The sequence below is a fragment of the Sorex araneus genome, chromosome 3 (assembly GCF_027595985.1).
Source record: "Sorex araneus isolate mSorAra2 chromosome 3, mSorAra2.pri, whole genome shotgun sequence".
Lineage (NCBI taxonomy): Eukaryota > Metazoa > Chordata > Mammalia > Eulipotyphla > Soricidae > Sorex > Sorex araneus.
Window position 1 is genome coordinate 12,756,533 of NC_073304.1, and position 143,500 is coordinate 12,900,032.

Genomic DNA, 143,500 nt, shown 5'->3' on the forward strand with positions numbered 1-143,500 from the left:
TCTCCAAGGGCAGAGAGAGTCCCTATACACATCCCAGCACTAGACACGAAAGCATGAAAGTACACATCTCAAGAGGAGAGATGCGGGCGACACGTGTGCTCGGGGGCCACATGTGCTCGGCCCCATGGGCAGAAGCAGCACATGGGCTCAGGCAGCATATGCACCTCACCCCGCTTTACTTTCCTCATACAAAGTGATCCCACAGTGATCAATTTAAACTCTGCTCTGTTGGGGCCCGAGCTATAGGTGAGTGGGTAGGTCGTTTACCTTGCATACAGTCGACCCCGGTTCTGTCTCTGCACCATGTATAGTTCCCTGAGCCCGCCAGGAGTGATCCCTGAGAGCAGAGTCAGGAGCAAGCCCTGAGCACTGTCGCTGTGATCTCACCCCTGCCCCCATATATACCAATTATGAACCCAATTGATGCACTTTTTCCGTTAGAAACATAATCTAAGTTGCCTTTATTTTTGTAATTTGTTGGGGGGAGGGGCACACCTGAAAGTTTGCAGGGTCACTTCTGGCCAGGCTTGGGGACCATACGTGGTGCCCGGAATCAAACCCAGGCTAGCTGTTTACCTGCTATACTACCCCTCCGGGTTCCCATGTCCAATCGAGGCTCTGTTTCCCCACAGCAGTAAACCTCTGTGATGAGCCTCATCATTTAGTCCTTATTTGTACTAGGGCTGAGCGGTGTGGCCCTATCTGCACTAGAAGTCCTTTGGGTTCAGTAACCAGGATTTATGGGTACTTACAATGTACTCAGTAAGCATATGCTAATTCTTGCAGAAAATAAAATGTAAATGAAAACTTCACATAAAAATTTCCCAGGGACCAGAGTCCCCGCGAAAGGGTGTTTGCAGAGGATAGGGTGTTTGCATTGCATGCCGCTGACCCGGGTTCCATCCGAGGACCACCAGGAATAATTCCTGAGTGCAGAGCCAGGAATAGCTCCTGTAATCCCTGAGCATTGCCAGGTGTGACCCCCAAAAGCAAAAAAAAAAAAAAAAAAAAAAAAGAAAAGTTTCCCAGGGGACAGAGCGATAATACAGGGGGTAGGACATTTGCCTTGCACACCATTGACCCAAATTCAATGTCTGGTACCACATATGGTCCCCTAAGCCCACCAGAGGTGATCTAGAGTGTAAGAGTAAACCTCGAGCCAAGAGTAAACCCTGAGCACAGCCAGGTACGACTGCCAAATCAAACAAACAAACAAACAAACAAAAACGACAAAAGAAAAAAAAAACAACCAGAAACAGCAGTATCTGGGAAAAGAATTAAATGAAAATTTACATCATAAAAGTTCTGCTGCTATCACTTAAAACTAAATGCAAGTAAAGATCAACCGTTCTTTTCCTTCTCTTCCGTGGGAGAGAGAGAAGAGTGGGTATAGCACTTGCTCTGCATACCACCAACCTGAATTCAGTTCATGGAACTGCATAGAGTCCCCCCAGCACCACGCGGGGTGATCTCTGAGCACATTAGCTCTGAACACTCACACCCAAAATAAATAAATCCATTAATAAATCAAATATTTGATTGTAATGGAGTCAGTTAGGGTCAAAGGGCTTGATTCCCAGGCTTAAGTACTGCAATACAGTAATAACAGCAAGGCAGGGTAACAATACCGTGTAATAACAGGCATTGCCAATAGGGACTAACACCTCACAAATATTTCTCACAAGTTACTAGGGAGAGATGATTACTGAGGAGAGGCTATCATTATTGTTTTATAAGAGAGAAAGCTGACAGAGAAGATGAAGCAGTTTCACAAAGTCGCCTGGCTAGTAAATATTGCTGTTGTGATTTGAACCCGGACAGCCTGACCCCAGTGCCCCCACCCTTAAAGCTGCAATTTGTATTTCAATCTGCATATCATTCTGTTAGAGATGAACGTGTGATGCAAGACACACCAAGCTTTGGGGGGTGAGTGTGTGTGCGTGTTTGTATGTGTGTGTGTGTGTGTGTGCAACAGTGGGTGGGGAGGGGTGTGTTTCCCTTTCAGTGCTAGTCCCTGTTCCCCGCTTCCCAGCGAGGAAGTGGCACCCAAGAGGGACCCCTGACTTGGGGCGGGGTATGGTGGGGGTGTACAGTGCTAGGGATTCAACCAGGCACGTGCAAGGCACGTGCATTAACTAGCCCCATCCGTGGCCCCGTTTGCGATGGAGTCAGTCTATTCCCGTGTGGTCTAAGCAGCGCCTTCAAGCTCCTGTCAACTGCCTTGAGGACGTGCTCAGGCGCCCAGGACCAAACTCCCCGCAAGAATGAGCATTTCCCAGAGCCGCGCGCCCAGGACCCGAGCAGAAGCCCCTTTACCTGGAAACACATCGCACCCTCCCCTCTTTTTTTTTTTTTAAATAAACATCCTGGCTGGATTTGGACACTCTTAAAATAAGCGGGTCATATGATTTAAAAAAAAAAAAAAAGCAAGCAAGCAGCAGCGGCGGCGGCGGCGGCGGCGCGCCCCCTCCCCGGCGGCCCGGCGGGCGCAGCTGTCCGCGCCCCGTCCGCGCCTCCCCCGCGCCCCGCCGCCCGCATTCCAACTCTCTGAGGTCACGGGCCGCCGCCGCCTCCCCGGATCCGCCCGGCCGGCCCGGGGGGAGGGACGCGCGGCCGCTCTCCGCTGCTCCGGCCGCTCTCTTTGTGCGGCGCTCGGGGGGGTTATGGTGTGCGGGCCGAGCCCGCCGCGGCAGGAAGTGAGGCGGCCGAGCCCCAGCAGCGCGCCCCGGCGCGGGCCGGCCGGCGGGTGCGGCGCGGCGGGGCCCCGGGAGGCGGGTCGCTGAGCCGGGCGCGCGCGGCCCCGAGGATGCGAGAGCCCGAGCAGGTGAGCGCGCGCGGGGGCCCGGGGGGCGCGCGGGGTGGGGTGTGCGCCCGGACCCCCTGCCCCGCCCCGGCACCGGCCCGGGCACCAGCACCGCGTCCCGGGGAGGTGGTGGTGGTGGGGGGGGGCTGGGTCGTTGCGTCCCAGACCCCGGGGCAGGAGCGTTAACAAAGAGCAAAGTCTTTCCCCTGGGCAGGTTTATCTCCGAGCCGCGCGAGTGAATCCTCCCGAGGGGCTGGAACTTTCCCCGGGAATCCCCGGGCCGCCCCGTTCGGCCGGATAAATCAGGGTTTCAGAACCCCCCCACCCCCCTACTGGGCCGACTTGGGAGAGAAAGTCAGCGCGATGATTGCCCAGATAACTTGGGCCAGGGCTGGAGCGAGCACAGGGAAGGAAGGACGGTGGGGGTGACTGGCTTGTTTTGTTTGTGGATTTAAGTGTTTACTCTGGGGGAAAAAAAAAAACCTGGGGTTTGCAAATTCCGGCTGGTGATTTCTGCAAATCCTGGTTAGATGGGCTGCGCTCGGCATTGCTCCTCTTACTCGTTTTTATTTCCTTGCCCCCTGCTTGCTGGGAAAGCTTCAGAATCTTCTTAGTGTGTGGCTCGCAGAAACTCCAAACACGCCGTGTGCTCGGGTGACAAGCGCTGTGTTCCGAATAGTTGCCCATAGATTTGCTCAAGCTTGGATGTGGCCGCGATTTGACTCCGAAAATCGTTGTCTGTTTGGCTTCTAAGGGCATTTTGGACTCGGCTGTCTATGCACAGATGTTCTGTCCGCCAGAAACATATGTTTGGCTTCATGCTATATCGACCTAGACTTTCCCACTAAAAAATGGCCTTTTAGTGAATTTTTTTAAAGCATCTTTGGCAAAATTACGTGGGAACTTGAGCACCAAGTGAAGGGTGAGCTTCAGAGTTAAGGTGAATTTGAGAAACCTGTGAAAGGGCATTTGAACTGTATGCATTTACAATCAAATGTATTTATAGTGGTGCCACCTATGAACCAGGGCCTCACACATGGAAACCCAGGGCTCTGCTGCCATGTCCCCAGCCAAAAGCATTACAGATCTTCCACAACTCAATGCCTGAAACAGAAATTTTAAAGTGTCTGCTTTCTTATTACATAACAGAAAAGTTTTGTGACATTACGTCCTAGTTTTTCTTTCAAAATTTTGAGTTATGTTCTCTCTAGTAGTTGGCTGAAACATAATTCCAGACCCAACTATCTATTAAATGATTGCATGCTATTTTCCATCTGAAATAGACGGGTCTTTCCCCCCAAAGCATCTAACATTTCAAATCCTGTATTCAAATGTTCATTACTGTATGACATTGTTAGGAAGCGAGTAATGTACATAACTGAAAGTTAAGTTGTGTAACTCATTAAGCAGCATATTGTTTAAATACCAGGTTTAAGCAAAAATAAGCAAAAAGCAAGCTTGAATGGGGTTGGGGGGGTGGGATGAGCCTGATACACACCTGTCAAATTTTTTCTATTACATTATAACCAGCTACCAAATTAAAAAAACAAACAAACATGGACTTTTCCTTTTATCCCTGATGTGTAAAAACATTTCAAATCTCAGGGACAACTAAAAGTTTTACTCTGTTTGCTTAATCAGCACTCAAGTTAATTATTAAGTTATATAGTGTAGTATCTACTGTCTTCAAGACACAGTTCTCTTTCTGCAATGAAGCGACTATCATATTTGAATACCCCCACATGGCTCTCCATAAGTGCAATATTTTGTCTCTGTTATCTATGCTACTTAATTCTGTCCTGATTTCAATTATTGGCTTTGGGTGCCTTTCGCTCCATTTGGGGGGGGAAAAAAAAAGACAAGAAAAAAAAAGTACATCACTTCATGAAATGGTGTGTAGTATGTATATTCACGCATATATATGTATACCAATGTGAATATAAGATTTAATTTTAATCCTTGGAAGCTTTATTTAGAAAAATCGAGAGACAAGTCAGGTTGAGATGTGGGCGACTTACTTCCTAGATGGAAAATGCGCTCCAGTATACTATTTTAAAATTTATTAAAGAAAATAACACTGGGGCTGGAGCAATAGCACAGCGGGTAGGGCGTTTGCCTTGCACGTGGCCGACCCGGGTTCGATTCCCAGCATCCCATATGGTCCCCTGAGCACCGCCAGGAGTAATTCCTGAGTGCATGAGCCAGGAGTAACCCCTGTGCATCGCCAGGTGTGACCCAAAAAAAAGCAAAAAAACAAAAACAAAAAACAATACTGGCTCATCAGGGAATTTTGTATAAAAGCTTATTATTTAAAGTCTTTCAATTCTATATATTTTTCCATTTTTGCCCTCAGCTATTTAGTTTGTACTCTGATACTGCTAACAGCATTGAGAATGCAGGTGGAGACTGTCTTTCATAACACTGATTCTTCAATTTTCCCTTAGCCTGTTTTTACGAATAGAAGGTACTCAGCAAATGTGAATGAACACATTGCAGTAATTCTACAGTTTGACTCCCCCTCCCCCTTTTGCCCCCTCCTGCGATGGACGCCTTATTATCAAAACTTTCATTTTATTTTTCTGGCTCTCTTGAAAAACCCAAGCAAAAACACAAACAGCAAACCAAACCAAACCAAAAAAAAAAAAAAAAGCCGGGGAGAGAAACCCTGCTTGGTTACTTATTAGAGATACAGCTCTGGATGTAATTATAGCATGCTTGTAATCTCTTTTAAGGGCAGCGACAGTTGAAAGATTCATCTTAGATTTCTCACGGTACCTACGACACCCAAGTGCCTGTTTTTGTACAAGGAAATTCACTGGGAAGCTTGGCAAAAGTCGCGTGTGCCGGGCTCAGCCCCGCGTTCCAAGCTCTGCCACCCTCCCCCTCCCCCTCCCCCCCACAGCTGTGCCCATCACCTTTGGGGTGGACACGCTGGATTCTGGAAGGAGCTGGGCTTTGGTCTGCTAGTTTGGGGGGTGGGGGGAGGGGGAGGGGGAGGAGGATCCAACCGCTGTAACACACACACACACATACACACACACACATCTCCAGAAGGGGAGGAGGATCCAACCGCTGTAACACACACATACACACACACACACACACACAATCTCCAGAAGGGGAGGAGGATCCAACCGCTGTAACACACACACACACACACACACACAATCTCCAGAAGGGGAGGAGGATCCAACCTCTGTAACACACACATACACACACATACACACAATCTCTAGAAGGGGAGGAGGATCCAACCGCAGTAACACACACACACACACACACACACACACACACAATCTCCAGATCCGTCTACCCCCTGTTTAACTTCTGCCCCGGAATGCGGTTAAGACCTTTGTCAGTGACGCCTTTGGGGGTCCGAAGGCGCAATGCCCACAGGCAGGCGCGCCCCACCCAACCCGCCCAGCGCCGGGGCCGCGCCGGCTGGGGCCTTTAAAGGTTCCCTCCGGGAGCCCCGGGCGCGGTCCTTCCCCCGCGCGGCCGTCGGGAAACGCGGCCGCTGGCCGACGGTTCCGGCGCCTCGGAGGCTGCGCCGTGGCCGGGCCACGCTGCTCTTCCGGGGATGGGGTGCGGGGCGCCCGGCTCTGCGCGTGCCCGGCCCGGGCTGCCCCTCGTTAGCCCGGCGTGGTGCGAAACGCTTTCGCTTGGTGGTGGGTGGGTAGGGGGGACTGTGCCCCCCGCTTAGGCGTCAGGCCCCCTCTGTGAGCTCTTCCCCAGCCCAGAGAGGAGTCGTGGCACGCTCTCCTGGTGGAAAACAACGTGTGTTTTATTTGCTTTGAACTCCACTTCCATCCCTTGCTAAAGAGCACTGTGCCTCCCTTAGGGTGATTTTACTTCATGGGGTTTGAGACTTGGCCGCAGCATTGAAAAATAAAATTTTGAGGGCTGGAGCAATGGTAGAGTGGGTAAGACGCTCTCCAATGCAATTACCATCCTGGGCATTGCATTGATTTGCCTCTGCGAGAGTAGAGATAAATCATATCATGGCTAGTGGTCATGAAGATATCAGTAGTCAGGGGACCATCTGGTCCCCTGAGCTCCACCCCCCCCACCCCGCAGTGATCCCTGAGCACCTCCCACAAATAAACAAAAAGTAATAAAAGTTTGTGTCACACCCAGGGAGGCTCAGGAGCTACTGCAGACTCCGTCCTGGGGTTGCTCCTGGCGTTGCTCCGGGGATTGTTGCTCTGGGTGCTGATCTGGGCCTCCTGCAAGCAAAGCCTGTGCACAGTGCGCATTTGGAGGCATTGCAGTTATCTTGCTGCGGGGCTGAGGAGTCATGGCATTTAGAGTAGGCGGGAGCCCAAACAATAAAAAAATAAGTTAAAAAAAATGTGAGTCCTTGGGTTCAATCCCTGGCACTGCATAAAACAAACAAAACTATAATAAATGATCTAAAACAGGAAGAGGACCACCGAAGCGGCAACATGTGAATTTGCAGTGGGCGCATCTCTTTTAATCCGGAAGGGAGCCCCCTCGGGGTATGTTTGTAGGTGGATGGATGGAAGGGTGTGGGGTTGGAGTCCCAGAGCCTTGGGATCTTCTTTTCCTGGGGGGAGAGGGAAACCCCCCCTTTTTAAAAAAATACAAGCTTTTAAATTTTTTTTTTTTAAGTTAAATGCCAGCTCCTAGCTGGAGAGATAGCTGTTATGGTGCTTGCCTTGCACCCAAGCCATTTCCCTTTCTGTCCTCGCACCCTGGTCCCCCAGGTGTGATCCCTGAGTGCTGCCAGGTGTGACCACAAACGAACCCACCCACCCCGCGCCCGCCTTGCGTGTGCACGCATGATCGGTGTTGTTGGTCTCTCCCTAGCACTGGCGTGGACGTTGCCTTCTCGGGGCCCCTGGAGACTCAGCTGCGTTTTGATGGCGGCAGCAGCTGCGGGCTGAGCAGCCCTGCATCCGGATTGCATCCGTTCCTGGAGAGGATCGCTGTCTGCCCCCGGCCCCGCCGCCTTGCGGGCGGAACTTGCCCCTCGTGCCTGTGCACGCTTGACGGGGGGAGAAGATGCCACTGCCGTTCGGACTGAAACTCAAACGCACCAGGCGCTACACCGTGTCCAGCAAGAGCTGCCTGGTGGCGCGCATCCAGCTGCTGAATAACGAGTTCGTGGAGTTCACGCTGTCGGTGGAGAGCACTGGCCAGGAGAGCCTGGAGGCGGTGGCGCAGAGACTGGAGCTGCGGGAGGTAAGCAGCTGAGGAAGGCCACAGGCTCCTCCGGCTGGGGGGACCGTCCTTACTTCCCCGTTATCCGAAGCCCCCTTGGACAGGCAAGGCACGTACCTCTGGTCCCTGGGCTCTCACCGTCCCCTGCGAGAGGGTTTTCTTAGGAGCTGCCTCGTAAGGAAGTTGAGAGTAACTGGGTTTTGAAAAACTTTTATATTTTTCTGAATTTTATTTTATTTTATTTTATTTTTTGTTTTTTGGGTCACACCCGGCGATGTTTAGGGGTTACTTCTGGCTCTGCACTCAGGAATTACTCCTGGCGGTCCTCCGGGGACCATATGGGATGCTGGGAATCGAACCTGGGTTGGCCGCATGCAAGGCAAGCGCCGTACCCGCTGTGCTATTACTCCAGCCCCTGAATTTTATTTTTATATGCCAAATACAGTAACAATAAGAGGTCTCATTCTCCTGATCCTGAAAGAGCCTCCAATTGTTGGGAAAGACGAGTAAGGAGAAGCTGCTAAAATCTCAGGGCTGGGATGAATGGAGACATTACTGGTACCTGCTCGAGCAAATCGATGAACAACGGGATGACAGTGATACAGTGACAGTGATTTTATAAGGTTGTTCACAATAATTTATCACATTCGATATTCCAACACCAACCCCTCAACCATTACACCTTACCCACCACCATTATTTCGAATTTTCCCAACCACGACCTAAGCCTGCCCCAATAGTAGGCCCTAACTAATTTATTTTGTATTGCATATTATGAATAATTCTCTAAAAATGATCAAAAAATGGTTTCCTGGGGCTGGAGTGATAGCACAGTGGGTAGGGTGTTTGCCTTGCACGCAGCCAACCAGGGTTCAATCCCCAGCATCCCATATGGTCCCCTGAGCACCACCAGGAGTATTTCCTGAGTGCAAAGCCAGGAGTAACTCCTATGCATCGCCAGGTGTGATCCAAAAAGCAATAAATAAATAAATGCCACTATAGTTTAAAAAAAAAAATGGTTTCCTTAGAAGAAAGTGTGTAAGAATTGTATATCATCTGAAAGGTTTTTTTTTTTTTTTTTGCTTTTTGGGTCACACCCAGCGATGCTCAGGGGGTTACTCCTGGCTTTGCACTCAGGAATTACTCCCGGTGGTGCTTGGGGGACCATATGGGATGCCGGGGATCAAACCCGGGTCGGCCGCGTGCAAGGCAAATGCCCTACCCGCTGTGCTATCGCTCCAGCCCAAGAATTGTATATCATCCTGGAGCCATTGAGCACTTGTATAAGAGATTACTAACATGTTGTTATATGTTGAGCCTTGTGTGCTAATATTATTTTAATTGAGATTGATTGCCTTCTGCCTTACATCCTATACAAGGTGGGATACTCCTGGGACATCAGTGGCAAATGCTCGCCCCAGGAATTCTAAAATTTTAAATAAGGTGATACAGCTGGAGTTAAATTTTTTTTCTTTGAGTTAAATTTTTAACTGGTTGGTGACTTTGGGGTCTGAGACATCTCTGCAGCTTGTTGATCTCTTTTGAAACTTATTTGTGAGTCTCTAAATGAGCCTGTTAAGGAGTTTATATTGTGCCACAGGCAGTTTGTGGGCCAGATTCTCAGAACAGGGGGGGTGGGGGGAGGTCGCCCATCCCTGACTCCGTAAGACCCTTGAGAGTTTGGTGACAATACCTGCATACCTGAGGAAAAACTTTTATTTTTGGCATTTGGGCTGTACCTGGGTGCTCTGAGCTACCTCCTGTGCAGTGCTTGGGGGCACCTCCCAGAAGTACTTGGGGCCTCCTGCAGAAGTATAGGGGATCAAATATGGGGTTCCCACATTCAAAGCATGCAGTCGAATGCTTGGAGCTTTCTCCCAGGCACTTGAAAAGGTTTACATGTTCTTCCCATGTAATATATAGCCCAGCACAACTGTGAGTGCATTTTGGGTTCATCAGGTTTCTGTTTCCTAATCTCAGGTGGGTTGTCTCGGTCCTGTATGGTTTCCCATCATTTGTGCATCTGCATTTGTGGACTTTTGCACAAGCTGCGTTGAGGGCCTAGAGCCAGCTTTCCACTGGGGGCCATGTGATTTCACCTGAGGGGCCTCAGCACATTCCCAGGGCTACAGGTGAAAATCATTTAGTGCAGGGGAGGGGGGGTGATGATGCGGGGGGGGGGGGGATACTATGGTATGAGACTAGGGGTCCGATGCATAAGTCAGGGATGGAGGGAAGTATAAGAAAGGAACAAGGTTTGGAAAAGGCTGAGAAATTGATCTTGAGATATACGGACTGGATTTGAATTCTGGGCTAGTATATGTGACCCCCTCATCTGACCTGGGAGATAATAGTCCAGCTCTCGGAGGGACTTGGTCAATTAATGTGTGTGTAAATGCCACAGCTCTACCTAGTCTTCACAGATAGATAGAGTGATCATAGGGGGTTTGACTTGGGAAGCCTCTAGTTAGTAGGAAGCTGGGTGGAATCCTCAAATCCACGTGATTCTATACTTTTGGGGAGCACACCCAGAAAGTACTCAGGGATCGCTCCTGACAGTTTTGGGGGATCATGTGATCCTGGGGATCTGAACTGGGGTCAACTGCATGCCAGGCAAGAAGCTTACCTACCTACACCGATTCTCTAGTTCCATAATGGCTTAAATTTAAAACAGTATGACACCCCGTGAAGAAAAGAGCCCCAGTTAAACTGAGGGCCCATCTAGCCTTTAGCTGTCTGATTCTGAGTAAAGGAAAGATGGAGAAATGGCTGATTTCTACTTAACTTCCTGTGAGAGAGTTGTAACTGGGAATCCCACTCATGTGACAGTTGATAAAAAAAAAAGTCAGCAGTCAGTAGTCATTGGTTGGAATCAATCACAAGTGTGTGTGGGGTGGAGGGTAGATTAGATAGAGAAGGGAACAGAATGATAATAATCGCTGGAAATTATTACGCTGGACAAGAACTGAATGTTGAAAGTAGATAAAGGGATGTACTTGATAACCTTTAAATATCTGTATTTCAAGCCACAATGCCCAATAGGAGGGGAAAGGGAGAAGGAGAGAAGGAGAGGGAGGGGGGAGGGAGAAGGGGAGGGACTAGGAGAGGGAGGAGAGAGAGAAAGAGAAAGAGAGAGAGAGAGAGAGAGAGAGAGAGAGCCCACCTGCCTGCCATAGTTTTTTTTTTTTTTTTTTTTTTTTTTTTGCTTTTTTGGGTCACGCCTGGCGATGCACAGGGGTTACTCCTGGCTCTGCACTCAGGAATTACCCCTGGCCGTGCTCAGAGGACCATATGGGATGCTGGGATTCGAACCCGGATCGGCCGCGTGCAAGGCAAACGCCCTACCCGCTGTGCTATTGCTCCAGCCCCTCCGCCATAGTTTGATGGGAGGGAACCTGGGGACACTGGTGCTGGGAAATGTACACTGGTGGAGGGATGGGTGTTGGAACACTGTATGACTGAAACCTAATCACGAACAATGAACAGCTTTGTAAGGGTCTCTCTCACAGTGATTCAATTAAAAAGTTAGAAAAAAAATTAAAGCCTCCCAAACCCCGATAAAAATAAAACTCCTTTTGTTATTAAAAAAAAAAAAGAGGCAACTAAGCAGTCGGGCCGGGAGATGACATGCAATGCGGGAGCCAGGCTTTGCGAAGCCCAAGAGCCTGGGGATCTGTCACCACCCCACATGGCCCCCACAAGCACCAGGGGAGCGACTCCTCTGCTTCAAGCTGGGAATAGCTCCCGGTCCTGCTGTGTGTGGCCCCCAAACAAACTAACAGGGCCAGCTAATAAGTGGTGTGTCTGATGACCATCCACCCATTTGTCTACTGAGGATGGAGATGCAGTGGCAAGCCTTCCTGTACTAGGCGGCACTCCAGTGTAGGTACTGCTAAAACAGAGTCACAGTCCTTGCCAAGGGACACTTTGCAGGGCCAGTGATGGTTCGGGGAAGTGACTTGAAGGGAGTCTTTGTAGATGGTGGTCTCTCTTCCCCCCCCCCCCCTGCTTTTTTTGGGTCATACCTGGCGATGCACAGGGGTTACTCCTGGCTCTGCACTCAGGAATTACCCCTGGTGGTGCTCAGGGGACCATATGGGATGCTGGGAATCGAACCCTGGTTGGCCGCGTGCAAGGCAAACGCCCTACCCGCTGTGCTATCGCTCCAGCCCCAATGGTGGTCTCTTGGATTTGGACTACAGACAGAAGTGGGTAGAATCTGGATACCCAGGAGGTCACTACCGCATGTTGTCGAGGGACGAGCCAGGGCTCTATGTTGATGCTCTGGTTGGCAGTAACTGGTGAGTTTGAACAGGCGAAGCAGGAACGGAAGAGCAGGGTATGAAATGGGAGAGGGAGAGGAGTGTGGTGAGTTTTCCTTTGGGAATTCCTGATGTGGAGATGCTACTTGGGGAGGTCGAGCCAGCAAAGGCCCCTTGGGTCTGGGGTTCAGGGAATGATCAGACATGAGGGGGAAACAGACTGTGGGGAATGCTCAGTAGAGTGAAGTTCACAGGAGCTGGGAGAGGGCAGGAGGCTGCCTTGGGGAGAAAAAGAGTGGTCTCTGGTGGTCTCTGGTGGTCTAGGGTGGGTGCCCCGAGTTTGAACAGAGCGGGGAGAGTCTGGAAACAGGCGCAGACCCCTGACAGTAGGTAAGGCCTTGTTTACCCGCTTACTTACCTGCTTGGCAGGGCAGACCCTGCTTCCATTCTCAGCACCTTAGAGGGTTCCCTAAGTACTTCCGGGAGTGAGCCCTGAGCACGGCTGGGTACTTTCCCAACAAAGCAAACAAGGGGAACTGTTGGAACAGCCCTAGAAGGAGAGAGGGAAGTGGGGTGTAGGAGAGCCGACCTTGGCCTCCCTCCCTCCCTCCCTCTCTCTCTCTGTCCCTCCATCCCTCAGTCCCTTCCTTCCTTCCTGGGACTATTTGCTGTTCCTTGCTCCTGATCTCCGGGCATCACAGGTGCTAGAATGGTGCTAAGCCTTCTCCGGGGGAAGCCTGTGCGTCTCCTGGCCCCACCAGAACTGTTTTTTTTTTGGGGGGGGGGTCACACCCAGTGATGCACAGGGGTTACTCCTGACTCTTCACTCAGGAATTACCCCTGGCAGTGCTCGGGGGACCATATGGGATGCTGGGAATTGAACCCAGCGTGCAAGGCAAAATGCCCTACCCGCTGTGCGATTGCTCCAGCCCCCAGGACTGGTTGTTAAGAGCAGGGCGGAATGCTTTGAGGCGGGGCTGGAGTGAGACCGCCCTAGAAAGAGACCCATGAAAGTGTCTTGCCCCTGGATAGACTTTCCTGCCCTTGACAGTTTGGGTTAGAAAGTTTGTCCAGCAAATTTTCCTAGCTTCAGAAGCTGGGTTCTGTTGTTGCCAGTAAACAGAAGGCTCAAGCCCCAGCCCTAATCTTACCCAGTGACCATTCAGACAATCTGAGTCAGGGCAACACTTATTCTTAGCTTGAGTCCATAGATCTCCTCTGAGATACTGGCACCCAGCTGCCCTCTCCTCAATTTGGCTGATAAGCTTTGATGAGGGCCCCCCACTCCCCTGGGGAAAAAAAAAATCCCAAAGCCAAAACAATTTTTTTACTTAAAAAAAAAAAAAAAGAAGTTTTCAGTTTTGAAAAGTTCCAGGTTGTTGAGGTTGCTGGAGGTACTAAGCTCTCATGGGCATTATCACCTTAGTGGAATGGCAGAGTGCTGATGGCCAGGCTTACCAAAGCTAATGTCCCAGGTAATAACACCTGCGTTCACTCAGCTCCTGACAAGGTTTATCAAGGATGGATAAAACCTGGGCACACGCTGCTCTCCGCCCAGCTGTGATCTGGAGTGGCCCCTCCGTTCCTGAACGCCCATGATCCCAGAGGCCCACTCACTACTCTCGGCACCCAGCATCTTCTTGCAGAAATGCCTCTAGACTGTGAACTATGTAAGATGTAAGCTATGGCTCCATGCCGTCCCGGGAGGGGAAAGGTTTTTCTGTCTCTACTTCACATGCTCTTCATTCTCAGCAATGAAAAACAAATTATCAAATGATGTCTTTTTGGCAGGTCTGATTTCTGGGGGAAAATTCCAAATAATAATAGTGAGTTTTCTGTTGAAATATTGGTGTAATCAAAGTAAAGAGAAAGTAAAGTGGAAATCATCAGCCACACAGGCGGGGGGAGGCGGGGATGGGGGTGGGATGGGAGGTTTACTGGGGTTCTTGGTGGTGGAACATGTGCACTGGTGAAGGGATGGGGGTTTGATCATTGTATGACTGAGACTTAAGCCTGAAAGCTTTGTAACTTTCCACATGGTGATTTAACTTAAAAAAAAAAAAAACCTGGGCACAGGGCAGGATGGGAAAAAAAAATAAAGAATGCAGATTTCCTGATAAATGATAAGAGAGGAAGCTGCCAAGGGTCCCAGGTATGTGAGGCAGGCTGCTTGGGACCCCCCCCCCCCCGGGGCAAACAGGAAGCTGTTGGTGAGAACTTGGACCTCAGAAGGGAGATGGAACTGCTCCCAGAACCAGGCAGGCTTCTGGACAGTGCTAGGATGGGCACTGCCTCTGTTTACCTGTGGGGAAGCCTGTTGACTGGGTGGTGAAGACCTTTGTTATGGGCTGGAGAGTGCACCGGGAAGGGACTTGCCTTGCATGTGGCTGACCCAGCTAGGTCCCCAGCACTGCGTGTGGTTCCCTGTGGTCATCTATAGGAATGACCCAGGAACAGCCCCTGAGCACTGTTGAATGTGCCCTCCCCTAAAACAAAACAAAAAAATAGCAACAAAAAGGACATTTGTGGACCGGAGAGATAGTTAGGCAGGTAAGGTGCCTGCCTGAGCATGTGCCACCTGGGTTCCGGGGTTCCGTCACTGGTATTCAGTATAATCCTCCGAGCCTATCACGAGTGATCCCTGAGCACAGAGCACCGCTGGGTGTGGCCCCCAAAACCAAAATAAGACACCCCTGCTCCCCCCTAAGGACTGCCAGTTGTGCATGCCAGCACCCCAAAATACAAAAACCAAAACAGAAAAATAAGGGCCAGGGGTGTAACTCAGCAGTTAGGGCTCTTATTTATTTATTTATTTATTTAGCTTTTTTGTATAACCCCAGCGATACACAGGGGTTACTCCTGGCTCTGCACTCAGGAATTATTCCTGGCGGTGCTCAGGGGACCATATGGGATACTGGGAATTGAACCCGGTTGGCCGAGTGCAAGGCAAATGCCCTACCCGCTGTGCTATTGCTCCAGTCCCCAGTTAGGGCTCTTGTGTTTCATACATGAAACCCTGGTTTTGATCCCTGGCACCGCCAAAAGGAAAAATAAAGGCAATAAGGAAAGTTATAAATCCTTGGAAACCTTTCCAGGACCATATTTTCACTATTACATGTTTATCATTAATTTTTAAATTTTATTTTTATGCAGTTTTCCACAGTAATTTGTTGTATTTAATATTTCAACACCAGTCCCACCAATATTACACATCACCATCTCACCATCATATTTCGAATGTTTCCGCCCCGACCTCCAAACCCTGCCCCCAGAGTAGGCCCTAAATAATTTATTTTGTATTGCTTGTTATGAATAATCCACTAAAAAACGATCCAAAGAAATTTCCCTAGAGGAAAGTGTGTGACGATTATTGTATTTCACTCTGGAGTCATTAAGCCCTTGTATTTGAGATTACTAACATGTTACAGGTTGTGCCCTGTGTGTTTATACATATACATACATGTACATATGTATATTTCACTGTTATTTTGGGGTGCCTGGTGACCCACACTTTCTGGTGCTCAGGCGTCTGTCTTGATGTACTGGGGCAGCCATGCGGTATCTGGGATTGAACCTGGGCCTCCTGCTTGAAAAGCCTGTGTTCTTCTCACCGAGCTGTGTCTGGTCTGATAATAATCTGAGATTTATTATTTGTTTCTTGGGGCCAGACTTGGTGTGCATGCCTTCCACCCTAGAAAACATTTTACATAGCTTTGTGTATTTCAAAAATGCTCTTTTCTCTGTAAACTTCCGTGTTTTGACTTTTGGGTTCTCTCTGAAGTTGTTAGAAATTAAGCTAGTTTTGATTGCTCTGTGAGGTAGGATTCCTTTGTCCAAGTGTCAATTTTTTTTTTTTTTAACTGAACTTTGAACAAATACTTCTTTGTGTTTTCTGGTTTATGCGACTGTATTTTGGTCTAAGGAATTTATTGGGACAGAGAGGAGTCACACTCGTGATGTCCACGATTACTCTCAGGCACGGCTTTGGAGAGCGTTTTATATTAGCGTCCCAGCTATTCCAAGCATCCGCTGACCTTATATTGACTGTTATCTGAGTCGACCTCAAGAATTTCATGTACTGGCTGTTTTCATTTGGATTCTAAAAATAGCTGAAATATGTGTAAGATGAAAGTATAATACCTGCACACTTGCAGTCCTTTCGGCTGAGTCATTGATTACTCATTCAGGTATGTGTATGTCATAAAGCAGGTAATATCTAAGTATAGACAAAGATCAGTAAATAATTTTAGTTAGCTCTATTGAACCAGCTGAATCAAATATAAATCTTGGCTTGGCCTGTTTAAATGGATAAAGCAAGCTTTCCAAAGTACAAAACCAATTATAAATGAGCAATGACTTTTTCTTGATAGTTTTTTTTTTTTTTTCTGTTACTTTTCTCATTGGACTGAGCTAATTAAGAGCTAGCTGTCAATATAGCTGCCTGCAAGGCCAGTGCTTTCCCTTCTGGGCGATATCTCTGGCCCTTTGTTCTTTTTTTTTTTTTTTTGGTCACACCCATCAATGCACAGGGGTTATTGCTGACTCATGCACTCAGGAATTACTCCTGACAGTGCTTGAGGGACCATGTGGGATGCTGGGAATTGAACCTGGGTTGACCACATGCAAAGCAAACCAGCCCCGCTTTGTCCTTTAAAAAAATAAATTCAAAATGATTTTAATTCTCTCCTCTCCCTTTTTTTTTTTTTTTTTTGCGCTACCTTGCCCAGCAGTGCCTCAGTGCTCAGGGATTACTCCCGACTCTGTGCTCAGGGTTCACTTGCAGGGTTCAGGGAACCACATGTGATGCCTGGAATGAAGCCCGGGGTGACTGCATGGTCACGCTTGCTCTCTTGTTCTCATTATGACTGGGGGCTTCACATGTTACTGTGGGGATGCCAGTTGCTAGAGCCACGTCGTGGCCGGTGGGGTGGTGCTGAGGGTGGAACTCTTTTTCGGGCCTTATACATGCAAGTCAGACTGGCCAGAAACAACTCTAAATGTTTCTTGTTTTAGTTTAGTTTAGCTTTTCGGGCCACACCTGTTGATGCTTAAGACCTTCTCCTGGCCTTGCACTTTGGTGGTGCTCAGGAAATACTCCTGGCCCTGCACTCAGGGATCACTTGGGGGCGCGGAGTGCCAGGGACTAACCCTAGGTAGACCCTGTGCAAGGCAGACACGACCATACTGTCCCTCTGGCCTTCACAGCCTTTCTGGCGGTGAGAAGGAAGACAGGAGGAAGAACTAAGAAACTAAGATGCAGGCTCAAAAAATCATTTAGCCTGGGTGAACAGGCATCAGGCCTTCAGTTATACCAGTGACATAAGTGAGGGGTATAGCCATATATTCAGTTTTACCAATAATATAAGTGAGAGGTAACACGGTAGCACTGTCATCCCATTGTTCATCGATTTGCTCAAGTGGGCACCAGTAATGTCTCCATTGTGAGACTTGTTACTATTTTTGGCATATCGAATACACCATGGGTAGCTTGCCAGGCTCTGCCGTGTGTGCGGGCGGGATACTCTCGGTAGCTTGCCGGGCTCTCTCAGAGAGGGACAGAGGAATCGAACTTGGGTCAGCCGTGTGCAAGGCAAACGCCCTACCCGTTGTGCTATTGCTCAGTCCATAAGTGAGAGGTATGGCCATAGAGTCATACAGGTTCAACAGACCCGAAAGCATGAGGTCTGAGTGGCGACCACTGAAACTTGGAGTGGGCTTGCGGTGGGGAGGGAATCTAGAAAAACTGGTGGAGGGATTGGTGTTGAATTATTATATACCTAAAACACATCTATCAGGAACTTTGTAATTCATGGCTCTTTAATAAAAATTAAAAAAAAAATTCAGCCTTTTTATCCCCTCCTGCAGTGAAATACAAAAGCTGGAATATGGACCAAATTAGATTGAAGTTGTTTTTCTTTTTTCTTTCTTTTTTCCATGAAAGGAGAACAGTTATTATGCTAAAACATACAGTTTGAATTAAGCTAATAAAAAGCCTCGAAAAGCCCAACCTTAGGCTTTTTGGATAGAATAGAGAGGACTTGATCTCATTTGTTTGTTGGTATAGAAGAGAGGGTCCTGTGAAATAACACATTGGTTAGTTACGATGATTGAGAATCGGGTGCTCTGGTGTACCCGCAGTTACGTGAGAGCCACTCACGATGGACGTTGGACATGGCAGTGCAGAATGCAGCGCGCCAGGCTCGAAATGGAGACTGCAGTGATGAATAGCCCTGTATCACTGTCATCCCGTTGCTCATCGATTTGCTCGAGCGGGCAACAGTAGCGTCTCCATTGTGAAACTTGTTACTGTTTTTGGCATATCAGATACGCCACGGGTAGCTTGCCAAGCTCTGCCATGCGGGCGGGATACTCTCGGTAGCTTGCTGGGCTCTTCGAGAGGGATGGAGGACTCAAACGCAGGTTGGCTGAGTGCAAGGCAAACGCACTACCAGCTGTGCTATTGATCCTTAGTGATGAGTAGAATGCTATATATGTGGAAACATCCCATCTCATTATGAAGTTGATTTATTTATTTATTTTCTGCTTTTTGGGTTACACCCAGCAATGCACAGGGGTTACTCCTGGCTCTGCACTCAGGAATTTCCCCTGGTGGTGCTCAGGGGAGCATATGGGATGCCATAGATAGAACCTGGGTCGGCTGTGTGCAAGGCAAAGGCCCTACCCGCTGTGCTGTTGCCCCAGCCCCTGGAGTTTACTTTTAAAAAAGTGTTTATATTATTCTGTAGTTGAATGCCTTTCTCTTACACTTACTGGTATCTGGCCTCTCTCTCTATATATATTTTTTGTTTTTATTTATTTATTTTTTGTTTTTGGGCCACACATGGTGGTGCTCAGGGGATCACTCCCAGGGTTCATGGCAGGGACCAGATAGGATGCTGGGGATCGACCTAGGGTTGGCTGCGTGCAAGGCAGTTGCCCTACCACTGTGCTGTCACTCCCCCAGGCCTCCCATCTATTTTGCTTGTCTCTACACTGCTTCAGAAAAGTGAACTCTTTGACACAGAAATAGGGACGTTCATGGAATGAATAGGTGAATTTTCCTAGAACATTAGTCTGTTTTTCTTAGCAAAAACAGTATAATGGGCGGGGGATGTGGCTCAACTTGCAGGAGACCTGAATTTGATCCCTGGCAAGACACACACACACACACACACACACACACACAAACACACACACATTTTTAAAAAATTATTTTATTTTATTTCATTTTATTTTGCTTTTTGGATCACACCCGGTGATGCACAGGGGTTACTCCTGACTCTGCACTCAGGAATTACTCCTGGCGGTGCTCAGGGGACCATATGGGATGCTGGGAATCGAACCCGGGTTGGCCGCGTGCAAGGCAAACGCCCTACCCGCTGTGCTATTGCTCCAGCCCCCACACACACATTTTTAAAAAAGAATGATTATACTGGGTTTTAAGATCATAGTATTCTTTTTTCTTTTTGATTAATTTTTTTTCTTTTTTTCTTTTGAGAGGCCACACCTGGTGATGTTCAGCAGTTACTCCTGGCTCTGCACTCAGCAATTACTCCTTCAGTGCTTGGGGGACCACAGGGGATGCTGGGAATCGAACCCACGTTGGCCATGTGCAAGGCAGCCTATTCCAGCCCTAAGATCATAGTATTAAAATTTTTATTTTTAAATTGAACCACTGTGAAATATACAGTTACAAAATTGTTCGTGATTGACTTTCAGTGATCATAGTATTTTTAATGTTTTCCTGTTGAAATGGAAAGGACGTGAACTGTCATCTGTGGAGGTGGCAACCCCAAGTCATGCCTGGCTGGCACTTCCTTTCAATACTTTCCTAACAATCTGTTTACCATTTTTGTGTCTTTTCTTTTTTTTATTTCTGCTTTTGGGGTCACACCCAGCGATGCTCAGGGGTTACTCCTGGCTCATGCACTCAGGCTCTGTTACTCCTGGCGGTGCTCGGGGGACCATATGGGATGCTGGGAATCGAACCTGGGTCAGCCGGCCACGTGCAAGGCAAACGCCCTACCCGCTGTGCTATCGCTCCAGCCCTGTTGTCTCTTTTCTTAAACAGCAAGAAATCTGACTTGGGGACAACACCTCAAAGGGCTGGGAACTCATCTTTGGCACGGGAGACGAGTTCAATCCCTGGCAACTTCGGAATCACCCCGAGCACTGTGTGGTGACGCTGTCAGCCAGGGGTAGCCCCTGAGCACTGCGGACTGTGGCCCCAAAACAGAAATTACAAATAATATCTGACCTTTTGTGGAGTTCAGTTACCTGGGCTTCAGTTTGATAAACATTTCAGTATAGTTAGAAGACCAAGCTGTACTTGTGATACTGTCTTGAGTCTTCATGTGTGGTGGGATACCACGTGTGGCTACCGTACTGTCTGCAGGAGGGAGACGAAGGGGCTTAATTATTTATGGGCCTCCCAGCGTGGCTGAGCTCCGGGCTTGAAGTAGGTTAATACTTATTAACTACCCTTGTTAGATGAGCTCTGTCTGGGATAGGCTTTATCTCATGCTATCTCCTCGTATCTGTTTCCTAAGGAAAAGTCTTCCGACTTCTGCTGAGTCTAAGAAAAGCGTCAGGATAAAATTATCATTGCAATTTTATATGGGATTAACTTTGATCAAACTCCATGCAACAGTGACTGAAAAAACCCTCAGCTAATTTGTGTGTCCTTCGCCAGCTAATTTGTGTCCTTCTGTGCTGCTTTAAAAATAGTCCAACTAAAAAGACTCTTAAAATAATTAGACAAGAAATGACTTGAGGATTAGGAAGGGGTTTGCTTTCTGTGGGATTTAGATCTGCTTTTAATAGCCTGTGTCTCTTTAGAATGTGGTGTGGTGTGGTAGGCTGCCTTTTACCCAAACTCAGAAAATGTGTGGGCTCTCTTTTCCTCTGAACAAGAAAGCTTAATTATCAAGTTGGCTTGTTCTCAGAGTAAGTGTCAGTTCATTTAAAGTAAGTCATCCATACTGTGTTTGAAAAGAAACCAACTTTTGTTTTTGCTATAATTAAAAACAGCATTTTTCTTTTTCTTTTTCTTTTTGCTTTTTGGGTCACACCCAGCGATGCTCAGGGGTTACTCCTGGCTCTGCACTCAAGAATTACTCCTGGCCGTGCTTGGAGGACCATATGGGATGCCGGGGATAGAACCAGGGTTGGCCGCATGCAAAGCAAACACCCTACCTGCTGTCCTATCGCTCTGGCCCCCCCAAAACAGCATTTTTCAATCTTTTTGTATCTGCGGACCAGCACTATGGACTAGTGGACTAGTGGTTGAATACCACTGATTTAAATTAACTGTAGCACTGTAGCACTGTCGTCCCATTGTTCATTGATTTGCTCGAGTGGGCACCAATAATGTCTCCATTGTGAGACTTGTTACTGCTTTTGGCATATTGCATTCACCACGGGTAGCTTGCCAGGCTCTGCCGTGCGGGCGAGATAATCTCGGTAGCTTGCCGGGCTCTCCGAGACGGATGGAGGAATCGAGCCCGGGTCGACTGTGTCCAAGGTAAACGCCCTACCTGCTGTAGATTTAAATTAACAGGTGAATTTTTTTTTTCTTTTTGGGTCACACCCAGCGATGCTCAGGGGTTCCTCCTGGCTTTGCACTCAGGAATTATTACTGGTGGAGCTTGGGGACCGTATGGGATACTGGGGATTGAACCCAGGTCAGCAGCATGCAAGGCAAATGCCCTACCCGCCGTGCTATTGCTCCGGACGCTACAGGTGAATTTAAAAGCCTTTGTAATTTTAGGAAGGTAGCAAAGAAAAAACTTTTTGTTTTGGGTACCAGTGGTGCTCAGGGCTTCCTTCTGGCACAGTGCTCAGGCATTACTCCCCATGGGGCTCAGAAACCCAGTAGGGTGCTGGGGATCCAACCCTTGTTGACTGTGTGCAAGGCAGGCTCCCTGCCTGCTGTATTATGGCTTTGGCCCCAGGAAAATATTATTTTTTAAAAAAATTTTGGGGGATCATACCCAGCAGTGCTCAGGAGCTGCTTCTGCTTGGTGCTTTGGGGTCACTCCCAGTGGTGTTAGGGGGCCAGGTAGTGCCGGGGAGTAAGCCTGGTTCTCATGCAGGCAAGCGTGTGCTCCAGCCTTTGAGCTGTCTCTCTCTGCCCCTGGTTGGCAATATTGAGTCGACAGAACCCAGATGATTTGTGCTCAAGATAGGACTTGCGATTCTGGGAATATATCCCAGATCAAGTGATGACTGGTTACTCGTTGCAGATTCAGGCTTGCAGGGCTGTGTGTGCAGCAAGGTTCTCACAGTTCTTTTGCAAAACAAATCCTGGTATATCCTAACTTTGAAGGGGAGAAACCAGTGTGTTACTTGGACTGTCCTCTTTTTCTTTTCCTTTTTTTTTCTTTTTGGGTCGTACCTGGTGATGCTCAGGGGTCACTCCTGGCTCTGCACTCAGGAATCACTCCTGGCAGCACTTGGGGGACCATATGGCATGCTGGGAATCGAACCCAGGTAGGCCATGTGCAAGGCAAGCGCCCTACCTGCTGTGCTATCGCTCCAGCCCCTGCCCTGTTTTTCAAGGAAGAAGCATATTGAAGTTTCATTCTCTGATTCTCTTCAGTGAGGAGAGAGTCTGTCTGCTTAGGGTATGTGCTCATAGCAAATATAATTTAAGTTTTGAAAGTACTCTTTTTTTTTTTTTTTTTTTGCTTTTTGGATCACACCCAGCGATGCTCAGGGGTTACTCCTGGCTCTGCACTCAGGAATTACCCCTGGCAGTGCTCAGGGGACCATATGGGATGCTGGGAATTGAACCCGGGTCGGCCTCGTGCAAGGCAAACGCCCTTGCCGCTGTGCTATTGCTCCAGCCCCTGGAAGTACTCTTAAAACTTAGGAAATGCATGTCAACTTTGTGTGTGTGTATGTGGGTTGTGTGTGTGGCATGCATGAAAGTATACTCAGGGTAGCAAGCTCAAGGTCACGTGACACCTGCATTGACTGTATCCTTCATGTCATCATTTAAAGAAGCAGGGGGCGGGGACCCAAAAGATAGTACAGGGGGGTCTGGTGATGATTGCCTTGCATGTGGCTGACCTGGGTTGGATCCCCACCATCCCATCTGGTCCCCTTAAGCCCTGCTAGGAGTGATCCCTGAATGCCAAGCCAAAAGTAAGCCCTGAGCATCACCCAATGTGGCCCCCAAACCAAAAGAAACAAAACAAAGCAAAACATAAACCAAAACCAAAAACCAAAAAAGTAAAAGTAAAGAGGCAGGAGTATGTTTCAGTTTCCCCATAAGAGGGAAAGTGAAAGACCCCTTCAGCTGGGCTGCTGAAGACCGGGGAGGGAGGGAACCAGGACTCTGTCACCAAGTCTGTCCTCTCTCTCCCTCTCCCCATCCTTGGATTATGTGTATCAGCATTTCTAGCAGCAACTTTTTTTGGGGGGAGGTTATATCCCAGCTGTGCTCAGGACTTATTTCTGGCTCTATGCTTAGGGATCAGTGAACCAGGAGAACCATCTGTGTGCTGGGATTGAAACTGAGTCTGCAGCATGCCCGGTAACACCTTTCGTGCCTCATCTTTCCAGCCCCATCAGCAATTTTAAAAACTTATTACTTCCTTAGAAGTATTTACCAAGGCATATAATGGATTTTGGATGATCATAGTTGCTTCTTTTTTTTTTTTCCCTTCCTTTTTAGGTCACATCCAGCAATGCTCAGGGGTTACTCCTGGCTCTACACTCAGGAATTACTCCTGGTGGTGCTTGGGGGACCATATGGGACACCGGAGATTGAACCAGGCTCAGCTGTGTGCAGGGCAAACCGCCCTGCCCACTGTTCTATCGCTCTGGCCCCCATCTTAGTTACTTCTTAAGATAGACATCAAACACAGGAGCAGGCCCCAAAGCAAACATGAGACCGTATGTGGAGCCAGGGATCAAGCTTGGTTGTCCTCATGGAAGGCATGCATCTCTTTTTGTTTTATTTTGTTTCACACCCTTGAGGTACTCGGGGTTTACTCCTGATTCTGTGCTCAGGAATCACTCCTGGTGGTGCTTGGGGGACCATGTGGGATGCTAGGGATTGAACCTAGGTCTCCTGCATGCAAGCCCTCTGTACTATCTCTCTGGCTCAACACAAGTACTTCTTAACTTGTACTATCTCTTTAACCCTATACACTGCTGTCTTTTTTTCAGCCTCAGTTTACATGCTAGGTAGCCTCACCCAAGCCTTTGTGTCTCCTGACAAACTATTTCTGTAGGTTATTCATTCTCTGCCACCCTCACTGTCTTTACTCACAGACACTTTAAGATGGATCAGTATTCAAATATCCAAAATCTTAGTTTCTTGTTGTGTTGAATTCTACATTTTTTTTTTGCCATAAATTCAGGAGAGGACTGGAGCAATAGCACAGCAGATAGGGCGATTGCCTTGTATGTGGCTGACCCAGGTTTGATTCCTCTGTCCCTCTCGGAGAGCCTGGCAAGCTACCGAGATTATCCTTGCAGAGCCTGGCAAGCTCCCCATGGCATATTCGATATGCCAAAAACAGTAACAAGTCTTACAATGGAGACGTTACTGGTGCCCGCTCAAGCAAATCGATGAACAACGGGACACCAGTGCTGCAGTGCTAAATTCAGGAGACTAGGGATCCTTTCTGACCTGAAACTGATCAGCTGGCTTGCTTTCCAAGCCCTTGTTCTCCCTTGAACACGTGTGTCACTTGCTTGTCTCAGTGTTGTCAGCTTATTTCTACTCTGGGGAAGCTTGTGTTCTCTCTCGAACAGTACTTCCCTCTAAATCTTCTATATAAGTTTTTTTTTTCTATATAAGTTTTAATAAAATCTGTCTTGCTTCACCGAAAACAAACAAAAGATTAGTCATATCTGTATTTCACCTTCAACCAAGATGAGAAGGTCTTGGGTGGAGAGACAATATACAGTGGCTAGGGCCTTTGCTTTGCATGCGGATAGGGCCTTTGCTTTGCATGCATCCAACCCAGGTTCTATCCCTGGCTTCCCATATGGTCCCCTGAACACTGCCAGGAGTAATTCCTGAGTGCAGAGGCAGTAGTAACCCTGAGCATCCCCAGGTGTGCCCCCAAACCCTAAAAACACACATACACAAAAATTGAAATGTTTTTTTAATACTGTTTGGATACATTGACTTTCCTTTAAATACTATAGGACTGGGGCTGGAGCGATAGCACAGCAGGTAGGGTGTTTGCCTTGCGTGTGGCCAACCCGGGTTCGATTCCCAGCATCCCATATGGTCCCCCGAGCATTGCCAGGAGTGATTCCTGAGTGCATGAGCCAGGAGTAACCCCTGTGCATCGCTGGGTGTGACCCCCCCCCAAAAAAAAAGAATGCTTTAGGACTAGAATGCCAAACACAAAAATTGAAGTAGAACATAAAATTAGAGGTTGGTTTTTTGTTTGTTTGTTTGTTTGGTTTTTTTTTTTGGTGGGGAGGTAGGTTGGGAGTCTACCTCAGCTTAGGGCTTACTCCTGGCGGGACTTGGAGGACCTGTAGGTTTATTTTATAATTGATGGTTGCGTAATTGTATAATTCAGGGGCTGGAGCGATAGCACAGTGGGTAGGGTGTTTGCTTTGCACGCGGCCGACCTGGGTTCGATTCCCAGCATCCTATATGGTCCCCCGAGCACCGCCAGGAGTGATTCCTGTGTGCAAAGCCAGGAGTAATGCCTGTGTATCACCGGGTATGACCCAAAAAACAAAACTTTTTTTTTCGACTTCATACAGTAATGATGGTGATTTCATTGATGGCTATGACCTTTCCATAGTTCTCAACAGACTCTGCTTCGCAACCTTGACTGTTGCTTGCAGACTGGGTGCCTGTTGGCATTTGCGCTGCTTTCTTTTTGGCTCTTGGGCCACACCTGGTGGTTCTCAGGGCTTCCTCATGGCTCTGTGCTCAGGGTCACTCCTGACAGGCTTGAGGTTACCACATGGGATGCCTGGGATTGAACCCACGTTGGCCACATGCAAGGCAGTCACCCTCCCAACTGTACTATCGCTGCTTTCTGTTGTGATGCTCCCACACTCGTTGCCAGGGCGGGTGAGCACTTGCAGCTGGAGCACAGGAGTTAAGTTGCTTGCCGGAGTCACTGTGGTGCTTATTCATGCACATGCTAGGGATTCACTTCCTGCCCACCGAGCCTGCATATCTCTTTTGATTACCGTGTAGTTCCCCCCGCCTTGTTGTTTGGGTCACAGCTGGCAATGCTCAGGGGTTCCTCCTGGCTCTGCACTCAGGAATTACTCCTGGTGGTGCTCGAGGGACCATATGGGATGCCTGGGATCGAATGTGGGTCGGCCACGTGCAAGATAAACACCCTACTCGCTGTACTATCACTCTAGCCCCTGCTGTGTGGTCTTGCTGGGGACCAGAATCCTTTTCTCATGCTCACATATGCCTGGCCATTGAGCTGGGAATTGCTGGCAGGGCCAGGGATGGCAGGCAGCAGGGCCGGAGGCCTGTGCTCAGAGCAGGTGGACTGGTGACGGGATGCTGCATGCCAGGCTGTCTAAGCCCCGGCCCTCTTCCTCCAGGTCCTCATCTCTTATTTTTCCTTTTTCGTTATGCCACACTTGGGTGTGCTCAGGCCTTACTCCTGGCAGTGTATTCAGGGGATCACTCCTGGCGTGCCGGGGTAGCTAATGTGGTGCTGTGGATGAAACCTGAGTAGGTCCCCTGCAAGGCAGCTGACTAACTGCTGTATCCTCTCTTCGCTGAAGAGCCTCGTTTATTATTATTTTTTTTAAAGTTGAATGAGGAGTTTAGGTTAAAATAATAGCCCAAGGAGCCGGAGCGATAGTACAGTGAATAGGGTGCTTGCCTTGCACGCGGCCAACCCGGGTTCAATCCTCAGCATCCCATATGGTTCCCCAAGCACCGCCAGGAGCAATTCCTGAGTGCAGAGCCAGGCGTAACCCTTGAGCATCACTGGGTGTAATAAAAACAAAAAAGTGCGGGATAGGGATGTGGCTCAGCTGGTAGAGCACAGGCAGAGGCTCTGCTTTCATTCCCTGGGCCTAGTGGGCCCCAGTCACATCCAGGTGTGGGAGTCCCCAGGGAAGGAATGACCTGCCGGAGAGAGCTCAGAGGACTGGAGCATTGTCTTGGCATGCATTCCTGGGTTTGATTTTCAGCACTATGTGGTCCCCTGAACATCACCATAGGTGACACCCCCTCAATCACCTCCAGCCCTCAGCACTGAGCCAGATGCAGCCCCTGATCACCCTGGGTGTGACTAAAACAAACAAGAAAACAATACTTGAGTACCATTATTTTTTATTTTGTTGTTGCTCTTAAGTCCATGGAAGAATCTGTCAGGGTACCTGTGGCGTATTCGATATGCCAGAAACAGTGACAACAAGTCTCACGATGAGACATTACTGGTGCCCGCTGGAGCAAATTGGTGAACAATGGGACAACTGTGCTACAGTGCTACAGTGCTCTTAAATTACACTGTTGAGGTTTGGAGCCATGATATGGTGGGTAGGGCACTTACCTTGCACGTGGCTGACTCGGGTTTGATCCGTGGCATCCCATACGGTCCTCTGAGCCTGCCCGGAATGATCCCTGGGCACAGAGCCAGGAGTAATCTCTGAACACAGCCAGGCGTGGCTCCCCAAACCACAGAATAAAACCAAAACAAATAAAAGTTATACTCCCCAGTATGATAGCCACTAGAGACTTGTATCTGTTTAAATCAATTAAAAATAAGTGCCATTAACCATTCCATTGCTCATCTCTGCTGGCCTCATTCCCGGCGTACTGTCGCAGCTGTGGCTGTGGAAGGGAGCGATAAAGACAGAACATTGCCAAGATCCCAACGTTCTCTCTGACGGTGTGTGTCTAGAGCAGAGGTTCCCAAACATATGCGGCCTGACCCCCCTATTCATGAAAAAGAGAAAAAAATCCCTCAGTGCCCCACTGAAAAATCTACCTTCTGCAAGTGAACACATAGCGTTACAGAGCGGTGGTTTTTGCCAATTGCCTTGGTCTGTAAATAAATTCTTAGGTAAATATTAGCAGTGGCCTGGGGCTATCATTTCAACCCTGAGGTGCGTTAATACACTTTTACTCTTTTAGGTTGAACAAGCCCGGTGCTACTATGGATTTACCTCAGTAGTTTTATTATATAACCAGTGGGATCTACATGCTAATCCCTAGCAAAATACTCGTGACATTTTTCAAGGTAATAGAGCAGATAATTATGAAATTTATATGGAACAACAGAAGACCTCGTTTTAGCTAGAACAGTTTTGAGAGAAAAGAAAAGGGAGAGTCAAACTCTCTGACTTCAGACAGTATTACAGAGCAATCGTAATAAAACATGGTATTCTACCAAGACCAGGCACCCAGGTCAGTGGTATAGTGAATCCAAAGTAAATCCATAAATGTATGGACAAAATCTATGTCAAAGGAACCACATCCACATACAAAGAACCTCTTCAACAAATTGTGTTGGGTGGGCTAGAGAGACAGTACAGCAGGAAGACACTTTTTATGCAGTTGGGCAAACCATACATGTGGTTCCCTGATCACCACCAGAAGTGATTTCTGGGTACAGAGCCTGGAGTAAGACTTAGGCATGGGCAAGTGTGGTTTAAAAAACCAGAGAAAAAAAGAAGAAAAGCAAACTGAATAAAACAAACCATAAAAACAAATGGTGCTGGGAAAACTGTGTAGTTATGTGCAGAAAGAACACACACACACAGTATTATCATTATTATTATTATTATTAGTAGTAGTATTTTTTTTATCCCCACCCCAGTATTATTATTTTAAAAAATTTAATTTTTATAAAGTTGTTCACAATAATTTATTACATTTAGTATTCCAATACGAATTCTACCACCATTACACCTTCCCATCATATTTCAGGTGTTTCCACCCTGACCCCCAAAGCCTGCCCCCAAAGCAGGACCTAAATTATTTATTTTGCATTGCTTGTTATGAATTATCTGCTGGAAATGGTCCAAAAAAGTTTCCTTAGAGGAAAGTGTGTGAAGATTGTTGTATTTCACCTTGGAGTCAGTAAGCCCTTGTCTTGGTACATCAGTGGTGCAGTATATGAGATGTTGCATGGCTGCAAATGTGGTTGCATGCTACAGGAATTCTAAATTTTTAAATATGGTGATACAGCTGAGGTTAATTTAATTAATTAATTTATTTTTTTTTGCTTGTTGGGTCACACCCAGCGATGCTCAGGGGTTACTCCTGGCTTTGCATTCAGGAATCACTCCTGGTGGTGCTCAGGGGACCAGTGGGATGCTGGGAATTGAACCAGCGTTGGCTGCATGCAAGGCAGATGCCCTACCCACTGTGCTATTGCTCCAGACCCAGTTTTTGTTTTTTAAACTGGATGCTGATTTTGGGATCTGGAGACATCTCTGCACCCTGTTGCTCATGTTGCTCTATTCCGAGAGATGTACTTGTGAGTCTCTGGATCATGGCTGTTAATGAGCTTGGGGCCAGAGGCAGTTTGTGGGTGTGACTGCCAGGCTGCCAGAAGCACAGGGAGATGGGAGGAGGTCACCCATTCTTGACTCCATGTGAGCCTGGAGATTTCAGTCACAAGTCTTGCATACCTGGGTTTTACTACAGATTTTCTCATGGATGAGGCTCACCCGAGCCTGTGGAGATCATCCATGAATATGGTAGTGATTGAGTTCTGGAGGTTTTCGGCTGCTGGGGCTCTGCTGGGGCAGGTGGGGGGACTCGCCTGCCTCTCTCCGGGTTGTCCTGGATTAGACAGCCTGGTGTGGGTCCGGAGGCATCTCTGCAGTGAGTAGCTCTCTTCCAAGAGATGTATTTCACACCATGCATATTAAGGATGACGGAGATGGTTCAAATGGCTGGAGCTTGTGCTTTGCATGTTTAATTCCAGCATCACATGGTCCTCCACGCACTGCTGGGTGTGCAGCAGCGAAACAAGATCACTATCTAACAACATAGACAAAAATCAAAATGAAGGAAAAATTTGGATATTAAGCCCCAAACCATAAAACGTGTAGTAGGAAACAAAGGAGATACTTACACTACAAGGCTTCAGCATTAGAGATACATTTGCAGATTCAACTCCATTGGTAAGGAGAATGGAAGGAAGAATAAACAAAGTGACTACACCAAATGAAAAGGCTCTCAGCACAGCAGAAGAAACTATCACAGAAACCAAAAAGGCAACTTAGCAATTGGGAGAAAATACTTGCACATTTTAGGTCTGACAAAGGGTGTATCTAAAGTTTATAAAACACTCCCTAAAACAAAACAAAAAAACCAAGGAACACCATAAGAAAAATGAATAAAGACTTGAAAAGACACTTCTCAGGAAGACAGAGATGGCCCCAGAATTCAAAAAAAAATGCCCAGTATCACTGAGTAGGAAAATGCGAGTCAGAACCATGGTATCACCTCATACTGGTAAAAGTCGCCCACATCAAAGAACTGGAAACAACAAATTTTGATGAAGATGTGGTGTGAAATCTTGTACTGCTCTCAATGGGAGTGTTAACTGGTACACCTCGTATGGAAGTAATGCAGATTCCTTAAAAGTATTAAAGCAGAAATTTCATATGATTTAGCAATACCACTTCTATTTATTTATTTATTTATTTATGTTTATTATTTTTTTTAAAATTTTGGTCACACCTGGCTCTGCACTCAGGAATTACCCCTGGCGGTGCTCAGGGGATCATATGGGATGCTGGGAATCGAATCCGGGTCGGCCGCGTACAAAGCAAACGCCCTACCCTCCGTGCTGTCGCTCCAGCCCCCAGCAATACCACTTCTAAATGTAAATAAGTTGCAAAAGTATCTACACCTACACCTCTATAGCAGTGTTCATAGGAGCCCAGGCATGAGCTCAGCATAAATGTCCATCGACGGGTGACCGAGTAAAGGAGCCTTGATATACGCTCAGTGGAATACTAATGCTGCTAAACAAGATAGGATTTGCCCCTGGGGAGCTTCAGCTATAGCTAAAGGGTGATGTTTTAAACATGTTTTACACATTGGCGTTCCGGCAGGCTGTGAGTGACGCCTGAGAGCTGACTGGTACGGCCAAAACAACAACAGACATTTTGTTTCTTTGCTTTTTTGGTCCACACCCCGGGCATTGCACAGGGATTACTCCTAGCTCTGAGCTCAGGCATCACTCCTGGTGAGCTCCAGGGACCATACGCAGTACAGGGACTTTCCTCTCGGACTTAGGTGAGTCTCTTAGCCTTTATGCTATTTCACTGGCCCCACATTCTTTTGGAAAAAAATTTTTTTTAAAGTTGCCTTTTGCGACAAAATGGATAGATTTTGTGGTGATTAACCCAAGTAAGGAAGAAATAGACAGTTACCAAATACTTCCATAAGTATCACTGTCATCCCATTGATCACAGATTTTTCTCGAGTGGGTGCCAGTAATGTCTCCATTCGTCCTAGCCCTGAGATTTTAGCAGCCTCTCTTTACTCGTTCTTCCCAGCAGTGCCGCATTGGAGACTCTTTCAGGGTAAGGGGAATGAGACCTGTCATTGTTACTGTATTTGGCATATTGAATATGCCACGGAGAGCTTGCCAGGCTCTGCCGTGTGGGCAGGATGCTCTCGGTACCTTGCCAGGTTCTCTGAGGTCGTGCAGCCGCAAATGCGGCCACATGCTTCCAGGAGCATTGTTTTATAGTCTCTGGATCTTGGCTGTTGATGGGATTACACGGCATCGGGGGGCAGTTTCTGGGTGTGACCGCCAAGCTACTGGAATGGGGGGTCTGGGTGGAGGAGGCCCAGTCTCAATCCAAGAAGGCTTGAGATCTCGGTCCTGGGTCCCACACACCTGGGTTCCTTCATGTGTGACGCTCGTCCAAATGTGTGGATAGGGGCCTTGAGCATGGCTGTGGCTGGATTCTGGTTTCGACTGCCGGGGCTCTGCTTGGGGAGGGAAGGGAAACAACCCACCCTGCTCCGAGGGGCCTGGTGAAGACAGCCAGGCACAGGGCCAAGAGACTTCCATAAGTAGAATGAATAACTAAAGCAGATGAACAAGCAAATAACAACAGAACTAATTCCTCGTCTCTGTGAAAGCTCTAGTGGTGGGAAGCAAGCAGGGGGATCTTCTGACAATGGGTGGGGTGACTGCTACACACGTGTAAATATGTCAGGCCAACTCTTTGAAATTCCATAATAGTCTAACCAGTGATGAATCATTAAAACAAAAAATGCTAATAACTAAGCTTTTAAATTGTTTTTAAATAGAAGGTTTATTTGAAAGTGGGAAAGGGAAGGAAACTCCCCAATTGGGGAGAAACTTAGTATAGGATTTAAGTTCAACTTAAAAAAAAAAATTGTGGAATCCATGCTTGGCAGTGTTTGCAGGGCCAGTGAGTGCCAGAGATTCAACCCAAAACATTGTCGGAAAGCAAGAAATGCTTGCGCATATTCTCTACCACTTGAGCCATATCCCAGGCCACTACACTGTTTTTTTTTTTTTTTTGACAGTGTAAACTACAGAATCGACCTCACATATACAAGATGATTGTTCCACCCTTGAGCCACATCCTAGTCCTGAGGTTTTTTTTTTTTTTTAAACCTCTGAGTAATGCATTTCAGTTATTTTACTGATTTGGGTATAGTTTTTCTTGAATGCCTGTGTGTGTGTGTGTGTGTGTGTGTGTGTGTGTGTGTGTGTGTGAGAGAGAGAGAGAGAGAGAGAGAGAGAGAGAGAGAGAGAGAGAGCGAGCGAGAGAGAGTGAGAGAGCGAGCATGTGACTGTGTGAGTGAGTGGGTGTGTGTGTGTGGGGGACTTTTATAGCATTACAGTTTCCGTTATAGCTCTTTTGTATCCAAGTGAACTTTGGGGTGGGAGGTGAGGAGATTAAAGAAGTTATAGTTATATTTTTATTATGAAAATATATGATAATTTAAAATATCACTATTAGTAATTATAATGCATTATATATCATAATATATAATCATTTCTAGAAGTCAAGTTTGAGAGTAGTGAAAGTCGGATTTACTTTAGTTGAAATTCCACTGGGAAGGACCCCAGTTATGTGGATTGATTATGATAAGCTTCATATTTCAGCAATTGAAAAGCTTTAATATCTATATCTGTACCCATGGGGTGGGGTGGGGGTGCTTCCCAAGTGTTGCCCAGGAGACTAGGTGGCCTCTCGTAGCGAGTCTTGGTCAGTCGAGCTGTGGGTCAGTGCTGATGCCCAAGGATTCTGTGTCGTCTGGATGTGAGGGGGCCTCTGGGCCTGCACCTGGCAATGCATGGGGCACCAGACAGTGCTCGGGATCCAACCGGGGTCAGCTGCATGGAAGGCGTCCACCTTAAACCCTGTACCCTCTCCGGCTGCAAAAGTTGTTATTTAAAAAAAAATATATATATATATACATTAAAATAATGTAGCACCGGGACTGGAGCAATAGCACAGCGGGGTAGGGCGTTTGCCTTGCACGCGGCAGACCCGGGTTCGATTCCCAGCACCCCATAGTCCCCTGAGCACCACCAAGGGTAATTCCTGAGTGCAGAGCCAGGAGTGACCCCCCAAAAAAGCAATATATATATATATATATATATATATATCACTGTCATCCCATTCATTGATTTGCTCGAGCGGGCACCAGTAATGTCTCCATTGTGAGACTGGTTGTTACTGTTTTTGGCATATTGAATACGCCATGGGTAGCTTGCCAGGCTCTGCCGTGCGGGCGTGATACTCTCGGTAGCTTGCCGGGCTCTCCGAGAGGGATGGAGGAATCGAACCCAGGTTGGCTGCATGCAAGGCAAAGGCCCTACTGCCGTGCTATTGCTCCAGCCCATTAAAATAATCACTATCACTGTCACTGTCATCCTGTTGCTCATCGATTTGCTCGAGCGGGCACCTGTAACGTCTCTCATTGTGAGACTTATTGTTACTGTTTTTGGCATATCCAATATGCCACGGGTAGCTTGCCAGGCTCTGCCGTGCGTGCGGGAGACTCTTGATAGCTTGCCGGGCTCTCTGAGAGGGACGGAGGAATCACACACGAACACAGGTTGGCCGCTTGCAAGGCGAATGCCCTACCACTGTGCTCTCGCTCCAGCCCATTAAAATAATAACAACATATATTTACATGTTATTGTAACGCATGAGAAAAGCATATATTATATAATATATGCAATATTTATATATCATATATTATACTATATAATATCATGTTTATGTATTATATAAAATATTTTCCGGAAGCGAAAAAAGAGTCTCTTGCCCGCACACCTGGCTGTCTTCCCTGGGGCCCCTCGGAGGGGCTGGGCTCCAGCTTCCCTCCCTGCCCCAAGCAGAGCTTCTGGCGGCCGAAGACCACCGGAACCTGGCTACAGCCATGCTCGAGGCCCCTCTCCACACGTTCGGACAGGCCTCACACATGAAGGAACCGGCAGAGGAACCCAGGTGTGTGTAATCCCATCAACGGCCAACATCCAGAGACTTAAAAGCAAGCTCCCAGAAGTGCGCGGCCGCTTTGCGGCCTTGTATCCTACTTCTCCCTCTGGGAGAAACTGGCAAGCTTGTGAGAGTTTCCTGCCCACATGGGACAGCCTTACAAGCTTCCCATGGTGTATTCATATGCTAAAGCCAGTAACAAGCTGGATCTCATTCCCCTGACCCTGAAAGAGCCTCCAGTGCAACATTGTTGGGAGGGCCGAGTAGAGAGAGATTTCTAAGATCTCAGGGAAAGGACGAATGGAGAGGTTACTGAGCCCGCTCAAGAAATTGACAATTAACGGGATTTCTTGATCGTGATTGTGATAAAATATTTAAATGTTATACATTATATCTAAATATGATAATATACACACATATATTTGTGTGGTTTTTTTTTGGGGGGGAGGGCATGGAGGCTACAATTGGTTGTGCTCAGAGCTTACTCTTGGGTCTATACTCAGGGATCCCTCTGGGTAGGTTTGGGGACCATATGGGGTGCTGGGAGCAAACCTGGATTGGCCATGTGCAATGCAAGTACCTCACCAGCTGTCCTAGCACTCCAGCCCCTCTTATGTGTCTTTCTTTCTTTTTTTCTTTTTGGGTCACACCCAGCAATGCTCAGGGGTTACTCCTGGCTCTGCACTCAGGAATTACTCCTGGCGGTGCTCGGGGGACCATATGGGATGCTGGGAATTGAACCCGGGTCAGCCGCTTGAAAGGCAAACGCCCTCCCTGCTATGCTCTCGCTCCAGTCCCTGTTTGTGTGTTTCTTAATAGGAGTTACCGCCTTGCTCAAGGGCCATCTGGGTCCCATTCAGCAATGCTCAAGGATCATGCTGTACTAGACATCGAACTCAGGCCTTAAACATACAAGCACACGCTTTACCTGGTATCACATCCCCACCGTTCTGGTGACCAGGCCGAAATGCAGTTTTCTGTTTAGAGGTAAACAAATCGTCTGCATGAGCAATTGACCTTTCACTGCTATTTCTTGAATACAAGGACACAGGTAGTGTCTTTTTTTATTATTTAGGTTTTGATGTTGTCCCTTTCTGGCGAGAGAAGCAATAAAAAACTGCCACCATTTGGTCCCGGGTCAGGGCCAGCAGCTCCGGCTCTGAAATCCTTACGTGTTTTGCTTCCTTCAGTGGATCTTTTCCTCTTTCCAGATCACTTACTTCAGCCTCTGGTACTACAACAAGCAAAATCAGCGCCGATGGGTCGACTTGGAGAAGCCCCTGAAGAAGCAGCTGGATAAGCACGCGCTGGAGCCTACGGTCTATTTCGGAGTGGTGTTCTATGTGCCTTCCGTTTCACAGCTGCAGCAGGAGATTACCAGGTGAGGAGCAGCGGCGAGTCATCCAGCGAGACTGAAACAGTGAAATAAGGGCTAGGGAGGCAGTGCGTGGGTTCCGATGCTTGCTTCGTATGTGGCAGCCCCGGGTTCGATGCCTGGCCCCCACACTTACCCTCTTCTCCCCACGCCCTGCCCCATAGCACCACAGGATGTGATGCAGAACTGGAAAAAAAAAAAAGGGAAGGTCAGGTTGAAGTCAGGAGATAAGGCTAAACTCTGGCCCCCATGCCAGGCCCCCTTTTTTGACACAGGGCAGAGTTTATGCGGAATGCCAGTATTTCGTTGTGCATTATGAGTTACGGGTTCACAAGGAACACAGGACCGGTTAAAGCAGGAAAAAGGTGTTTTTGTTTTTGTTTTTACCTTGGCTCAGAACTCTTCATGCACTGATGTGACCTTTAATGTTTTCATTCGTCTGTGATCCTTTTAAAATAAATGGAAGGCGATTAAGAAAACAGTAGTCCCCGAGTGGGGAGATGGCTGAACGGTCCCTGAGCACCCTGGGGTGTAGCACAAAACCAGAACAGGGGTAGGAAAAAAGGGACAGTCCACAGAATCTGCGACAGAATCTCACCCAGAACTTGTGCTACCATCAAGGCAGTGAGACTTTCTTGCCGGGCTCGGATAAAGGGAGGCAGATTCTGTCGGTGAGTGGGGCTGGAGAGAGAAGCAGAGGTGGGGAGGGGCAAATAAATACCAAACCACAGGACATAAAAGTTATTAAGTTTTATGTATTTATTTTTCCGCGCCAGGCCCAGTGATGCTCAGGGCTTACTCTTCACGCTGCACTCAGGACTCACTCCCGCAGTGCTTATGCACAGCAAGTGCTGTGCCTATTTGACTGTCTCTCCAGCCTCAAATTAATTTTATTATTATTTAGTTTTATTTATTTATTTATTTTTGCTTTTTGGGTCACGCCTGGTGATGCACAGGGGTTACTCCTGGCTCTACACTCAGGAATCGCCCCTGGCGTTGCTCAGGGGACCATATGGGATGCTGGGAATCAAACCTGGGTCGGCCGCTTGCAAGGCAAACGCCTTACCCGCTGTGCTATCGCTCCAGCCCCCCCCAATTAATTTTAATTTATTTTTTTTTGGGGGGGAATGGGGGTGGGAGGGCCGCACCTGGTGGTTCTTAGTGCTTATTCCTGCGTCTGTGCTCAGAGAGCACTTCTGTGGGGATCATGGGACCATAAGGGGTGCAGAGAATCTAAGCTAGGTAGATGGTGTACAAGGCAAGTGCACAAGCCCAGTAAACTGTCTCCTCCCTTTCTGGCCCTAAAATTTAGATTCTTGATCCTTGAGCCTGCAGCCGAAAGTCTCTGGAGTCCAGTACTACCTGAAATGTTTATTTTTGAGAGGGTCAGGGGTCATACCCAGAGGGGCTCCAGATTATCCTGGTTGTCTTGGGGTACTTACCATATGGGACGCTGGGGATTGAGCCAGGTCAGCCGAGTGCAAGGCAAATGCGTTACCCACTGTCTTACCACTCCAGTCCCTCTTCCTGAAGCTTTAAAAAAATTATTATTATTATTATTATTATTATTAAAAATATCACGATCACATCACGAAATCCCGCTTGAGAAATTGACAATTAACGGGATTTTGTGATGTGATTGTGATATTATTACTTTTAGAGCATTACAAAGTTGTTCGTGAGGGGCTGGAGAGATAGCACAGCGGGTAGGGCGTTTGCCTTGCACGTGACCGACCCGGGTTCGATTCCCAGCATCCCATATGGTCCCCTGAGCACCGCCAGGGGTAATTCCTGAGTGCAGAGCCAGGAGTGGCCCCTGTGCATTGCCAGGTGTGACCCCCCAAAAAAAAGCCAAAAAAAAAGAAACAAAGTCGTTCATGATTGGATTTCAGTCATACAGTGTTCCAACACCCATCCCTCTACCAGTGTACATTTCCCAGCACCCGTGTCCCCAGGTTCCCTCCCATCACCCTCCACCCCCTTTTCCTGACGTTTTTAGCCTTCTATATTGGTATTCCGGACTGAAGCGATAGCACAGCAGGTAGGGCATTTGCCTTGCACGCAGCTGACGCAGTTTCGATTCCCTCTGTTCCTCTCGGAGATCCTGCAAGCTACCGAGAGTATCCTGCCCGCACAGCAGAGCCTGGCAAGCCCCCCCCCCCACGTATGCAATAAGCCAGAAACAGTAACTACAAGTCTCACAATGGAGACGTTATTGGTGCCCGCTTGAGCAAATCGATGAACAATGGGTCAACAGTGCTACAAAGTGCTTATTGTTGTTAATGTTTGTTTTGAGCCCAGCTGGACTTTCAGTGCTGTGACTGTGCGGCTTTCCTTCCCATTCTTGCTCTTCCTTTCCTGTTTATTTTCTGGCTTCGTCTGATGCATCCGAAGCTGAGTTGGAAGGGCATCTCCCCGACGCATCTGTAATCCCTGGGCTGGAAAGAGCTTTGCGTTCTCCAGGCTGACCTGGGATTTCTCTGTGCTTGCATTAGGGTGGCAGTCGGTCCAGCTTTCAAAACAGTTTTTTTTTTTAATTATAAAACTTTTTTTGTCACCATAAAACTCCAAAATCATTCATGATTAGGTTTCAGGCAAACAGTATTACAACGCTGATCCCTTTACCTGTGTCTGCTTCCCTTCACCAGTGCTCCCTGCCCCCACTTGCCTTTCTCCTACCAGTCTACTTCCATGAGAGCTCGTGTGTATGTGTGTGTGTGTGTGTACACACATATATGTGTGTACATAATACACATATATACGTAGCACTGTACACTTTCCTTGCGTTGTTCATCGATTTGCTCGAGCGGGCACCAGTAATGTCTCCGTTGTGAGACTTGTTATTATTGTTTTTGGCATACGAATACGCCACGGGTATACATACTTTACAGTATTTTCTGATAGGGTTTCATTGATAACACTTTACCACCTTTCAGCACCACCTCTTCCTTCACCATGGATTTCCCCCCTTCTGTCCTATCCCCAGCCCCCACCGGTAGGCGCATTTCCTGCTGAATACAAGTTCTCGTGTTGGTTCTTTTGTTTTTGAGTATTCCTTATTCCACCATTCTGTTTCTTTATATCCCCGCTTTTTGTAGAGTTGACTTTTATAGAGTGGTGTTCCAGCTTTTTTTATGGAGTTATACTGTGCTATCTTATCTTTCATTTTCTTTGGCTTTCCTTGCCTTTCACCTAGTTATCTTAACACAGTGCCCGGTAGAAAGCAATAACTTGGAACTGCCTTATGTTTGTGGAATTTTCTTTTAAAGTAAGAGTACAGTCAGTTAATTATTGAGGAAGAAAACCAAACAAACAGAAAACCAAAGAAACAAGAATCCGGCAGCCAATATAAACAGGAGCTGACTCTAAAAAATATATTTTAGTTACAAGTATTGAAGCCCCAAGGGGAAAAAAAAACAGCACAGGATTATTCTGACTAATTTCTTTAAACATATTTTTGTTTTGTTTTGTTTTTTGATCTGGGGCCACATCTGGCAATGCTCCGAGGTTACTCCTGGCTCTGCACTCAGGAGTTTCTCTTGGTGCTGCTTGGGGGATTGTTTGGGTTGCCAGGGCTCAAACCTGAGTAGCCGAGTGCAAAGCAAGCACCCTACCTGTTGTACTATCGCTCTGGTCCCTATTGAAACATTTATTAGAAAGGGGCAAAGGTGACAGTTCAAAGGGCAGAATTGCACGCCATGCATGCTGGAGCCGTGTTCGGTCCCCCTGAATGGCATAGTTGTACACAAGCACTTCAGGGTGATACGAAACCGAAACCAACCCAACCCAGAAATACTTCTTCAAGATACTGGGAGTGAGGTGGAAGGAGGAGCAGGGAGATGATTCACAGGGCTCGAGCTTGTGAGTTATAAGTAGGGGTCAAGGGTCAGCTCCCAGCACAGGGAAGGCATTCCTCCTGAGCACTGCTGGGTGTGACCCCCTACACACAAAAAAGATACAGTATGATTTGAGGCAGGCTGGAGCGATAGCACAGTGGGTAGGGCGTTTGCCTTGCACATGGCCGACCTGGGGTTCGATTCCTCCACCCCTCTCAGAGAGCCTGGCAAGCTACTGAGAGTATCCTGCCTGCACGGCAAAGCCTGGCAAGCTCCCCGTGGTGTATTCGATATGCCAAACACAGTAACAACAAGTCTCACAATGGAGACGTTACTGGTGCCTACTCGAGGAAATCGATGAGCAACAGGACGACAGTGATCCAGTGATCCAGTGATGGTTTGATGCAAAGAGCAGTTTAATGCCAGAACTATATTAACTATATTGATTATTGTGTTGGATGAATACTTAAGTCAATATGCCTTAATATAATACCGAAGTTAATATTATAATAACATAATATTCTAGAGGAGATGCTTGCAGTCTGGAATTGAGGCTATGTAAATAAGTAATTACTGGATATTAGGACAATAAATGCTTCAGTCAAAGCATTTGATTTGTAAGGTGGGGCATGGGGCCAACAGGGAGGGTTCATGTTGACTTTTCACTGACATTAGAAGGAATTTTCTACTTAGAGGGAATAGTTCACGTGAAGTATGGGGAGGGTTAATGAAAACAGCTGATGTTTTCAGGGACTATCAGCTAGCAAGGGGAAAATTATAAGCACCACATGCTTTCATGGAAGGATTTTTAGGGACAATTCAAGGCACTTTCCTGAGTACTTGGTTCCTTTAATTTGCACCTATAAGTGTGTATAATTCTTACAACTAATTCTGTGAATTAATCAATGTCATTTCTTTTTTTTTTAATTTTTATTTTTTTATTGAATCACCGTGAAAAAACTTACAAAGCTTTCAGGTTCAAGTCTCAGTCACTCAATGATCAGACCCCCATCCCTTCACCAGTGCACATGTTCCACCACCAAGAACCCCAGTATCCCACCCTCCCACCCCCCCCACCTGTGTGGCTAATGACCTTCACTATATTCTCTCTATTCTTTGAATCCATTCAATATTTCAACAGAAAACTATTATTATTTAGAATTTTCCCCCAACAATCAAACCTGCTGAAAAGGTATCATTTGATAGTTTGTTTTCCATTGCTGAGAATGAAGAATATATGGTTTGGGATTTCTGATATTTTAGCTCAGTTCACAGTTTTGTGTGCAGCTGCTCCGGAGCTCGTCTGGGCGGAGAGTGTGCCGGTGACACCCCCATCCCAAGATCTCCTGCGCGCCATGTCACTGCAAGCTTGTACCTCTAGGTAGTGGGTTCTAGAAGATCAATCAATGTCATTTCTTTTTAAAATTTTCTTGTTTTGAGGACCCACACCCTGCTATGCCCAGGGCTTACTCCTGGCACTGAACTCCAGGATCACTCTTAGCAGGGCCCAGGGGACCATCTGCAGAGCTGGGAATCTAACCCAGCTCAAGGCACAAGTCTTCCGCTCTGTACTATCTCTCCAGCCCCATTATCATCTCTGTTTGTAGGCGAGGAAACCAAGATACAGCCTAAAACACCTTCCGCAAGTATTAAACCCAATCAGACCAGCACCTAGTGTCTTGCTTTCAACTACTGTATTGTTCTGTGTACTTTAGCATAAAAATGCAAAAAGGCATGATAATACTAGAGAAATTCATGATGGAAGATGTGTGGCAGTTATTCCTCAGACTTAGATTCAACTCCAAAGTACTACATTCTGAATGCTACTTCCTCATGAGTAAAAATAGATTTGTTACTGTGGTGGAGAAAGTGATAATGTTATAAAAAGGAGGGCCAGAGTGGTAGTACAGCTGGTCGGGTGTTTGCCTTGCATGTCTTTGACCTCCTGTGTTCAATCCCCGGCATCCCATATTGTCCCCCAAGCACCGCCAGGAGTGATTCCTGAGTGCAGAGCCAGGAGCAACTCCTGAGCGTTGCTGGTGTGACCAAAAAGGGGGAAGGGGGAAATAAAAGGTCATAAAAGGAAAAAAACAGAAACTGTTGATTATGCCTGGAGGTTCCTGGCACCCAAGACAGAAGAGGAAATGAATTCCATCATTTGTTATCTGATAAAAAGAAGCATGCCAGTTTGCAAGCATGCCAGACTTTCCCTTAAAGGACATTTCAGTGGCTAGGAAGGTAACTCAAATGGCTGGGGTGAATGCTCAGTGTGTGGGAGCTGCAGGTTTACTTTCTCGCATTGCACGGTCCCAGGAGCACTTTGCTGGGAGTAGCCCTCAAACACCACCAAGTGTAACCTTAATGTAAAGAAAAGTAATAAATAAATAAATGGTCCTGGTCTTTCCTCATAACCATGCCGCAGGACCCTGATCCAGGCTGTTCCACTTGGGGCGCCCCAGAGGGGAGCAGGTGAGAGCCCTTCCTGCCCCAAGGGACCCAGCCCTGGCAGCCGAAAATCTCCAGAACTCAACTGCTGCCATGCTCACGGCCACTCTCCACATGCTTGGACCGAGCCTCACCCACAAGTGAACCTCGTACTGGACCGTGCGGCTGCATTTGCGGCTGTGTGACACTTAATAGCATACACCCTACCTATACTACAAGAGTATGCCCCACATTTGATGGAGTTCAAAGTAGGAGGCAACCAGTCTTAGAAAAATATTTTTTTTACAGATATATATATACACACACACACACACACACACACACACACACACACACACACACACACACATATATATTTAAAAGCACACAAGGCTCAACCTTTAACAACATGTTAGTGATCTCTCATAGAAGGGCTTAATGGCCCCTGGGTGGAATAAAACAATCCTCACTCTCTCTCCTTTAAAAATACTCTTTTTGTAGCATTTTCAGTGTTTTTTCTTTTTCTTCTTTTTTTTTTTTAATTTATTCTTTTACTGAATCACCATGTGGAAAGTTACAAAGCTTTCAGGTTTAAGCCTCAGTTATACACTGCTCAAACACCCATCCCTTCACCAGTGCACATATTCCACCACCAAGAATCACAGTATGTCCCCCCCCAGCATTTTCAGTGTTTTTTCATAACAAGTAATATAAAATATATTACTTCGGTTCTGTTTTGGGGCAAGGATTGGGGTTTGGGATGGAAACACCCAAAATATGGTGGTGGGAAGGTGTCATGGTGGTGGGATTGGTGTTTAAATATTAAATGTAATGAAATATTGTGAACTACTTTATAAAATAAAACAGTTATAAAACAAATTAAAAAATATTCAGTAGGGGCTGGAGTGATAGCACAGCGGGTAGGGCGTTTGCCTTGCACGTGGCCAACCTAGGTTCGATTCCCAGCATCCCATATGGACCCCTGAGCACCTCTAGGGGTAATTCCTGAGTGCAGAGTCAGGAGTAACCCCTGTGCATTGCCGGATGGGACCCAAAAAGCAAAAAAAAAAAAAAAAAAAAAAAAATCTTCAATAAATAAGTGGTCCTTTCAGGAAGGATTTTTTCCCCCCCAATTTGCTTGGTTTTGTTTTTCTCACCATGCCCAGTGCTCCGTGCTAACATGCAGGCTGAATGCTCAGGGATTGCTCCTAGGTGGTTGCTGGGAATCCTGCCAGGGGTTGAACAGGGTCTTCTGCATGCAAGGCATGTACTTGAGTCCATTGAGCTCGTCAGGTAGGATCTTAGGTTGCACTGTCGTTCCGTTGTTCATCGATTTGCTCGATCGGGCACCAGTAATGTCTCCATTGGGGAGACTTCTTGTTACTGTTTTTGGCATATCGAATACACCACGGCTCTGCTGTGCGGGCGGGATACTCTTGGTAGCTTGCCGGGCTCTCCGAGAGGGGCAGAAGAATCAAACCCGGGTCGGCCGCATGCAAGGCAAATGCCCTACCCGCTGTGCTATTGCTCCGAGCTAGCAATGAGCAATTTACAACAAATGTGAGGGGATAGATTCTCGTTCCAGTGAATCTGTAACAGTAAAAGCATCAGGTAAGGCACACAGTTATTTGTGTGAAAGACTAATTTGATTTAAGTAATGTTGCTTTCCAGTGATTTTATTTGATTTAAGGAAAGAACCTGGAATGTTTAGGGTGGAGTATATGGCCAGCAGGTTCCATGGACTTCTATGAATGCAATATTCTTCGCCTAGGCTTTAAAAAAGAAACTGCCCAGGCTGGAGAATAGTGCAATGGGTAGGGCCCTTGCCTTGTACAACTGCCCCAATTCAGTCCCTGGTGTCCCATATGGTCTCTGCCAGGAGCACTGCCTGGAGTAATTCCTAAATGCCGAGTCAGGGTTAACTCCTGAGCATCACTGCATATGACCCCAAATCAAAAACAGAAACTGCCTAAGGCCAGAGAGATAGTACAGTAGTGGGTAAGACTCTTGCCCACTGGTTGATCCCTGGCACCCTGCATATCAGGAGTGATCCCTGAGCACAGCTGGGTGTGGCCCCATGCCAAAAACTGCCTTAAAAATAGAAAGTTTCAAATTTTTCTCTTCAGTGGATTTCCCAAACTGTTAGCATTCCATTTGTTGTTGAGGGAAGTCACGGTTTTGGCACAGGCATCTGGACGGGGAAAATACTGGATCTAAATTATTCTTTCAAAATGAACAGTGTGTAGGGGCTGGAGTGATAGTACAGCGGGTAGGGCATTTGCCTTGCACGCAGCCGACCCGGGTTTGATTCCCAGCATCCCATATGGTCCCCCGAACACTGCCAGGAGTGATTCCTGAGTGCAGAGCCAGGAGTAACCCCTGTGCATCGCCGGGTGTAACCCAAAAAGCAAAAACAAAGCAAAATGAACAGTGTAGGGGCTGGAGCGGTAGCATAGTGGGTAGGGCGTTTGCCTGGAACTCGGCCGACCCGGGTTCGATTCCCAGCATCCCATATGGTCCCCCGAGCACCGCCAGGAGTCATTCCTAAGTGCATGAGCCAGGAGTAACTCCTGTGCTTCGCCAGGTGTGACCCAAAAAGAAAAAACAAACAAACAAACCCAGAATGAACAGTATATTGATCAGGTTCTTTGGTAATAAGGAATAAAGGCCTGAAAAAAAACTCCAAAAACCCAAAACCCAAAACAGAAAAAAAACAAACAAACTCCCAAAACTCAAACAAAAAAAACTAGAAAATTTTTAGGAAACAAACAAAACATCTGCGAATTCCTTAGTCTTAGTCTAAGAACACATATAGAATGATTCAATTGTAGCCTCTCAGGGGAACTGGAGCATGAACTGTAGCTAGGTTGTGCTTCCTAGGTGCCAAGCCTGGGAGAGTTCTGGAAGCTGGTTGGTTCCTTAGACTGTCTGGCCAGAGTGGGCAGATCTTTATTGAACACCGTCTCCCCAGTACCTGGAAAAATGCTTAGCACAAAGGAGCTCCAGTAAAGCCTCGTGTGCTAGAACTTTATCGGAAAGGACAAGTGATAGAGACGCAGCCTGTTGACTGACTGCGATTCTGTGATTGCTGTTAATAACAGCTTTTGTTTGCGCACCAGCTGTGTTCTGGTGCTGAGCTAAGAGCTGGAGTAGGCGCAGCCTTGCGAAGGGGTGGTCGCTCCCTCATTTTACTGATGGTAGTGTAAGCCCACAGATTATGGCTTTCCCGTGTTCGTGTGGAACATGGTGATTTAACCTAGCTCTCCTTAGTTCCAGCTGGTGGCTGGCAGCTCCTGCCCTGTGCGCTGCAAGTGTAACCAGAGGCAAATGCACATTACAGATGACGAGGAAAGCAGGAAAGCGTCGCAGCAGCTATCCTTTGGGGGGTTTCATCAAAAAAGTATTTTAACAGAAGCCTGGTGTTAACCTATCGGGAGCCATTTTCTTCTGGTTCTTGCCAGGCCTTGGAAATTTGCACCAGTGTAAGCAAAGCCTCAGATTAACAAGTTTCCTAAAATAACAATTGGCCATTGATTCTCTCTCCAAGAAAAATGAGTAAAACTTAGGTATTATTTCCAAAACCTTAAGATAGATTAAGCCGTTGTCTTCTACATAATGCAGTTAAAGATAAATTACACAGCGTGTGTGTGTGTTGTGTGTGTATGTGTGTGTGTGTGCGCGCGCATGCGTGTGCATTCCTGCGTGCACTTCATTAATCAAGAACATTCTTGTCATTTTTTCAAACTGTCTGAGGTTACGGTTTTATTAGACTAATTTTTCTCTTCTAGGCGATGGTATAATGCTTTGTGTCTCAGCTGAGAGTAATACTAATAATGACTTTTTGAAATTGATTTTTTAAAAATAGGTATCAGTATTATTTGCAGCTGAAGAAAGATATCTTGGAAGGAAACATTCCCTGTTCCTTGGAACAATCGATTCACCTTGCGGGCTTCGCAGTGCAAGGTAACTGATAATGGCTGTTGTGGTAAGGAACCGAGCACCATGGGGCTTTTTGTTTGTTTGGGGGCCACACCTGGCTGAGGCTTTGCTCCTGGCTCTCAGCTCAGGGATCACTCCCGGCAGGCTGGGGGACCATATGGGATGCTGGGGATCACTCTTCACCCACTTTTTACTTTTGGCATTTACTTTTGGAAAAGGGAACTTTATCAGAAGAATTACTAAATCAAATTCCTTCAGATAATGGCAGGCGTGCACGGGCACATATTGGTAGATAAACAAATGCCCAATGCACATGGAGTCACATTCCTTAGCCAGGTACTCAGTGTGTGTGTGTGTGTGTGTGTGTGTTTGCGTGTGCGTGCACCCACGACATTCCGACATTCCATATGTGTGTGTTTGGGGGTTGAATCCAGGTCTCATGCATGCAAGGCAAGTGCTTTACATGGATCATATCACAACCCTAGCCTTTTAAGATATTTCCAAACTCTTTTTTTTTTTTTTTTTTGCTTTTTGGGTCACACCTGGCGATGCACAGGGGTTACTCCTGGCTCTGCACTCAGGAATTACCCCTGGCTGTGCTCAGGGGACCATATGGGATGCTGGGATTTGAACCCGGGTTGGCCGAGTGCAAGGCAAACACCCTACCCACTGTGCTATCTCTCCAGCCCCTATTTCCAAACTCTTAACTCTTATTTTTTATTTTTATTTTTTTTTGCTTTTTGGGTCACACCCTCGGATGCACAGGAGTCACTCCTGGCTCTGCACTCAGGAATCACCCCTGACGGTGCTCAGGGGACCATATGGGATGCTGGGAATTGAGCCCGGGTCAGCCGCGTGCAAGGCAAATGCCCTACCCGCTGTGCTATTGCTCCAGCCCTTTAACTCTCATTTTTTTATATTTTTGGGTCATAGGGCTCAAGGAAACAATGGGGGGGGGCGGTGGTGTTGAAGGGTACTAGGCCTTTGAGCTGCTTCTCTTAGCATTCACTTTGAATCTTTTTTTTTTCCCGGTGGGGAGGGGTGGGGGGGTCACCCCCCGCAGTGCTCAGGGCTTACTCCTGGCTGTGCGCTCAGGAATCACTCCCGATGATGCTTTGGGGACCATATGGGATGCCCAAGATCTAACCCGGCTTGGCTACATGCAAGGCAAGCACCCTTGTCTGTACTGTTGCTCTGGCCTCATACTCTGAATCTTCTTAAGGTTCATTTTTGGCTTTCAGAGTCTTAATTTTTCACAGATTTTCCAAACCATCAAGTTCTAAGCAGTTTCAAGTTTTGCTGTGATGTGGGCCAGTGAGTTGATTCTATTCTTTGGGCAAAATTATTCCTATCACCACTTTGGTTTCTCCCTGACAATCTTACATGTATAGGAAAGCATGCATGATCATAGGATGTGTTTTGTCTGTTTGTTTGTTTTATCTTTTTGTTTGTTTGTTTGGGGGTTATTCATAGCTGTGCTCTGGGGACTATATGGGATGCCTGGAATCAAACCTGGGTTGAAGGCAGTGCCCTACTCACTGTACTATATCACTTTGGCCCCTTTATCTATATTTTCCTCCTGTTTTTTTTTTTTAATTATGAAAATGAGATTACATGGGGCCAGAGTGACATTGCAGCAGGTAGGGCATTTGCCTTACACATGGCCGACCTGGGTTTGATCTCTGGCACCTCATATGGCCCCTGGAGCACTGCCAGGAGTAATTCCTGAGCAGAGACCCAGAAGTTACCCCCGAGAATTGCTGGGTGTGACCCAAAAACCATGTGGGAGCCCCTGGTTCAATCCCTGGCATGACTTAATACCCCAAGTACCACTAGAGTTGCTGGGCGTGGCCTAATCCTGCTCCCTGAAAGAAAAGATCATGATTTAGTTTGTAATTTGCTTTTTCACTTTAGGCACAGCATTTTCTCAAGAGGCATAAATCTACCTAATTAATTTTTTTAAATTTCTAAAATTTCTTAAGAAGACACCCTTTAGCTTTTCTGTGGCTCTGCAGAGATCCTGGCTGGCGAGGACGTTGACTTTCGACCCTCCCCAGAAGACACCCCCCCCCCCAATCTGGTCAATAAAATGCTTTGATTACTGCCCCCCCCCCGAAAAAAAAGAAGACACCCTTTAGAGCTGCAAGGCAAAATGTGACTTTTAGATCCTAGCATGCCATCTGCGTATTGCATACCGAATTTCATTCTGCTTAATTGTGCTTTGTTTTGCAAACTGAACTGACATGGATATTTGTCATCTATTCTAGCTGATTTTGGTGACTTTGACCAGTATGAATCCCAGGACTTCCTTCAGAAATTTGCCTTGTTTCCTGTGGTAAGTAAGAATTCTGAGATTTTTAAAAAAATTATATTTCCCCATATCCTTGATCAACCCTGAAAGAAGTTCAGGCGGTCAACTGAGCAGGCAGGAACAGAACTGAAACATCAGTTCCATCTTGAAAAACAACTCAAGTGTAAATGCGGGCCTTCCTGGCCCTTGCCAGACCGCAGAAACCGACCTCTCTGTCGTTTCCAGAGCTGGGCCCTGAGAGGCCTCACCTGGGTTTGGATGTGCGTCTCTCGAGAGGTATTTGGGTCCTGCACTGGGATGCCACTCAGAGGTTTGGCTTTTTTGCATTGTTTTATTTTTTGGGCCACACTTGGCAGTGCTCAGGGTTTATTCCTGATTCTGTGCTCAGGAATCCCTACTGGCAGTACTTGGGAACACATGGGGTACCGGGGATCGAACCAGGAATGGCCACATGCAAGGCACCCTACTTGCTGTGCCATTGCTCTGGATCCAGGTTTGGCTTTTTCACCTGAAGATGTGGAACCCTGTAGCTAGGTTGAGATGAAAATGGCTTCTCATAAGCAGTGCTAGTAAATGGTAGACAGACATTGCTTTCTTTTAATTTTTTTTTATTTTTTCATTGTGAGGTACAGTTATAGACTTAGAAGCTTTTGTGCTTGTGTTTTAGTCATACAGTGATTGAGTACCCATCCCTCCGCCAGTGCCCATTCTCCACCGCCAATGGTCCCAGTATCCCTCCCACCACCCTCACCTCATTCCCCCCTCACACTCCGCCTTTGTGGCAGGCACATTCCCTTTTGCTCTCTCTCTCCTTTTGGATGTTGTGGTTTGCATTGCTTTCTTCTTAAAGTCACTGCTGTTGACTTCTTGGGTAGCACTTGGCGATACTCAGGCATTACTTGTGGTTCTACACCCAGGAATTACTCCTTATAGGGTTCGGGGAACCATAGGGGATGTTGGGGATCAAACTTGGGCAGCCGCATCCAAGGTAATTTCCCTCCCTGCTGTGCTAGCTCTCTGGCCCCAAGTCATCGCTGTTTGAACCAACACAGTTTTCTGAGCATCTATACTGCCTACTAGCAAATGTACAAGCACAAATAACATTGTGTGCAGCTTAGAACTGATTTATGGAGAGGATCAGCCCGAAGTACCCCAGCTGGAACCCTGTCTAGGGTGCCTGAGAAGGTAGGGCGAGGGCTTCGGCCTCTAGAGCAGAAGGCACTTCGTTCCTTAGAAAGATCCCCAGGGCATTCTTTGGCGAAGGCTCGTCCTGATCTGTGAGAGAGTTGCCAACGCCGTAGCCGTGGCAGATGCTCAGGAAGTCAGGTAACTTGTTGCTCAGAAAATCAGGTGCCTGATGTGTTGTGTTTTCCTCAGGGGTGGCTGCAAGATGAAAAGGTGCTGGAAGAAGCAACCCAGAAAGTGGCCTTACTGCATCAGAAATACAGGTACTGCCAAGACGGGGGAAATGAGGACAGCGTGCGACTTCCGTGTGTCCGAAACGTGCGTTGGCGTCATCCTACGGGCGCTCTCCAGCTGCTGCTCTGTGATGAGCGGCAAACCTTCCCGTTCTGGGCGCTGCTCTGAGCACTGTGACCTGGGGCAATGCTGGGGAGATCTCTCAGTGGGCTGGAGTGCATGCAGGAGCCCCAGGTTTGATCCACAGCACTGTGTGCCCCCCCCCCCCGCCGAGTGCCACCGAGTTGGGGGTAACCCTCAAACACTGTCCTCCCCATCGGAAACATGGCCGGTCATTGCAGTGGACCAATTGTCCACTCCGTGTTTTGGGTGGTAATCTAATCCTGTGTGGGTTTTTTTTTTTCTTTTTGGGTCACACCAGGCAATACACAGGGGTTACTCCTGGCTCTGCACTCAGGAATTACTCCTGGCGGTGCTCAGGGGACCATATGGGATGCTGGGAATCGAACCCGGGTCGGCCGCGTGCAAAGCAAACACCCTAGCCGCTGTGCTATCACTCCAGCCCTGTGTGTGGGTTATTATGATGATGTTTTGGGCGCACACCCGGCTGTACTCCTGGCAGTACCCGGGGACAGTATGTGGTGCTGGGGACCCAACCTGGGTTGGCTGCCTGCTGGGCAAGAGCCCAGCCCGCGTGCTGTCACTCCACCCCTGTCCTGGTTCATGCATGACTAAGGGGATTCGTTTCCTGCTGTGGTGCAGCTAGCACATGGGGTCCCTCCCGCACCTTGTTCTTGGGGCAGCCCCCTCCCACCCATCTGTTGTGGGGGAAGCTGTGCCGCGCGCGCGCGCTGAGGAGCACTTTGCCTGAGCCCCGCTTCTGTGCACCTCCACACTGGCCGAGTCTGTCTCCCCCTGCTGCAGAGACTCCCGTGTGGTCTGGGGGAAAAGCCCGTGCAGGGATTGGGCTTTCGGGGTCACACCCAGTGATGCTCAGGGGTTACTCCTGGCTCTGCACTCAGGAATGACTCCTGGCAGTGCTTGGGGGATGCTGTGGGGTGCCGGGGATTGAACCCTGGTCAGCCAGGTGCAAGGCAAACACCCTGCCCACTGTGCTATTGCTCTGGCCCCTGCTTCTTATTAATGTCCCTGCTTCCTGGGCATGCACTTGGGTCCCTTTGCAGGGGCTGCACTCGTGAAGGAGTGGTGCCCGTCCTGGGGTCTCGGGGAAGGCCCACTGTTGGAGTGATTGTGAGCTTGATGGGCGAATGTGGGTACCCTGGGAGACGGGGCCAGAGTGTGCTGCCTCTGCACGGACTGACTTAAACTAGGGAGTCACCGAGAGTGACGAAACAGGAAGACCCCGGGGGCTGAGGCTGGAAGGATGTCTGAGACCGGCCTGTGCGCCAGTAGGTAACAGACGTCCCAGGGCGAGATCATCTTGAGAGGGGCTCAGGGGAGCATGCGGATACTCACGGCAGCAGTGGGGGCCGCCGGGAGCCACTGTCGAGGCCGGAGAAGGCGTCCTGCCTGCCCTCGACCCTCTCTCCCGGGCTGAGAAGGACGCCTAGCTGTCAGCCCTTGTTTCTTTCTTTCTGTTTTTTAATTTTAAATTTAAATTTTTATTTCTTATATAATTTTATTGAATCACCGTGAGATACAGTTAAAAAGCTTTCTTTCTCTCTTTTTTTTTTTTTTTTTGCTTTTTGGATCACACCCGGCGATGATGCACAGGGAATACTTCTGGCTCTGCACTCAGGAATTACCTCTGGTGGTGCTCGGGGGATCATATGGGATGCTGGGGATCGAACCGGGGCTGGCCTCGTGCAGGGCAAACGCCCTACCCACTGTGCTATCGATCCAGCCCCAGTTACAAAGCTTTCATGTTTGAGATTCAGCCATACAATAATTGAACACCCATCCTCCACCAGTACACATTTTCCACCACCAATGTCCCCAGCATCCCCCTTTCACCCATCCCACCCCTCTCCCTGCCTCTATGGCAGACAATTTCCCCAATACTCTCTTTATACTTTAGGGCATTATGTTTTGCCTGAATTTTCCCACCACCATTCAAGCCTGCCTACCAGTCGCTAGATAATTTATTGTCCGTTGCTCATTTTGCTTCTGGGATGCTAGATTGTAGATGGTTGGGTTCCAGAGACATCTCTGTAGGGCTCTATCCATTTTGGGATCCAGTTGTCAGCCCTTGTTTCTTGCACATGTCATCTGGCAGTGACTGTTAAGCTTAGAATTGCTGGACACTTTGGCCAGGAAGCGGTCACTCTGCGGTTTAGGAAGAATCCTAAGGGATTCTTAGGGGCTGTGTTGGTGCCCTCGCCACATCCCCCTCACCTGCCTGCAGTCCCGAGCAGTCACGGAGAGCTCAGCAGTGGCACTGGCACTCGGTCAATACCCATGGGGCGCCGGGAAGCTTGGGGGGCGGTTATGATGTCTTAGAGCCCAGTTGGTTTGCGGTCTATTTATTTAGTTTTCTTTAGATAAATTCATTTATCCAGATATCTCACTAACCTCCTTGGGATTGCAGAGGGCTCACGGCTCCTGATGCCGAGATGCTGTACATGCAGGAAGTCGAGCGGATGGAGGGCTACGGGGAGGAGAGCTACCCGGTGAAGGTAAGCAGGGTGCGGGGGCTGCTTCCAGCTTAACACATGGTGGGGACGCTCAGCCCCCTGCCCCCCTGCCCCCCTGTCCCCCAAGGGCTATAGATTCACACAAGCAGGAAACTTGTTCCTGGCTTAAGTTAGTACTTTGAAAATGTTCTGCTTCCCTCCCTTCCACTCCCCTCCCCTCTTCCCTCTCTCCCTCCCTCTCTCCCTCCCGCCTGCCTTCCTTCCTTCCTTCCTTCCTTCCTTCCTTTCTTTCTTTCTTTCTTTCTTTCTTTCTTTCTTTCTTTCTTTCTTTCTTTCTTTCTTTCTTTCTTTCTTTCTTTCTTTCTTTCCCTTCCTCTCTTTCTCGTTCTTTCTTTCTTTCTTTCTTTCTTTCTTTCTTTCTTTCTTTCTTTCTTTCTTTCTTTCTTTCTTTCTTTCTTTCTTTCTTTCTTTCTCTCTTTCTTTCCTTTCTTTCTTTCTCTCTCTCTTTCCCTCACTCCCTTCCTCTTTCTTTCTTTCTTTCTTTCTTTCTTTCTTTCTTTCTTTCTTTCTTTCTTTCTTTCTTTCTTTCTTTCTTTCTTTCTTTCTTTCTTTCTTTCCCTTCCTCTCTTTCTCGTTCTTTCTTTCTTTCTTTCTTTCTTTCTTTCTTTCTTTCTTTCTTTCTTTCTTTCTTTCTTTCTTTCTTTCTTTCTTTCTCTCTTTCTTTCCTTTCTTTCTTTCTCTCTCTCTTTCCCTCACTCCCTTCCTCTTTCTTTCTTTCTTTCTTTCTTTCTTTCTTTCTTTCTTTCTTTCTTTCTTTCTTTCTTTCTTTCTTTCTTTCTTTCTTTCTTTCTTTCTTCTCTCCCTCCTTTCTTTCTTTCTTTCCTTCTTTCTTTCTTTCTTTCTTTCTTTCTTTCTTTCTTTCTTTCTTTCTTTCTTTCTTTCTTTCTTTCTTTCTTTCTCTCTCTCTCTCTTTCTTTCTCTCTCTTTCTTTCTCTCTCTCTTTCCTTCCTTCCTTCCTTCCTTCCTTCCTTCCTTCCTTCCTTCCTTCCTTCTTTCTTTCTTTCTTTCTTTCTTTCTTTCTTTCTTTCTTTCTTTCTTTCTTTCTTTCTTTCCCTCTCTCTCTCTTTTTTTTTTTTTGTATTTGGGCCAGTGCTTACTCCTGTCTCTGTACCCAGGGACTAATCCTGGCAAGAATGGGGAGACCATTTAGGATATTGAGGATGGAACCCACCTGAGGTCCACACACAGGACAAACACCCTACACACTGTACTCTCTCTCTGCTCCCTGAAACGTTCTTCATTTTTGGTGTGTGTTGGGGCCATCCCCCACGGTACTTGAGTACAGCTCCTGGAGATTCTTAGGAGACCATGAGATGCAACGGGTCAAACCTGGGGCTCCCAAGTGCCATGCATGTGCCCCAGCCGTCTGAGCCATTTCCCTAGCCTAGCTCTGGAATTCTCTTAAAATAAAGCTCCATTAGCAGCGTGAGGAGGGGTGGGAGGGCACTTTGTGCGTTTTGTTTTGTGATGCCCAGGACTGAACCCAGGCCCTCAGGTGTGTGGGGCAGGCGCACTGCCACTTAGCCATACCCCTGGCCCATTTTATTTATTTTTTTATAAATTTTATTTTATTTTTTAAAAGTCATTCACAATATTTGATTACATTTAATATTCGAACACCAACCCCACCTCCATTACATCTTCCCACCACCATATTTCGAATGATTCTGTCCCGACCCCAACCTTGCCACCATAGCAGAACTGAAATCATTTATTTTGTATTGCTTGCTATGATATAATCACTAAAAATGATCCAAAAAAGGTTTTCTTAGAGGAAGGTGTGTGAAGATTGTTGTATTTAACCCAGGAACCATTAAGACCTTCTATAAGAGATTAGTAACGTTGTTAAGAGTTGAGCCTTGGATACTTACATCTATATCTGTATAAATATACTTCCCCTAAGATTGGTTGCCTTCTGCTTTAAACTCTATCAAATGTGGTGTGCTACTCTTGGTATATTGGTGGTGTACAGTATGAGATGTCCAGGAATAGATTGACTCATGGGTGAGGCTCATTCATTCGAGTGTGTGGAGAATGGCCATGAGCATGGCAGTGGTTGAGTTCTGGAACTTTCTGTCTGCTGGGGCTAGCTCCATTGGGGCAGGGAGGGGCCTCACCTGTGCCCCTCCAGTTTGCCCTGAATGAAACAGCCTGGCTCAGGATTTTAAAGTCATGTCTATAGGGAATTTTTTTGTGTTCTCTTCTGAGAGATTTATTGTTGAGTCTCTGGATCATGGCCGTTGATGAGGTTGACTGCCAAGCTGCCGGAAATAGGGGGAGATGGGGGGAGGTAACCCATTCCTGCTGTAACCCATTGAGCCTGGAGTTTTCCTTTTTTTTTTTTTTTATTAATTTATTCTTTTGAGCCTGGAGTTTTCAATCACAAGTCCCGCATACCTGGTTTTTTTTCCCCCTGCAGGTACACACATGGGTGAGGCTAGTCTGAGTGTGTGGAGAGCGGCCGTGAGTGGTTGAGTTCTGGAGGTTTTCTGCTGATCCCTGACTGGTTTCAGATGCATTCATTCTGGGCCTTTCAGACTCTCCCCTTCTGCATCAATATCCGTGTTTTCGGAAGAGTTTATGCCTGGGAGGCCAGTGTCGGGAACTGGGTCTAGTTAGTTCAGTTCCTCTGGGCGTTCTCCCAAGCATTTCTTTTTCTGCGTCCCCCACTTAGGACAGCCAAGGCAACGACATATCTGTGGGTGCCTGCCTGGAAGGGATCTTTGTGAAGCACAAGAACGGAAGGCCTCCCGCGATATTCAGGTATTTTTCTTACCACTTCCTGTACTCTGTCTGTGGCTCTTGGCAAAACAATTCTTCGGAATTAAAAAAAATATATAAATTTTATTTTGGATCGTTGTAGATAAGTAAGGAGATAAGTGAGGAGTAGGGAGGGGGCCACCTCCCTGTATGCCACCCACACGGCAGAGCCTGGCAAACTACCTGTGGTGTATTCCATATGCCAAAAACAATAACAAAAATGGGCCTCATTCCCCTGCCCCTGGAAGAGCCCCCAGTATGGCAGCATTGAGAAGGATGAGCAAGGAGAGGCTGCTAAAATCTCAGGGCCAAACTGGCTGCCCAAACGAAGAAGGACCAAAATGACTGTCTGCACTTTTTTATTTTTTGCTTTTTGGGTCACACCTGGCGATGCACAGGGGTCACTCCTGGCTCTGCACTCAGGAATTACCTCTGGCAGTGCTCAGGGGACCATATGGGATTCTGGGAATCGAACCTGGGTCGGCCACGTGCAAGGCAAACGCCCTACTTGCTGTGCTGTTGCTCCAGCCCCTGTCTGCACTTTTAACACATGCACACTGGCATCGAAAGCATCTATTGAGGACCTGATGGGGCAAGTGCAGAAGATCCAGTACGATGTCATTGGATTGACCGAGATGAGAAGGCATCGAACACATCAGGCCGTTTTTGACACTGGAGAAGAACTGTTCCTCGGAACATGCAACTGTAGAGGCGTCGGTGGTGTCGGTGTCCTCGTCAACACGAACTTGGCATGAGCATTGATTAGTTCGAATGCCTAACAACCCGAATCGGACGCTTACGTTTGAATAGATGTGGCTCATTGCCGGCAGTTTCTGTCCTTGTTGTCTACACACCAACATCTAACTATGACGAAGAAGAAATTTAGAAGTTCTACATGGAGCCGGAGAAGTTCTATAAAGAAGGTCACACCTTCTACAAGGTCATTGTCGGTGATTTTAACACCAAGATAGGACTGAGAAGGTCACCCAAAGAACTCCTCATCGTGATCCATGGCCTAGAATGGGACGATCAGGATGAAAGACTGTCTGAGTTCATTATGTTGACCAAGACTATCCATGCTAACTTGTAGTTCCAGAAGGCTGAATTTGAATGTTGGACATGGGAGTCTCCCAGTGTTCAGTTCCACAACAAACTTGACCACATCATATTCAGTCGACAGTTTTTCCTGACTGATGTAGCTGTTGCCCCAAAATTCCATCATCTCCTTCATGCGAAATTCTACTTCACGGAGCAGGGAGAAAGGGCTGCAAAGTTTAAGAAGAGAACTCCCAGAACTACCACCAACTGGGAGCAATTTGGCACTATTGTGGCAATATGGGAAGATGCCATCGTTGGCAACATCGATGAAGAATACGATCGACTGGTTCAGCACCTCCATGATTGTGCGAGGAACGCTGAGAGAGAGAAAGCTACGAAAAGATGCCTGTCTCCGGAAACTCTTGAGCTCATTTACCAATGTGGTTTGGCATGAGCTTCAGGCAATCACAAGCTAACGTCCGAGCTTGCAAAGCTGTGCAGAGTAGCAATAAAGGAAGACCTCAAAGAGAGAAGAGCAGCAGTGTTGGCTGATGCGGCAGAAGCCGAGAAATGTATTCACAACACCTGTTCTTTGCCAACTATAAGACCAAGCTGACTGCCCTCCGATGTCCTGATGGATCTATCTTATCTTCCAGAAGGGCAATGGAAAAGGTTATCCATGACTGCTACTACTTGGATCTCTTCGATAGCCACGTCAGCCTTTCCACATACCAAATTCTGCAGGATGGATATGTCATTCCCAGCGTTCTCCCTTCCGAAATCTGACATGCCATTTTGTTGGTAAAGAAGTGTACCAGCACCTGGTCCAGACAAGGTCAGATCCAAACACCTGAAGAATCTGCTGCCAGTACTTGTCAATACACTGGCTTGGCTCTTCGCACGCTACCTGTCTGAATGCAAGGTTCTCTCCCAATGGAAAACCAGCAGGACCATCCTGTTGTACAACAAGGGTGACATCAGCAACTCTCACCTAATCTGCTGTTGTTCGTTGTCTACAAGTTATTCACTTGAGTCATCCTGAATAGGATTGGCAGAACACTAGACGAAGGACAACCATGTGAGCAGGCTGGGTTCCGAAAAGGATTCAGCACGATCGACCATATCCACACGGTAACCAAGCTCATTGGGGTTTTGCAAGATCTCAAGATACTGCTCTAACAGTCATTGATTTAAAGAAGGCCTTTGATCCTGTTGAGACTGAAGCAGTCATCAAAGCCCTAGCCAAACAGGGTGTTCAAACTCAGTACATCAGGATCCTTCGTGAGCTGTATTACGGATTCACCACCAGGATCTCACCATTCTACAAGGAAGTGATCATCAACATAAAGAGAGGGGTTAAGCAGGGTGACACCATTTCACCAAAACTCTTCAGTGCCACCCTCGAGAATGTTATGCAATGACTGGAATGGGAAGGAATAGGAGTGAAGATAGATGGTCAGCAACTACACTACCTCTGCTTCGCTGATGACATTGTTCTAGTAACACCAAATATCAGGCAAGCAGCACGAATGCTGGCCGAATTCGACCGTGAGTGTGGAAAGGTCAGATTGCAGCTGAATCTCATGAAGACATTGTTCATGAGAAACAGACTAGTTCCTGATGTTCCATTTGCCCTCAACGGAACGAACATCTCCGTATGCAGCAGTTATGTGTACCAAGGTCGAGAACTCAACATGACGAACAACTGGGCACCTGAGCTGCACAGGAGGAAGAAAGCAGCGTGGAACGCCTTCAAAAGTGTTGAAGAAGTGGTTACGAGAACGAAGAACTTCTGGCTCCAGGCACATGTTTTCGACTCCACTGTTCTTCCTGCGCTAACATATGCCTCAGAGACCTGGGCCCTATGAAAACAGGATGAGAACGCTATTCAGGTCTCCAAAAGAGGAATCGAAAGAGCCATGCTTGAGGAATATCACTCAAGTGAGAGAAGGAATCTGGAGTTCCGACCTCGGTCAATGATCGAGAATCAGGGATGCTGTCTTGTTTGCCAATCAGATGGGCCCGACACGTAATCCGATTTGGAGACGACCACTGGATTAGAGCTGTTACTGACTGGATTCCACGGGACGTCAAAAGAACGTGTGGCCGCCCACCTACGAAATGGTCAGACTTCTTCATCAAGACCCTGAACAAATGGTTTGAGGCTCTTCGTGTTCCTGGAGTGAGCAGACGCCAGGGACTAGCACGCGACAGGGACAAATGGAGACATTATTGGCGCCCGCTCGAGCAAATTGATGAGCAACAGGATGACAAGTGATACAATTGATATAAGTGATTTTGGATCGTACTTCATGGTTCTTGAGGGGGTGACCACCTCCTTGAGTCGATGGAAGATGGACCCCAGCGTGCAGGGCACGTGCTCCAGTTTTGAAGCCTAATGGCATCTCCTGGCCCTGAGATGCTATTTTTAGGACCAAAACTAGTTCCACTGTTCACAGATCTCACCCAGGGTCTCCCTCACAGATGCACCTCCTTCCTCGTGTGAAATGCTGCTGGAATGAATGTCGCCATTTTCTAGTTTCTTTCTTTCTTTCTTTTTTTTTTTTGAGGAGTTATCTGTTGTATCGTGTTGAGCTTGTTTCTCTACACAAATATGTGTGTGTTTGGAATTTGCTCATTGCCTGACTGTTATACAGATACCCAGTTTCACTCGTAGATTTGGAGAGAAGAAGACAAGTTGATAGCATTAAGGGTAAAACAAAACAAAACAAAATAGAAGAAACTTTTGAAGCAGCTAAAGAACAAGTATCTCACTTCTCAGAGAACTGAAAACATGGTTCCAAACTGAAAGTAGAGATGTGAAAACTCAGATGCTATCTTAGTTTATCACTGTAAAGCCAAATACTATGGTGCACTTTGTCCTCTGTCCCTCGGGGTCAGTCTCGAAGGTGAGACAGACTCTGTGGCATGTCCTGTTTGCAAGTTAGCCTCAACAGCCTTGAACAAGAAAATAGCCTGGAAAGTTTTACAATGGATTTTTTTAAAAATATGGGGGAGCGGGTGGACCACGCCTGGTGGATCTCAGGGCTTATTCCTCACTCTGTACTCAGAGAATCACTGTTGTGAGGCTCTTCTAGTTTCGTTTTATTGGGGGTGGAGGGGGGCAGGGGGACTACTCGGGTCTTTTTAGGGCTGTGCTGGGCTGGGGCTCCAACCTACGGCTCGCACTTGCAAGGAATGTTTTCAACTGCTTAAGCCACTTGCTTTGCCCCTGTCACTTTCATTTATTTATTTCATTTATTTATTTTTTGTGTGTGTGGGGGGGCACACTTGGCATGGCTCAGGGGCTCTTCCTGGTTCCTCCTCCTGCCCAGGGTTGCCCCTCAGTGATTCTTGTGGAACTGTGCCACCCCACGGGTGGAACCCAAGCCGCCTGCACGTTAAGGGCTGAGAGACGGGTCTGGCCCTGGGAGCCATCTCCCCAGCTCTCTAGTTTGCACAGTTCTAGTTCTAGTTCTAGTTCTAGCTCTAGCTCTAGTTCTAGCTCTAGCTCTAGCTCTAGCTCTAGTTCTTGTCTCTCTTCCCTTCTGTCCTTTCACAGAAGCTACTTCCTTCCAGACTGGACATGTGGGGATGAGTTCTTATAATGACAGTCACTGTCATTACAAGACAGATAATGCCTTTAGGCGCTGAGGTGCCTACAGATGCCAGCTCCTTTCCCTTACCATTAGGGGCTGTCTTTATTTAGAGGGGAGCGGATTGGTTTTTTTTAATTCATAGGCTGTACCCAGTGGTGCCCAGGGACTCCCCCAGGCATGGCTGGAGCTCAGGAGAGCTCGTGGTGCTGGGGGTGGAGCCCCGGGCTCTTGTTGCAAAGCCTTGCTCTCACCCTCTCCCCAGCCCTCCTAGGGTGATTTCTTTGGAGAAATCGAGGCTTATCTCCTACTCTCCTGTACCCAAACTCCTAAAATACCAACATTTAAGCAAATTTCAATTACTGATTGTGATATCGAATTGGTTTGTTTGGGCTTTGGGGCCATACCCCAAGGGCTTCCTGTCTGCTCTGCCGAGTATGGGGTGCCTGAGACTGAACTGGGTTGACTGTGTGCAAGGCGAGCACCCTACCCACTGTATAATTGCTCTGGCTGTATAATTGCTGTATAATTGCTCTGGCTCCCCCCCCCCCTTTTGTTTGTTTGTTTGTTTGTTTTGAGGCCATACATGATGGTGCTCAAGGCTTACTCCTGGCTCGTGCTCATGGGTCACTCCTGATGGGTGTTGGGGAACTATATGCAGTACCCAGAATTGAATGGGAACCAGGGGTGGCCTTATGCAAGGCAGGTGCCTTACCATGGTGCTATATCTTGGCTTTAATCTCTCTCTAGCTTTCGCTTCCCCCCGCTCTGCTCTCTCTCTGTCTGTCTCTTTCTCTCTTGTTTTTTTGCAGGAATCATACCTACTGGTGCTCAGGAGCTTCTCTAGCCTCTAAACTTGGGGGTTGCTCCTGGCAGTGCCCTGGGGACCAGTCCTGGGGCTCCCACATCTGTTCAGTTCCTTGAATTTTCTCCCTCGCCTCTGGATTGTGTTGTCTCTCTCTCTTTTTAAATCTTGCCTTTGGGGCCACTCCTGGTGGTGCTCCGTCTTACTTTTGATTCTGTGTTCAGGGATCACTCCTGGAGGTGTTACGGGCAAACAGCTAAATCCCTGCACTGTCCATCCAGCCCCCAGCCCTGGCTGTTGATAGATACCCATCCAACAGCTTAGCTTATTCCTCTTAACCTCACTTACAACGTCCCCCCTTATTCAGGCTATCTGCCTTCCCTACTGCTTTTTCTTGAGGATTCGTTTCTTTTCTTTTCTTTTTTTCTTTTTGGGTCATACCTGGTGATGCTCAGGGGTTATTCCTGGCTCTGCACTCAGGAATCATTTCTGGCGGTGCTCGGGAGACCATATAGGATGCTGGGAATCGAACCTAGGTCAGCCACGTGCAAGGCAAACGCCCTACCCGCTGTGCTACAGCTCCAGCCCCCGTTTCTTTTCTTTTAGAGAATGTCTCCCTCAAAGCTGACTTTGTTTTCTCTGCTTCATGGCCTTTGGGGCCCGAGTTCGCCTCGCTGATTGTGACCATGGAGAGAGAGAGCGAGGCTCCGGGAGTAGAACTCCGTTCCCCTGGGCTCTGGGCTGGCCCCCGTGGCTCACCGTGGTCACTTGCTCTCATGTCCCCAAGCTCCTGTGTCTTTCCGGTGCGCAGAGTTGGGGGAGGCACAGCTGACAGATGGGGGTTCCCTGCACTGAAGGCCAGGAGCCAGCCAGGTGCCATGCGGAAACTGGAGGCAGCCAGCTCACTTCCTTCATCTCACTGCATGCGAATTGCTCAGGTTGTTTTTTATTTTTATTTTTTATTTTATTGAATCACCGTGAGCTGCAGTTACCAAGCTTTCATGTTTGCGTTTCAGTCATACAATGATCGAACACCCATCCCTCCACCAGTGCACATTCCCCACCACCAATGTCCCCAGCATAACCCACCCCTTTCTAACCCTCCCTCTGGCTCCATGGCAGACAATTTCCCCCATACTCTCTCCCTACCTTTGAGCATTATGGTTTGCAATATTTGTATTGCAATATTTGTATTGTATTGTCCAATACAATACAATACAATACAATACAATACAATACAATACAATACAATACAATACAGAGAGGCTATCGTGTTTGGTTCTTTGTCTACGTTCAGCACACATCTCCCATGTCTAACGATCTCTCCAACCATCAATGTCTTAGTGATCCCTTCTCTATTACAGCTGCCTTCTCCCCCAGCCCATGAGACAGGCTTCCAACTATGGGGCAATCTTCCTGACCCTTGTGTCTACTGTCTTTGGGTGTTAGTCTCACATTATGTTATTTTATATTCCACAGATGAGTGCAGTCATTCTATGTCTGTCCCTCTCTTTCTAACTCATTGTACTTAGCATGATACTCTCCATGTCTATCCACGTATAAGCAAATTTCATGACTTCATCTCTCCTAACATCTGCATAGTATTCCATTGTATGGATGTTTTTATTTAAAAAAAAAAAACAAGACTCTAGTTATTGATAGGTTTGGCAGCTGTTAAATATTATAAACATTCTCAAATTTATCTTCATAAATCTAAGTACTGGAGAAGCAAAAGGGGAATAAAACGTTCTAGAGCCATTTCCCCCTCGTAGAACATGACAGTTATTGGGCTAGAGAGTGCTCATAGGGCTGAAATGCAGGCCTTGCATGCGGGAGCCCTGAATTGTGTCCATAGCACCGCATAGTCCCCTGGGCAACAAGCCGGGAATAACCAACCCCCAGGCACCAGCAGGTGTGGCCCCGGAACCAAAAAAAGAAAAATTCATGGTTATAGATTAAAAGATCGACACATAAAACCTGAGGATGGTAAAATACGGTTGAACACCCCCCAGACAGGCTCACTCTTTGGGGTGCGGGCATTTGGAGCGACCTTCCCCCTGTGGCTTTGCAGAGCCCCACTCCTCTGCCTGCTGCCTTCTTCTTCTTCTTCTTCTTCTTTTTTTTTACTTTTTGGGTCACACCTGGCGATGCACAGGGGTTACTCCTAGCTCTGCGCTCAGGAATTACCCCTGGCCGTGCTCAGGGGACCCTATGGGATGCTGGGATTTGAACCCGGGTCAGCCTCGTGCAAGGCAAACGCCCTACCCGCTGTGCTCTCTCTCCAGCCCCTGCTGCCTTCTTCTTGCAGAAGGCAGAACCTCGGCCAGCTCCTCCCTCCCCGTGCTCTCACCACTCCCACCCTCCCCCGGTGCCCACCGCCTCGCTGCCCGGCTCTTGTCTGCCTCGGCCCTCGTAATGGATGTCCTTTCAGTCATTTGTTGAGGGAGGGACGGAGACCTTGGCAGCTGGCCCAGAGAGGGCTCTCTTGTTGGGCTCTTCAGCGGGTGAGGATGAGGAGACCACACAGTGCTCCCCACCTGTGGTTTATGGCCTGGACTTTCTTCCTCTGGCTTTGCCACTGTGGTTAGAAAATGCCTTGCTCGAGCTGCTGTTCTTTCTAAGACGATGCTCCAGCGTTAACTTGCATATCAGGGCCGGGCAGGAGGTGGGCGGGTTCTCTCTGCAAGGCAGGAGTGCTCACCGAAATCTTTTTTTTTGCTGTCCCCTGTTCTCCAGGTGGCATGATATCGCCAACATGTCCCACAACAAGTCCTTTTTTGCACTCGAGCTGGCAAGTAAAGAAGAGACCATCCAGTTTCAAACTGTAAGTACTTACTGAGGCCATATGTTTTTATTCCAAATTATTTTTTACTTTGTGTACATACAAGTGATACATGGTATTAAACGATATTTTTTTTGGTTTACAAGATGTGACATTTTGCAGTGCTTCCTATCAGTTTGCATAGGAAGTACTTGGTGAAAAGTAGTTGCTCAGTAAACTTGTTTGTGTTTGGAGGGGCCCACCCTGTCTTGCTCAGGGGCTATTCCCGACTGAGCTCAGGAGCGGCCCCTGGTGGCCTCTGGGGACCATGTGTGGTGCTCGGGTTAGAATCTGGGTTGCAGTAGCCACAGCTGCATGGAAGGCAAGTGCCTCAGCTCCTGGCCCCCAGCAGACTTTTTGTTTGTGTTATTGGGGTGCTTGGAGGCTACTCCTGTCTCAGTGCTCAGGAGTCACTCCCAGTGACTTGGAGGGGGGGTCATGCTGGAAGTTGAACCTGCTTCCCAGATGCAAAGCCAGTTGTGTCCCAGCAGTAAGTATTTTTAAAAGTAGTGAGTCTGTTTTGCAGAGATACCGTGTGATGGTGACTTTGTTTGTTTGGGGCTATAAAACAGGCTGCGCCTGGTGGTGCTCCTGGACTACATTCAGCCTGGCGCCTGTAGGGGGCGTTCACACCTGGCAGCACTCAGTGTGGAGCTGGGGGTTGAACCCTGACCTTCAGCAGGCAAAGCATGCACTCCTCCCCAAGAGTTCCCCCGAGAATCTGGGTTGTTCGGTTGGTTGGTTGGTTTTTGAGTCACTAGCAGCTGTGCTCAGGGCTTACTCCTGGTTCTGCACTTGGGGATCACTTCTGGTGGGGCTTGGCGGGGAACAGAAGGTGGTGCTGGGATCAAACCTTGGTGGGGAACAGTAGGTGGTGCTGGGATCAAATCTGGCTAGGGCATGTGCAAGGCAAGTGCCTTCTGACTGTCCTACCTTTCTGGTTCCCAGCATTAAATGTTTTATTTAGAAATGTCTTTGATAGGGGCTGGAGCGATAGCATAGCGGGTAGGGCGTTTGCCTTGTACGCGGCCGACCCGGGTTCAAATCCCAGCATCCTATATGGTCCCCTGAGCACCGCCAGGAGTAATTCCTTCCTGAGTGCAAAGCCAGGAGTAACCCCTGTGCATCGCCGGGTGTGACCCAAAAAGCAAAAAAAAAAAAAAAGAAAGAAATGTCTTTGACAATCCATAACACTACCCCTGAAAGTGGCTTTTTAAGTGTTTGCTGATAATCAGAGTTGATATTTTCAAAAAATTTAAAATTCAAAGGCATTTTGAAACATCATGCCAAAACCTTAAAGGACCAGAGAGTGATTTGCATACACCCCCAGGTGTGGTCCTATGACCAAAACAAAGAAATCAAAGCACACTGTTTAGAACATACGCACACACACACACACACACACACACACACACACACACACACACAATACATTTTTAAATGTTATTGTCTCTGGACCTTAATCTTAGTTTTGTAGCCCTTTCATGATAAATGCGATATTGGAAAATGAAAGAATCTCATGTGTTTATTATTAATTTTCCAAAAAATTTGCTTTTGAGACACATCCAGTAATGCTCGGGGGTTACCCCTGCTTCTGCACGCAGGAATCACTCCTGTCAGTGCTCTGGGGACCCTATGAGGTGCTGGGGATCAAATCAGTCTGGTCGCGTGCAAGGTAAGGGCCCTAACTGCACGGCTGCTCCGCCCCAGAATCTTGTGTACTTAAAGGTGATGTGACATTATGCATCACCCACATTTTGTCATGTCCTTAAACTCTGCATGAAGAATGTCTGGCTGCAAAAGTTCTTTTCGTTACTTTATGCATATTTTGTTTGCCAGGAAGACATGGAAACGGCCAAATATGTGTGGAGACTCTGTGTGGCACGGCACAAGTTCTACAGACTGAATCAGTGTACCCTGTAAGTACGCGCTGCACTCAGCGCCTGCAGAAATGCTCATTGTAGATGGTCTCATGCTGAGCTTAGTGTATCATCTCCAAAGGTACATTTGACAAAAAGGCTTTATGACACAGTCTTGATGCTTTTCGCAGGATGTTGAAAGCGGTCATTTCTGGGCACTGGAGTGATAGCACAGCGGGTAGGGTGTTTGCCTTGCATGCAGCCAACCCAGGTTCAATTCCCAGCACCCCATATGGTCCCCCGAGCACCGCCAGGAGTAATTCCTGAGTGTATGAGCCAGGAGTAACCCCTGAGCATCACCGGGTATGATCCAAAAAGAAAAAAAAAAAGCAATCATTTATTTTTTTAAAAAAAATTTTATTGAATCACCGTGAGATACAGTTACAAAGCTTTCATGTTTGATATTCAGCCATATAATGATTGAACGCCCAGCCTCCACGTTTTCCACCACCAACGTCCCTATTATATCCCCCCACACCATCACAGTCCTCACCCTGCCTCTCTCGCAGACAATTTCCCCAATACTGTCTCTCTACTCTTTGGGCATTATGTTTTGCCTGAATTTTCCCACCATCATTGAAGCCAGCCTTCCAGGGGCAGATGCTAGATAACTTATTTTCCATTGCTCATTTTGAATATTATGAGCATTCATGCGGTCATTTTGCAGTTGCGCGCTTCTGGAGTCCTACATTGTAAATAGTTGTGTTCCAGAGACATCTCTATAGGGCAGTAATCCATTTGGGGATTCAATCAGCAATCACTGGACCAGGGCTGTTGGTACGCTGAGATCAAAGCTGTCATTTCTTAATTATCTTTTTCCCGTTTTGACCTTTTTTTAATTATAAAAAGTATTTACTATCTGAGGTTTTCAGAGCTACAGTCCTGCAGTTTTATGTCAGCTGACTCTTGCTCTTGCTTATAATGGATTATTTGCTTCGTTGCGTATAATCACACCACTGAAAGCTCATCTTTATTTTTTTAATTTTGTTTTTATAGAGTTGTTCATGATGATTTATTGCATTACATTTTCCAACACCGATCCCACCACCATTACACCTTCCCACTATCACTATTTCCAATTTTCCTGACCACCTCCCAAGCCTGCCCCTATATCATTTATTTTGTATTGCTCGTTATGAATAATTTGCTAAAATGATTAAAAAAGGATTTCCTTAGAAGAAAGTGTGTGAATATTGTTGTGTCTCACCCTGGAGCCATTAAGCACTTATACAAGAGATTATGACTTGTTGTTATAGGTAAAGCCTTGTGTGTTAATATTGTCTTAATCGAGACTGGTTGCCTTCTGCTTTACGTCCCATCCATTGTGGTGTGCTACTCCGTGTATATCAGTGGTGTAGAGTTTGAGATGTCACGGCTGCATGCTCCAGGCATTCTAAAATTGTGAATGGGTTGATACAGCTGGAGCTAAATTTTTAACTGAATGGTGACTTTGGCGTTGTTGATCTCTCTTGAGGTTTATTTATGAGTCTCTGGAGCATGCTGGTTAATGAGCGTATATGGCACCAGTGGCAGTTCATGGGCATGACTGTCCGGCTTCCGGAAGCACAGGGAGATGGGGGCAGGTAGCCCATCTCTGACTCCTTGAGGGCCTGGAGATTTCAGTGACAAAACCCACATACCTGAGTTTTTCAGCAGATTCGCTCATGATGAGGCTCATCCTGAGCCTGTGGAGCCTGGCCATGAGCACAGCGGTGATTGGATTATGGACGCTTTCGGCTGCTGGGGCTCTGTGTGGATGGGTGGTGGGTTCACCTGTCTCCCTCTGGGATGCCCCGGGTGAGACTGCCTGGCGCAGGGTCTGGAGGCATCTCTGCAGCTTGCTGATCTCTCTCGAGATTTATTTATGAGTATTCTGTTTCAGCTTTGGATGAATTTGTTCCATTTGGGGGGCCCCACTTGGTGGTGCTCAGGGGCTACTCCAAGCACAGTGCTCGGGGGCTGCTCCCTGTGGCGCTTGGGGGGACCACACAGTGATAGTGATCAGAACCAGGCCTCCTGCATGCTGGGCCAGCGCATAAAGCTCTCTCCCCCTCCCTGGACCAACTTCTAATTACAACAGGAAGTTGCTAAGGGTTCTTGCAGCTCGTTACTAGAACCATTCTAGCACTTGAGAGCGGGAGAGAATGTCCTTGTGTCGGGCCACCACCACTGGCCAAGCATGTCTGGGAGCGACACCCCGTCCCCATTATTCTTTGCTTTTTCTTTTGGTTTCTGGGTCACATTGGTGGCATGCAGGGCTGACTCCTGGCTCATGGTCACTCCTGGCAGGCTCAGGGGACCATATGGAATGCCAGGGATTGAACCCGGGTCAGCTGTGTGCAAGGCAAGCACCCTACCTGCTGTGCTATCTCTTCAGCCTCCATGTTTTCGTGAGTGTTATTTTTAAATTCTATTTCTTCCCACCCTCCCTACCTCTCTTCTTCTTCCTGTCAGCATCATGGAGGTGGTAGCCAGGCCTGCCCACGTGCTGTGGAAAGGCTGTGCCTTCTGACTGTGGCAATCACGCCACATCTCTTTGTACTTTAGTGGTGCTCACCAGAGGCCGTGGTACCTCCAGGGTACTGCCTGTGCTTTTGTATGCACCGTACCTGATTGTGATGTGCTGGGAAGCTGCTTGTGCGCATGTGGCACACTGGAGATTTGAACTCACGACCAAATGCTTGCCAGGCAGATGCTCTAAGCCCTTGTGTTAATCCTCTGGGCCTCCAAATGAAACTCTGGATTTGCTTTTCACTGAATTGATCACATACCTTTGTCTTTTTTGTTTATTTTTGTTTGGTTTTTGGGCTACAGCTGGCAGGGCTCAGGCCTTACTTCTGGCTCTGGGTCAGGGATCACTCCTGCCAAGCTCAGGGGACCGCAAGGGGTGCCAGGGATTGAACCTGGGCAGCCACGTGAAAGGCGCATGCCCTGCTTGCTGTCATGTCATTTCAGCCCAAGATCGTGCATTTTTGACGTTGCTCTTCCTGTCCCCAAGCCTGCTTTGACCTAACCCTTTTCCACTTTGACACACGGCAGCGCCATACCCACCCAGGGGCCCAGCATCTGTAAGTCACATGCACCCTCGGTGCGATTCCTCAGCAAGCTCTATGGGCTCTGTGCGTTGGGGCCTGGGCGAGGGCTCACTCCTGGCCCGTGTGTGGCTCTGAGTTTGGTGCCTGACACCACTAGTGTGCTCTGGTGGGGCATGTGGCACTGCCATGCCACAGGATGGACCCCTAAACCCCCAGCTCCATGGGGTATGGTTCGTGTTTGAAAAAACACGTGCACGCCTGAGATTTGGCTGTTTGCCAACTGCCTCTGCTAGCACCTTGCTTCCTGCTGCAGGACTTCCTTCCTTCCTTCCTTCCTTCCTTCCTTCCTTCCTTCCTTCCTTCCTTCCTTCCTTCCTTCCTTCCTTCCTTCCTTCCTTCCTTCCTTCCTTCCTTCCTTCCTTCTTTCCTTCCTTCCTTCCTTCCTTCCTTCCTTCCTTCCTTCCTTCCTTCCTTCCTTCTTCCCTTGCTCCTTCGTTCGTTCGTTCGTTCCTTCCTTCCTTCCTTCCTACCTTCCTCCCTTCTTCCCTCCCTCCCTCCTTCCCTTTCTACCTTCCTTCCTACCTCCTTTCTTCCTTCCTTTCTCCCTCCCTCCCTTCCTTCCTTCCTTCCTTCCTTCCTTCCTTCCTTCCTTCCTTCCTTCCTTCCTTCCTTCCTCCCTTCCTCCCTCCCTCCCTCCCTTCCTTCCTTCCTTCCTTCCTTCCTTCCTTCCTTCCTTCCTTCCTTCCTTCCTTCCTTCCTTCCTTCCTTCCTTCTTCCCTTGCTCCTTCGTTCGTTCGTTCGTTCGTTCGTTCCTTCCTTCCTTCCTTCCTTCCTCCCTTCTTCCCTCCCTCCCTCCTTCCCTTTCTACCTTCCTTCCTACCTCCTTTCTTCCTTCCTTTCTCCCTCCCTCCCTTCCTTCCTTCCTTCCTTCCTTCCTTCCTTCCTTCCTTCCTTCCTTCCTTCCTTCCTTCCTCCCTTCCTCCCTCCCTTCCTTCTTCCCTTGCTCCTTCGTTCGTTTGTTCGTTCCTTCCTACCTTCCTTCCTTCCTTCCTTCCTTCCTCCCTCCCTCCCTCCCTTTTTCCCTCCCTCCCTCCCTCTTTCCCTTTCTACCTTCCTTCTTCCCTCCCCTCCTCCTTCCCTCCCTCCCTCCCTCCCTTCCTTCCTTCCTTCCTTCCTTCCTTCCTTCCTTCCTTCCTTCCTTCCTTCCTTCCTTCCTTCCTTCCTTCCTCCCTTCCTCCTTTCTTCCTTCCTTCCTACCTCCTTTCTTCCTTCCTTTCTCCCTCCCTCCCTTTTATCTTTTCGTGCTGATTTTTGGTTTCTGGGTCAGTGCTCAGGACATACTCCTAGCTCAGTGCTCAGGACTCGCTCCTGGAGGGGCTCAGGGGACCATATAGGGTGTTCATCTCTCCAGCCCTGAGTGCTGGAGTTTCTACCTGGGATGCCCTGTGGGCTCCGGCTCCACCCACTCCTGGGCGTCCTGTTTGCCTGTCCTGCCCTCTTCCTGTATGCAGATTACTTCCCCAGAGTGGGCCAGAAGATCTGGGTTTAACCTGCTTAGCTGCTGTGGCTCCAAGCCCTGCCTCCCTCCCGCATTCCATCTACTGAAAACAAACTGAGAGCTGGGAGCTGCTGGAGGAGGAGGGAAGGACAGGGCTGTGACCTTGCTTCCAGGCCGTCCCTGCTTGTGTCAGTTGGCTGTGTTCCACAGGGACCTCTGCTGGCCCCAGCTGGGACAGAGAAGTCAGTGATGGCTGGAGAGATCGCTTGGGATGGGAGATGCGTGCTGAAGGTAGACTGTGGACCAACCAACATGATGACCGCTTAGTACCTTGTATTGCAAACCTTAACACCCGAGAGAGAGAGAAAGAGGGAATGTGCCTGCCACAGAGGCAGGGAGTAGGAAGGGAGGGTGGTGGGAGGGATACTGGGAACTCTGGTGGTGGAGAATGGGCACTGGTGGAGGGATGGGTACTCGGTTGTTGTATGACTGAAACATAATCACGCAAGTTTGTAAGTCCGTAACTGTATCCACAGTGATTCATTAAAATAATAATCATAAAATAAGAGGCAGTGGGAACCAGCCGCCCTGTACCCACGTGCACCGAGTTTGCTGCGCCCTCACTCTTTCAAAGTGCTGCTCTCCCCTCCTCCCCCTGCAGGTCTCTTCTCTGGGCAAATGCTGTGTGTGCAGCGTTACGCCGAGAGCGTGGGCCTCCTTCAGACATGGCGTGGTTTGCCTGGGCCTCTCACAGGGGAAGGGATTAATGAGAGCCTAAAGAAGCAATCATATTTAAAATTCAGGGCTGCTTCATGGGCCAGAGAGATAGGACAGCGGGTAGGGTGCTTGCCTTGCACACAGCCAACCCGGGTTCAGTCCCCCCCCCCCCCCCCCCGCAGCATCCAATATATGCCCCGGGTACCACCAGGGGCGATTTCCGAACACAAAGCCAGGAGTAACCCCTGAGAATTGCTGGGTGAGGTCCCCAAACTAAAAGTATAAATAAAATTCAATGCTTCTTTAAAAGCTAGAATCTAATATTCAGTGTCCAAATAGTAATCTTGAGTTCTGGAAAACAACAATACTGTCATTCATCTTTCTGGGAGCTAAATAAACAAATAATGAATATTAAAAAAGAGAAGGTATTAATGAGAGAGGAGGGGAGGAGGAGGAGAGAGAGACAGGGAGGGAGAGAGAAGGGGAGGGAGGGAGAGAGGGAGGGAGTGAGGGAGACAGGGAGGGAGACAGGGAGGGAGTGAGGGAGAGAGGGAGGGAGGGAGAGAGGGAGAGAATAAGAGGGAGGGAAGGATGGAGGGAGAGAGAGAGAAGGAGACAGGGAAGGATGGAGGGAGAGAGAGAGAGAGAGAGAGAAGGAGACAGGGTTGCCCCTGGTTCATTTTCCTGTGAGAGGTCTGGAGGATGGTCCTCAAAGGCTGTGGGAGCCAGGAGAGGGGGTCCTGTCAAGCCCGAAGGAGGAGGACAGCCCTTTCGCTGGTCATCAATGGGGACAGTGGGAGTGGAGTGATAGTCAGTGGGTGGGGCGCTGGCCTTGTACCGGCTGACCCGGGTTCGATCCCTGGCTCTGCATAGCGTCCCCTGTGCCCTGCCTGGGCGTGAGCCCCAGGTGCAGAGCCAGCCCTGCTACCTCTGGGCGTGTCCTGACAAACAGAACACAAACAAGAAGAAACAGGTGCTAGGAGGACACGTCCTTGGGGCTGCGGAGGGAAAAGTCTGTGAAGAAAGTCTGTTCTGGCGCCTCGGTCAGGTGCCCGCCGGAATCCACGGGGAACCTTCACCCACCCGGCAGGCTGTCCTTTAGGGCCATCCTTTAGGGTCCTTTAGGGCCATGCTCTTCCTTCCTGCCCACCCCCAGCCCGGTATTCTCTGTTTGGTTTGTTTGACTCACAGCGATCAGTGTTGGGGGTTACTCCCTGCAGTAAGCATTTAAAAAAATTTTTTTTTTCTTTTTGGGTCACACCTGGCGATGCTCAGGGGTTGCTCCTGGCTTTCCTGGCTCTGCTCAGGGAACCATATGGGATGCTGGGAATTGAACCCGGGTCGGCCTCGTGCAAGGCAAACGCCCTACCCGCTGTGCTATGGCTCCAGCGCCCCCAACATATTTTTTTTAATAACATGATTTACCAAGACGTTCATGACAGTTGTTTCGGGCATTAAGTGTCCCGACACCAGCCTTGTCATCAGCGTGACCGCCCCTCCCCCAGTGTCCCCAGTTTCCCATCCACCACCCCAGCCTGTCCCCTTCGCAGGCACAGACAGACTGACTTTGTATTGTTTGTTACAGCACAAAGGCGAACAGAATGATCAGAACTTACACCCATAGAAGTCAATTTGTGGGGCTGGAGCGATAGCACAGTGGGCAGGGCGTTTGCCTTGCACGCGGCTGACCCGGGTTCGATTCCCAGCATCCCATATGGTCCCCCAAGCACTGCCAAGAGTGATTCCTGAGTGCATGAGCCCAGGAGTAACCTCTGTGCATTGCTGGGTGTGACCCATAAAGCAAAAAATAAATAAATAAATAAATAAATAAAAGTCCATTTGTGACCATTGTTACACCTCACACCAGTGTTACTGAAGTCGGTATCTGAGGATTTCCTGGGCTGGTTGGTGCTCGCGGAGCCTTCTGTATGCCTGTTCTAGGCTCCCCGAGCTGGGAGGGCTTCTCTACCACTTTCCCACCAGAGTTGTTGGGATCCGACTAAGCCCACAGTACTGTGCAATATGGAGACGTCGCTGCGGAGACACTTCGGATCTGGAATGGTTTGGCGGCGTGGCGGAAAGTGGGCCTTGGAGGGTGTTGGGCGAGGCTGCCGGCTACTGTGCCTGCAGGCAGGAGGGGGAATCCACCCGCCCTCACTCCCAGAAGACCTCCGAGTTTTCAGCCCGGACACGTTTACCTGGGAGAACGTGGCAGCATTGTACGCGTTTTCGAGAGCAGTTGTGCAGTGCGTCCGTTTCTCTGCCGGCAAGATAACTGCACCGTGCTTGGGGCGATGTAGAGGGGTTGCTCCTGGCGGTACCTGGGGGAGCTTGCGTTCCAGGGATCAAACCCTGCCCCCCACTGCAGAGTATGCGCCCCTCAGTGGAGGGGCTCCGGAAGCACCAGGAGCAAGGGAGGAACACGCCTGCTTGCTCTGGGTGCCCAGTCTGCAGATGGGGTAATTTAGTGTGTGTGTGCCCCCTGCTGGCCGGAGTCAGTAGTGCTGCTAGCCTAGGACCGTTTGTCTGCACTTTCTGGGCTGCCCGCTTTCCCATCCAAGTATGACGTTATTGTTTTATTTGTTTTTTTCGTTTGTTTTTGTTTTTGGTGCTGGTGCTCAGAGCTTAATTCAGGCTCTGTGCTCAGGGATCTCTCCTGGTAGGGCCTGAGGGACCCTATGTGGTGCTGGGGTTAAGCTCAGGTTGGCCACATGCAAGGCAAGTGCCCTATCGACTGTCTTATAACTCCAGCCCTGACTGTGAAGTAAAAGTTAGTACAGTAAAGACTTAAAAAAAAAGTTTTTATATTGAAGCATGTTCTGGGTTCAGGCAGTAGATCAGCAATCTGTGGAAATCTGGTTTCATAAGTGTAAAAGTCTTTTTCATAAATTTCAGAATATTGATTTTTATTGCATTTGCCTTGCATGTGGCCAACCTGGGTTCCAATCCTCCATCCCTCTCGGAGAGCCCAGCAAGCTACTGAGAGTATCCCGCCTGCACAGCAGAGCCTGGCAAGCTACCCGTGGTGTATTCGATATGCCAAAAACAGTAACAAGAAGTCTCCCCAATGGAGACATTGCTGGTGCCCGCTCGAGCAAATCAATGAACAATGGAATGACAGTGCTACAGTGATATTTATTGAGACACCTTTTCCTTGGTTCATTTTTTTTTCCTGGAAAATAATAGTGAACCAGTTGCTTATTTTGAGTAAATCATATAATATAATCCTTTTGCAATCAATACTGGATGGTGATTTAATGCCTTTTGTTTTGAGAATTTTTGGCAAGTCACTTAGTGTTGACAATTTAAAAGTTCAGAGGGTGGATGGGGAGAGTGCAGCGGGCTGGAACTCAGGCCTTGCTCGATGGACCAGATTTCATCCTGCTAGGGGTGGCCCCCAATCCAAGCCAAAAAGAAAAAAAAATCAGAGGGAGAAGAGGAATTATTGTTTATGATAAATGATCCAGTTTTGGAGATAAAACTTTTGTTTCATTGTCTGTTACTGACCACATAAACCCACATTAATGTGGCTCCCAGTTGCATATATTACTTACATCAGCCTCAGGAAATTTCGAATATTATTTGTGGAAATGACTTTGCTATCTCTGCAGGACTGTTGTCCACATTTTGTTTTGAATTAACTCTGCATATCAGTACATTATTGAAGTCCATTTTGTGATTCCTGGGTAATCATGGTTGATGACTCATCAGTTCTGTGGAGAACCGATACCTTTCACTGCGAAGGTTCGAGATCTCCGGGTGGAGTAACTGAATCCATAGCTTTGAATACTTTATGGAAAACTGCACTGAACGTTGCTCCCTTTGTTTGAGTTGGGGGAGCCTAGCTCAGTTCATGGCTCACTCCTAGCTCTGTGCTCAGGGTCACTCCTGCTGGTGCTCAGGTATCCCTGGGGTAGAACCTGGGTCAGCCATGTGCAGGGCAAGCCCCTTCCTGCTGTACTTGTTCGCAGCAGCCTAGTCCTTTATTTTATTATTAATTAATTAATTTTATCTTTATATTTTTGCCTTTTGGGTCACACCCGGCGATGCACAGGGGTCACTCCTAGCTCATGCACTTGGGAATTACCCCTGGCGGTGTCTGGGGGACCATATGGAATGCCGGGATTCGAACCTGGGTTGGCCGTGTGCAAGGCAAATGCCCTACCTGCTGTGCTATCGCTCCAGTCCCTAGTCCTTTGTTTTAAAACTTGCAGTGCAGACTGTTTATCTGTAATTAATATCGCAGTGATTCTGATGTCAGTAGAGAGCTACTCGTGGTCTGGGTGGGTGAAACTCAAGTGCAATGGACATTAAAAACCACAGGCCTGAAGTGTTCACCCCTGACCAGTTAGGTTCTACCTGCACCCCAACAAAGGACTTGATGCCAAGGTGATTCATTTGTAATCTGATGGTGCTTGGGTGGTTTAATGTGCTGTGTGCCTTGTGTGACCTCATCCTCTAGAATTCAGGGACCCCTGGTCTTGGTTCCCCTCTCATTCCCTTCAAAGAAGGTACACCTTTAAATTCTGGCTTCTTAAGCTTTCTACCTGTGATCCCTTTCGCCTGAGAACTATCCATGTGATGCCATAAAATATAGGTGTGTGGAGTAGGCATGCAAATCAATTGCTATAAATCATCATCATCATCATCATCATCATCCCATTGATAGTCAATTTTCTCGAGTGGTCGATTTTCTCGAGTGGTCTCAGTAACGTCTCCTTTCGTCCCAGCCCTGAGATTTTATAGCCTCTCTTTACTCGTCCTTTCCAGTGGTGCTGCATTGGAGGCTCTTTCACGGTCAGGGGAATGAGACCCAGCATTGTTACTGGTTTTGGCATATGAATACGCCATGGGGAGTTTGCAAGGCTCTCATAGGCAGGAAACTCTCGGTAGCTTGCCAGGTTCTCCCAGAGGGTGAACTAGGCCATAAGATGTTGTGGCCGCGTGCACGCTTCTGGGAGCTTGGTTTTATAGTCTCTGGATATTGGCCGTTAGTGGGATTACACGGCGCCGGGGGCAGTCCCTGGGTGTGACCGCCTAGCTACTGGAAAATGGGGAATCTGGGCGGAAGAGGCCCAGTCCCGATCTGAGCAGGCTTGGAGGTCTCAGCCCCAGGTCCCACATACCTGGTTTCCTCTGCTGGTTCACTATAAATAAAGAAGCTTATTTATCTTTACTTTGGGGGCCATGCCTGACAGTGCCCGGGGTCTTGTCGTGGCAGTGCCTGGGGATTGAACATGGGCCTTCTGCATGCAGAACATGTGCTCCAACCCACTGAGCTCTTTCCAGTCCCCAGACATTGACTTTCAAAAAAATAAAACTTGCAGAAACCTTAATGTGACCTATTCTGGGGTTATGACCCACAGCTGAAGAAGGTAGGTTTAGGGTCCAAGAGCCGAGAGCCCCAGAGTGCTGGCTGTGCCCGCAGGAGGCTCAGGTTTAGTCTCCAAAGCACCAAACCCGAGTACTCTTGAGCATGGCCAGGGATGGCCCAGAACCAAAGAAAAGAAGAAAAAAAAGTCGCTCTTGAGGTACCAGAGCCAGCTTCTGGGAGGTGTTTGGGCTTGGGGCTCCCCCTGGTGGCGCTCAGGGGCTACTCCAAGTTCTGTGCTTGAGGGTTGCTCACAGTGGTCTTCAGGGGCCTGTGCATTGCCGGGATAGAGCCAGTGTTGGCTGCACTAAGGCAAGCACCTTACCCTCTCCCAGGAGGTGCAGCGAACAGCTCACACAGACGGCTTCCCTCCCCCCCAGACTCGGGTTAGCATGGCTGACCTCCTGGGAGGCTGCGGCGACAAGGGAGATTCCTGGGAGAAATCTCAAGAAGTGGCACCACGGGTGAGGCTAGCTGGGGGACAACGGGGAGACACCCCAGCGTGTTGGGGTTTGGCAAGGTGCAGCCTCTTCGGGGGATGGGGGCGGGGTGCCTCCGTGTAGGGAGCTGGCAGCACCGTGCCAGGAGAGGGCGTATGTGTGTGTGCGGTTGCTGCCGCCACTCTACAGCCTTGGAATTTTTTTTTTTTCTTTTTGGGTCACACCTGGTGATGCACAGGGGTTACTCCTGGCTCTGCACTCAGGAATTACTCCTGGCGGTACTCAGGGGACCATATGGGATGCTGGGATTTGAACCCGGGTCGGCTGCGTGCAAGGCAAATGCCCTACCCGCTGTGCTATCACTCCAGCCCCCCAGCCTTGGAATTTTAGTTCGTTGTTGCTGTCTTTTTTGTTTTTTGTTTTTGCTTTTAGGGTCACACCTGGCGTTGCTCAGCGGTTATTCCTGGTTCTGCACTCAGGAATTACCCCTGGCTTTGCTCAAGGGACCATATGGGATGCTGGGAATCAAACCCGGATCGACACCCTACCTGCCGTGCTATCGCTCCAGCCCCTGTTGCTGGTGTTTTTTTTTTTTGTGGGAGGTTGCAGTGTTCTTGGCCTTGTGCTCAGGGAATCACTCCTAGCAGTGCTCAGGGGACCCCATGGAGTGCAGGAGCTGGAAGTGGGGGTTGGCTTTGTTTGAAGCAATCGCCTTAACCCACTGTACTGTCTCCCCTTCGACCAGCTCAGATTTTGGTTGGACGCTGCAGATTTTTTTTTGTTTGTTTATTTGTTTGGGGGCCACACCCAGTGATGTTCAGGGTCTTTTTTTTTTTTTTTTTTTTTTTTTTTTGCTTTTTGAGTCACACCTGGTGATGCACAGGGCTTATTCCTTGTTCCTGGCTCTGCATTCAGTAATTACTCCTGGTGGTGCTTGGGGGACCCTATGGGATGCTGGGAATGGAAACCGGGTCAGCCGCATGCAAGGCAAACGCCCTACCCACTGTGCTATCGCTCCAGCCCCTCAGGGTCTATTCTTGTGTCTGCAATCTGGGATCACTCCTGGCGGTGTTCAGGGGAACCCTGTGGGGTGCTGGGAATCAAACCTGTGTCAGCCACATGCAGGGCCAAGCGTCCTACCCGCCGGATTATCGCTTCAGCCCCAGGAAGCTGCAGTTTTATTCTTACTGCTGGCCGGGCACATCTGGATGTGTTGGAAGAGCCTGTCAACAACCCTTTCTAGTCCTGGTTTTATTTGGTTTATTTATTTTGGTAGCGCTTGTGTTCAGGCACAGGGTGATCTGCGGAGGGCCATCCTCTGCCCACCATTTTTAGATTTTGATTTTCCCGCGAAAGACGGCTTCTGCAGACAGTCTTTGATGGCCTGAGTAGAAACCTCGAAGTCTGTCTATACCCCACCCTGACAGCAGGGAGGAAACGGAGGCAAAAATGTCAAGGCTGTAAAGCATGGTGTCTTCATATTCCCAACACCAGGGTCAAGGACTACACTGATATGTAGTTCAGCAGCGTTTCAAAAGACAGTTTGGACATGCCATCCGCATGTGGGTCTCACCAAAGGGGCCTCACTCAGGGCCCCGAGGTGCCATGGCAGCATTTTGGGGGTTGGTGGGTTTGAACGCCTTCACATGTAAGTGATAGCATGTGGCGTTTGTCTTCTTTATTCTGATTTGCTTCACTTAGTGTGACCTCCTCCAGTACCACCCGTGTTGCCATAGCCTGCAACTAGTTCTTTGGAGGGTGTGTGTGTGTGTGTGTGTGTGTGTGTGTGTGTGTGTGTGTGTGTGTGTGTGTGTGTGTGTGTGTGTGTGTGTGTGCTCAGGGGTCACTCCTGGCAGTGTGTGTGTGTGTGTGCTTGTGCTCAGGGGTCACTCCTGGCAGTGTGTGTGTGTGTGTGTGTGTATGCTTGTGCTCAGGAGTCACTCCTGGCTGTGTGTGTGTGTGTGTGTGTGTGTGTGTGTGTGTGCTTGTGCTCAGGGGTCACTCCTGGCAGTGCTTGGGGAAACATGTCAGGGACTAACCCCAGGGTTCCTGTGAACAAAGCCTGTGTTCAGTCCTTTGCTCTCTCTTTAGCCCTGCAAGTTGATTCATAATTTAGCTCAGCTGCAAACTGTCCTGTTCAGCCAATTCCCAGGGCGGCAGGTTCCTGGGTAGGTAATTGGTGGTTGCTGAGGACGCCTGGCCCAGGCAACCACCAGTGCACAGATGCAGTTGCACCGGGTCTTGCTTCCTTTGGGATGAGTTTTCAGGACCTACACCTCACCGCATTCCCCCTCGGCTAGTGATCACTCAGTGCGGTGATGGTAGGGGCGGGCGGTGTTCCTACTCGGATGAGCCAGGGAGAGATTTTCCTGCCCACCCTGTGGCTCACAAGGCATCGCTGCTCCCTAAGCACTCAGAGGGGCCTAGCATGCAGGAGAGGGCAGAGACCCCCGCTGATGACCAAGTCTTCCTTCTTGTCTCTGATTGGCCACCGGAATTGTTTGTCTTCTTTTGGTTGTTGGAGCGATAGCACAGCAGGTTAGGGCGTTTGCCTTGCACGTGGCCGGCCTGAGTTCGATTCCTCTGCCCTTCTTGGAAAGCCCGGCAAGCTACCCAGAGTATCTCGCCCGCACGGCAGAGCCTGGCAAGCTCCCTGTGGCATATTCAATATGCCAAAGACAGTAACAAGTCTCACAATGGAGACGTTACTGGTGCCTGCTCGAGCAAATCGATGAGCAATGGGATGACAGTGACAGTGAACCATGTTGGTCTCATAGGTAGAGATTTGTGGGCACAGTCCCTTCCTCTGCTTCACTCCTCCTTCCTTCCTCCTTTTGGCTGTTGTTGTTGGTGTTGTTGGAGGGGTGGGGAGTGGAGGCACACCCTGCAATGCTCGGGGCTCAGTCCTGGCTGTGCACTCAAGAATTACTCCTGGTGATGCAAATCAAAACAACAAGATATCATCTCACATCACAGAGACTGACACACATCAAAAAGAACAAGAACAACCAGTGCTGGCGTGGATGTGGGGAGAAAGGGACGCTCTTTCATTGTTTGTGGGAATGCTGACTGGTCCAGCCTTTTTGGGAAACAATATGGGCATTCCTTCAAAAACTAGACATTGAGCTTCCATATGACCCCACAATACCACTTCTGCTAATATATCCTGAGGGTACAAGAAAGCACAGTAGAAATGACATCTGCACCTGTATGTTCATTGTAGCACTGTTCACAATAGCCAGAATCTGGAAACAACCGAGTGCCTGAGAACAGATGACTGGCTAAAGAAACTTTGGTACATCTATACAATGGAATACTATGCAGCTGTTAGGAAAGATGAAGTCATGAAATTTGCTTATAAGTGGATGGACATGGAGAGTCTTATGCTAAGTGAAATGAGTCAGAAAGAGAGGGAGAGACATAGAATGACTGCACTCATTTGTGGAATATAAAATAACATAATATGAGACTGACACCCAAGGACAGTAGAGACAAGGGCCAGGAAATATTGCTCTGTGGTTGGTAGCCTGCCTCATGAGCTGGGGAGAAGGCAGCTGGATAGGGAAGGGATCACTAAGGCAATGATGGTTGGAGGGATTGCTCGGGATGGGAGAATTGTGCTGAAAGTAGGTAAAGGACCAAATGTTGTGGCCTCTCAGTATCTGTATTACAAAACATCCCTCTCCCTAAAGTAGAGAGAGGGATGGGGGAAATTGTCTGCCACAGAGGCAGGGGAAGGGGTGGGATGGGGTGGATACTGGGGACATTGGTGGTGGAAAATGTATGCTGGTGGAGGGACGAGTGTTTGATTATTGTATGACTGAAACTCAATCATGAAGGCTTTGTAACTGTATCTCATAGTGAGTCAATTAAAAAAAGAATAAATTAATGATAAAGAAAATTGAATTACTCTTGGCAATGTCAGGAGACTATATGGGATGCTGGGGACCATTTGGGATGCCAGGCATTGAACTGGGTCTGCTGCGTGCAAGGCTAATGTCGATGGTATAGCAAGTGATAATACTGCTGTCCTATCACTCTGGTTCCTGTCTTCTTAGGTTGTGAAGATTTATTGATTTAGCAAATTGCGGGTGCATAATGGAATGTGTGTGCATATCTGCTTTCTCAGAACTGTGTCTGTTCTTCCAGGCAAACTCAGACTGTCACGCTGAACCTCATTAGGAGGAGATCGTCTTCCAGAATGTCTCTGGTAAGCACAAAGAAAAAAAAAAATCATCATCTTTATTTCTTTCCGCACTGTCACTAATGCCCTCTTCCTCCAGAAAAGATGCTTTTTTATTTTTGTTTTTTTTTGCTTTTTGGGTCACACCCGGTGATGCACAGGGGTTACTCCTGGCTCTGCACTCAGGAATTACTCCCAGCGGTGCCCAGGGGACCATATGTGATGCTAGGAATCGAACCCAGGTCGGCCGCGTGCAAGGCAAACACCCTACCCGCTGTGCTATTGCTCCAGCCCCCAGAAAAGATGCTTTTGATGGTATTAAATTTTCTGTACCACCAACTTGCGCTGATATTTCCAATCAAAGAAGAATTACTTTAGTCCACATAGCTCTTGGATAATGACAGTATTCATTAGGTTATGTACACCTTTAAATACTATGCCCAACCTAATATTGAAAATGTTCATGATTAGGTAAAACTATAAGAAGTTGATAACGAATATGCTGGGTTATTTTTCTAGAGTAATACAAATTGAATGTTTAAAATACTCAATGATGTTGCCTAATCAGATTAAATAATTCCATATAGGTTTCTTATTCAAATGTTTATATGCGATTCAGGAAGTTTGAGCTGATTCCTTCTTGCTCTTAATTTTCTAGCTGGAGTTTGTTTTCTTGCGTGGTCTGATGTCTGATATCAGTGTCCAGGGCATGGCACGGACAGTGCCATGTTGTGTATGCATCCAGGTTTCTCTATAGACGAGACTGAACTCCTGTTCAAGTGGTTTGTGAGAATGAAAAAAGGAGCAGGGGCTGACTGGACGTCCGTTACCGATGATCCCGTGTAACCCCGTGTCCGCTCTCTGTCCTAGCCTAAACCCCAGTCCTACGTGATGCCTCCCCCACCACAGCTGCATTATAACGGACACTATACGGAACCGTACACATCTTCCCAAGGTAATGTACGCCGTCACTGACACAACTTGCGAAAGTGTTTGGACATCTCATATAACATACAGAATGGTTGTCACCTGTTTGCCCACGGTGGATTCACAGGGGAAACAGCCCTGAGTCATTCATTTCCTTAGGCAGGTTCAAGACTCTGTGGCATGCCCTGGTGTTGCTTTTGTGACCTGGGATCTGGCCCCAGGAGCTCCGTCTGGTGGCTGGTGGCTGAGCCCCATTAATACGGCCCCACTGTGTGCGTGAGCGCCCTTGCTCTGTACATGTCCCAGGCCCTTTGGTTCTTTTCTCTGCCTCGGCTAAAACAGTTCATTTAAATCTTATTTCTTTTTTTCCCTCCATTTGTATTTATTCATTTATTTTTGCTTTTTGGGGGTCACACCTGGCGATGCACAGGGGTTACTCCTGGCTTTGCGCTCAGGAATTACTCCTGGTGGTGCTCAGGGGACCATATGGGATGCTGGGAATTGAACCTGGGTCAGCTGCTTGCAAGGCAAATGCCCTACCCACTGTGCTATGGCTCCAACCCCCTAACTTTTTTTAAAATTTAAATTATTGATTTTTTGTTCACTCTCTTTCCTATCTCCCTCCCTCCCTCCCTCCTTCTTCCTTCACATTAAGTTTTTTGTTTGTTTGTTTGTTTTGGTTTTTTTGGGTCAGAACCGGTAGTACTCAGGGGTTACTCTTTGCTCTGCATTCAGGAGTCACTCTTGGTGGGACTATATGGTATACTGGGATTAAACCTAGGTCGGCTGCCTGCAAGGCATATGCCCTCTCCACTATACTATTGCTTGGACACCCCTTCAAATTAACTTTGGGGTCCTATCCAGTCTGGGAACCAGACTCCCGCATACAAACCACATGCTCAGCCCTTTTATTTCTGTGGCTTCTCTTTTCTAAATATTTTTCACTCATTAGTAACTGTACTTAAAATGTAGCGTCCAAAGCCAAATCTCAGGCATTCATTTAACCTTTACCCCATCACCCTCTTCTCCCTCCACAAGGCCAAGGAGATTGCTGCAGGGAAGCACTTTCACATCTTTTTGGCTTGTTTGTTTGGGGGCCACACTCAGTGATGCTCAGGGCTTACTTCTGACTCTATTCAGGGATCACTCCTGGTGGGCTTGGGGAACCGTATGAGGTGGGAGATTGAACCTGGGTGAGCCGAGTGCAAGGTGAGCACCCTGCTCACTAGACTACCGCTCCGACCCTCACTTCCATATCTTCAGAAGCTAAGACTCTTGACCGTGAGGGAAGAGACTAATATTGCAAATATCTGAAATCCAAGGAGCCTGTGATTGTTCTGATGAGTCAGAGCAAACTGTGCCGGTTGGTTGCTGTGTGGCCCACCAAAGCCCCTTCCTCAGGAAGGGAAGATTGAGTCAGGCGCTCTTAGTTTTGGGGGGCGGGTGGCTCCCGGGGCCACTCCCCGCAGTGCTTGGCCGGCGGGGCCCAGTGATGAGATGCTCCAGCCCTGAGCTATTTCCCCAGCTCCCCTGCATCACGCTAGGTGGGTGCGTGAGTGGGTGCAGTCCTGCTTCTGGGTGCCAGTTGCCTTTTGCTCCTGTTCCTGCTTCTCTGGGCCTGCAGTCAAGCGTTCTGGGGTCGAAGAGGTAGTACAGTGTCAAGGGCACTCGCCCTGCTTGTGGCCAACCCAGGTTCAATCCCAGGCATCCCACGGGACCCCCTGAGCCATTCTAGGAGTAATCCCTGCATAATTTATGCACTCTGCAGGAAAGAAAAAACAAAAACCCAAAATTCAAGTGTGCTCTCAAAAAAAAAAAAAAAGGGCTCCAGGGCTGTGGAGTTAGGCCGATCTGCGCTCAGTGTTAGGCCTGCCTGCGCCCCCCCCCCTCTGGGCAGCTTCCTAGTGTTTTTACCCACAGTCCACATTTCAGCAGGGATGGCCGGCAAATGTGCATTTTCCACCCGCCATCGGCCCTGATTCCAACACCCCCCTTTTCTTTGGATGGTCTGGGGAGCCACTGCAGAGCCTCAGGCGCGTGCCCGGTGCCCAGAGAGCAGGGCCAGTTGAGCTGGCAGCTCGCGGGAGCGGCTGCTTGCCTCCTCTCCACGCTCTAGTCCTCTCTTGCTCACGGATTCTAAACTTTAGGTAGTTGTTCTCCACCTCCCCTCCCCCACCTTTGTTTGTTTGGGGGCCACACTCCCTGGTGCTCAGGGCTTAGTCCTTTACTCTGCTCAGGGGTTCTCTCCTGGCGGTGCTCGGCGACCATCTGCGATGCCAAGGATTGAACCGGGGTTGGCCATGTGCACGACAAGCACCTGAACCAACCCCTGGACTGTCTCTCTGGCCCATGAGGTGATTTTTTTTTTTTTTTTTGCCTCCATGATAGCCTGGCTTCTCCCTCAGTTCTTGGCCCGACCTTTGCCCACATGGATAGTTTCGGGATGGGCACGGTGGGTAGATGTGTTGCCCGTGTAGCCAGAAGGGCGGAACAGAGATCCCAGCGGTGGCCCCAGGGTGTGAGAAGGATCCCAGGGAGTCTGAGGCTCGCACATGTGCCTCGGGACACAGGGAGGCAGTGGAGTCCGTTTCCCGTGGGGCCATTTTGAAATGTCTTTCCCAGGCCACTGTCCTGTGAAGGGCCTGAGCCCGGCTTCCCTCTGCGGTGTCAGAAGTCAGGCCCACGAGGAGTGGGGTTTCCGGTCAGCCTCAGGTGGGGCTGTGGAAACGTGCCCCTTTTCCAGCCCCCACCGGAAATCTCTGACAAGAAGACTAAGCTCTGGATTGTGCTTCCTGAGATACCCAGTGCGGGGGGATGCTCATCCGGGCCTTCTTGCCCTCTGGCCCCTGCAAAATGGTGCCACTGTGGCCGGACCCAGAGGTGCGGGGACCTACAAGACTCTCGCCCTTCTCTCTTCATTCTGGAAGCACCGCAGCCAATGACCCGCACTCACATTTTGGGGGGTGGTGCTTGGCTTAGCACCCATGGCCACGTCCCGCCCAGGGAGAGAGCACGCAGGCCCCGTGGCCTTAACGGTGTCTGTCGCAGCTTCCCAGGGTTCCTGGAAGCCTGTTCTGTGTTTCTAGTAAAATAGAAAGTATTTTCATTTTTCAATTTTTTTTTGCTTATTATTATTTTTTATCAATTTTACTTTCAGGAAATGATACAGTGCTTTATGAAATAGTGACACTCTCTTTTTGGTAGGTTTGTTTGAGCAACCACAGTACTCAGGGGCTGCTCCTAGTCCATTGCTCTGGGGTCACTTCTGGAGTCTCTCGGGGGTCCTGTGGTATGCACCGGAGGGCCCTGTAGTTGCAGTTGTCATACTGGGTTTAGATCTAGCTCTGATTTGAAGGGGTCTTGAGTGCCAGTCTTGGTGGGCAGAGCCCTTCCACTCCCGGGACAGTGGGGCCCAGACTCCCGATCAGGGTGGTCTGCCCACACTGCAGAGTGCAGCCAGAGCCGCTCATTTCAGCCCGGATTCTTAGACGCTTCACCAAAAACTTGTATCAGTATGCAGGAATGAATAACATTGGGCTGAAGTATTGCTTTGCTTGGTTTATTTTTTGTGCTTTTTTTTTTTTGGTCACACCTGGTGATGCGCAGGGGTTACTCCTGGTTCTGCACTCAGGAATTACCCTTGGCAGTGCTCAGAGGACCATACGGGATGCTGGGAATCGAACCCGGGTCGGCCACATGCAAGGCAAATGCCCTACCCGCTGTGCTATTACTCCAGCCCCATTTGCTTTTTTTTTTTTTTAATTAAAAAAATATCTTGGGCCAGAGCGATAGTACAGTGGGTAGAGCACTTGGCTTGCACTCCACCGACCCCGGTTTGATCCCTGGCATCCCATATGGTCCCCCAGATTCTATAGCGGTGGTCCCTAAAGCACAAAGCGCTGAGCATCTCTGGGTGTGGCCCCAAAACGAGAAAACTGAGTGCGGAGAGATATTACAGCAGGTAGGGTGCTGGTCTTTTTTTCTTTTTTCTTTTTGGGTCACACCCAGCAATGCACAGGGGTTACTCCTGACTCTGCACTCAGGAATTACTCCTGGCGGTGCTCAGGGGACCCTGTGGGATGCTGGGGATCGAACCCGGGTCGGCTGTGTGCAAGGCAAACGCCCTACCCGCTGTGCTATGCTCCAGCCCCTGGGGCGCTGCAAGTCCACGCGGTGTGGTTCCCCAGCACCGTCAGTGAGTGGCCGAGCCAGGAGCATCGCTGGGCGGGTGGCTCCAAGATAACAACCAACCGACACACACAACCCCCAAGCCCTTCAAGCGCATTCACAAAGCTGTCGTGTTTTCCAGACAACCTCTTCGTGGCCAGCCAGAACGGCTACTACTGCCACTCGCAGACCAGCCTGGACCGAGCCCAGCTGGACCTGAGCGGCCGCATCCGCAACGGCAGCGTCTACAGCGCGCACAGCACCAGCTCCCTGAACAACCCGCAGGCCTACCTGCAGCCCTCGCCCATGTCCTCGAACCCCAGCATCACGGGCAGCGACGTGATGCGGCCCGACTACGTGCCGTCGCACCGGCACAGCGCGCTCATCCCGCCGTCCTACCGGCCCACGCCCGACTACGACACGGTGATGAAGCAGCTGCAGCGCGCCGCGGGGCCCGAGCCGCGGCACAGCCACTCGCTGCGGAACCTCAACATCGGCAGCTCGTGCGCCTACAGCCGGCCCGACGCGGCGCTCGTCTACAGCCAGCCCGAGATCCGCGAGCGCGCGCCGCTCGCCTCGCCGCCCGCCGCCGCGGCGCACGGCCCCTTCCCGCTCAGCTACAGCTTCCACAGCCCGTGCCCGTACCCGTACCCGGCCGAGCGGCGGCCCGTGGTGGGCGCCGTGAGCGTGCCCGAGCTCACCAACGTGCAGCTGCAGGCGCAGGAGTCGCCGGCCGCCGCCAACATCCTCAAGACGCACGTGTACCGGCCGCCGCCGCCCTACCCGGCGCCGCGGCCGGCCAACAGCACGCCGGACCTGTCGCGCCACCTGTACAGCAGCAGCAGCAACCCGGACCTCATCACGCGCCGCGTGCACCACTCGGTGCAGACGTTCCAGGAGGCCAGCCTGCCCGTGGCGCACTCGCTGCAGGAGGTGAGCGAGCCGCTGACGGCCGCGCGCCACGCGCAGCTGCAGAAGCGCAACAGCATCGAGGTGGCGGGGCTGGCGCACGGGCTGGACGGGCTGCGGCTCAAGGAGCGCACCATGTCCGCCTCGGCGGCCGACGTGGCCCCGCGGGCGACCCCCGCCGCTGCGGGCTCCCAGCCCTGCCTGGCTGCCACCGCTGCCGTCGCCGCCGCTGCTGCCGCTGCGGCCACCGACGACGCCACCGCCGCCGACCTGTGCTATGGACACAAGAAGTCGCTCTCGGACGCCACCATGCTCATCCACAGCAGCGAGGAGGAGGAGGACTTCGAGGAGGAGAGCCGGGCCCGCCTGGCCCCCGCGTCCCCGCGCGGCCCCTACCCGCCCGACCTGCAGCCCTGTTACGCCGCCGCCACCACCGCCGTGGGCCCCCTGCACATCCTGGAGCCCCCGGGCCACGTGCCCGAGCAGCGGGGCAGGGCCCTGGCCGGGGACGCCCCGCGGCTGCTGACGCCGTCCATGTCCGAGTCGGACCTCACCACGTCGGGCAGGTACCGCGCCCGGAGGGACTCGCTGAAAAAGAGGCCCGTGTCCGACCTCCTGTCCGGGAAGAAGAACGTGGTGGAGGGACTCCCGCCGCTGGGGGTAAGCGGCCGGGCGGGGCACCCCTGTCCCCGCCGCCAGCCCGCCTGCCCTCCCTGCCCATCTCTTTGGGACTCTGTACCTTTGCGGTTTCTCGGTGATTGTCTTGGTTTGGGTGTCATTGGGGGCACTGCTACTAGCAGGCAGTGCCTGGAGGCTGCTTCTGGTAGGTGAGTAGGGTGGGTGGGGGTCTGTGCTGTGCCAGGGACCTTGGGAGGGGCTCCCTGGTCTGTGTTCTCATTTCCTGAGAGAGGGAGAGAGAGAGAGAGAGAGAGAGAGAGAGAGAGAGAGAGAGAGAGAGAGAGAGAGAGAGAGAGAGGAGGGAGGGAGGGAGGGAGGGAGGGAGAGAGGGAGGGAGAGAGAGAGAGAGAGAGAATGAATGCGCCCCGCCGCCCCTCCTCCACTCGCTCAAGGCTTACTCCTACCTCTGAGCTCAGGGATCACTCCTGGCTGGCATAGGGTACCATTTGTGATGCCTGGGTTGAACCCAGGCCTGATTCACGGAAGGCAAGATGTCTTACTTGCAGTACTCTTCTCTCTGGCCCTCCAGCCTTTTTATCTTCTACCTTGAACTTTTTTTGGTTTGTCTGGGGTTTTTGTTTTGGGGGCACACATCCTCACATTCCTGGATGCTCGGGACTTACTCCTGACTCTGCGCTCAGGGAGCACTCCTGGCAGGCTCCAGGGACCATAGGGATGCCAGGGATCAGACCTGGAGTGGCTGTCTGTTGGACAAGTGCCCTACCCATTGCACTATCACTCAGGCCTTTACCTTGAACTTAAAAATAATCTCTCCAGGGGGCTGGAGCACACAGCATTGCACACGGCTGACCCGGGTTCGATTCCCAGCATCCCATAGGGTCCCCCTGAGCACCGCCAGGGATAATTCCTGAGTGCAGTAACCCCTGAGCATTGCTGGGTATGACCCAAAAAGCCAAAAAAAAAAAAAAAAAAAGAAAGAAAACACAACAAAATCTCTCTGGGAGTGATGATAGTACAGTGGGTAGGGTGTTTGCCTTGCACGTGGCCGACCCAGGTTAAATCCCCAACATCCCATATGGTCCCCCTGAGCACCACCAGGGGTAATTCCTGAGCACAGAGCCAGGAGTATCCCCTGAGCATAATTGGGTGTGTCCTCAAAAGACAAAACAGACCGGAAAAAAAAAAAATCTCTCTCCCTCCCTACTAGCAGCACTCACAAAGGCTTGAGCTCTTCCTGCTCACCTGGGCGCTTAGATTTGATGCTTTTCGAGGTGAAGATCATAAATTGGGGCGTTGGTGGTTTTGCTGGAAAGTCGTGAGAGGATGTGGGTAGGACACTGTGGGTTCCGTTGGCAGGCGGGAAGGGACGGAAGCTGTGTGTTAGCAGTGCAGAGTATGGGCGAAGGAGGTGACGGTGTCGTGGCTGGGGCGGATGGCATCCCGTCGCCCCCCACCTCCATCCCGGGCTGCTTCACAGCCTTTGTGAGACTCCTGCATGGAACCGGAACCATAGCCGGAGTGAGGGATGGAGCCCAGGGCCTCACCCACACAGGGCAAGTGCCCTGTGGTGAGCGCCACCCCAGGCCCCTGTCTGAGCGCTTTCTCAAAGGTCAGAATACATGCGGCAAGGGCTGTAGAGTGATTTTGTTTATTTAATTATTTGCTTTTTTTGGGTCACAACTGGTGATGTCCTGGCTCTGCACTCAGGAATTATTCCTGGCGGTGCGCAGGGGACCATATGGGATGCTGGGAGTCGAATCCGGGTCGCCGCATGCAAGACAAATGCCCTACCCAATACCCTGTGGTATTGCTCCAGTCCCTGGAGAGTGATTTTGGAGTTGGGGAAGGGGCCTGTCGAGGAGGAAGTGCGTTTAAAACCTTGTGGCTTTAAGTACAGTCACAGAAGGGCCAGAGAGAGAGAGAGAGAGAGAGAGAAGAGAGAGAGAGTGAGTCCAGGAGGGAAGACCAGCCCAGGGTGCATCCCGGCCCGAGTATGGTTCCCCAAATGCCACCAGGAAAGGCTCCTGAGCACAGAGCCAGGAATAAGTCCCGAGACCCCCTAAAAACCAGCCAACTTAGCAACAATACAAAAGAGAGTTAGCAGTAATTCAGCACTTCTCAGCTCTTGGAAGCGAGGTGTGGAAGCACAGCACCCTCTCTAGCTGCCAATCTCGGGTGTGGCTTCTGCCCCTCTACAGGGCCACTTTACAATGGGCCATTGTGGGGCTCTCGGCAAGAAATAGACATGCAGATATTAAGTAACGTTCCCCAGGACACAGCGGAGTTTAAAAATCCCTGTTTATCTCTGCAGCCTCCTCTCTTATGTTTCTCTGCACTCTTCTGCAGCCTCGCGTGTTTTGTTAAGCAGTGATGGCTTGCCTTCCAAGACTCTCTCCTCTCCCTTCTCCCTGAAACTGATTGTTTGTTTGCCTTTTTCCCACCCCTTCTTCTTTTGGCTGGGGGACACACTCAGCTGTGCTCAGGGTTTGCTCCTGGCTCTGCACTCAGGGATTCCTCCTGGTCGGGTTCTGGAGAACCATAGAGGTTGCCAGGCTAGAACCTGGGTTGGCCCCACTCAGGGCAAGCAAGCAAGCAAGCAAGCAAGCAAGCAAGCAAGCGCCCTTCCTACTGGACCATCTCTCCGGCCCACGATGAAACTTCCTGGCTCTCCAAGCTGGGGTCAGGCATGCTGGGCTCTGTCATTTCAGCCTTCACCCTCTTGCTGCATCAGCCAGGCCTCCACGCCCAGTGCCCTGCAAATGATTAGCTTATCTCTTCAGTCTCCCAGTTACTCTCGGTGCCGGGCTGCAGGCCTCCTTCCCCTGACTCTGCAGTCTGCGTGCTCAGACTTGAGGGCTGCTCACACATACAGCTCTGGTTCTAGTGTGGTTGGTGCCCTCAGATGCTCTAAACACCTGCAGTGAGCAAGGACAATCTCACCTTATTATTTACACTCGATAACTGCATATAGATGGATTTAGACGTTTCTGTGTTCTTTTATTTTTCCTCTCTTCCTTGACCTCTGTTGTTGTTATTATGACAGGGGATTACACACACACTTTATTTTTTCAGGAATATTTATTATTTCTATTTTGTGAATTTATTTATTTATTTATTTTAAAATTTTTTATTAGTGAATCACTGTGAGGTACAGTTACAAACTTATGAACTTTCACGTTTGCATTTCAGTCATGCAGTGATCGTTTACCCATCCCTCCACCAGTGCCCATTCTCCTCCACCAATGTTCCCAGTATCCCTCCCACCGCCCCCACCCCATCCCCCACCACCCCACCCTGCCTCTGCGGCAGGGCATTCCCTTTTGTTCTCTCTCCTTTTGGGTGTTGTAGTTTGCAGTACAGGTATTGAGTGGCCTTCATGTTCGGTCTATGGTCTACTTTCGGCACGCATCTTTCAACCCGAGCAGGTCATCCCATCCTCCTCTGTTAGGTGTTCCCTTCTCTATCTCAGCTGCCTTTACTGAATTTCTTTTTAATTTAATTTTATTATTATAAATTTGTTCACAATAATTTATTACATTCAGTCTTACAACCCCAGCCCCACCACCGTTACACTATCCCACCACTATTTTTTCCAATTTTCCCAGCTACCACCCAAGCTGGCTCAATAGCAGGCCCTAAATAATTTATTTTGTATTGCTTGTTATAAATGATCCACTAAAAATGTTCCCAGAAAGTTTCCTGAGAGGGCAGTGTGTGAAGATTGTTGCACCTCACCATTAAGCCCTTGTGCAAGAGCTTACCAGCATGCTGTTACAGGGGAGGCTGGCACACACACTTAAATTGTGCTTCCACATCTGTGTGGTTGTGGCGCTTGCTAGGGATCACACTCTTAGTTGTGGGGCCTGCACGTATCTTGGTAGGCTCAGAAATTGCTTGTAGTGTGGGGATGGCAGACAGCACATCTGCTGGGCCTGAAGGGCAGAGGTCCCAGGATTGTGTTTGGTGCACACAGGTGGCACTGGGGACTGAACTCATGACCTTGTGCTTGCAAAGCAGACACCTCAGCCAACTGAGCTGTCTCCTCCTGGTCCTCTTTTTAATGAGCTTTGGATTTGTACTCTGTTTTTTGTTGTTTTTTTTTTTTCTTTTTCTTTTTGGGTCAAACCCGAAAAGATACACAGGAGTTACTCTTGGTGGTGCTTGGGGGACCATATGGGATTCCGGGGATCGAACCCAGGTCGGCCGCACGCAGGACAAACGCCCTACCCTTGTGCTATCGCTCCAGCCCCCGGTTTTTTTTTTTCTTTCTGTGAAGAAAACATCATTAGTCTCTTACCTTCCACAAGGCCAGTGTCTCAGGCCAGCTGTCACGGAGGGTCAAGGTGGTCAGCGTTTCAGACTGAGGACGGGGCCTGGACGTCTGTTCCAACTCAACCTGAGTTCCGGAGCCCGCCCGAGAGGCCTTTCATAGTTAAGGCTCTTCTCATTTCTGCAAGAGCGGCCCTTCCTTGTTCTGCATGACCTGAATATTTCCCCCAATGGTGTTTGTTTTCTGGGTCGTCTAGTACTCAAGCTTATTGTTCCCCTATGTATGTTTTTGTTTTGTTTCGTTTGGGAGCACGTCAGCAAGTTTTGTGCGTGGCTTACTCCTGGCAGCCACGGCGACTGTAGGGTGGGGATTGAACCCACATTGGCCATGTGCAAGGCAGGCACCCTACGCACTGTACAATCCTCAGGCCCCTGGTTCCCTCTATCTGGTGTGATTTTATTTGTTGGCAGTATAGGGAATTGAACCCAGGCCTCACACCTGGGAGATGAGCCCTCTGCTAACTGATCCACGTTACCAGACCGTGCTTCTCCTTGAGGGGGACCCAGCTGCTTCATCTTCATCTGTCTGAGGGTTTTGTTTGTTTGTTAGTGTGTTTGGGGGCCACGTCCTCCAGTTTGCAGGGCTTACTCTTGGCTCTACACTCAGAAACCACTTCTGGCACTGCTCGGGGGACCATCTGGGGTGCCGGGGATTGAACCCAGGTTGGCCGCATGCAAGGCAAATGCCCTTCCTGCTGTATTAGTGCTCCGGCCCTCAGCCTGTGTACTCTGATCAGTTTGGCTCTCAAAATGCACTCACTGACCTGTAGACATCCACAGCGTGAATAAGCCGCTCTGACTGGATTTCTCTTTTGCTCCTCTTTCCACGTGGAGGATTTTTCTTACACAAGAGGGCAGGTGGCAGCTGTGGCCAAGGAGTTGAAAAGGGTCCTAAATACATCTTCCCCCTGCCCTCTGTTAGCTCTCTGCTCTGTTCTTGAAATTCTTGAAGTTCTTGAAATCCCCGCCAGCCCATTGCAAAATAGTTCATCAGCGCCCTTTTTGCCCTCTGTATGGCTTGGGACCCAGACATTACATTTTTCTTTCTTGCTTTGGGGGCCACAGGGGAACTGCCCCTTCTCTGTCTTCTCTGTTACCTTCCCTCAGGCCCCCTGTGGCCCCGTTTTCAGCTCCGCCCACGAGTCTGCATAAAAAATGCTTCTTAAGTCATCTGATACAGCATAACCAGTTTCAGTGAGTATGCTAATTGGAAGTGTGCTTTAAGCTCTCAGTTCTCATTTGGAAGTGGAGGGGGACCCAGAGAGATTGGGGGGCTGCGTGTGGGACACGCAGAAAATGCTCAGCCAGCCACCTGTTACCAGGCAATCTCGTCATACATTGGGCTTAATGATCTCCGACAACCCCTGGGAGACGCGGAGCCTTCCAGGTAACAGGGGCTGGCCGGTATCTTGTTGACTGGTTTCAGCAAATAATGCGAAGGCGGATTCAGGTTCTAGAGGCTTGGTTCCTAAGAAAGACAGCAAGACAGGTTGCTGATAAGTGGAAGGCTTCACGGCTCCCCGCCCAACCCCAGAGACTGGATTAGAAAGATTTCTCTTGATCTTGTGTGGTGAGTTTCACCAGCGGCACCTTCCAAACCTTGTGCCTGGGCTCTGAGGCCAGGAGAAGAGGACGTGAGGCCAGTGGAGGCCGGATGACTTTGCGGAAGATGCTGGTGTTAGAGCCGACCTCACTGCCTATTAGCTACCCTCCACATTGGGGCTTTAAAATTATCCTGGCAGAGGAGAACCGGAAGCACCACCCCACCCCCGGCCCCCACCTCCCAGCTGATACACTTCTGGAAGTTGCTGGGCAGTGGATGCCACATCGTGGTGGACACTGACCATGGTGGGAGTTTGGGACCCTGGAAGTTCTTGAAATCAGGGCTGCCCAACCCCAACCTGCCAACCCATTGTAAAATGTTTGCTAGCACACTTCCTGCTTCCTGTTTGGGTTTGGACCCAGACATTTTATTTTCATCATCATCATTATCATCATCAGCATCCCGTTGATTGTCGATTTTCTCGAGTGGTCTCAGTAACGTCTTCATTCGTCCTAGCCCTGAGATTTTAGAAACTTCTCTTTACTTGTCCGTCCCAACGGTGCCGCATTGGAGGCTCTTTCAGTGTCAGGGGAATGAGACCCATCATTGTTATTGTTTTTGGCATATCAAATACACCACGGGGAGCTTGCCAAGCTCTGCTGTGCGGGTAGGATACTCTTGGTAGCTTTCCGGGTTCTCCAAGAGGAAGAACTAGACAATAAGAGGTTGTGTGACCGTGAATGCAGCCGCACACTTCTGGGAGCTTTATTTTATAGTCTCTATAAAACTTTGATATTAGCTTGAGAAAATACTTGAACTGCCACTGTTTATGATCTCTGATAAAACAGTTTATCACAGATCTGTCCGGTTTTTTTTTAATCTGTTTTCACAAACAGATTCTGAATATACTTTGTAAAAATCACGGTACTATGAATAACTTTGTAAATCATGGTACCTCAAAAAAAAGGTTTTTTAATATAAAAATAGGGTGATTCAAGAAGTGTGGTTATCCTGCAACACAGACATGGGCAGTCTGCCACAGAACCTACTACAGGAAATGTTCAGGGTATTTTTTTCCAGAATGATTTTGAGGAACTGATTTATGGGACCTGGGGAGGTAACTGTGTGGTAGAGCTTATGCCTTATGTGTGTGAAGTCTTTGGTTTGATCCCTGACACTACACACACACACACACACACACACACACACACACACACACACGTTTTATTATTTTATTTTTCAGTGCTTGGGATTGGACCTAAGGTCTCACACATGCAAGCAAGGGCTCTAGTATTGAGATACATTCCAGCACAAATGATTTGTATCTATATCTGTCCCGTCCCGCGGGACTTGGTCAACGTGGGTGGCCGGGAGAGGGTATGCGAGTGAAAAAGAGACACAAGAAGAAAGAAACAGACACAGACCGACACAAAAGAATGGGAGCAGGTTCCAATTTTATTTCTCTTAAGCTAGTTTTTTTATAGTTGATAATATGAGGAAGTGGGCAGAATGGGAGAATAGCAAAGAATGCAAAAGTTTAATGAAACTGAGTGGGCCCTGATGGCAGTTACTCTGGGCATTATTCTGCAACCTTCAAAAGGTACTTTGGTATTTTTCCAGAGAAGCGGTTGTTCCATAGTTACAGGTCAGGTTGCACTGACATATTGGTTCCCAGGCATTGGTTCCCGGCATATATCTTTTTTGGAGGGGAGACGGGGGGGGGGGGGAGGGCCAGTCACACCCAGCAGTACTCAAGAGCCCTGTGCTGGGGGTCACTCCTGGCAGTGCTTGGGGACCCAAGCCATGTCAGGAATGAAACCCAGGCCTCCTGCATGCAAAGCATGCGCTCAGCCCATTGAGCTCCGTCCCCGGCACCAAGAATTCCAAACACTTCTTCAACCAGGTAGGCACGCAGGCAGGCACCCCTTTGGCGACTCTGGTGTGTCATGTTTTGCGATGTGGGTCCCGTGAAGGAATGTGGCCAGCCGGGAGCCTCCCCATCTCTCGCTTCCACGGAGCCTTGGAGCCCAGCTGCATTTGTTTCATAACCTCCTTATCTGGGGCGCTTATCAGCGCCTCGGCCTTGAAAGGCCCGTCTTCCTCCCCAGCCAGGGGGTGTGGGCCGGCCCAGGAATCCTCCCTCACTTGGCTCCCGGTCTCCAGTCCCTGCCCGGCCCTCCGAGGTTGGCGGTTGTCGTTATTTGTGCCGCCTCAGAGATCTGTCTGCTTGTTTTCACAGGGAATGAAAAAGAGAGATGCAAAGAAGATCGGTCCTCTCAAGTTGGCTGCTCTGAACGGACTGTCCCTCTCCAGACTGCCTCTGCCGGATGAAGGGAAGGAGGTACCTGCCCGAGCGACCAACGATGAGCGGGTGTGTACAGGCACCAGTGTCCCGGGAGGGTTTCCTGGAGTTCCTAGCTCCCACAAACATGCGTGCAGGTCTGGGCGGCGAACACTGCCACCTTCATAGCTGATGTCATACCGTGAAGACTTTCCACCTGTCCGCTGGTTTTTGTTTGTTTCTATCTGTGGTGCTTCCCTGTCCTCTGGCCCCCTGTGGCTGCCTTACCTCCTGCCCTGTGTGTTTATATCCCACGCGTCCACCACTGACCGTCCGACACTGTCAGCCTCTCCAGACTGGGCGCTCTGGGTTTCTGGTGGCTTTAAAATCCAAGGTGACACATGGGAGGGAAAACAGCCTCCTGAAAACAGTGTAGAACACTCACTGCTTTTCTCAAAGCTTCCTTTGTGGCGGAGAGGTGCTTGCTCCGAGGTTTGACTATATCCGGTATCTCTGGGGCTGGCTGTGGCTTTTTCTTATTTTATCTTTGCTGGTGAAATCTGAGGGGTCTGACGGAGCCGCTCAGCTGAGTCCTCTTTGCTTATTGCAGTGGGGACTGGGCGGCATTGCCAATGGAGATGATAACTTTGAAGCTTTGGTTCCAGAGACTGGAACTGACTGTCCTCCATGTAGGATTTGCCCAGGGACGTCTCCAGGTCCTGGGTGGTCAGAAAAATTTGCAATAGATCTAGGGAAAGTGAAGGCAACAAGGACTTTGGGCTCATCTTCATCTTGAATTAGAAGAGCGTGTTCTAACAGAATTACTTTCTTTGTTCTTTTAATTCCTCACGTGAGGGAGGGTTAAAAGTTAGACTTTGGTTCCACCTGGAGTTTCTTTTTTTTTTGCTTTTTGGGTCACACCCGGCGACGCACAGGGCTCACTCCTGGCTCATGCACTCAGGAATTACTCCTGGCGGTGCTCAGGGGACCATATGGGATGCTGGGATTCAAACCCGGGTCGGCCGTGTGCAAGGCAAACGCCCTACCCTCTGTGCTATAGCTCCAGCCCTTCACCTGGAGTTTCTTCTTAATAATAGACAATAATAATAATAATAATAATTGAAATAGCCAGGTCTCAGATGGACGGTCAGCGGGCGTGGTGACCAGCAGCTGTGTTCATGCTGTCCCAACCAACCCTTTCACAGTGTAAAATCCTGGAGCAGCGGTTAGAACAGGGCATGGTGTTCACGGAGTATGAACGGATTCTTAAAAAGCGGCTGGTGGACGGGGAGTGCTCCACAGCACGACTCCCCGAGAACGCAGAAAGAAACCGCTTCCAAGACGTCCTTCCCTACGACGACGCCCGCGTGGAACTGGTCCCGACGAAAGAGAACAATACCGGGTACATCAACGCATCCCATATTAAGGTGAGAGGAGCCTTTAGAGGAATCCAAAGACGGGAGGTTTCAGGTCAGATAACAAGGACAGCCGCGCCTGCCTGCTGGGAACGCCCTCGGACTGACCCCTTGGTGGCAACTGTATTGCAGTCTGGGGCTAACCCACGCCACGCCCGAGCATGTGACTGACCGAGCCGAGGTCAGCAGTGATGTCCATAGCGTGGTGAACCCCCTGCCTCCAGCGCTGTTCCGGGGCTTGAGGAGCACGCATGTGACTTAATTTTTTTTTTTTTTAATTTTGATTTATTTTGATTTTGGACCAGACCCAGCAGTGCTCAGGGACCGGACCTGGTATGTGACCATGGTGCCGGGGTGGCGGCCAAGTCTCCAGCACGCAAAGGGAGCTCTGAATCCTTCGAGCTACCTCCCGGCCTTTGGGGTTTTGCAGTCCTGCGGAGTGAACTAAAGGTGCCCCACTGGGGCTGGAGCGATAGCACAGTGGGTAGGGTGTTTGCCTTGCACGCAGCTGACCCGGGTTCGATTCCCAGCATCCCATATGGTTCCCCGAGCACCGCCAGGAGTAATTCCTGGGTGTAGAACCCCCTGAGCATTGCCGGGAGTGACACCCCCCTCCCAAAAAAAAAAGCAAAAAAAAGGTGCCCCACATGTAAGGCACAACTCTAGAACTTTTTTTTTTTTTTTTTTTTTTTTATTAATAGTTTATTTTTAATTAGTGAGTCAACGTGAGGGTACAGTTACAGATTTATACATTTTTGTGCTCATGTTTCTCCCTTACAAAGTTTGATAACCCATCCCTTCACCAGTGCCCATTCTCCACCACCAGTAAACCCAACATCCCACCCCCCCTTCCCAGTCCCGTCTCCCCCCACCCCACCCTGCCACTATGGCAGGGAATTCCCTTTTGTTCTCTCTCTCTGGTTAGGTGTTGTGGTTTGCAATAAAGGTGTTGAGTGGCCATTGCGTTCAGTCTCTAGTCTATATTTGGCCCGCATCATCTTTCCCCCACATGACCAACAACCACATTTTACTTGCTGTTCCCTTCTCTGAGTTGCCCAGAATGAGAGAACAGCCTCCAAGCCATGGTGACAACCTCCTGGTACTTATTTCTACTATTCTTGGGTGTTCGTCTTATAGTCTATTATTCTATATTCCACAGATGACAACTCTAGAACTTTGTCTTACTAGATGTGAAGGCCTCTTTTTAGCTCGGGTTCTTGCAGGAAGAACTAGATTGCTAGTTTTTCCCTTCCTGATACTGCCTATGCTTTTTTGAGTGGGGAGGATAGTGCCAGGGATCAAACCCAAGGCCTCATAAGTACAAGGCAAGTAATCTACCACCGAGCTATCTCCCCAGTCCCTGCAAGTCACTGTCACTGTCATCCCGTTTGATTTGTTCCAGTGGGCACCAGTAACGTCTCTCATTGAGAGACTTATTGTTACTGTTTTTGGCATATCCAATACACACGGGTAGCTTGCCAGGCTTTGCCCTGCGGGCTCCATACTCTCGGTAGCTTGCTGGGCTCTCCCAGAGGGGCGGAGGAATTGAACTCAGGTCGGCCGTATGAAAGGTGAACGCCCAACCGCTGTGCTATTGCACCAGCCCATAATAATCCCTGCAAGCATAGTAATATACACGAGTCTGGGGTTTGTTTTTTTTGGGGGGGTGGTACTCAGGGCTTACTCCCGGGTCTGTGCTTAGAGGGATCATTCCTGGTGGGGCTCAGGGGGCCAGATGGGGTGCTGGGGATTGAACCCTGGTTGGCTATGTGCAAGGCAACCACCCTGTCCACTGTACTATCACTATGGCCCAAGTTTGGGACATTTTATGGTGATTGGCAAAGCTTTTACTTACAACAGCGCCAACTATTATCTTTGTATATTTCTTGTAATCATTTTTTTTTTTTTGCCACATCCAGTGGCGTTCAGGGATTACTCCTGGCTCTATGCTCAGGAATTATTCCCCGTGGTGGTTGAGGGGCCGTATGGAATGCTGGAGATTGAACCTGAGTCAGCCACATGCTAAGCAAATGCCCTCCCCATTGTGCTATGGGTTTGGTCCCAGCAATCTTTTTTTTTTTTTTAAATTGAATCACTGTGAGATGCAGTTACAAAGCCTTTATGATTGAGTTTCAGTCATACAATGATCAAACACCCACCCCTCCACCAGTGCACATTTTTCACCACCAATGTCCTCAGTATTCCCCCCCATCCCACCCCTCCCCCCTGTCTCTATGGCAGACAATTTCCCTCATACTCTCTCTCTACTTTGGGGCATTATGGTTTGCAATACTACTGAGAGGCCATCCTGTTTGTCCTTTATCTACTTTCAGCACACATCTCCCATCCCGAACAATCCCTCCAACCATCAGAGTCTTAATGATCCCTTCTCTATCCCAGCTGCCTTCCCCCCTAGCTCATGAGGCAGACTACCAACCGTGGAGCAAGCAGATGTCAAGCAGATGTCATTTCTCTGCATTTTTGCACCCTGGGATATATTCCCAGAAGTGGTATTCCCAGCAATCTTTTTTTTTTTTTTTTTTTCGGTTTTGGGTCACACCCGGTAATGCACAGGGGTTACTCCTGGCTCATGCACTCAGGAATTCCTCCTGGCGGTGCTCAGGGGACCATATGGGATGCTGGGAATTGAACCCAGGTCAGACGCGTGCAAGACAAATGCCCTACCCGTGTACTATTGCTGCAGCAATCATTTTTTAAAAATTGCTTTTATTACAGTTTAGGCAGTTACAATAATATTAACATTTATAGCATTGTTATATAAATGTTTCCTTGTTCCAACTCACAATTCCAAAGTGAGATTACCTGAAGAAGGAAATTTCTCCAGAAATCGGACTCTCAGGTTTTGGGTTTTGGTTTATGCCCTTTTCAGTGTGGCTAGTACTTTGTGTTTGAGATGAAGAATACTGTGATGTTGATGATGTTCCTATAGGGGAACCATAGTTATCAATACCTGTAATATGCAAGGCCTCAGATGTATTCTCTCTCTTGATCCTGGCCATGGCCCTGCGGGTTAAGTAAACCCAGTGAGTTTCTAATGGTGGGAATGAAATGTGAAAGACTGTTGGAGAAATTGCCTTATGTTGTCTGAGTGTTCTGTGAATTTATAGCATGCTCCTAGGAGAATATGAGTTTTTATTTTTAATTTTGTTTATTTATTTTGCTTGTTTTGGGGTCACACCCGACGATGCTCAGGGGTTACTCCTGGCTCTGCACTCAGGAATCACTCCTGGCGGTGCTCGGGGGATCATCTGGGATGCTGGGAATCAAACGCGGGTCGGCCGTGTGCAAGGCAAATGCCCTACCCGCTGTGCTATTTATTGCTCCAGCCCCGAACATGCTTTTCTAAGGAGGCCAGTCATGGAAACTGCCGAGAATAAGACAAAAGTCTCGCTTGACTCCACTGGAGAATCGGATTCAGTCTTGGCACTTGGCCTAGAACCCTCCACCCACGCGTCCATGCTCCTTTCTTGTCCCAGGTCTCTGTCAGTGGGATTGAATGGGATTACATCGCCACCCAGGGGCCGCTGCAGAACACCTGTCAGGATTTTTGGCAGATGGTGTGGGAGCAGGGAATCGCCATCATCGCCATGGTGACAGCAGAGGAGGTGAGTCCTCGGCTTTCCGGGTCCACGTGACCCCTGAAGTCCATCCGTGCTAAGTAGGGCTGGGGCTTCCGAGTCGCAGGGATGCTGTCGGTACTATAGAGGGGTCCCCTCGGCAGCCCTGTTTTGACCCCTCTTGTCTCTGCAGGAGGGCGGAAGGGAGAAGAGCTTTAGGTACTGGCCACGACTTGGTTCCCGGCACAACACCGTCACCTACGGAAGGTTCAAGATCACCACACGGTTCCGCACCGACTCTGGCTGCTACGCCACGACAGGCTTGAAGATGAAGCACCTTCTCACGGGGCAGGAGCGGACCGTGTGGCACCTCCAGTACACCGACTGGCCCGAGCACGGCTGTCCGGAGGACCTCAAGGGGTTTTTATGTAAGTGTCTTCGCCGGGTCACTTGAAGGCAGCCACAGAGGGAAGATTTGGGTTACCCAACTATTTCCTTTGTCCCGTCCCCCCAAACTGTGGGACTTGTTTTGTTATTATTATCTTTAGGTTTTCTTTTTTTTTTGGCCAGCCTGTGATACTTGGAACTTTTACTTTTTTTATTCAGAATGTTTTATTATTATTTTTTTTATTACCATCATTGGTTTAATCACCGTGAGATAGTTACAAAGCTTTCCTGTTTGAGTTTCAGTCATACAGTGATTAATCACCCAACCCTCCACCAGTGCACATCTTCCACCACCAAGAACACCAGTTTCCCCCCCATCCCACCCCTCCCCCTGCCTCTATGGCAGACAATCTCCCCCATACTCTCTTTTGTATTGCTTCCTATGAATAGCATAAGATGTCACGTGGCTGTGAGAGAGGCCGTGTGCTCCTGGAACTCCAAACTTCCAGATAATTAGGGTCTGGAGAAACCTCTGCAGTTTGGAGATTCTTTTGTGTGTCTCTGGATCATGGCCGACGAGGAGCCTAAACAACAGCCAGAGACAGTTTGTGGGCATGACCTCCAGGGTCCCATGGGGACAGGGAATGAGAAGGACCAACCCATCCCCTATCCCTTGAGGCCCGGATTTTCCGGTCACTGAACCCGAGTACCTGCGCTTCTCACTGGGTTCTGGAAGTTGGCCGTCACTGGGGTCTTTAGGGGGCAGGTGGAGGGAAGATGCTCAGGGCTTATTCCTGGTTCTGTGCTTGGGGTTCACTTCCGGAGGGTCTCACTCAGGGGGCCCTGGGGGTTGAATACGGGTTGGCTGGGTAGGCAAGTGCCCTGCCTGTGTACTAGCTCTCTGGCCCTTGAACCTGTTTCACAGGGGAAGTGAAGCTTCCCAGACGACCAGTGTGGAGGCCAATTCGGTAGTGAGGCTGGCCTGACCCTCAGTGTCCCCTCACCACCATTTTCTTTTGGGGGGGGTGAGACGGGAAGCCCAGGCCTCCTGAGACAACAGGGGTGCCAGGCTGGTGCTCGGGGAGCTGGGTGGGCCCCGCAGCGCCGGCACCCCAGAGCGTCTCTCTGTGAGCGACGCCCTCTGCCACGCCCTGACACCTTTGCCATCCCCTCGGTCTTTCCCAGCGTACCTGGAGGAGATCCAGTCTGTCCGCCGCCACACCAACAGCACGGGCGAGCCCCAGAGCCCCAACCCTCCGCTGCTGGTGCACTGCAGCGCGGGCGTGGGCAGGACCGGGGTGGTCATCTTGTCCGAGATCATGATTGCCTGCTTGGAACACAACGAGGTGCGTCTTCCCCGCCCCCTCCCGCCCCCTCACACAGGGCGGGGGAGAGGTGGGCGGGAGAGCAGGGCGGGCGGGTGGGCGGGCAGGTGGACCTGACCCCAGTGCCCATGCCCCACCCCCCTCCCACCCTCAGGTACTGGACATCCCCAGGGTACTGATCATGCTGCGGCAGCAGAGGATGATGATGGTGCAGACGCTGTGCCAGTACACCTTCGTGTACCGCGTTCTCATCCAGTTCCTGAAGAGCTCCAGGCTCATCTGAGCTCCTGCCCGCTCCCGGCCGTGTGGGATGTGTTTACAGTGCGGGAAACCAAGCGTTTGCCGGACTCCTGGTTTTCTCCTCGACCCTCATTCACCGCGCATGGCACGACACGTCTGACATGTCCTGGAAGGCCGGAGAGTCGGGGTGGGGTGGGGGTGGGGTGGGGGTGCCGCCCCGGAACAGTCCGGCAGGCAGGAGACGTGGGTGTCAGGGCAGGGCCTGGTCCGGTCGGTGGGATTTGCAGTACTTGCACACACTTCAGAGATTGTGTTTTCTAGACAATTCTCTGTTTTACCGAGGCTATGCTGGGCAATGCTGGCAATCATTAAGGCGCATAGATTTCTATCTGAAAACTAGTTTTTGATAATGGAATTTTATTTTCTGACTAAACTATTTGTTGAGGAACTGAACTTCCGGGGGGGCGGGGCCGAGCCACAGATGAGTGGCTCCTTTTATAACTTTGTATTTAAAAACCTTGTTACTATCTTTTGTTATTTGTCAAAGCAACCTTGGGTACTTCACAGTTTACTTACCAAACCCCAGATGGCAAGAAGAATCTAAAAGTGTTATTTTAAAACATAGAAAGCGTTTTTTTTTATATATTCAGAAAAATTTTTTTTATCCTAAAAATTCTATTCTGTTTGTACCTTCTCTATTCTCTAAACCAGAGTTCAAGTCATTAAGGTACTTCGCGGAGTCCGTTAATGTAAGGAGAGGCCGAGAATGAAGGCACGTTATTTTCAGTTGAAAGAGAATCATGAAAATCACAATTTCTTCTTCTTCTTCTTCAGTATTATTCACCAACCTCATTTGATTTTATTGGTTGACAATGGAGTGAAAAACGGTTGCATCAAGATGGGTTTAAAGCACTTTGTATGTGAACCAGAAAACTGAATTTTAATATATGTGGACATTGTAGCGCAAGTGTATGGGTACAGGTGGAGAGAAAGAATGTAGGGCGAGGGCGAGGACAAACGTAGGTGCAGAATCCGTCAGAATAAGCGCGATGAGACGCGGGAGCCTTCATCTTTACAGAAGCAGTATTATCTGTGCTCACCCGCACAGTGATGTACCTAGACACAGGTATCCCCGGGAAATTCAGGGCTCTGTCTCCTTGAGGTTTTACCACGAAATCTCCATTCTTGAACGAATGAAAGGTTGGTTTTTCACTAAGGAAGCCTTGCCGTGAGAGGCTTTCTTTCCCTTTGGTTGACAAAAGAGTTAGTAATAGGTTCACCTCGTCTTTCAGACCGGACTGTAGGCCAGCAGAGGATGCTGTGGGAGTCTACGAGGTCCTGGAACTTGAGCTCCTTAATGCCCCGACTTCACCGGGGAGGTCAGTTCTAGTTCCCCACTGCCCTGCCCATGCCATCTGATTCAGGGAGATCAGGGGTCAGGGAGTGCGTGTCATCCCCACAGGCCGTGGCTTCCCCGCATGGCTGCTGAGTCAGTGAAGACTGATCCATGTGCTAAATCGAGGAGTCATCGCTCATCTCCTCCTCTTCTTTCCTCCAAAGTTGCTTCTTCAAAATGGCAAACCGAGGGCTCTCTCTCCAAAGGACCGTTTCCAAGGGATGGTTCTGATGCTCATGGTAACTCCTCAGGCAAGTTTACTGACTGCGGTCTCCATGCTGTGTTGTTGTTCCCAGTGAGGAGGATGTACCTCATCTGGGTGGATTTCCTTGACCGGGATTTCCTCACAGACCCACCACTTCAGAGGAAAATCTAGAGGATATTAATGAAAAGGGTATAGTGGAAGGGGGCACACTTTTCTTAGGAACAAATGAACCATGTCAAATTGAACAATGTTGTGTCATTACAGGCCGTTAAAGAACAATATTAAGGAACAATAGAGCCAGGTATAAATATTCAGAAAATTAGAGTTCTTCCATTTTTTCTCATCTCGAATCCTAAAAGGGGGCATGTTGAGGGTTTCTGTGGCTTCCATGGATGCCCCTATCACATGGTACTTTTTTTTTTAAGTGGCTTTTTGTGTGTTGTGTCATTTAAACATTTTAAAGTGTCTCGATGACAAGAACATATTGTAAAACAAAAATCTAAAGAGTAATATATGGTGTACTTTTGTTCTTTAAATAGTTGGGTTATAAACTACACTGTTTAAATGTCAGTTAAAATGTCACCTTCAACATCGTTTCTTAAAATCCATGTAACTTTTTTGGGTCCCTTTTGAATTTTGCAACTTTGAATTACAGATAGTCTGAAAGTGTTTCCAAATAAAAATGAATCTACATCACTGGACTTTGAAATATGTGATTTCCAAGAAAAAACAGTAGAACACTGTTTTGGAGTCTTACCAGTGTCTGGATTGAGGATGATATTGTCTGCCAAATTTACACAACATTTCTTGTATCTCGTATCTTTTAGTTCTTTGATATTCTTAATTTTATATGAAAATTACCAGAATGTACATTTTTACTAAAAGTAGGCTACAAATCCCAGAGTTTTCCACCAGTCAGTTTTGGCATCTCTGGCATCTGTTTTCTCTTTTTTTCCATTTTATTTAAAAAAAATTTTTTTTTCTTTTTGCTTTTTCTTGGGTCACATCCGGAAATATACAGGGGTTACTCCTGGTTCTGTATTCAGGATTTACTCCTGGCTATGCTCAGGGGACCTTATGGGATGCTGGGAATCAAACCAGGGTCTGCCTTGTGCAAGGCAAACACCCTATCCACTGTGCTATCGCTCCAGCCCCTGGTATGTGTTTTCTTGATTAGTGAAGTCTTTTGATGAAATACTCTATTTGGTTGTTTGGAGCACAAGGAAGTGCCTGTATTAGAACATCAGTTGGAGTATGAATTGCATTCATTACTACTGCCTTCTGGAACATCTACTGTGAAATACATAGAAAATTCTAGAATTTAGCCCTAGAAGCCTTTGGCAGAATTAGGACAGAAACTGAATCCGTGTGTACTTCCTGAGAAACTTCTAGAAAGAGTAAGGTCTAGACAGAAACATTAGGAGGGCAGTGAGGGGTATTAGACTGGGAGGTGTTAGCAAGGCTAAGCCAGCTTTTCTGTGAAACTCTCATCATAGGATAAAACAGTCATGCAAATATGTAAGTTGTGTTACAGCTCACACATTAAGAAAATATGAGATGGAGCCGGAGAGTACAGCCACTTGCTTTGCATGTGGCTGACCCAGGTTTAATCCCCAGCATCTCCTATGGTCCCCCAACCACCGCTAGGTGATCCCTGAGTGCAGAGCCAGGAATTACCCGTGAACATTGCTGGGTGTGTGTGTGTGTCTCTCTCTCTCTCTCTCTCTCTCTCTCTCTCTCTCTCTCTCTCTCTCTCTCTCTCTCTCTCTCTCTCACACACACACACACACACACACACACACACACACTATTGTAATATAAACCTAGAGATGAGATGCAATTTACCAGGATAGGAATGAGATTTGCATAAGCTTAATATAAACAGAATTATTGCTTATTGTATCTAATTTTTTTTACCTGACTTCTAAAAGGAACTATTTTGGATATAAATTTAGGGAATTTACCTCCCCACAGGATTTAATGTGGAATAAGCTAAAACAATCTGCTTCCATTTTAAAGTTTATTTTTCTAAAAAAAAGAAAAATCTAAATTGGAGTAGTTTCTTCAACTCAGGGTCACATATCTTGAAAATAGAGGAATAAAGTCTGTTAAGAACTTTCCTGGGGAAAAAGCTTCTCAGAATATTAATTTTTCAAATGCCTGTAGATGAGGCCAGGTTGTAGAGTCTAGATACCCTTGTATCTACAATTACAGAAAAATGAGGACAAATGAGAAAATCCAGCTGTGTCAAGTTTGTGTGTTTGAGGGTGAGAATAGACACAAGACTTAGAAACCATTTGAAAGGGTCCTGAATTCAAGTGGCAGTTTTCTGAACATGACAGCAATTCCCAAATAAAAACGATGTGCAGAAAGTCCCTTTGTATGTTGAATTATTAAGGCAACGGTGAGTATTTCTCCTTGTACACAAACCCAAGTGGGTGTTAACTTTCTTGCTTTGTCTTTACAGAGCCGCTTTCAATTATAGGGGGTGAAAAAACAAACAAGCAAACAAAAAGGGGCTGGAGCGATAGCACAGCGGGTATGGCGTTTGCCTTGCACTCGGCCAACCCAGGTTCGATTCCCAGCATCCCATATGGTCCTCCGAGCACCGTCAGGAGTAATTCCTGAGTGCAGAGCCAAGAATAACCCCTGTGCATCGCTGGGTGTGACCCAAAAACCCCCCAAAAAATTATAGAGGGTGAACATAATCACCAGTATCTGTCCACCAAAGAAAAAACTAGAGGTCTGTCTTTCTCACTTGCACTCTGATGGTGCTTCTTAGAACAGTTTGAGAATTAGATTCTCTTTTCTTCCTGAGACTGATGGTTAGCGCTGAATTCAGATTGGTCAGCACTTCAGGAGAGAACTGAGTTTAAGCAGAGAGCCCAGCTTTTGTTAGAGACTAGTGGTAGGACCAGAGAGATAGTTCAGGGGATAAGGTGCTGTTTTGTATGCAGCTAGCTTGAATTTGATCCTGGGCACCACATGTGGTCCCCCAATCACCCTGAACACCACTGGGTGTGGCCCCCCCCAACGCTTCCCCCCCACCACACACACCAGATACTAGGATGGCTGGAATGATACACGTTGGGAAAGAAACAGAAAGCCACAAAGGGTTTTGTTTTGCTTTGTCTCTTTTGCTTTTGGGACATACCTGGTGATGCTCAGGGGTTAGTCCTGGCGCTGCACTTAGTAATTCCCCCTGGCAAGGCTCAGGGGACCATATAAGGTGCTGGCGATTATACCCAGGACAGTCCCAGGACAGTCACATGCAAGGCAGGTGCCCTGTCTGCTATCCTATCGCTCTGGCCCCTCAAATTTCTTGTTCTGTTTTTGGGCCGCACCAGCAATGCTCAGGATGTTTAGCTTGCTTGTGGCTAACCCAGTTTTGATTCCCAGTATCTCATATGGTCCCCTGAGCACCACCAGGAGTAATTCCTGAGTGCAGAGCCAGAAGTGATCCCTGAGCATTGTTGGGTGTGGTCCCCAAAACAAAACCCACAAAATACCCCCTAAACCAAACCAAAATCAAAATCTCCAACATCCCCCCACCCTAACCCCTCAAAGAAGGGAAAACTCCACAAAAATTCAAGACTAAACTTTTCCCAGAGTTGAGTTAAAGAGCTAATAATTATATGGTTATATTTTAGTTTATCATAAATGAGCACAAGTGGATGATAAAGGAGTGATTATGTTTGAACCTGGAGCTGTAACACAGTACGGCTGAAGACCTATCTGAAAGTTTTAAACCTTAACTAGGTAAATCTTTTGATTACCATTCCTTAGCATTCATTAAGTTACTTGGAGAAGCTGACTTCTGGGCGAAGGATAATGGATGGGGGTATCCCGGACGGGAACCAAGGACGAGTTAGGGAAGCTTTAGGCTGACGACGGCAGGACTGGGGAAGGAGGGCCTGTGTGGATTAAGGGGAACTTTCCAGAATTCCAGAACTGGGGGAGATAGTTGAGTGGGAGAAGAACTGCAGTAGTGATGGAGGCATAAGATACCGTAGCACTGAGAGGCGGGCTGATGGTAGGGACCAGGGGCTACTCATCGGCACCAGATTGTACTTTGCTGACTCCTAAGCACCACGTGGCAGGCAGATCCTGTGAGTGTGACAGGCCTGCCACCGACTGCTGATGGACACCAGCTCTTCCCCACTCTGGTGCTGCCACTACCTTTCGGGAAGCACTGGATGGTAAAACCCTGGAAGACTGGGATTCTGGGGGCAGGAATCTTGCATGCAGCTGACTTGGGTGCAGTTCCCAGCACCATGTGGTCTTCAGAGCACTGCCTGGAGTGACTTCTGAGCACAGAGCACAGAGCCAGGACTACCTTCACCTCCCTCCCACCAATGGGAAACTTGGAGATCACTGCGAAGTGGAGCATTTTGGATTACCGTTATTTCATCTTTTAAGGAATGGGCTTCCAAGCAGCGCTCAGCCAATCAGGAGACACAGTTAAATATTCAGGGCCACAGGGCCACACAGTACCCAAGTTTGGACTCAGGTCTTCCACGCACAAGGCATGTGCCCTTGGCGACTGAACTTCTCCGTGGTCCCCAGTGTCTGTGTGTCAGATGTTGCATAGGCGCTAGGAGTGCTGCCGCTTCCAGTGCTTGCCCTGCAAGTGTGTGGTCACCAGCTAGAGTTCCCCGAGGGTGATCCCGGAAGCTCTGCTCTCTGGAGTCTGAGCACTGCCACTTCCAACTGGACCAGAGCCACACAAGGGTGCAAAATCCTGGAAAAAGATGTGGCTGTCCCGTAACCAGGTAGTGTGACTCCTGGAGATCCTGGGGGCATGGCCGCAGCCTCAGCAAGCCCCGGTCAGAATGGGATGCCCCAACTCCAAAAGTGCGCCCCCTATGTTCAGTGCGGCACTACTCTCGAGGGCTGAGATCTGGAAAAACTCAAGTGCCTGAGCACAGGCCCTGGGTAAAAAGGGACTGTGGGCTCCATAGGCAGCGGGCCACTGCTCAGCTGGAAGAGAAGAGCCCTGCAATTTGCTGTGACGTGGATGGAGCGACAGAGGCACACAACCAATCCAGTCCCTGACACTGCATCTGATCCCCCAAACCACGAGGGAGTGTTCTGGTGAGCTGAGCCAGGAGTAGGCCCTGAGAACTATCCGGCATGCCTCCCCCACCCCTTCCCCAAAGAACAACATGCAAGACCACCTGCCTGACCCACACGTGATCTGTGGACACGGCAGAGTTTTCTTTTTTCTTTTTTTTGCTTTGTTTTTGGGTCACACTCGGGGATGCACAGGGGTTACTCCTGGCTCTGCACTCTGGAGTCACTCCCGGTGCTCGGGGGGGACCATATGGGATGCTGGGAATCGAACCAGGGCAGGCTGCATGAAAGACAAACGTCCTACCCGCTATGCTATTGCTCCACCCCACGGCAGAGTTTCCTCCCAGCTGTCTCTGGCTCCTGATTCACAGAAACTTCGCGACAACCAGTGATAGTGTTTTGAGCTGCTAAATTATTGTAATTTATTATTATCCAGCACAGGAAAATGAATGTATAAATCCTACTAACTAAAAAAAAAAAGGGGGGGGTGAAAAGGAGTACTGAATTACACTACTGGTCATCGGGGGTATCAGTGCTCATCCACGACTCGAGTGCTGATCTCTATGATTTTCAGAGACAGTTCCTGGTCGTGGTTTTCGTCATCGTCATGGACACTGCACAGCTCCTTGGGCCCGGGCAGGGCTGTGTCGAGGCAACACAATTCACTTGACGGCTCCACCTCCTCGGCGTCGCTGTCCACCTCCACGACGTTCACACAGGTGTCCTGGTTCGTCAGGCTGTCCGACACCACGGTGCTTCTCTTGCCCAACATTAAAGGGTCCCACGTGGGTTCGTCGTTCAGCTGCTGGACGATGACCTCTTCCGAAGACTTGGATTTATGGGGGGGCAGGTGAAAGTCACCCGACGAAGACAGCTCATTCTCATCCTTGGGCAGGGACAGGAGCATGTCCAGAGCTTTTAGGTATTGTTTGCGTTCCAGCTGCAATTCTATATCCTGTTCAGTTTTAGAATCATCTTGTTTGGAACTCCCATCGGTTTCAAAATCCGATACATTCGACATGCCAACATTTAGGGTGACTGAGTTTTCCTTGGATATGCAGCCTAAATCCACCTTCAGGATATGCAGCATCTGACGCATTTTGTCCTAGGATGGAAAAACAAAAAGACAACAAGGATTCTAATGATTAGACTAACCCAGGTGAATTGCCTTTCTTCACTGCTGACCTCAGTAGGATTAACATTTTTTTCAACACATGCCTTTCCTCCTCCCCAACCTTGAAAAAGAGCCCAGAAAGAAAGAAAAAAAAAAGCTTGCTATTTTTAATGCATTCCTTAATAATCTTTAAGATTATTTCTATGGAAGAATTTTTGTAATGAAGTGCTAAGGAAAGACAAACCTCCTCCAAGTGATGTTTATTTTGTTTTATGTGGCGCTCAAACAGTTGTTCTAAGAACCTATAAACAACAAATAAAAATGTTAATGTCTCAAAATCAGAAATCAATCAGAAAATACAAAACAGCCATGTAATAACTGAACTACTGCATTGGAAAATAATTTTTAGAATACACTTTCCATTCTAAAATCTTCCCTGTTCTACTAAGTTCTCTAATTTGGAAGCTAACACCACTTCCACTGAGCATTTAACATTTATAATAGATGCCAACACTGGTGACATTACATGTTGCTAAAAGTTGTCATAAATATTTTGATTAATAGTTTGGGGATGGTTCACACCAGGTAGTGCTACTCCTAGCTCTATGCTCAGGGGTGACTCCTAATGGTACTTAGAGAATATGCAATGCTGGGGAATTGAACCAGAGTCAGCTGCATGTAAGGCAAGTGCTTTAACCTCTCCACTAGCTCTCTAGGCCCCTAAAAATATCTAAAATGAGGTCCAAATAGTTCCTCCCTTGCCTCTACCTCTCTCTCTGCTTATTGTTTGTTCGTTTGTTTGTTTAGGGGCCCTAGCGAGGTTGCTCAGAGCTTATTCCTGGCTCTGTACTCAGACCAGCTGTGATGGGCTTTGGGTACCATATGGGGAGCCAAGGATAGAACCCAGGTGGGCCATTGCAAGGCAAGTGCCCTGCTGCTGTACTACCTCTCTAGCCCCCTAGAAGTATCTAAAATCCAAATAGTTCCAGCTTTTCCCTCTACCTGTCTTTTTTGCTATTGTTGTTTTGGCCACACTCAGCAGTACTCCAGTACTAATCTTGGCTCTGCACTCAGGGATCACTCTCGGGGGAGCTCAGGGGACCCTTATGGGAAGCTGGGGAATCCAACCCAGGTTGGCTGCATGCAAGGCAAGTGCCCTACCCGCTGTACTATCTCTCCAGCCACTCCCACCTCTTTTATGTACACACCAAGAGGCTCTTTTTGCATCTTGTGTACCAATACCAAGGTTCTCTTCTCCCTCTTTCACACAACTACCAATAACCCCCCAACCAAGTACTAAATTCTCTTGTAAAGTTATTTCACAATGCTTCCTGAATTATATCTTAAAAATCCACTCATTTTAAATTCACATAATAACCTGAAAGTTATCACTTATCAGGTATCACAAAGTTCTAGACATTTTTATTATTGTACCTTATGGCCAGTATACAGAATCTCCTGCCCCCGGGCCTGGCTGTCTTCACTAGGGCCCCCTGGGAGTGGGTTGAGTTTCCCTCCCTGTCCCAAGCAGAGACCCGGCAGCTGAAGACCTCCAGAACCCAGCCACAGCCATGCTCAAGGCCACTCTCCACACGTTCAAACAAGCTTAACCCATGAGGGAACCAACAGAGGAACCCAGGTATTCAGGACCTGTGGCTGAGATCTCTAAGACTTCTAGGATGAGTACTGGGTCTCCTCCACCCAGATCCCCAGTTTTCCAGTAGCTTGGCAGTCACACCCACAACTGCCCTCAGTGCCATGTAATCTCATCAATGGCCAAGATCTAGAAACTATAAAACAAAGCTCCTGGAAGAGAGTGATGCAGAATCTTGTATGGCAGAGCCTGGCAAACTACCCGTGGTGTATTTGATATGCCAAAAACTGTAACAATAATGGGCCTCATTCCCCTGACCCTGAATGTGACAGGGACGAATGGAGATGTTACTGATGCCCGCTCGAGCAAATTGATGAGCAACTGAACGACAGCGATATAATGATGGCCAGTATAGGGAGAGAAAAGAAACATATCAGCAATTTTAAAGATGAGAAACCTTCATCCTTCAGATAACTTCCTTTCTTCTAAGGCCACAAGTCATAAAGAGATTCGAATCAGATGTACCTGACTGTAAAGATTACTCTTCCAACTTTATCATCCTCATCGTACCATCGCATGAATTTATTGATAAGCTTTTCTTGATGAACATTTCCTTTATCATTTATGATCAGTGAAATTATAAGTCTCACTTACACTGACTAAGTTCTGATTATTCAGCAATTTAGGAGACCACAAAATCCATAGCCTCTTTTACAACTAATGCTCATGGTTTGGAATATTCACTTTTTGGTAGGCTTTCCACCCCCCACCCTCCCATACAATATATCTTTAACATCTTTCCACATTATGAAATCCCAACGACCACATTTTAAACCACTGAGCAGATCTTACTTATTAGTATTCTAAGGAGTCTGCATATGTTTCACCCAGTCCCATCCCTGGCACTGCAGATGGTTTCGTGATCACCTCCAGGAATGAGCTCTGAGCACAGAGGCAGGAGGAAGCTCTGAGCACCGATGTGGGTGGCCTACATCTCCCCCCCAAAATTTATAATTTATTTAACCAAACTTTTCAACATGCTGACATATTCCATTTTGGGGTGCTTTTGATTAGAAATGCTACCATAGCCTTATAACCCACGTGAAAAATATAAAACTTAAAGTATAAATACATACTTTACACAATAGTTTTTGCTTAATTTTTAATCTATGGTTTGCCTTTTGATTTGCAGTTGGTATCTTAATATTTTTGATGTAGGGGTGGTAAAAAAATACCATCATAACAAAAACAATTTTTTTTTACCATCATAACAATTTTTTGAGCATATTGTGCAGTCCTGTTAAGTATAGTTATTGTGAGGGAGATCAATAAGAACTGTTTGTCCTTACAAATCAAACTCTATCCCTACTTTGTAAACTTTTAAACCATCGTTTTTTGGGTTGAGGGGTTGGGTCACACCTAGTTGTGCTCAGGGCTTTGCTCCCGGTTCTGCACTCAGGGATCACTCCTGGCATAAATCACCTCTTCTTTAATGAGATAAACAGAATAGTAAAAATTACTTAGGTCTTCTTACTATATCTTGGTATACTACCAATAATGAAAATGTTTTAATTACAAAATAGCTTCACATAAGAATGGAAAAAATTTGGGAACTGGGAAGATAGCACAGGGTTGGGGGCCAAGACCTCACACGTACAGACTCTGAATTCAATCCAGGTAAGGCTGTTAGAAGGCGCCCCCACCTCCAGCCTCAAAAAAAGAGAAAAAGCACGGCTGGGTGTGGCCCCTCGTGGCCCCCAGCACCTAAGCAGCTTCTCAAGTCCAAGGGGATAGAGTGACAGTACAGAGGGTAGGGTCTTTGCCTTGCACATGGCTGACAGGGTTCAATCCTTGGCCTTTCATATGGTCTCCTGAGCACCACCAGGAGTAATTGCTCCGAAACAAACAAAAACCAAAACCACATCCAAGCATGGAGATGTCTGGCCCAGTGGGCCAAGGAATGCAGGGAGTGGCCCCTGGGTCCTCTCTGGTCTGCGTGTGAGCTCCCAGCAAATACCTAATGCATAGAAATAATTAGAAACATTGCACTGGAAGTTGGCAAGGCAACTCAGCAGTACAGAAGTTGCCTTGCACTGAAGTCCTGGGTTGGACTGGGTGGGGGTGCTGCCCTGGACGCACTGTTAGGGCAGGGAAAGCCTGCAGTACACACAACAGGGTCCTGTGCTGTGCAACAAAGTGGGGAGTAAATACTCTACAGCTGATTCAAGATACGGGTCTCACTTAAGAGATGTAACAGCCAGAGGCAGAGTGATGGGAGGGTGAGGAGGGCACTTGTCTTGCACGTGGCCAACCCAGGTTCGGTCCCTGCCACCCCTTATATCCCCTGAGTACTACCAGAAGTGATCCCGGAGCACAGAGCCAAGAGTAAGCCATGAATATCACTGGTAGTGGCCCAAAACTTCAAAACAAAACAAAACAAAAGCTACATAGCAAGGAATCCGGCTTGCAAACATGCCATTTCACTGACTGTGCAAATTTAAATTTGTCTTTAGTTTTTGTGTAGGAGATATAAGAAAAAAATGATGCTTGTTCTTGATTCATATAATAGTTCCAGAGTAAAATAGGTTTCCAATAAGAAAGAAAAATTTAGTTATGGATTATTATAGAGATACATAATAATATTCAGATCAATAAAATCTCTACTTCTTTTCCGTCACTACTCCAAACTGTGGACTTGCTTTAAAGTATGAATTACAGCTTGTGATCAATTATATAAATATTTCCTGGGCCAGAGAAGGCTCAATGCCAGAGGTCTGGTTTGAAGCCTGGGCCACAGGGTCCCCTGATGCTACTGGGAGTAAGTTCCAGCTGGGAGTAGCCTCTGAGTTAGCAATCTTGGTGACAGCGCCAAAACACACACACACACACACACACACACACACACACACACACACACACACACACAGAGCTCTGTCTAGAAACAGTTTAAAAACAAACTAATTCAAAAGGACATGTTTAATATATTCAACCACAATTATTTCACATTCAGAAAAGAGTGATTAAAAAATAATCTAACCTGTTTGAAAATAAACCAACTTTCAAAATGTCCTCTGTTATATTTTCAATGAAACTCAGATACAATAATTCTTCTTTACTGTAAAAAAGCAAATCAATACATAGTATACGGTTATTGATGACGCATTCTGAAAAGTTTATTAACCACACACACCTCCTTAGAAACAGTTCTCTGCCATTACAAAGCTATTATCTTCTTCCTGATTTGGGGGTTGCTGTTGTATCAATTGTATGGACACCACTTCCTAAGGTACTGGGGGTGGGGGTGGGGAATGCGGTGTTGGGGACCCCACACGGCCTCGAACACAGTATGAGGCATTGTGTGGGCATCCCTCAAACAACATCCTTGGCCCTGTTTGACATAATTAGGAGGAATATTACAAACAAAATATAAATCTAGCTTCTCAAAGTAGGCAGGAATAAGTTCATGAAAGATGAGAAAATATTCTGAAAAGGAAGAAAGTTTGATACGAAATAGAAACAATCAAGGGAAAGAGATAACCCAATGTCACCACCGGCAAGTCTTCCTGTTGAGACAGATCATCTATCAACCTGCCTGCCTATCCATCCGTCTGTCCATCCATCCACCTGCTTAACCATCCATCCATCCATCCATCCATCCATCCATCCATCCATCCGTACTCATCATCCTTCCCTTCCTCTCTCCTTCTCTTCCCTCCCTTTCTTCCTCTTTTTCTCATTAGGCCCAGGGCCACTCCCTGTAACACCCAGCTCAGTTGCAAGAGCCTGGCAGTGCACTGCTCGGGCCAAGAGCTATGCCTGAGCACCCTTGGCAGAACTCTGGGACCACCAGGGCCACACCTGGTGGTGCTCTGGGAGTCATGTGGTGCTGGGGATTAAACTGGGGCTACCTCAACAGACATGGGTGTGTACTATATGGCCTGGCCCACGAGTCTCAACTCTGAGAAGTGAATCTTGTTTTAGGGCTGGGAAATGTTCGAGCAGAAAAGATCAAGTTTGTTCCTCACCTCAGAATGTTTGAAAAGGAGAAAAGATAATCTGACAGGAAGGTCTGTGTATAGGTAGTGACATTTTTTGATTACTTGGATATAGTTATTATACATGTTATGAATACTTAATTATACATTCTTATTTAGTAACTATTGTAAGGTATGAATAAGAAAGAAAAATTTAGTTATGGATTATTATAGAGATATATAATGATATATCGCTATATTTTAATGCACTAACATCAACTGATAGAAAAATGCAAATAGCAAGTATTTAATAACTGAGTAAGTACAGTTTCTGTACTTAATTAGGGATTGATAAACCGATTCATAGAAGATCAAAGTTCAAAAGCTCAAAAGGTTGGAGCACGTGCTTTACAAGCTGGAGGCCAGGGTCTGACTCTCACACTCACGCACCCGCCACTGTTCTACCCAGAGTAGCCTCAGCCCTTCAGCATGCAGAATAACCCTCATCTCTGAAAAAGTAAAGAAAAAGTTGCATTTCCAGGGGCCTGAGGGACAGCACAGCAGTTAAGGCACAGGTGCCCTGAGCATCACTGGCCCCAGCCTTTGTGGCTCCAAGGTTTGGCTTGGGAGGACCAGAGAATCCTGGAAGTACGAGGGACCCAAGGAGCATGGCATATGGGGTGCTGGGGATTGAACCCAGGTCGGCTGTAAGCAAGGCAAGTGCCCTACCCGCTGTATGATTAGTCCAACCCTACTTATTTTCTCTTGAACAGGAGACCTCCCTCTCTTTCTTTCTCTCTCTCTCTTCTCTTAACCTCTCTAAATAAAACTATTGTACTTAAAAAAACAAAAGCAAAACCAAAAACCCAACCACAAGTAGTACAACTCACAAAGAACTGATAGTCAGAAACTTCCAGGTGGGGTAAGCAAAAGTTTGCAGTCCTCTAAATTTCTTGATTTTCATTTACTACTTTTACTTACAAAGAGAAACCAGAATTATGGATCCTGGTTATTAAAAAAGTGGGCATTAGCTTAGAGACTAATTTCCACCAGACATAAAGATGAAGACTGATTATTTCAGAAAATTTAGCACAAAAAAGAAAAAAAAATTAGCCATAATAGATGATTGGCCCACAGGACTAGCTGAACACCAGTGGTTCAGTTGACTTATTTCACAATGCTTTATGAGACTCTTAATTTCCTTTAAGCAGAATACTATGGTCAGAAAGATCTTACTCAGTGAAACTTTTTCTTCCTACAGGAGAGTTCAGGGAATACTGACATATCGTGCTGGAAAGAAAAAATGAAAAAAAAAATTGCATAAAATGAATGGCAAGTAACAACAGGTTAGTGATAGTAGGTTTCAGAATTTTATTTATTTATTTATTTATTTATTTATTTGCTTTTTTGGGTCACATCCGGCGATGCTCAGGGGTTACTCCTGGCTCTGCACTCAGGAATTACTCCTGGCGGTGCTCGGGAGACCATATGGGATGCTGGGAATTGAACCCGGGTCAGCCACGTGCAAAGCAAATGCCCTACCCACTGTGCTATCACTCCAGCCCCTGGTTTCAGAATTTTAAAAGTACATTCTTCTCCTTGATCTGCTTTAATCCTCAAACATCCTACCCTGCTGAAAGCCTTACCAGGAAGGGATTCTTTTCCTGTTCACTAAGGAGTTCACCATGGGCCAGAAAGGTGAAGGAACTTGTCCAGGTTACGTACGGGTAAAGTCGCAATCATAGGCATTTGCATTATTTCTGGGCCACACCCAGCATGTTTGGATGTCTCAGGGAACAGTGTGGAACGAGGAATCAAATCTAGGGCTTCACATACACCAGGCAAATGTTCCAGCACTAAGTCACATTCCACTCTGCTAAGACAGATGCTTGTTTTGCTCTGTACTTCAGGTTACACCTGATGGTGCTGGCTGGCTCAGTGCTTGCGGGTCACTCCCCGCAGTGCCTGGGGACCACGCAGGGCTGGGCATCTAACCCAGGATGCAAAGCATGAGTTCAGCCCGCTGAGCTGGCGCTCTGGCCCCCAAACAGAAGTTTTGACTTGCTTTAGTTACTCAAATTCAAAATTCTTTCAAAGACTGTGCTCTGGTGTTTAACACAGACAATGAGAGTCTGGCCAGGGTTACCGTTACAGAAAGCTGCGGAGGGAGGAAGGGAGGGGGAGAGAGAGAGAGAGAGAGAGAGAGAGAGAGAGAGAGAGAGAGAGAGAGAGAGAAAGAGGAGAGGAGAGAGAGAGAGGAGAGAGAAAGGAGAGAGAGAGAGAGAGAGAGAGAGAGAGAGAGAGAGAGAGAGAGAGAGAGAGAGAGAGAGAGAGAGAGAGAGAAGATCCTCGCCCTCAGATTCCCCCACAGAGACATCACTCTCAGGCCCTTTTCATCTCCAGTTCCTTCTTCCTTCCACCCACTTCATCCCTGAGACGGGAAATGCATTTGACAGATGAAACTAACAAAATCATGCCTTACGTTTGAGACTACTTGATAGCCCCTCATCTGTGTACGTGTGGGAGAAAGGGGGGTCTCCCAACAGCACTGAGGCGGCCTGGGGCCCCCATCGGTGATTAGGTGCTTGGTGGGCCCTCAGCTCAGTGCAAGGGCCCAGGGGTGTGACACTGCTCAGCCCTTAGGACCCAGGAGCACTGCTGGGCCACCCCAGCTGGGGGGTCTCTGTGGTCACAGCCAGGTAGATGCTCGGGAGACCATGTGGTTCTGGGAAAAGGGGCCCTGTGAGATGCATTCGAGGCATGTGCTCTAGCCACTGGTGTGTTCTGATGTTTGACCTAATGTAGTGTGCCCTAATCACTAGACTCGTCATGTAGGGTTTTTGTTCGCTTTCTATTTTCAAAAGGAATGTCTCGATTTGCCATAAATAAAGCAGCAGGAACTCATAAATATTCAGTCACAAATTCTGAATCCTCACCTGGGCAGGTTCTTCAGTGTTATTTGTGCTATTTGCCTTGGATAAAGTGATGCCGCATTAATACAGGCTGGTGCCCCTTTATCCTTTGTTAATCAATTAGAAACATGAATGAAAAATTTTTTTTTTTGCTTTTTGGGTCACACCCGGCGATGCTCAGGGGTTACTCCTGGCTTTGCACTCAGGAATTACTCCTGGCAGTGCTTGGGGGACCATATGGGATGCCGGGGATCGAACCCGGGTCGGCTGCGTGCAAGGCAAATGCCCTACCCGCTGTGCTATCGCTCCGGCCCTGAATGAAAACTTTTACTGAGCTCCTCCTTTGTAAGATTTTCTTGGTAAAACTAACACCATCATTAAATTTATATAACATTGAAGACAGGTTAGGAGCCAGGAGAGGGCGCCCCGGGGGCCGTAGGAGGCAGGAAGGCGTGTGTGCACTGTATGAGCCTGGGTCTGAGCCCAGGGGGTACCCTGAACACTTCTGGGGGACAGCCCTAAGCATCAAGCCAAGAAGAGCACCAGAGCTCCAAGAGTTATGGGCACTTCATTCAGCCAAATAAAAAAAGACAGGTTTGAGAGGATACAATTTAGATAGTACTTATGTTGCAAAATGATGTCTATTATCCAGCAAAGCAGTGAGATGAAGACCACGGAGGTGATTTTCCCGCCAGCAATTTACCTTGAGGAATACTGAGGAGGGTCATTTTTAATGCTGTCCCACGCTAAGCCATGTATTTCCAAAGGCAGATGGGTTATTTCTTTTTCTTTATATGTCAGACAACTAGATACCTGGATATGCAATGAGAATAAATATTCTGCTTTAAAAATACATTACAGAAACAGAAATAAGACCAAAAAATGAAAAAAATAAAAATAAAAAAAGCAGAGCAGAGAGAATAGAGATAGCCAGTAGATAAAGGTAACATGCATTACAACAAATGATGCTTTGTGGTAGAGACCTTTCCCATCCAGCCTTTTTTTCTTAAATCCACAGTTTACTCCTTTTACTTTATTGAGGGATATTGTAAATGACACTTGGTAAGTACTACAGAGGCCAGGGAAATAGTTCAGAAGGGCTTGTGTGCATGCTTAGCATTTGGGGCACCTGATTCTCCCTCCACCGTGGTGTGGTCCCCAACCACTGTCAGGAGTGTCCCTGGGTAACAAGCTGGGAATAGCACCGACCCCCCCCGAAAAAAACCCACAACACAAAAGAAAAAGAAAAGGAAAGAATTATTATAAAAAAATAGAAAATCAAGAGTTTGAGAAGTCTTAAGTAAGACAAAAGAAGCCTCCCATTATTTATAAATTTAGTCTCTCATTATTTAGCAATTTAGACTCCCACAATTTAGACCTGTCTGTTCAAATCAGTCTGCTCAGTGCTGGGGGGTCATGGCTCGAGCCCCAGGGTCGAGCATGCACGTCAACCCTTCGAATGTCTCTCCGACCCCATCTTCCATATCTTCTGTAGAGCTTTTCTGCCTCCTGAGTTATTCACATTGGTACTGTTAAGAACAGCACTATGCAATTTATTCTTCAACCCTTTGATCTACATCATCAAGCAACAATCAAGAAAAGGTGCTAATAGCACTGAATCCCAGATTCGGCAGGATAACTTCGGAGTGAGTTGTGCATGTCCACGTTGTTGTTGTTTTGGGGCCGCACCCTTTGGGGTGTGGAGAACTCTAGTGGCAGGGATCACTGATTTCCTGTGTGCAAGGCACGCGGTCAGCCCACTGAACTACCTCCCTGGCTGAAAACTCTACTTGAAAACACAAAAACCTTCTGCTTACTGGTTATAACATATGCATGATGTGTAACGAATGGATTATTCTTAACAGTTCAAATAGCTATCATATGTAATTAATATAATACACTTAATATGTAAATTAAACCACCTTTTAATTCCAGTATGAATCACAAAGATCTTAATTTTATTACCTGCTGTAGAGTCAATTCTGAGTCTACGACGTTTTCAGCTGCAGCTGCATCACAATCAGACTTAAGGCTGTAACATTTTAAAAGAATTTTTATGCCTTCAAAATAGAAATATTCTGATGACAAGTATTACTATCTAGGAAAAGGCATGAGCTGAAATGAACCCGTCTATCCTTAGAAAATATGTAAGTTATGATGGCATAAGCAGGAAAGAGATATGGTTTGGATGAAAGACCCCTTTTCCTATTTTTGAATAGCAGCCAGATTTCAGTTGAGAGAAAAGACTAGTGAAATGAAAATATTATTTTCCCAAGTTGTTAAAGGCAAATCAGAAAAAGGATGTGTATGATCTACCTGCTTTCTTCATTTCTCTCCCACTTGACAAGCTCACACACTCAATGCTTTTTCCTTTGATTAGATGTATGGAGTGCATCTGATATTACTAACCTAAAAGTGTTCCTTGCTTTCTAAAATAACAAAGTCCTAGTATTAATGTCAAATACTGGTTTATTTATTATTTTGGGCTTTTGGGGTCATATCCGGTGATGCTCAGGCTCAGGAATTACTCCTGGCAGTGCTCAGGGCACCACATGGGATGCTGGGGATCAAACCCAGGTTGGCCGCATGCAAGGCAAACACTCTACCCACTGTACTATTGTTCCGGCCCTTCAAATATTGATTTAACATTAGAAAAAAACAATCACAAATCACATAATAATACAGATTTTTTTAAATCTTTTTTTTTTGAATCATTGGCAAACTTCTACTAAGTATTTATGATGTGCCAGGTACTATCATAGAGGAAAACATTACCGAGGAAAATGATATTTAAGTTCCAGATATTATCCCAGCTGTCTAAGTTATTCCTGGCAAGTGCTGATATAAAAAACTGCAAACTAAATTTAAGGAAGACAGCAAAAGGGTAGTTAAACAGTTGCTTTTTCCTCTCCTCTTTACAGCCTTTAGTTTTGCCTTTTAGAAATTTTTACTTTGGGTCATACCCAGCAGTGCTCAAGGTTACTCTTGACTCTACACTCAGGAATCACTCCTGGCAGTGCTCAGGGGACTCTACTGGATGCCAGGAATCAAACCTGGGTTGGCCTCATGTAAGGCAAGTGCTTTACCCTCTGTACTATTGCTGCAGCTCATTTGTGCCATCTTAAATATTGAATCAGCAGAAACATTTACAGAGAAGTTATTTGCTAACATTTTTTAAAAGATTCCTCGAAAATACAACATTTAAAGACACACCCGAGTTGTAGGCTGCTCGTGTGCCCTACCTGTTTGGCTCAGCCTGGGTCTCAGCTTCTGTCTGCGGATCTGCAAGATTCTGCTTTCTTTTGGCAGGAGTGTAGTATCGATACTGTGACAGGAATGATTTCGCTTCTGATTTTAAAGTGCGGGGAGTGAATGGCAACTGGGTACTGGAGAAGAGGTCGGAATGTTTATCTAGGAGGTCACCGTTGGACGCTTTTGAGATAACTAACTGGAAACGGTGGGAATTTGAGAATGTGCTCTTGGGTCGTCTGACATTTTTGACTCTAGAACATGGTTTTCTGGGCTCAGAGACGTTGTAATCCGTGATGGGCAGAGAGGAACTGGCACTCTTTTTGGTACCAGAACTGAAGACTTCACTGGATTTAGGTACATTTAGGCACAGACTCTCTGAAGAAGTTACCAGTGGCCTCGGGAAGGATGAAAATTTATTCACTTCTTTCATAAAATTAAATCCAATCTTCTCATCCTCAACTTGTGGTTCTTTCATAAAATTGAATCCAATCTTCTCATCCTCAACTTGTGGTTCCCCTGAGGGCTAAGAACATTGGGTTTGGTAGTTATTGGTTACATTTACACACGTAATGGGGGGATCGCCAAATTAAGCATTCCAAAGTGACTGACTCGGGGTCTACGAAACTAACTTCTATGTTCCTGATGAAGTTAGCATTCACTGCACATGAAGTTCTGAAATATTATCAAGGTAATTCGAAATGAAGTTAACAGCAACCATTTCCCTCTCCACAACAAAAAATAACAGCATTTCAACTTGAAGTCTTGAATCTGTGTTTCGAGTTGTACTAGAGAGTCTGGAGAGTGTTTTCGAACCAGTTGTGAACCCTAACTTGGCCATTAGGTGAAACCACTAAGGTGCTTCATCTTCTGTGAGATGCCGCCTGTGGTACTCCTTAGTCACACAGACCCCTCTGAAAGTACAGGATTTGTGTTTGTATGTGTGTGTGTGTGGGGGGGATACGGTGCACACCTGGCATTGCTCAGGGCTTACTGCTGACTCTGCCTCTGTGCTCAGGGGTCACTCCTGGCGGGTCGGGGGGAACACACGGGGTCCTGAGGATGGAACCCATGTTGGCTGCATGCACGGCAAGTTCCCTACCTGCTGTACTGTAGCTATGGCCCTCAATTTGAGGAATGTTTTAAAGAAATGAAAAAGAACTTCTCTCAATACAGGAAATGCTGGCTCAATGAACCAATATTTTAAGCATAATTAAGAAATAGCTATAAAAAGTTCACCCCCTTACTTAACTTCTCTCCACAAGGAGGGAAGCTTTGAAAGGGCGGAGTTTTGGAAGTGTGCTACATCTCTGGTTGAAAACGTTGGAACCAGTGGGTAGGACCATTTGCCTTGCACGCGGCCGACCTGGGTTCAATCCCCGGCATCCCATATGGTTCCCCAAACACCACCAGGAGTGATTCCTGAGTGTAGGGCCAGGAGTAACCCCTGAGCATCGCTGGATGTGACCCAAAAAGCAAAAAAAAAAACCAAAAAAACAAAAATGAAAATGTTGGAAGAACTATTTCTACCAGACAGCCATAAAGTCTAATTTATAGACTCTATTTATAATAAAAGAGATATTTTATTCTTTTATAAGTCAGAGACTCAAGAAGTCTTGTCATTGCGTCCAGACTTCAGGGTTATCTTTAGAAATCCCAGAGACATTTTATAAGGTGGACGAGAAGTTACAAAGAAGTCACAGAAACAGGTAAAAATGTGTCAGACTGGGCTAGTTTTATCTGCTCTATAAGGAAGGCTCAGGGAAGCCTAAGGAAGGCTCTATAAGGAAGGCTTACATAACCAAGCCAAGAAAAATTTTAAAACGTGTGTTCTTTCTATGTGCAAAGTACTATTCTTTTTTTTTTTTTTTGGTTTTATCTTTGGGGCCCCACCCAGCAGTGCTCAGGGCTTACTCCTGGCTCTGAGCTCAGAGATTGCTCCTGGCAGTGCTCAGGAGACTATATGGGGTGCTGGAAATTGAACCTGGATTGGCCGTGTGCGAGGCAAGTGCCCGATCCCATTGCTCTGGCCCCCAAAGTATTATTCTGGTGATTGAGTAGAAAAAAAGAGGAGCAGTAAGAGCCCCTAACAACAGGTACAGTCCTTTACTATGTGTATTATACTAAGGCAGTATATGTAGAACTCATTTCCTCTTCATATCAATTTTTGGCTGGTGGCACATTACCTCTAATAAAGAAACTGAGGCACAGGGTCTTATAGATGTGAACCAAACTAGGAAATGAAAAAAAATGAAGCAAACTTGATTTTAATAGAAAAAAATATACATATATATATAAATATACTGTCTTACCTTTTCGAGACCATTAAATAATGACCTAGAATTATTTTTAGATTTGGCTTGCCCTGCAGTTTTACTCAATTTGAAATCCCTTTGATATTGCGCTAATTCCTTTTTCAGTTTCTCCCTTCGTTGTTGATCTGCATCTGGAGGGAAGAACAAACCTTTTAAAATACAGAACAAAAAAACAGTTTTTGCCTTTTCTTGCCATATTTATACTACTCTTTTGCAAATAAACTTCTTTAAGTACAGGTTGCTCTTCAGGCCCGTGTTCTCCCTTGAGCCCCACCTATCTCCCTTATTTATCTCGATCCTTCTTTGCTTGCCCATTTCTACTCTGGAGAAGCCCGTGTTCTCTGCTCTCTCTCAAACACGTACTTCTTTCTCCCCCCTCACATCTTTTAAAATAAGTTTCAATAAAAATTACATTGCTTCCTCCCCCCAAAAAAAATTCTTTATATGCTTTTCCATATAAGAGTAAGTTAACAAATATTTTATGAAAACTTAAAAGCGACTAACAATTTAGGCCTCTTTTATGTATTTGTTTATTTATTTATTTGAGTCTGTGTGTGTGTGTGTGTGTGTGTGTGTGTGTGTGTGTGTGTGTGTGTGTGTGTGTGTCTGTCTGTCTGTCTGTCTGTCTGTCTGTCTGAGGTGGTTTGGGCCATCCCCAGCAGTGTTCATGGATTACTCCTGGCTCTGCACTCAGGGATCATTCCTGGCAGGCTTGGGGGACCATATGGGATGCTGGGATTGAACCCTGGTCAGCTGCCTGCAAGGAAAGTACACTACCCGCTGTACTACTGATCCCACCTGATCAAGGGATTAACAAGTTAAAAGCACACCTAAGATGTGACAAGCTAACGAAGGCTAAGGTTTCCAGAAAGGGACTCCTAGGAAGATATTCCAAGGCAGAAAGGTTGGGAAAGCCTGCCAAGACAGAGTCTCCGTAATCCCCAGCGTGGAGTCTGAGTTACACTAGACACTTCTGGCCTCAGTGAAATCCTGCTGTCAATATCATCAGACATTACCAAAATTTAGGTTTTTATATGATTAACAAAAGGACACTCTGGCAGTCTTTGCCTGGGTGATCTAACAGCATCTCAATCAGAGATAAGTATCAACTGCTTATGGCTTGCAACACCCTCATTGCTATCTGATTCTTTTTTTTTTTTTTTGCTTTTTGGGTCACACCCAGCGATGCACAGGGGTTACTCCTGGCTCTGCACTCAGGAATTACCCCTGGCCATGCTCAGGGGACCATATGGGATGCTGGGATTTGAACCCAGGTCGGCCGCGTGCAAGGCAAACGCCCTACCCGCTGTGCTATCTCTCCAGCCCCTATCTGATTCTTTTTTTTTTTTTTTTGCTTTTTCGGTCACACCCGGCGATGCACAGGGGTTACTCCTGGCTCTGCACTCAGGAATTACTTCTGGCGGTACTCAGGGGACCAACCCCCAACCCAGCTCGGTCTCGTGCAAGGCAAACGCCCTACCCACTGTGCTATTGCTCCAGCCCCCCTATCTGATTCTTAAAAAAAGAAAAGAAAAAGAGATATTTGATATTTTCCTGATTGAAAACACTGCTTTTTAAATGTGATACTGGAAGCCAAAGAGATAACACACGGGGTAAGAAGCTTGCAGGCTGATCCCCTTCCATCCTCCAGTACCACGTGGGTCACTCCCAGAGGTCATTCCTGAGCACTGAGTACTTTCGGGTGTGACCCCAAAACCCCAAAGAAGTAAAACACAATTTTCATATGTATCGAAATTTAACTTTTTTACAGGATTTTTTTTTTTTTGGTTTTTGGGTCACACCTGGCGATGCTCAGGGATTACTCCTGGCTCTGCACTCAGGAATTACTCCTGGCAGTGCTCAGGGGACCATATGGGATGCTGGGATTCGAGCCCGGGTCGGCCGCGTGCAAGGCAAACACCCTACCCACTATGCTATCACTCCAGCCCTTATAGGATTTTTAAAATGCTATTGCTAATATCCATTAGGGTAGTTACTATCAATAGCACAAAATAATTACTGGGGAGAATATAGAAAAGTTGGAACCTTTGTACACTACAGTGAAAATATAAAATGATTTAGTTGCTATAGAAAAAGACTGGCGTGATAGCACAGTGGGTAAGGTGTTTGTCTTGCATGCGGCTGACCCGGGTTCGATTCCTCCATCCCTCTCAGAGAGCCCGGCAAGCTACCAAGAGTATCCCGCCCTCACGGCAGAGCCTGCCAAGCTACCTGTGGCATATTCAATATGCCAAGAACAATAACAACAAGTCTCACAATGGAGACGTTACTGGTGCCTGCTCGAGCAAATCGATGAACAACGGGTCAACAGTACTACCAGAAAAAGAGCATAGTGGGTTCTCAACAAATTAAAAATAAGATTACCAAGTGACATAGCAATTCCACTTCTCAGTATATACCCCCCAAAATCGAAAAGAAGGCCTTCAAGAGTTTTATCTATGAATGAGTTTAAAAGGATGATTCTCAAACCCCAAAAAGTAGAAACAAATTTCTAAGCATTTTCAGACACATGACTTCGTAAACAAAATATGACATACACACAAATATGCCTCAGAGAGGAAAGAGTCTAGCACATTCCAACATGGTGAACCTTGAGGACATTAAGATGAATGAAATAAACTAGTCACCAAAAGGAAAGGAAACACTATGATTTCACTTATATGAAGCAGATTCTACTCGCAAAAAAAGTACAATGCTCATTGCAACGGGGCAAAGGACGATTTCCTCGGTATAGGCATTTTTGCATCTTTTGTAACATGCCAAGTTCTGGAAATGGTTGGTGGTGAGAGTGGCCCTTAATATCAATGTATCTAATGGCTGCCACTGTACAATTGCTAGTTGAGAAGGTAAATTTTCTATAATGTGAAGATTAGTTGTTTTTTTTAAAAAAAGAAATCCATAAAGGCTGGGAGATGGCTTAAAGAGTTGGGGCTCAAGCTTTGCACACAGAAGACTGGGTTCAATCCCCTGAACCTCACGGTTCTGAGTGTACCACTGCAAATGACCACAAAATACCAGGCCAGGAATAGTCCCACCAAGTATGATGTGTGGCCCCCAGACCAAAAGGGAGCATGTGAAAATTCGCTTACATTTGATGCTGGTAGTCAAGCTTATTGGAATTGAGCAGTCTACTGCAGCTGAAAGAGAAAAATCAGAGGCTCAATTATATTCCTAATATTTTAAAACATAACAAATACCAAATGAGGAAATGAAATGTTCCAGAATTGCAGTTCCTTGGTTTGATTTTTATTGTATTTCTAGCAATGAAAAATGTAATATCCTTGGTAAACAATACATTGGTTGGGAATACCTGCTCAATAGGTACTGCAGAAGAAATTATTAGTGAACTTGAAAATATAGCTATATAAACTATTGAAGAGTAAAGGATGACTGGAAAATACATGAACGTAGATTACTAAGCTAACCTGTTTATATCACACACCTAATGTCCTTGTAGCCAGAATTCCCAATCAAGCTCAGAAAAGAAAAGCAAAATGGAATGACTTATGCTATTTGATTTCAAAATAATGCTACAGTAATTAAGGGAATGCAAAATTAGCAAATAGATTTATGTCAACAGAACCAAAGAGGAAGTCTGGACATAAAGCAATGCATATAGGGAAATCAAGATTTGGAATGTGTCAAGACAGGTCAGTAGGGAAAGGACCATCTCTTCAACAAATGGTACTGGGAATATTTAGATAACCATAAGCAAGACACAGATACTTACAACATGTATAAAAACAAACACAAGATGATTCATTATCTTAAAAATGTAGGAGCTAAAATGTACACAAGAAAATACAAAACTATCCCAGTGATCTAACATTAGGCAAAAATTCTTCAGCAGTATAGGAAAAGTGTAAATTATTAAATAATTAACATGCTGAACTTAAGATTCTCATGTCACAAGATAGAATTTGTCACTTATTATTTGAACTTTACAAGTGGCAAAATTATGAGATTTAGCTCTTTAAATGACAAAATAAAAATCTCTTAAATAACTCTTAGTGAAGGGGCTGGAGAGATAATTCAGTGGGCTGAGTGCGGGCATGGCAGGTAGGAGGCCAGATTTGATCCCAGCACCACTGGGTCTCCTGAGTACTACTGGGACTGACACCTGAGACAAAACCCAGTCAAACTCAAATAAGGCCGGTAGTTATTAGCACTGTATCCCCATTATCAATTTTCTGCCTTAAAAATTTGTTTTTTAGGCCACAGCCAGCTATGCTCGGGGTCACTCCTCTGGGGGGGGGGCTATAAGAGGTGCTGGGGATTGAACCTGGGTTAGCCAGATACAAGACAAGCAAGCACCTTGCCCACTGTTCCATCTCTCCAGTTTCAATTTCTCGGGTTGACAGCACTACTATGTTAGAGTTAACGGCAGTAAATCTAGGTAGAGGGTTTCATTTTAGAACGCCCTTTGGCTTTTGCAACTTTTCTGTAAGTCTGAAACTACTTAAAAATTAAAAAAAAAATTGAGTCAGAGTGATAGTATGACAGGAGGGCACTTGATTTGCAGGCAGCCAACTGTTTCAGTCTCCCGGAGTGCTGCCAGGAGAGATCCCAACACACCCAAAACAGAAACAAGCAAAAATAGATGAAAAAAGTTGAAGATAAGTCACGGGAAAGGAGAAAATAAATGCAAAATATAACAGTCACAGATTCTGCAGTTAACACATGAAGAGCCTGCAGAATGTAGTATTAAGATAAAGTATTGGCAAAAATAGGCAGAGTTGGATGGGAGAGAGTTCAAAGAGTTGGGGCACATCCTGGCAAGCACCTAGTCCTGAGTTTGATCCCCAGCACCATAGGTCTTTCAAGCACGAGCCAGTGCAGCCTTGGGGGTCCCTTAGCATCATTGGGAAGCCCCTCTCAAACAATAACAATAAATCCTAAACCATGCAGGTGTTTCCACCAAAGAATCAGATGGCATAAAAATATATTGAAAGCTGTCTGACAGTACATCAAAGAAATACTATTCAAACAAAAACCTTAATGGGCTACTACTACTGTTACTATTTCATGTTAGTACAGGTGAGGATGCGAAAGTGGCAGATATAAAAAATGGTAAAGCCATTCTGAAAAAACTCAACTTGGCACTTTCTTAGTTAATCTATACTTACTACATGAGCCCACAATTCCATTTCCAGGAAGTAAATTTATCTGAGAAGTGGAGACGCAGAATGAAGGATTCTGTGTGAATGTTTATAAGCAGGTTTGCTCTCAATGTCTCCAAGGGTGCCAAATAATCTAAGTACCAAAAGGGTGAAGCAATAAACAAGCTGCAGAATAGTCAGAAGTGCTTCTTAGCAATAAAAAGGAAGAAATACTGACATATGCCACAACATGGGTTGTAACGAATCAAAAGTGTCCACTAATTGAAAGCTGATTATGATGGTGATTATATTCATGTACATAGGCTGCAAAATATTTTAATTAGCCACTTAAAGACCAGGGAATTTTAGGTTATACTTCAATAAATCTAACAAAAAAGAAAAATAGTTGCTAATACTTTCTTTCTTTCTTTTTTTTTTTGTTTTTGCTTTTTGGGTCACACCTGGCGATCCTCAGGGGCTACTCCTGCCTTTGCACTCAGGAATCACTCCTGGTGGTGCTCAGGGGACCATATGGGATGCTGGGAATCGAACCTGGGTTGGCCGCGTGCAAGGCAAACGCCCTACTCGCTGTGCTATCTCTCCAGCCCCCGCTAATACTTTCTTTCCTGACTTTTATTATTATTTTTTGTGTGTGTGTGTGTGGGGGGGGATTCACATTGGGTGGTGCTCAGGGGCCACTCCTATGTCTGTGCTCAGGGCCACACCTGGCAGTGCTTGGAGGACTGTAAGTGGTGCCAGGGAAGGAACCATTGCTGCGGCCACAGCCGCAGCCAAGCAAATGCTGACTCTCCAGCCCTCTAGGACATTCTTTGCACAAATCCTTGTTTGTTTGTCATTGGGCCACACCGGCATTCCTCACAGCTTACTTTAAAGGGGCTCTTTAGTGGTTCTACACAAAAGAACTCCTGGCAGTGCCCAAGGGACCATGTGGAGTGCTGGGGATTAAAACTGGGTCAGCTGCATGCAAGGCAAACACCCTACCCTCTGTACTATCACTTCTGCCTGTTTAACTTCTTTAAAAAATGTGAAAACAGAAAATGCAGACATAAACTTAAGATCAAATACAACCAAAATTAGTAGGAATAACAACAGAAAAAAAGAGATAAGATATTCATTTCAATATAGTCAACAAAAATGGAATCTGGATATGCTACATGTAGTAAATATGTCTGTGTGGGGTATGTGTGTGTGCGCGCATGTGTTTGTGTACACATATATGTTAAGTCAGTAGTTGATATCTTACTACCCTAAACACAAATCAAATCCATTTGTAGACAATGTATCCCATTTGTGTTACAGATTTATTCTGAGAGGTGAAACTGAAGGTTTCAGCTGGTACAGAAAGTTCACAGTTGCATTTTTACCTTTGGCGGAAAGGATTTTATTATAGTGAATAGCCATGTGGGTCTCGATCAGGTGGAGAGTACTTAGTCTGAGAGAGGAGGAGTCAGTGCAAAAAGCTAAAAATTAAAACATATTTAATCATTATATATTTAAAATGAGTACATCACGAGGCAAGTTACTGGCTATTAAGCTCATTAATAGAACATGTTCTAAATTTCAACCATGGTGATACGGACATAATTCTGAGATGCTTAGTACATTCTAGTCTTAATCTTGTACCAAGGGCTGACAAGCTGCTGACCACTTAGAAATCTTCCTAAACTTTATGAGCTTTAGAGTTTGGGGAAGGAACTATAAACTACACTTATAAAACTATTTCTTATCAACAGCTCTGCATCACATAATTGAAAATATTTAGCCACTTGTCCAATTATAAAATAAAGTTACCATTAGTAATATTTGAATAAATGATAATACATAGAATTTGGTAATACATGGAGTTTGGTAGCACTATAGCACTGTCCTCCTGTTGTTCATCAATTTGCTCGAGCAGGCACCAGTAACGTCTCCATTGTGAGACTTGTTGTTACTGTTTTTGGCATATTGGATATGCCACGGGTAGCTCACCAGGCTCTGCCGTGCAGGTGGGATACTCTGGGCAGCTTGCCAGGCTCTCTAAGAGGGGCGAAAATATCACCCAGGTCGGCCGCGTGAAAGGCGAATGCCCTACCTGCTGTGCTATCGCTCCAATCCGGAGTTTGGTAAATTAAACAAATTACAAACTTTGAAACTTTATACTACATATATAGATAGATGTAGGTTTTTATCCTCTGAAAACTTCAAAGTTTATGATCTTGACTCTGTACATCTACTTTATTACAGGGTAAACTAAAAACAGAATTCTTCACATTTAGAAGAACCAATACAATTTTATGTAAATACGGAAAAAAACAATAAAAGCCCATACTTAAAACTTTAGGTTCTACTTATGAAAAATGTATTTAATTCACATAAAAATTTACTTTAAAGGCTTTAAAATGTGCAAACATCATAGAAAATACACGGCAAGATCCCCTTTTGTAGCCTGTAGTCTAACTGGATAAAGGACTCCTGTTTATTCGGAAAGAAAACACGTTTTCCCGGCGCTCTGCGCAGGCTTCCTTCTCGTGATTGTGTCTTGACGCATGTTAAGCCTAAACGAGGCAGGCGTGTTTTAAGCTGGGGACCAGTAAGCTGCTCTTCCACTCACCCCCAGGACCTTTAAGCTGCTCTTTAAGCTGGAGCTGCTGAGAGGAGCAGGAGGCGGCCAGGGACAGCCAGGGCACAGGGGCGGCCAGGAAGAATGCCATTGCTCCTCAGCCCCCCACCCCCTCTCAAAGCAACCTTTGCTGCATGACAATGTGAGGGCCAAGTGCTGATGAAACGAACTGAATGTCTTTCATCATATCACAAGATCCGCAAATGAAGGAGACAGGCAGCCAAGCTCCTAACAACCGCTTACCCTTTGGAGAACTTCACTTACCGTTACTTTTGGTGCTCAAGTGTCCTTTAAACAGGCAGGATGGGCCAAATCGGGGAAGGACAGACGTTGCTCGAACTTTTAACAGAAAAACACAAATTGAGGGTAGATGGAGCAACTGTCACAGCGACATTTGAAAAAAGACAAACTGTCTTTGACAACAACTTGTTTAAAATTTCATTCACTCATTACTAACAAGCAATGTTTAGTAGAAAAATTCTAAAAACATAGATAAGAGGCTCTGTCTTTTGACATATTTTCAAAAACACTTGTATCCTGATACTTTATTTTCACTGGCTAAAAAAAACAGTATGTTTTATTTGCTATGATCATTTTTTACTGCACACCACTAACTGCATTTGAAAAAATTATTGATAATATTTTGAGTCACATGCTTACACTAGTGTTAACTAATAAGTTTGATGTAGAGTTATCACATTTCACAACATACAGCTGAGATTTTGAGAGTGTACTAAATACTTTAATGTTAGTCTGTTCTTAAAAATAATTTTTTAGGCTTTATTACTCGTAGCTTGCTAAAGGATTTTATATGTTTTTAATAACAAATTAATGTTCTATTTATAATGAATGTTCTGTATCTGATCAGGTGTGTTCTTTTTACAGAATTTTTATTACAATATTTTACTTATTAATGCAGACACTTAAGTATTTTCTATAATATTTTCTAATACAAGCCAACATTCCCTTTGTAAGGATAAAATACTTTCATACTTCATAGGCCTATAATTTTCCCCTTAAAATTTTCCTCATTCTTCTCACTAATTTTTTTTTTTTTTTTGCCTTTTTGGGTCACATCTGGCTATGCACAGGAGTTACTCCTGGCTCTGCACTCAGGAATTAGCACTGGTGGTGCTCAGGGGACATATGGGATGCTGGGAATTGAACCCAGGTCGGCTGCGTGCAAGGCAAATGCCCTACCCACTGTGCTATTGCTCCAGCCCCCTCCTCACTAAATTTTGTATTTCTGTGAGAATTTCTGTAGAATTTAAAATGCAGTAGCACACTTATTCATATTAATTACAGAATTTTATATACATGTGAAAAAATGATGTAGTTTGAAAAAAATTTTGCCAACTTATCATTGATTTAAATTTTATGAAATTTTGGGGCTGAAGTGATAGCACAGTGGGTAGGGCGTTTGCCTTGCACTCGGCCGACCCGGGTTTGAATCCCAGCATCCCATATGGTCCCCTGAGCACTGCCAGGGGTGGTTCCTGAGTGCACAGCCAGGAGTAATCCCTGTGCATCTCCAGGTGCGACCCAAAAAGCAAAAAAAAAAAAAAAAATCATGAAATTTCAAGAGTTTAGCTCAATCATCCACATATGTGTAGGTGTCATCATATTCACAACAAAGCTGGAGCAATAGCACAGCAGGTAGGGCATTTGCCTTGCACGCGGCTGACTCGGGTTCAATTCCCAGCATCCCATATGGTCCCCTGACCCCTGCCAGGAGTAATTCCTGAGTGCATGAGCCAGGAGTAACCCCTGTGCATGGCCGGGTGTAACTCAAAAAAAGCAAAATAAATAAATAAATAAATAAATAAATAAATAAAGCAAAAAGCACAATAAAAAAAAAGGATCTCTCTCATATTTGGGCTGAACCAGTCGGCATTCCCACCAGCAGTGTAGGAGGGTCCCTTTTCCCCCACACCCACGCCAACAGCGGCTGCTTTTGTTCTTCTGGATGTGTGCCATTCTCTGTGGTGTGAGGACTCTCTCATATTTGGGATAAATTATAGAAATAGTATGGAAAGGACCAAAGTCATAGAAATGAGCTGACATGGGATAGGAGGTGCTGGGGCGGGGGGTGGCCCAGGGAAACGTGGACGAAAGGGCTCTCTAGAGAAGGGTGTGCGACTGGGTGATGTCTGCATGAAAAGCATAAAAGTCTTTTAAGTCTCGGCACCTCAATACAAATGATCAGAAAACGTTTTGATAAGGGCTGGAGGAACAGTATCAGGGTTGACTCATGCCTTGCATGGGGCCACTTTGGTTAGGATCATGGCACCCTGAACACCTTCAGATGTGACCTCTGAGCACTGCTGATGTGGCCCCTGAGAAACACTGCAGGCCCAAACAGCAATGGGTCCTTGGCTGAGAATTGTTAGGAGGCCGCCCCCCTACCTCCAGACCTTCTGAGCACCATTTGGGAGGCCCCCCCAATTTTAAGAAAGTAATTCTGTTGAGGCATGTGTGTGGGCAGGGGGCGGTCTAGTATATAACTCAGTGACCTAGAATACCTGCCTGGGAAACCTAAAGGTTTTAAGTTCAATCCCCAGTGCAACCACATGCGCCAAGCGTGATCCTAGCAGCTCCGCTGTTTGCACCTGGCAGCTGCACTGACTGTGATCACTGCGCCATAAACAATTTCTGAGCGGTGTGACATCTGGGTGTGTGTGAGGACCACAACCAAGGGAGCGTCTCTAAGAGGATGGGAGCACCACGGCCAGAAGTATGATCCTGACAAGGTCTGAGCACCACAGGGACCCCGGGCAAGTGCCACACCCTGAGTGCGTGAGAGCACAATTAAAGGAGCGCACACATGCTGGCACCACAACCGAAGGGACTACGACCCCTTGGCTGAGTGTGTGAGCACCACAACCAAAACTGTGAGGGCGCCACCTCCTGGCCACTGCAGCAACAACAACGATGCAGAGAAAGGGGAGAGCGGAAAAGGAAAATAAGTCATTCTCTTCACTAAGAAATTAGAAATTAGTCACCTAACATTCTTCATGAAAAATATCTGAAACTGGGGCTGGAGTGATAGCTCAGCGGGTAGGGCATTTGCCTTGCACACGGCCGACCTGGGTTCCATTCCCGGCATCCCATATGGTCCCCTGAGCACCACCAGGAGTAATTCCTGAGTGCAGAGCCAGGAGTAACCCCTGTGCAATGCCGGGTGAGCCATGAAATTCATGAAATTATAATTATTATTTTTTTACATTTTGACGTCATTCAAATTTTAAACGTAATTCAACAAATAATAAGAAAATATTAAACGTGTTATATTCTAAATTTTCACACATTCTTCTCAATGCCTTGACCAATTTAGTGAAGACACTAAATGAAAATAATAGTTCTAAGGTTTCAATTCATCTGGAACAAAGACTAGGTGTCATTTACTGTGACCTTGGCAAGTTATTGATGATGTTATTCACCCTGAAAAAAAATACCTAACAAGATGTTTTTGTAGAATAAATAATGAGATAACTTGGGGATAGTTTCTGATAATCAATTAGGGTTGAATACCAATGTTGCAAAAATTTATGAAAGCCGTAAGAGCACGTTGGTTTGCTTTATCTGGAATTTAGGTTGGAAAAGCTTGCGTGTATACAATTTCTTGATCAATGGATAGTTCCCTTCTTCATGTAAAGGTAGTTCACTGTAATCAACGACTTTAATCAACGATTATCTAAATAAAAGCACTCCAGCTTTCAAAGCAGGCTTATGGAAGGAACCATGGAGGTGCTTGGTTTTATTTAAAAATCGATAAAAACACGCACGGAATTGGCAGGAGTAGGTGTGGAGACTGCCTTAGTTTAGGCTGGAGGAAAAAAAAATACTGTGTGCTCACAAGTGTGAAGGGGCAAATTATTTGGCTAGATTGCTTGAGATGTACAGTTCTAAGACCGACCCCAAGCATTCCATCTGGTGTCCACCGCATTCCCAGGGAGTTTTACGTCAAGGACAAACGTACACCGCGATTATGAATTCATCCACTAGCTACTAAAACTTTAGCCCACAACGCTGGATCCCTTAGGAAGCTTGGTAGACATGCAAAACTCCAGCCAGCTTCCATCCGACTAACTGAATACTTTGCATTTGTTTTGATTTTATTTCGTTTTTAAGTGAATCCCCGTGAGATACAGTTACCAAAACGATCCATGATTGGGTTTCAGTCATCACAACGCTCCGACACCCGTCCCAGTCCCATACTTTGCACTTCAACAGAGCTCCTACTCACGTGAAAAAGCATCACTGGGTCACTCAATAGTTTGCGGGAGGAGAGGATTTGGCTAGGGAATGCCAAGATTTCCAATTTCCCGAGCACTTTAATTAACAACGAGCCAGCCGCCTGCGATGCATTATCTGCCTTTGGGATATTCGAGATAACCTCAAGAACTCTGGGACATGGACGTCTGTCTGACTCGCCCTTTTTTAGAGCCGAGGGGCCGTGGGGGGGACGAGAGAGGGTGGGTCACTCCACTCGGGAGCAGCGGGGCTTTGGTTCCGGGGTGTCCAGAAGTCCGAGCCCGAAGGCCAATTGGAGTTCCTGGGCCCCTGCGCTCTGCAGGCGCGCGCACAGACCCCGAGCTCGGAGGGCGATTCCTCAGCTCCTGGCAAGAAGCCACCCACGAGCCCGGCGGGCAGCAAGGCCCGGGCAGTCGAGGGGTGGGGGGGGGTCCTTTGGGTGCACGATCAGGACCCGCGGGGTCCCCGGGGCTTCCGGAGCCCACCCCCGGGCTCGACGGCTGATCGTTACCTCTCCGGCCGCCCTCCATGCTGAGATCCTCTTGCAGCGGCCTCGGGGGCTACAGGTTGGGCCCCCTTCGGTCCTTCCCAGGGCCCGGCCAGCCCCCGCAAAGCAGGTGGAGCAGGCAGGAGGCGGCGGGCGCCTGCGGGAGAGTGGGGCCCGGCCGGTTGCTAAGGCCGCGTTCCGGGCTCCGGGGCTGTGACGTCACGACGCACCGGCGCGCGCGCGCCCCCGCCCCCGGGTACCCGGCGCGGCCGGGGCGGCGCTGGAGGATGCAGGGTGGAGGATGGAGGCTGGAGGATGGAGGAACGCGCGGGGCCGCAGCGCTGCCGGGCGCGCCTCTGGCGGCCTGGGGTCCTGCCCGCCGTCCACACCGCCGTCTCCGGCTAGGACTCAGGTCGCCGACCGCTGGCAGGCCTCGTCCCTGCAGGAGGAGCCGGGAGAAGAGGCGGTGGCGGGGTGGGAGTCAAACGGGAGCAAATGCTGTATGGGGACATAGCGCCAGTTTTAAATCGAAGCAGATCCTGAATTTACGGATTAGTGAAAGTCCCGGGGCGGGATGTGTGTGTGGAAAAACGTCTGTTTACATCTCAAGTTTTAGCCGGAGTAATTGGTTTCTATTTACTTATCTGAACATGGAGCTTTTCCTCTCCTCTTTCCTCTCTCCTTTCTCCCGCACCCCGGTTACTCTGAAGACTCCACATCATCATCATCATCATCATCATCATCATCATCATCATCATCATTGTTCTTATTATTATTCGCGTGGAGAGTTACAACTTGAACTTGTTGATTTATCTGTAGCTTACTACAATTTAATTCTGAAGCAATTTGCTTTGAATTTGTGGAAGATCAGGAAAGGACCGGGAGAAAGCAACAGTGATGCTACTGACATTTTGAGCTGGATACATAATTCTTGGTTGTGGGGCCAGGGCTCTCTTCCGTAGTGCAGAATTTTTAGCAGCTACTAGGTGCCCATAGAAACACTTCCCTTGTCCCCCAACACACACCAAATTTTGATCATCAGAAATATTTCTAACACTGCAAAATCTTAACAAATTCCTATTGGGGATCACTGGGATAATAGCAAGACACCAGACTTCTTAGCCTCTTTTCTAAAATGTAACAGATGTTGCTGACTTTGTAGTTGTCCAGATTAATTACATAGAGAGCCTGGCAACATAGAATGAGGCTTTTAACTAATAATCGTTTTCTCTCTTCTAAGTCTCAGAACTGGGGTTCCAAGGACTGCAGGCATAAAGAAGTTTGTCAGGAACAGCACTGGCAAGCAAAGGGGGATGGTGACACAGAACTGCTTCCCCTGACTGTAGAGGGTAACATTAAAAAATTGAGGATGGTTGGAGATTGTCCACTGGGGCTCTGTGACCCCAACAACAAAGATCCTTTGGAAGGAGCCAGGGCAGAAAGGTAGACGTGGTCCAGAGAACAAGAACTCCTTAATCCCTGTCTAAGAACATGAAGCCTTTTGTTCCACTACTCGCACCTGGAAAATACTTTGCATATAATAAGCCTCCAGTAAGCATTTGTTAAATTGAATTAGACCTGAAGCATAAAGGGCAAACCCTCCTGGGAGAGATAAGGCAGTGACTCGATTCAAACACAAGTGAGATGAGCTCTGCTTTCTGAAGTAGATTTAGGAGGCAAAGTAAATTTTGCTTTTAAATGCAAAAGGGGCTCCTTGAGGGGGAGCTACCAACCGAGTAGGCGAGGGTTCTGAAGACAGTGCACCCGAGGATCTAACTGCAGCTGGACCCATTATTTCTCTTAATTATTTTGTTCCGTTTCTTTCATGACCTTCCCAGTAGGACCTTTTCCTCATTACTTGGAGCAGTGACTGTTGTAGCTGAAGTGCAATTTAATTTGTCCTTGGCTTTTACTCTGTGTGTTCAACGAAGGAGAGAAGATCCCTTCTGGTGGCTGTTCCCAGGAGATTGTATCTGCTCATGGGCAGCTGTGTGCAGCTGCTGGGGCTTGTTATAGAGTTAGCTGCCCAGAAAACCCTTCCACGGGGGGCAGGGGGTGGGGAGAATCGCTCTTAGCTGTAGCAGCCCGGGAGAGCAGGCGTTCCTGAAGACCTTTGCCAAACATCTCAATGTAAATGCCACATGGATCACACGCTACAAAGGTTTATTTTTGTTATCATCTGTAGCTAAATATACATACACCTGATTTTAGAAGGTAAACATCTTTTCTCCCTCTAAGGAAGATAGACGTACCTTTATTACTGGGTTTCTCTTTTTTGATCTTCATTCACTAGAAGCACAAAACTAAGATTAGTGTTTGGTTGCAATAATTATCCATAGCCTATTTATTTAATTCTCCCCCTCCCCGCCCTCCACACCCCAATTCATCTTGATGTCAGAAATCAGACCCAGGGCTGATACATATGAGGCAAGCACTTGATCACTGAGCCACACACCTTCTTTCCTATATTTTTAAATTTCCTTTCTTATACAGGGGATTATTAGTATTACTATTGTTTTGTGATAGCCGGGATCAAACACAGGTCTTGTGTGCAAAGCAGGCATAGCCCAGCTCAGGAATTCTACTTTTAAAAATATTTCTTTATATATTTTTGGTGTTTGGGCCATACCCAGCAGTGCTCAGGGGTTGCTCCTAGCTCTGCACTCAGGGATCACTCCTGGCAGGACACAGGGACCATATGTGGTGCGAAGGATCAAACTCAGGTCTGTCATGTTAACATCATACCTCCTGTACTATCTGGTTAAGCTGGATTTATCTTTTTTATTGGATAAGCTCTAAGTCCTTTAGGAAGGGAGATATGTAGCACTGGTGTAGCATGTAGATATGTCGCACCGTTGTTCATCCTGTTGTTCATCAATTTGCTTGAGTGGGCACCAGTAATGTCTCCATTGTGAGACTTGTTGTTACTGTTTTTAGCATATTGAATATGCCACAGGGAGCTTGCCAGGCTCTGCTGTGCAGGCAGGATACTCTCTTAGTAGCTTGCTGGTTTCTCTGAGAGGGACCGAGGAATCAAACTCGGGTCAGCTGCGTGCAAGGCAAACACTCTACCCTCTGTGCTATTGATATAAATGAAATAAATTATATATGAGTACATATAATGTATGGTTTATTATATTTTAATGTGCATTGGAAAATATATACTATCATGCATATACTTAATCTATTGCATTTTTACAGTTCAGAATTCCTGGAATTTATGTTTGTCTGTTTGGACATAGCAGCAGCACTGAAAATTATCCAGTAAGTGCAATAAAAATAAGAGATGTGAGCCAGGAATGGCTTAACGGATTGAAGTGCAGCTTTGGGTTCTATCCTGGGCACTGTGGTCCTCCAGCACTGCCAGGAACAATGCCCCAGCACCACGCTAGTGAATGGAGAAATGCCCATCACAGCAAAGTGTGGCCCCATTATAAACAAACAAACAAAAAAGGGTAAGGACCAAGATAATCATACTCTTTTATATATAAAAAAGACATGTTTTCAATTTATTATGTACATTTCAATTATGGACATATTTTAATCTTTAAGGCTTCTGAGGGACACAAATGAAGGACATTTGGGAAATATTTGAAAGGAACAGAATTAGATGGTGTGTATACTTTTTTTTTTTTTTTTTGCTTTTTGGGTCACACCTGGCGATGCACAGGGGTTACTCCTGGCTCTGCACTCAGGAATTACCCCTGGCGGTGCTCAGGGGACCATATGGGATGCTGGGATTTGAACCCGGGTTGACCGCGTGCAAGGCAAACGCCCTACCCGCTCTGCTATCGCTCCAGCCCCAGATGGTGTGTATACTTTGTACTGTGTCTCAAAACAAAACCCAACAAAACCCTTTAGGGTTTTATGACTAAAGAACCCTAGGAAACTTTCATAATTGAGCGCCTGTCATTCTCCAATCAAAATGCTACTAATAACTAAAGTGGAAGTTTTAACTTGGAGATGATTTTTAACTCGCCACAAAGTAATGCACTTATTTCCTGCTCGTCACTAGAGGGGGCTTTAGGAAAGTTTTAAGTTGCTTTCCTGTTGGGAGGGTGGCCAAGATGAGAGACTATATAAACCCACAAATCTTACACAATGAGAATAAAGAGCAAATGAGTTATGCTAAAAACAAAAACAGCAAAAACAACAAAAAACTGGTTACAACCTTCAACAGAGAAGAGGCCAGGCAGTCTGGTGAGCAACGCGGCCGGAGAAATGCTCCGGACCCGAATCCGGGCCAACAACACCAGGGATCCAGACGGAGGAGGTACAGCTGGTACACCTTCTCCGGATGGAACCCTGGCGACACTGAGAAGCAACTAACACGGCTCCGGGTTGCGGGACTGGAACACATCCGAGCCGCGGGGGGGCACTGGAGTGGGGCAGCGCCTGCCCAAACTCCAAATGGTCCCGGCCGCCAGAAGTCCCGCCCTCGACCCACCCTCGGCGCCATCTTCCCACCTTCAACAGAGAAGAGGCCAGGCAGTCTGGTGAGCAACGCGGCCGGAGAAATGCTCCGGACCCGAATCCGGGCCAACAACACCAGGGATCCAGACGGAGGAGGTACAGCTGGTACACCTTCTCCGGATGGAACCCTGGCGACACTGAGAAGCAACTAACACGGCTCCGGGTTGCGGGACTGGAACACATCCGAGCCGCGGGGGGGCACTGGAGTGGGGCAGCGCCTGCCCAAACTCCAAATGGTCCCGGCCGCCAGAAGTCCCGCCCTCGACCCACCCTCGGCGCCATCTTCCCACCTTCAACAGAGAAGAGGCCAGGCAGTCTGGTGAGCAACGCGGCCGGAGAAATGCTCCGGACCCGAATCCGGGCCAACAACACCAGGGATCCAGACGGAGGAGGTACAGCTGGTACACCTTCTCCGGATGGAACCCTGGCGACACTGAGAAGCAACTAACACGGCTCCGGGTTGCGGGACTGGAACACATCCGAGCCGCGGGGGGGCACTGGAGTGGGGCAGCGCCTGCCCAAACTCCAAATGGTCCCGGCCGCCAGAAGTCCCGCCCTCGACCCACCCTCGGCGCCATCTTCCCACCTTCAACAGAGAAGAGGCCAGGCAGTCTGGTGAGCAACGCGGCCGGAGAAATGCTCCGGACCCGAATCCGGGCCAACAACACCAGGGATCCAGACGGAGGAGGTACAGCTGGTACACCTTCTCCGGATGGAACCCTGGCGACACTGAGAAGCAACTAACATGGCTCCGGGTTGCGGGACTGGAACACATCCGAGCCGCGGGGGGGCACTGGAGTGGGGCAGCGCCTGCCCAAACTCCAAATGGTCCCGGCCGCCAGAAGTCCCGCCCTCGACCCACCCTCGGCGCCATCTTCCCACCTTCAACAGAGAAGAGGCCAGGCAGTCTGGTGAGCAACGCGGCCGGAGAAATGCTCCGGACCCGAATCCGGGCCAACAACACCAGGGATCCAGACGGAGGAGGTACAGCTGGTACACCTTCTCCGGATGGAACCCTGGCGACACTGAGAAGCAACTAACACGGCTCCGGGTTGCGGGACTGGAACACATCCGAGCCGCGGGGGGGCACTGGAGTGGGGCAGCGCCTGCCCAAACTCCAAATGGTCCCGGCCGCCAGAAGTCCCGCCCTCGACCCACCCTCGGCGCCATCTTCCCACCTTCAACAGAGAAGAGGCCAGGCAGTCTGGTGAGCAACGCGGCCGGAGAAATGCTCCGGACCCGAATCCGGGCCAACAACACCAGGGATCCAGACGGAGGAGGTACAGCTGGTACACCTTCTCCGGATGGAACCCTGGCGACACTGAGAAGCAACTAACATGGCTCCGGGTTGCGGGACTGGAACACATCCGAGCCGCGCGGCCGCTGACGCGGCCGCGCGACCTTTTCTAAAAACTGAAAACATACAATCTTTTAATGACAAACCAATTATCAAATGCTTCCTTAGTAGGGCTGTCTTCCTTGGGGGGAAACTCCAACAACAATAGTGAGTTTTGTTTTGAAATATGGAATGTAAGCAAGGTAGAGAGAAAATGAAGTGAAATTCATCAGTTATACAGTTAGGGGGGCTGTGGCGGGGGGTATACTGGGGATTTTGGTGGTGGAATATGTGCACTGGTGAAGGGATGGTGTTTGAATATTGTATAACTGAGACATAAACCTGAAAACTTTGTAACTTTCCACATGGTGATATAATAAAAATTAAAAAAAAAAAAAAATAAAATAAATAAATAAATAAAATGAAAAAAAAAAAAAAAAAAAAAAAAACTGGTTACAGCAGATCTTCCTTTAGAGTCAGTGACATATAATCCACTTTTTTTTAAATTAGAAAATGTTTTGGGGCACCGTGATTTACAAAGCAATTTTTAAATTTTTTTGCTGTTTTTTTTTGGGTCATACCCGGCGATACACAGGGGTTACTCCTGGCCCATGCACTCAGAAATTACTCGAACCCGGGTCGGTCGTGTGCAAGGCAAATGCCTTACCTGCTGTGCTATCACTCCAGCCCTATTTACAAAGCTTTTTATCTGAATTTGGGATCACACCCAGAGGTGTTCTGGCTCTGTGCTCAGAGGTTACTCCTGGCAAAACTCAGGAGATCATATGTGATGTGAATTGAACGAGGTCAGCCATGCACA

At 47.7% G+C, this 143,500-nt stretch overlaps 2 protein-coding genes across 2 annotated transcripts; one reads left to right on the plus strand and one right to left on the minus strand.

Moving 5' to 3' along the window:
- Positions 1-2,490: 2,490 nt before the first annotated feature.
- Positions 2,491-102,736, plus strand: PTPN21 (protein tyrosine phosphatase non-receptor type 21). Its single transcript, XM_055131264.1, has 19 exons — positions 2,491-2,824; positions 7,634-8,008; positions 35,886-36,055; positions 46,175-46,272; positions 48,516-48,583; positions 49,937-50,007; positions 52,527-52,614; positions 55,307-55,395; positions 63,568-63,655; positions 65,492-65,571; positions 80,782-80,842; positions 81,686-81,770; positions 86,052-87,478; positions 95,569-95,700; positions 96,816-97,037; positions 100,523-100,651; positions 100,797-101,031; positions 102,176-102,336; positions 102,470-102,736. The coding sequence occupies exons 2-19, from the start codon at positions 7,829-7,831 to the stop codon at positions 102,596-102,598; spliced, it is 3,513 nt and encodes a 1,170-aa protein (XP_054987239.1). The 5' UTR covers positions 2,491-2,824; positions 7,634-7,828; the 3' UTR covers positions 102,599-102,736.
- A 7,022-nt stretch (positions 102,737-109,758) lies between these two features.
- SPATA7 (spermatogenesis associated 7) lies at positions 109,759-137,097 on the minus strand. The gene is made up of 12 exons (XM_055130336.1): positions 136,896-137,097; positions 132,395-132,469; positions 130,893-130,988; positions 127,498-127,545; positions 124,385-124,518; positions 122,066-122,598; positions 120,789-120,855; positions 119,527-119,636; positions 117,148-117,201; positions 114,975-115,052; positions 110,588-110,645; positions 109,759-110,334 (listed from the first exon to the last, which is right to left on the minus strand). The coding sequence occupies exons 1-12, from the start codon at positions 136,912-136,914 to the stop codon at positions 109,759-109,761; spliced, it is 1,848 nt and encodes a 615-aa protein (XP_054986311.1). The 5' UTR covers positions 136,915-137,097.
- Positions 137,098-143,500: the final 6,403 nt, after the last annotated feature.

Excerpts from the sequence above, each read along its gene's own strand:
- PTPN21 (XM_055131264.1), top strand. The coding sequence starts at position 7,829 with ATGCCACTGCCGTTCGGACTGAAACTCAAACGCACCAGGCGCTACACC. Across the intron at positions 65,572-80,781 it reads AGACTGAATCAGTGTACCCT|GCAAACTCAGACTGTCACGC; the intron begins GTAAGTACGCGC and ends CTGTTCTTCCAG. Across the intron at positions 95,701-96,815 it reads GAGCGACCAACGATGAGCGG|TGTAAAATCCTGGAGCAGCG; the intron begins GTGTGTACAGGC and ends ACCCTTTCACAG.
- SPATA7 (XM_055130336.1), bottom strand. Across the intron at positions 119,637-120,788 it reads CAGAATTGACTCTACAGCAG|GTATCTAGTTGTCTGACATA; the intron begins GTAATAAAATTA and ends TTGCATATCCAG. Across the intron at positions 115,053-117,147 it reads GGAAGAAAAAGTTTCACTGA|TAAAGAAGAATTATTGTATC; the intron begins GTAAGATCTTTC and ends GCTTTTTTACAG.